This window comes from Myotis daubentonii, chromosome 2 (assembly GCF_963259705.1).
Source record: "Myotis daubentonii chromosome 2, mMyoDau2.1, whole genome shotgun sequence".
Taxonomy (NCBI): domain Eukaryota; kingdom Metazoa; phylum Chordata; class Mammalia; order Chiroptera; family Vespertilionidae; genus Myotis; species Myotis daubentonii.
In genome coordinates, this window is record NC_081841.1 from 373,622 (window position 1) to 493,085 (window position 119,464).

At 62.8% G+C, this 119,464-nt stretch overlaps 8 protein-coding genes across 22 annotated transcripts in view; 6 read left to right on the top strand and 2 right to left on the bottom strand.

The window, feature by feature from the left end:
* PPP6R2 (protein phosphatase 6 regulatory subunit 2) overlaps positions 1 to 8,004 on the bottom strand; it is a 59,169-nt gene extending 51,165 nt beyond the window's left edge. The window contains exon 1 of the mRNA XM_059681299.1: positions 7,767 to 8,004. The gene's annotated coding sequence lies outside the window, so the exon portion shown is untranslated. The remainder of the gene's footprint in view (positions 1 to 7,766) is intronic.
* A 6,602-nt stretch (positions 8,005 to 14,606) lies between these two features.
* Positions 14,607 to 25,462, top strand: DENND6B (DENN domain containing 6B). 4 transcript variants are annotated; one of them, XM_059681306.1, is made up of 19 exons: positions 14,611 to 14,889; positions 19,027 to 19,065; positions 19,139 to 19,181; positions 19,703 to 19,815; positions 20,168 to 20,248; positions 20,775 to 20,835; positions 20,949 to 21,028; positions 21,111 to 21,173; positions 21,475 to 21,530; positions 21,803 to 21,925; positions 22,020 to 22,115; positions 22,224 to 22,318; positions 22,397 to 22,462; positions 22,628 to 22,782; positions 22,938 to 22,991; positions 23,284 to 23,393; positions 23,500 to 23,602; positions 23,682 to 23,756; positions 23,828 to 25,462. In XM_059681306.1, exons 1-19 carry the CDS (start codon positions 14,728 to 14,730, stop codon positions 23,948 to 23,950), a joined length of 1,698 nt encoding a protein of 565 aa, XP_059537289.1. In that variant the 5' UTR covers positions 14,611 to 14,727; the 3' UTR covers positions 23,951 to 25,462. The 4 variants fall into 4 exon arrangements, with proteins under 4 accessions (XP_059537290.1, XP_059537287.1, XP_059537289.1 ...); XM_059681305.1 differs by having other exon boundaries at positions 14,612 to 14,889; positions 20,730 to 20,835; XM_059681304.1 differs by having other exon boundaries at positions 14,610 to 14,889; positions 20,730 to 20,835; positions 22,224 to 22,462.
* Positions 25,463 to 26,404: 942 nt separating this feature from the next.
* Positions 26,405 to 56,953, top strand: PLXNB2 (plexin B2). Of its 3 annotated transcripts, XM_059681317.1 has the most exons (38): positions 26,405 to 26,515; positions 37,954 to 38,006; positions 41,939 to 43,025; positions 43,388 to 43,570; positions 43,674 to 43,802; positions 44,819 to 44,919; positions 45,025 to 45,151; positions 45,604 to 45,754; positions 46,516 to 46,630; positions 46,737 to 46,845; positions 46,927 to 47,028; positions 47,479 to 47,571; positions 47,792 to 47,873; positions 48,070 to 48,230; positions 48,327 to 48,475; positions 48,656 to 48,764; positions 48,932 to 49,068; positions 49,254 to 49,424; positions 49,892 to 50,021; positions 50,123 to 50,350; positions 50,478 to 50,654; positions 50,759 to 50,898; positions 51,137 to 51,237; positions 51,348 to 51,577; positions 51,933 to 52,114; positions 52,378 to 52,444; positions 52,559 to 52,705; positions 53,011 to 53,167; positions 53,277 to 53,377; positions 53,460 to 53,544; positions 54,070 to 54,224; positions 54,321 to 54,481; positions 54,561 to 54,708; positions 55,406 to 55,470; positions 55,589 to 55,664; positions 55,925 to 55,999; positions 56,083 to 56,221; positions 56,407 to 56,953. In XM_059681317.1, the coding sequence occupies exons 3-37, from the start codon at positions 41,952 to 41,954 to the stop codon at positions 56,185 to 56,187; spliced, it is 5,523 nt and encodes a 1,840-aa protein (XP_059537300.1). In that variant the 5' UTR covers positions 26,405 to 26,515; positions 37,954 to 38,006; positions 41,939 to 41,951; the 3' UTR covers positions 56,188 to 56,221; positions 56,407 to 56,953. The 3 variants fall into 3 exon arrangements, with proteins under 3 accessions (XP_059537300.1, XP_059537298.1, XP_059537299.1); XM_059681315.1 differs by having other exon boundaries at positions 26,406 to 26,515; positions 56,083 to 56,953; XM_059681316.1 differs by lacking the exon at positions 37,954 to 38,006 and having other exon boundaries at positions 26,418 to 26,515; positions 56,083 to 56,953.
* A 4,969-nt stretch (positions 56,954 to 61,922) lies between these two features.
* Positions 61,923 to 68,768, top strand: MAPK11 (mitogen-activated protein kinase 11). 6 transcript variants are annotated; one of them, XM_059681310.1, is made up of 12 exons: positions 61,923 to 62,348; positions 64,855 to 64,984; positions 65,062 to 65,120; positions 65,195 to 65,306; positions 65,502 to 65,531; positions 65,602 to 65,649; positions 65,742 to 65,856; positions 66,186 to 66,257; positions 66,482 to 66,561; positions 66,903 to 66,981; positions 67,072 to 67,245; positions 67,585 to 68,768. In XM_059681310.1, exons 1-12 carry the CDS (start codon positions 62,233 to 62,235, stop codon positions 67,662 to 67,664), a joined length of 1,095 nt encoding a protein of 364 aa, XP_059537293.1. In that variant the 5' UTR covers positions 61,923 to 62,232; the 3' UTR covers positions 67,665 to 68,768. The 6 variants fall into 6 exon arrangements, with proteins under 6 accessions (XP_059537293.1, XP_059537291.1, XP_059537292.1 ...); XM_059681308.1 differs by lacking the exon at positions 66,903 to 66,981 and having other exon boundaries at positions 66,183 to 66,257; XM_059681309.1 differs by lacking the exon at positions 66,903 to 66,981.
* A 1,621-nt stretch (positions 68,769 to 70,389) lies between these two features.
* On the top strand, positions 70,390 to 79,260 carry MAPK12 (mitogen-activated protein kinase 12). Of its 2 annotated transcripts, none has more exons than XM_059681344.1 (12): positions 70,390 to 70,631; positions 70,712 to 70,841; positions 73,283 to 73,341; positions 74,112 to 74,223; positions 74,324 to 74,353; positions 74,508 to 74,645; positions 75,520 to 75,634; positions 75,867 to 75,938; positions 76,064 to 76,143; positions 76,221 to 76,299; positions 76,388 to 76,561; positions 78,873 to 79,260. In XM_059681344.1, exons 1-12 carry the CDS (start codon positions 70,507 to 70,509, stop codon positions 78,950 to 78,952), a joined length of 1,194 nt encoding a protein of 397 aa, XP_059537327.1. In that variant the 5' UTR covers positions 70,390 to 70,506; the 3' UTR covers positions 78,953 to 79,260. The 2 variants fall into 2 exon arrangements, with proteins under 2 accessions (XP_059537327.1, XP_059537328.1); XM_059681345.1 differs by having other exon boundaries at positions 70,393 to 70,631; positions 74,598 to 74,645.
* Positions 79,261 to 81,456: 2,196 nt separating this feature from the next.
* HDAC10 (histone deacetylase 10) lies at positions 81,457 to 86,785 on the top strand. 2 transcript variants are annotated; one of them, XM_059681334.1, is made up of 20 exons: positions 81,459 to 81,919; positions 81,988 to 82,122; positions 82,288 to 82,384; positions 82,615 to 82,712; positions 82,799 to 82,903; positions 83,017 to 83,085; positions 83,260 to 83,386; positions 83,573 to 83,638; positions 83,754 to 83,813; positions 83,890 to 83,979; positions 84,078 to 84,184; positions 84,256 to 84,323; positions 84,410 to 84,674; positions 84,789 to 84,873; positions 85,243 to 85,334; positions 85,457 to 85,513; positions 85,749 to 85,827; positions 85,956 to 86,138; positions 86,222 to 86,381; positions 86,510 to 86,785. In XM_059681334.1, the coding sequence occupies exons 1-20, from the start codon at positions 81,861 to 81,863 to the stop codon at positions 86,518 to 86,520; spliced, it is 2,013 nt and encodes a 670-aa protein (XP_059537317.1). In that variant the 5' UTR covers positions 81,459 to 81,860; the 3' UTR covers positions 86,521 to 86,785. The 2 variants fall into 2 exon arrangements, with proteins under 2 accessions (XP_059537318.1, XP_059537317.1); XM_059681335.1 differs by lacking the exon at positions 83,573 to 83,638 and having other exon boundaries at positions 81,457 to 81,919.
* A 216-nt stretch (positions 86,786 to 87,001) lies between these two features.
* On the top strand, positions 87,002 to 105,817 carry TUBGCP6 (tubulin gamma complex component 6). 3 transcript variants are annotated; one of them, XM_059681319.1, is made up of 25 exons: positions 87,002 to 88,058; positions 88,886 to 89,049; positions 91,737 to 91,947; positions 94,502 to 94,675; positions 95,759 to 95,880; positions 96,624 to 96,687; positions 96,795 to 96,904; positions 97,132 to 97,223; positions 97,318 to 97,457; positions 98,158 to 98,307; positions 98,746 to 98,827; positions 98,908 to 98,996; positions 99,173 to 99,288; positions 100,150 to 100,288; positions 100,560 to 100,631; positions 100,802 to 102,014; positions 102,172 to 102,230; positions 102,336 to 102,486; positions 102,566 to 102,734; positions 102,829 to 102,970; positions 103,049 to 103,243; positions 103,325 to 103,457; positions 103,535 to 103,748; positions 103,832 to 104,031; positions 104,164 to 105,817. In XM_059681319.1, exons 1-25 carry the CDS (start codon positions 87,318 to 87,320, stop codon positions 104,253 to 104,255), a joined length of 5,034 nt encoding a protein of 1,677 aa, XP_059537302.1. In that variant the 5' UTR covers positions 87,002 to 87,317; the 3' UTR covers positions 104,256 to 105,817. The 3 variants fall into 3 exon arrangements, 2 of the variants coding, with proteins under 2 accessions (XP_059537302.1, XP_059537301.1); XM_059681318.1 differs by having other exon boundaries at positions 102,829 to 103,243; XR_009451077.1 differs by lacking the exons at positions 103,832 to 104,031; positions 104,164 to 105,817 and having other exon boundaries at positions 102,829 to 103,236; positions 103,535 to 103,672.
* Positions 104,332 to 114,973, bottom strand: SELENOO (selenoprotein O). The gene is made up of 9 exons (XM_059681331.1): positions 114,355 to 114,973; positions 112,312 to 112,515; positions 111,045 to 111,225; positions 110,173 to 110,303; positions 109,550 to 109,830; positions 106,153 to 106,303; positions 105,213 to 105,398; positions 104,943 to 105,099; positions 104,332 to 104,844 (listed from the first exon to the last, which is right to left on the bottom strand). The coding sequence occupies exons 1-9, from the start codon at positions 114,921 to 114,923 to the stop codon at positions 104,671 to 104,673; spliced, it is 2,034 nt and encodes a 677-aa protein (XP_059537314.1). The 5' UTR covers positions 114,924 to 114,973; the 3' UTR covers positions 104,332 to 104,670.
* Positions 114,974 to 119,464: the final 4,491 nt, after the last annotated feature.

Here is a 119,464-nt window from a genome sequence, read left to right on the forward strand (position 1 = left end):
TCACCTCAAAAGTTGCAGAAAAAGACACTCTTTCCCTTCAACACAGCCACGGGGAAATAAATGCATATATAAACCTTACACACCATGAATCCAACCATAAATGTCTGCTGCCAACCCAGGGAAATGGAACCAGGGATTTCTTTTTTTTTTTTTTTTTTTTAATATATTTTATTGATTTTTCAGCGAGGAAGGGAGAGAGACAGAGAGAGTTAGAAACATCGATGAGAGAGAAACATCGATCAGCCGCCTCCTGCACATCCCCCACCGGGGATGTGCCCGCAACCCAGGTACATGCCCCTGACCGGAATCGAACCCAGGACCTCTCAGTCCGCAGGCCGACGCTCTATCCACTGAGCCAAACCGGTCTCGGCAACCAGGGATTTCTTGAACAACACAAACCAGAACCATCATTTTATGGGCTCTGCATTCCTCCCTGCTTCTTCCTGCCAAACACTAACCCTAAGGCCCCCTGTGGGATTCAGTGGCCAGAATGTCAGCAAGGGGCCCAGCCAGACTCCGCAGCTGAGGCAGCCCCAGCCCTGCACCTCCGTCTCCCCCTGGAAAACTAGCCAAAGCTTCAAACTTGGCTCCAGCTGGTGGGGTTGGAAGGGTGACAGGGCTGTTTTATTATTTTGTTTGTTTGTTAACCCTCACCAGCGGACATTTTTCCATTGATTTTTAGAGAGAGTAGAAGGGAGAAGAGAGAGACAGAGAGAGAAACATCGATTGATTGCCTCCTGCACACAGGCCAGGGATGGAGCCTGCAACCGAGGTACCTGCCTTGACCAGAATCGAACCCAAGATCCTTCAGTCTGCGGACCAACACTCTGACCACTGAGCAACCAGCTAGGGCTGACATGGCTGTTTTAACCTAATGTTTTAGGGGACTCCTGCTTGTATAGACTATTTTAGTGATTGAATTTTACAAGATCTGTGCTCTGGGGTTTCTTAGTGAAGAACAGTAATTTTAAGATGAACCTTAAAATGTTCTATATGTGAAGGGGAAAAAAAGTTGCAGAAAAGGCAATGGACAAAATCAACACCTTTCATGGTAAAAACATTCCACACATTAGGACTAGAAAGCAATTTTCTCAACCACTGAAGACCCATTATCTCCACTCCTATTCAACGGTCCTAGCCAGTACAACGGTGCAAGAAAAAGAAATAAAAGGCTTAACAATTGGGAAAAAAGTAAAACTGTCTTTATTTGTAGATAATGATTATATAGATAGAAAACCCAAAGGAATATACAAATGCACTATGAGAACTAAGTGGATTGAGCAAAGTTACAGGATCCATGATCAGTACACACTAACCAACTGTGTTTTTGTACATTAACAACAAATAATTGAAAAACAATATAAAAATATTTTAAGTAACATAAAAATATCAAATATCTACAAATATATTGAATGAAAAAAGTGTACCATCATACTGAAAACTACAAAGAATTGCTGAGAAAAATTAAACATTTAAATAAATGGAGAGACATACCATGGGCACATATCAGAAGACTTGACATTATTCAATTCTAAAATTAATCTATAGATTAAATGTAATCCCAACCAAACTCTCAGCAAAAATTTTTGTACAAATTGAAAAGCGTATTCTAAAACTTGCAGAAAATTCTGTGGAAAAGTGAAAGTGAAGGTCTTACACTCCTGATTTCAAGACTTACCATTAAGTTACAGTAATTCAAAGTGTGGTATTGGCACAGGATAGAGAAACAGACCAATGGAACATAACAGAAAGCCTAGAAATAGGCCTATGCACACATCTTCAAGTAATTTATAACGCCTCCAATGCAATTTAATGCAGAAAAGAGAGTCTTTTCAACAAATGATGCCAGAAAGATTATATAATCCATGTGGAGAAAAAAAGCACCCTGAGTCTACCTCACCTAAAAAATAATTCAAGCTGACCCAGCTGGTGTGGCCCAGTGGTTGAGCATCAACCCATGAATCAGGAGGTCATGGTTCAGATTCCTGGTCAGGGTACATGCCCAGGTTGCAGGCTCGATCCCCAGTAGGGGGCATGCCGGAGGCAGCTGATCAATGATTCTCTCTCATTGATGTTTCTATCTCTCCCTCTTCCCTCCTCTCTCTGAAATTAATAAAAACATATTTTTAAAAACATGCAAGATGGGTCACTCAGAAAATAGATCAGCCCTGGCCAGTGTGGCTCAGTTGATTGAAGGATTGTCCTATAAACCAAAAGGTCACAGTCAGATTCCTGGTCAGGGCACAAAGCTAGACTGTGGGTTCAGTTCCCAGATGAGGTACACAGAAGAGGCAACCAATGGATATTTCTCTCTTACATCAATCTCTCTCTCTCTCTTTCTCCCCCCCCCCACTCTCTCTCTAAAAAAAATCAATGAAAAAAATACCTTTGGGTGAGGATTAACCAAAATAAATAAATAAATGCATGCAGATCAGTATTTGCTTGGAGGTGGAATGGCAGGGAAGGGTGGGAGTTAGGGGTCGCAAAGTGGCATGGGGAAATTTGGGGGGTGATGGATATGTACACAATCTTGACTATGATGATTTTACATGCATATACCTGTACCAAAACTTTAACAAAAGCTAAAGTTTCTTTAAAAAGAAAAAGATGAATCATAAACCTAAATACAAACGCTACCACTATAAAGGAACAAAAAAAGAAAAATATTGACATATTTTTACTTCATCTGAACTAAAATTTTCTGTTCAACACACTATTAAGAAACAAATAGGCAAACCATAAAAAGGAAAAAATATTCACCCCTCACTTCCTCTCTTCTTCCCACTCCCTCACTACATATGTATGTATATACACATACCTCATAAAGGACTCATAACCAGAATATATTTTTTATATTTTTATTGATTTTTAGAGAGAGGAAGGAAAAGGGAGAGAGAGAAAAACATAGATGTGAGACTGAAACATCAATCAGCTGCCTCCTGCACCCTCCCCACAGGGGATCAAGCCCAAAACCTTGGCATGTGCCCTGACTGGGAATTGAACCAGCAACCTTTCAGTGCATGGGATGATGCCCAGCACAACTGAGCCACATTGGCCAGGGCCAAAATATACATGTTTTTGAACTTCTAAAAATAAATAATAAAAAGACAAACAATCCAATAAAAAATGGGCAAAAGACCTGACACTTCACAAGAGATACACAGATGGCCAATACGCACATGGAAGGCTGCTTGCCATTTTATTCACCAGAGAAATACAAAGTAAAACCACAGTAAGATACCACCACCACCTGAATGGCTAAAATTAAAAAGACTGACAATACCAAGTGCTGATGTGGATGTGGGGAAACTGGAACGCTCCTATATTACTGGCAGGAGTATAAAATGGTACCAGTATGGAAAACTGTTTGGCAGTTTCTAGAAAAGCTAAACACACATCTATATCATGACCCAGCAATCCCACTCCTAAATATCTGCTCACAAGAAATAACAAAAGACATGCCTAAGAATCCTCAGATTTTAGTCAGAATAGCCAAAAAATAAAAGAAATCCAAATGCCCATCAACAGAAGAGCAATAAACAAATGATGACATTTTCATACAAAGGAATATTACTCAAATAAAAAGCACAAACTACAAATACAGGCACCAAAATCACTAAACCACAAAAACATCACACTGAGCAAAACAAGACAGATACAAAAGACCATATGCTTTATGATTTCATTAATATGAAGTTCAAGAACCTGAAAAATGAATCTATAATAATAAAAATCAGAAATATGGTTGCCTTGGGATTTTAGGGCTAGTGTAAAAACTGGAAACAGACGCAAACTTTTAGGGGTGACAGAAATGCTCTATATCTTAGCATGAGTGATAGACACAATGGTGTATACATTTATTAAAATTTATCAAAGTGCCCGGCCAGTGTGGCTCAGTGTTTTGAGTATAAACCTATGAACCAGGAGGCCACGGTTCGATTACCAGTCAGGGCACATGCCCGGGTTGCGGGCTGGATCCCCACTAGGAGGCGTGCAGGAGGCAGCCAATAGATGATTCTCTCTCTCCCTCTCCCTTCCTCTCTGAAATCAATAAAAATATTTTTTAAAAGTCATCAAAGTTATAAAGATCTGTATATTACATTGGGTATAAAATATTAATACTTTTTACACAGTGGAATTTTTGAAAAAATAAGACTACAATTGCAAATTCTGTGCTAAAAAGAAGAGGGCTGTTTGCTGTACATGGACATGACATGATTCCCAAGAGGAAGCGGATGGCTGAGGGACAGGGTAGAGTGGAACTGACTTCCCAATACTGTGGATCTTTTGCATTGTATTCTGCATTCAGATCACCATGTGCCTGACCCACTCATTTATTTACTGTGACCTTGGGTATGTTACTTAATTTGTCTGTGCTTCAGTGTTCTCATATGAATATTAACAGAAGTATTAAGGGAAACTACATCAAGTTGTCTTCAGAATTAAATGATTATCAGGTTAGATGCTGAAATGTAGAATTTAGCACTGGTTTTCATTCTGGTTTATAGTAAGTTCTGCACAAGTCATATACCCACTTTATGTCAAAATGTTATATCTCACAAGGATACAAGAATAAAAGATAAAGCACTTTGTTTAAAAAAAAAAAAAAAAGAATTAGCCCTAGATAGTTTGGCTCAGTGGACAGCATGTCAGCCCACATACTGAAGGGTCACCGGTTCAATTCCAGTCAAGGGCATGTACCTCAGCTGCAGGCTCTATCCCCGGTACTGATCCCCAGCCCTGGTCAGGGTATATGCGGGAGGCAACCAATTGATGTCTCTCTCTCTCTTCCCCTCATTTTCACTCTCTCTAAAAATCAATGGTAAAATATCCTCAGGTAAGGATTAACCAAAAATATAATAATAATAATTAAATGAGATGATATAGGTAATACACATTAAAAAATACCAGGGCCTGCCCTGGCCAGTGCTGCTTAGTGATTAGAGCATCAGCCCACACACTGAAAGGCTATGGGTTCTGATCCCCGCCCCAGTGGGGGGTGTGCGGAGACAGCCAATCAATGTGTCTCTCTCACATCCTTTCTACTCTCTCTAAAAAGCAATGGAGAAAATATCCTCCTGCTAGGATTAACAATCTACACTAATAAAAGAGAAACATGCAAATTGGTCATCACTCTACACCCACCAGCAATCAGGGCGAGTATGCAAATTAACCCAACAAAGATGGCCCCGTCCATAGCGGCCAGGCAGTGCTTGGGGCTGCTGGGGGCCAGATGGGAGACACAAACACACAGAGCCCAGCACCTAGCAGCCCCAAGCCCCACCATCGAGGTGCTGGGGCTGCTAGGGGCCGGATCAGAGACACAAACCTGCAGGCCCGGCACCCAGCAGCCCCAAGGGCAGCCACTGTGGTGCTGGGGCTGCTGGGGGCATGATCGGAGACACAAACCCACAGACCTGGCACCCAGCAGCCCCAAGCCCCACCACCTCGGTGCTGGGGCTGCTGGGGGCCGGATTGGAGACACAAACCCACAGGGGCCAAGGCAGAGGTGGTTAGAGGCAATCAGGCAGGCAGGGGAAAGCAGTTAGGGGTATCAGGCCGGCAGGTGAGCAGTTAGGAGCCAGAGGTCCAGAGGGTTCCCAGATTGGAGAGGGTGCAGGCCAAGCTGAGGGGACGCCCCTTCCCATGCGCGAATTTCGTGCACCAGGCCTCTAGTCTATACTAATAAAAGGGTAATATGCTAATTAGACCAAGAGACCTTGATCAGGCGGGCGGGGGGGGGGGGGGCAGTTGGGGGTGAGCAAGCCAGCCTGGGAGGCCAGCTGGGGGCGAGCAGACTGGCGGGGGGGGGGGGGGGGGACAGTTGGCAGCGATCAGGCCTGCAGAGGGGGGCAGTTAGGGGTGAGCAGGGCAGTTGGGGGTTGAGCAGGCTGGTTGGGGGGGGCAGTTGGGGGCGATCAGGCCAACAAAGAGGGGGCAGTTGGGGGTGAGAAGGCCAGCAGCGGGGGCAATTGAGGCGATCAGGCAGGCAGGTGAGTGGTTAGGAGCCAGCGGTCCCGGATTGCAAGTCAGACACCCCCAAGGGGTCCCAGATTGGAGAGGGTATAGGCTGGGCTGAGGGACACACCCCCCTGCATGAATTTCGTGCACTGGGCCACTACTAAATAAAATAAAATAAAAAATAAAATAACCTGGTCTTGTCTTTTTTGCTTTGTTTTTTGTTAATCCTAACCAGAGGACATTTTTTCCATTGATATTTTGTTGTTGTTGTTAAGCCTCACCTTAGGATATTTTTTCCATTGATGCATCCCGACCAGGGATGGAGCCTGCAACCGAGGTATGTGCCCTTGACTGGAATGGAACGGGCAACCCTTCAGTCCATGGGCTGATGGTCTACCCACTGAGCCAAACTGGCTAGGGCTGTTTTTTTCAATAAGTGCCTGGTACTCAATCAGCTATCGTTATTATTTAAAAATTTAAAAACAGTACTTTTAAAGTTAACCATTTCCTTAACCAAAATAAGGGGGGGGGCGGGGGGGCTTTAGGCAACCTGCCCATGTGTCGTGTCCTGTCTCTTCATGCTAACAAAGGAGGTTCCCGGGGGACTAAATGAAGTCCCTCACCCCAAACACTTGACAGTCGCACACACAAACACACAAACGGTCAGCTCCTGGCGCCCTGTGTCTGTGAGCAGTGGCCATGCCCAAGGCTTCAGCCACCACCCCCGCTGGGCTTGTGCCTGCAGCCTGGCCTCCCTCCCTCCGGCCTTCCTTCCACCTCCATCTGCAACGCCCCCCAGTCCACCGCCTGCTCCATCCCCGAGTCCTCTCTTCCCCGCGGATCAGCATTCCCAACAGCTCTCCCCCCAAAGCCCCAGGGGGACCCCAGGGCCTACACCCCCACCCCACCCACTCCCCACACCTCGCTCTCGCCTGAGGCACGTCCCGTCCCACGTCTGACAATGGCGCTTACAACTCCGCTCGGCCCAGGTCCACTCAGGACTCAGGGCCCGCAGGGAGCGGCCTGGCGGCGAGGCCGGTGCTCTCACCGGGCCACGGCCGCACACGTGGGGTCTGGGTCCCGAGGGGGCACCTCGGGCCTTCGCACCTGCTGCCCCTGCGGCCCCCGGCTCCTCTCGCAGCCACTGCTTCTCGCCCCAGAGCTTGTGAGTTCGACAAGCCAAACGGGAGGAGAAAGGAAGGGAGGGGAGAGCCGCCAGCAGCTGCCGGTGCCCGAAGGGCCTGGGGAGGTGACAGTGGGCGAAGGAGTCCCGACCGGGCGGACAAGGCCAGGGACGCGGCAGGCGGGTCCGGGCGCAGCCCGAGGAGGGGCTGCCGGCGGCGGGCAGGCCGGGCCCCAGGAGCCACCGGGAGGCTCGGAGCCAGGGGTGGGCGGCCAGGCGGTCAGGGGCACAGCGGCAGGTGGGGGCCGTCAAGGGGCAGGAGGTGCCGGGGCAGGGGCAGGGGCAGGGGGTGGCCACACTCGGAGCCCGGAAGCGGGGCCACCGAGCGGGACGGCGGGCGGGGGCGAGCAGCGGGGCGGAGTGTCCCGCGCAGACAGGCCGGTCGGGCGCTGACAGGACGGTCCCTGACGGAGCCGAAGGGGCAGAGGCGCCGACGTGGGGCGCTGAGGCGGAGAGAAACGGGAGCCACCGACGGGGCGGGGTGCACACCGACGGCCTGTCATTGAAGGGAGGTCACTGGCAGGGAAGGGGCGGGCACTGACATGGGAGCACTGACACCGGTGGGCACGCCCGGGGCACGGACGGGCGCGGGCGCTGAGGAGCCTGCGGCGGCCGCACTCACCTGCCCCGCGGGCCGGGCGTCGCGGCGGCTCCTCGGAGGCCCGGGTGGAGGCCAGGGTGTTGGCGGAGGCGAAGCCCGGGCGGCCTGGGGCGGGCCGCACGCACATGGGCCCGGCCCGGCGCGGCGCCTACGGACTCGGCGCCCACGGACACTGCGCGGGCCGGCGGGCGGCTCGGGACCGGCTGAGGCCGCGGGTAGCGCTCGGGTCACTCCAAAATGGCGGCTGCGGGGCGGGCGCGCGCACGCTGGCGCGGGGGCGGAGCCTCTCGGGGCGCGCACGCTGGCGCGCGGGGGCAGGGCTTCACGGGAAGGGCGGGGCCTCTCGGGGCACGCACGCTGACGCTGGGGGTGGGGCTTCACGGGAAGGGCGGGGCCTCTCGGGGCACGCACGCTGACGCTGGGGGTGGGGCTTCACGCTGGGGCGGGGCGGGGCGCTGTGTGGGCGGGGCCCGCTGCTCACTCAGAAGCGTCCGCACCCTGAGAGGCCCTGAGCCGGGTGCGGGGCCGCGAGTGGGCTGACGGACGTTGGGCGGCGTGGGTGGGGGCAGCTTTCTCCTCTTACTGGTCCCTCTGAGGTTCTGCTGAATTTCTGTACCAGCACAGGTACCTCGTCATGGGACAATGCACTTGCGGTAATAAGTTTCCTGCCGCACCGGCAGCAACAGAACTACCCCTTCAGAGAGAGGGCGCACCCCGGGGGCGGGTGTCTCCCTGCTCTCCGGGGGCCCTCCGCGATGGCTGAGGTCCTCTCCCTATGGGGCAGCGGGGTGTCCTCTGAACTCCTTGGGCACGTTGCCTGGGTTGAGAACCGCTGACCTAAGCAGTATCTCCCAGTCCACCTTGGTCCTCCCCGCGGAAGCGGATCTGGCCTGGCCTCGGCTGAGCTTGGGCACGAAGGGGGCGCCGGAGGGTTTGCTTGGGGCCTCGCGCTGCCGGCTGCAGGCACGGGCTTGGGTTGCCTGACTTCCCAGCGTCCAGGGCCTGCGCTGGTGCTCCCGGGCACCCCCCTCCAGCGGCTTGATAGCCAGGATCCACCCCTGGATACCTTTCCTGCAGGGCAACTATCTGGCAAGTTCCGTAGGGTGACCTTCCAGGAAGCGGCGGGGCGAGCATCAGCTTTGCAACTGACCAGAGAAACGCCCCTGCAGAACGCGGGCTGAGGCCAGGAGGTCCCTTCCCCTGGCAGTGACCCTCTAGCAGCCTCTACTGACCAAGCCCAACGCCCTGCCAACTGCAGAAGAAATGCCCAGGGATGCAGCTCCGCCATCGCAGGGCGGGCACAGAAAAGTGGATTTGGAGCTGAGGCAGGAAGTGCACAACCGGTGGGGTCCAACCGACCGGGTAGTTGGGTTTGTATGGCTCCTTTCAAACATACTTGAACTTCCATACAACAGGAAACAACTGATATTTTCAGCTAACAAGATGCACCCGCCCTTACTGCAATGGAAGAAATCCTCACTGTGAACCAAAGGGCCCACGCGCTCCCCTGACAGCTCAGGGGGGGCCTGTGTGGCGGTCTTGCAAACTCAGAGACCTAAAGTCACCACAGGGATGGTCTGAAATTAAATTTTTTTTAAAATATATTTTATTGATTTTTTACAGAGCGGAAGGGAGAGAGACAGAGTTAGAAACATCGATGAGAGAGAAACATCGATCAGCTGCCTCCTGCACATCTCCTACAGGGGATGTGCCCGCAACCAGGGTACATGCCCTTGACCGGAATCGAACCCGGGACCCTTGAGTCCCCAGGCCGACACTCTATCCACTGAGCCAAACCGGTTCGGCTGAAATTAAATTTTAACTAAAGCAGCGATGGTGGGTAGTCACCTCCTAGGCCAGTCTCTTCACTGACAAGGTCAACCTTTACCTTCACTGAGCCTGTCTTTTTGCATCTAGGATAACATACCCTTGAAATGTCTGGGTAACTTGTAGCTTCCCTTTTTCTGGACCCCTTGGGGCACAGCCTAATGTGCTGGGCGCCAGGACAGAGACCACAAATTCCTTCATTGTTATCCTGTTAATTGTTCCTGCACCCACCTAAGTATATGTCCATCATTTTACTCTTCACCCAATCCCAGGGGTGCCCCCCGGGCCCCCCCCCCTGCCCCGCTTTCCTTGCTCCCGCCTCTCTGCTCTATCACCAATGGATTTCATGTAACCCACCTAGGTCCCTCCTTTGATTGCAACGTATAAATACAGATGTAACCCGTCGTTCTCAATTATCTCAATTCATTGAGGTTCTGCTTTCCAGTGTATGTCAACAGTTTGGCTCAAATAAATTCACAAAAATTCTTTACAGGTTTGAATATTTTTTTAAACAATTGTTTTAATTATATTTTTATTGATTTCAGGGAGGTAGAAGAGAGAGAGAGAAACATCAATGATGAGAATCACTGACCGGCTGCCTCCTGCACACCCCATACGGGGGGTCGAGCCCACAACTCAGGCATGTGCCCTTGACCAGAATCGAAACCAGGACCCTTCAGTCTGCAGACCGAGTCTCTATCCACTGAGCCAAACCAGCTAGGGTGGGTTTGAATATTTCAATGTTAACATCACTCTTATCCCAAAATGAGTATATACACAGTTGCAGCAGTCATTGTATCACTGGTTATGTTAATTGCTCCTTCAATCTGTCACTGTAGCACTGAATATTGTATTCTTCTGTTAAAACTAGCCGGTTTGGCTCAGGTACGTGCCCTTGACCGGGAACCAAACCCATCAGAACAGAAAAAACAAACCCTCACAAATAGGATCAGTTGATTTTTTTAGTTTTGTTTTATAAACATGCTAAGTCAGTTCAATAGGGAATCATTATGTTTTCAACAAATGATACTGGAAAAATTGGTTATCCATATGCAAAAAAAAATAAACCATACCACACACAAAAATTCATGCAAAATGAATAGACTTATGTGAGAACTAAAATACTTCTAGAAAAAACATACGAGAAATTATTTGGGTTAGGAAAATATATGTTTGTTTTTTTTCCTCACCAGAGGACATTTTTTCCATTGCGTCACAGAAAGAGTAGAAGGGAGGAAGAGAGAGAGAGAGAGAGAGAAGAGACATCGATTGATTGCCTCCCAATCAGGGAACTAACCCGACCCAGGTACGTGGATCAAGAAAATGTCAGATATCCAGACAATGGACTACTGTTCATAGAAAGGAACAAACTACTGACATAGGCAACAACATGGATACATCTCTGCAATATTATGCTAAGTGCAAGAAACCAGACAGAAAAGACACATTGTATGTATTTGGTTCCTACTGTTACTGTAACAAATCACCACAAACTTAGTAGCTTAAAACATTTACTTTCTTACACTTCTTTTTTTTATTCTTTTACACTTTTTTTTTAAAAAAAATATTTATTGCCCTGGCTGGTTTGGCTCAGTGGATAGAGCGTCGGCCTGCAGACCAAAGGGTCCCAGGTTCGATTCCGGTCAAGGGCATGTACCTTGGTTGCGGGCACATCCCCAGTAGGGAGTGTGCAGGAGGCAGCTGATCGATGTTTCTCTCTCATCGATGTTTCTAACTCTCTATCCCTCTCCCTTCCTCTCTGTAAAAAATCAATAAAATGTATTTAAAAAAAAATCTTTATTGTTGAAAGTATTACATAGGTCCACCTTTTCCCGCCATAAACCTCTTCCAGTCCCCTCCCGTGCTCCCCCCCAGTCCCCCCACCCCCCCACGCTCACCACCCTTTTCTTACACTTCTAGAAGTCAGAGACCTGCAATGACTGGTGGCTAACGTCAAGGTGTTAGGAGAGCTGTTTCTTCCTTTTTTTAAAAAAATATATTTTTATTGATTTCAAAGAGGGAGAGGGAGAGAGAAAGAGAAACATCACTGATGAGAGAGAATCATGGACCCACTGCCTCCTACATGCCCCACACTGGGGATCAAGCCCGAAACCTGGGCATATGCCCGACCCAGAACCAAACTGTGACAGCCTGGCTCATAGGTCGATGCTCAACCACTGAGCCACACCGGCCGGACCAAAATATTAATTATTGATGTGATTCTAGGCAGGAGGTTTGTGGTCACTGTACCATTCATTGATCTTCTCTGCATGTTTGAACATTTCATATAGAATCTTTGAACACATTTGAATGCTCATCACTTTGTAGTTGGTAGCAGTTTCCCTACCCTGGTGATTTATGAAATAAGGGTCCCATCACAAGTTCAATGACAGGTGGTCATTATAAAGGGTAATACTTTTGTGGTTCCCATATTCTTCATTTCTTTTTTTTTTTCATTTCTTAGGGTTCCTTGCAGTGAGGTTGGGACCACATCACTAGTGTGGGCCCACCGCCTGTAAGTAGAAGTGATGGAGACGTCACCTGTAGGCCAAGACAATTCACAGCTAGAGGCCTCACCACTCTTTCCCACTGCAGGTGACCATGGAGGCCCTGAGCTAGAGAAACAGCGACCCCCAACTCTCCTACCAGCCACCAAGACGGGCTGTCCCTGCAGCCTAGCCCAGCTGACCATGGAATGGGGCAGGGGAGGTTCCCTTAAAAAAAACAACACACCAGCCCAGCAGGCATTGTTCAGTGGTTGAGCTTTGACCTAGGAACTAAGAGGTCACAGTTCAATTCCTGGTCAGGGCACATGCCCAGGTTGTGGGCTTAGTCCCAAGTGTGGGGTATGCAGGAGGCAGCCGATCAATGATTCTCTCTTGTCACTGATGTTTCTCTCTCTTCCTCTCCCTTCCTCTCTGAAATCAATAAAAATATCCTATATAACAAAACCCTAATGTGCAAACTGACTGAACAGCAGAACAACCTGCAGAATGACTGGTCGCTATGATGCGCACTGACCACCAGGGGGCAGATGCTCAACACAGGAGCTGCCCCCGAGGGTAAGGCGACCAGCAGCAGCGGGGTTGGGGGCAGTGCTGGCCAGCGGGCGATGTCAGACCCCCAGCCAAGGTGGGTGCCAGTGGGGGCCCCCCAATCACCCCGTCCGCCGGTCGCCCCACAGATCGGCCCTGATCGCCGACCAGGCCTAGGGACTCTACACTATATATTGGGAACAGTCTCTTAGATTTAAAAACTAAAACCTGGCAAGGCTGCTCTAACATTGAAAAAACAGCATGATGTAGCGATGACATGCATGGACTCTAGCTTGCACATGTTGTGGTCAGCCCTGATCCTGACACTTATAACTGTGTGGCAAAGCCAATTACCTAACTTCTCTCTGCTTCAGTTTTTCCACCCATAAGATGGGGAAATGGTGCTACTGCCTCAGAAGGATATTATGTACTACTTTTTATAATCAGGGCAAAAAAATGTAGCTGCCCATACAGCAGCAAGATGCCTTTCACCTGTGTGAAAAGTGTGGTCACTGGTGCACGCAGCGTCCCAGATTGTGAGGATGTCTGACTGCAGTTGGACATCCCCCAAGGGCACAGGCTGGGCTGAGGGACACCCGCCCCCCCCCGTGCACAAATTTTGTGCACCGGGCCTCTAGTCTCTCTCTCTATATATATATAAAAGGCTAATATGCTAAGTGTCTGACCATCTGGGTAATGATGTAGTAACACCCTGGTTCCTCTCCCTAGTGACCAGACTCCTTGAAATTTCTTCAGCCCAGGAACATGACTTGCTCTATAGCTAGGTGGAAACATTTCACACTTTAACCAAATGTCTGTGAAGTGTTTTCATGTGCCTCATCTCATTTGATCCTCACAGAAGTCCTGGAGTAGGCAGATAGGAGACTCAGTGGAATCCTATTTTCTTTCCATTAGCCAGAAAACGGAGATTTAGAAAGCTTAGAAACTTGACCGACTGAAAAGAAGTAAGAAATGGTGGACCTTGAAAATGACTTCAGGTTTTCTCACTGTGCAGAATATAGTCAAACACGGGTACAGTTAAATATTTCACCTTTTGTTCTCCCTGTGTGATATACAATAATCATCTGCTTCGTGTTGGTATCTACTGCTGTGTTGCTGACAATTACCTGGAAGGGAAGTTGGGGTGCTTCACTGGGCTGGAAAAGTTTAGCTAAATCAGAAAGCAGGCCTAATGAAGCAAGTTTATTCTATATCTAGAAAAGGCTAAGTTGACTCGCGCATGCACCTTACATATAAAGCTCTCGCTGGCGCCAATCCCTCGGCATGTCTTTCATTTGTCATCGTGGGTCATGAATTTGGTTGACACTTCCATTAGAGAGAAAAGGCGAGTTGGGACATTAAAATATTTCTTCCAATTAATTCCCTTTCAATGTATACGAATTCATGCACCGGGCCACTAGTATTTTAATCAAATAAACACCTAAAAACTAAAATATATGACCTGTCAGTTAAGTAGTTACTGTCTCAGCTCCAAACTCTGTTCTTCGCTCGGCTGTGACACTGGTGGCCTCGCAACGCATCCTGGCTGGTTTCAGCCATTGCGCCTGGGACTGCGAGCCCAGCAGCCCGACGAGGTCCAGAAACACTCGAGGGCGCGGACCAGGAGGCCAGAGCAGGCCGTGGGCGCCGTCGCACGCCCCGAGGACTGGCCGTGGGGGGAAAAAGACAGCCCGGGCAGGCGCGAACCCGGGACGGGGCAGCTCTGCAGGGCCCCAGGGAGCAGACGCAGCACAGATCCTCATCGCCGGACTGCGCGACTGGTGGAAAGGGGGCATCCTGCCGAGGCCCCAACGCGCGTCTGACCCACTTCCCGGGTCCCACACAAACCCGCCGGAAGTCCCGCCTCAGCGTTCCGGGCCGCTCTAGCCCGCGCGGGCCCGTCTCGCTGGTGGGCTCGGCGCCTTTCCGCTGCATTGCGCTCCTCCGGCCGCCAAGGGGCGGCGAGACTTCGGAAAGGCCTCTCTGGCCCACGACCGCCGCTCGACTGCTCCGCGGAGCGCTTCCGACCGGCGCCGCGGCCACCGCCTCCAGGCAGTTACCCGGCAACGCCTCCAGGCCGTTTCCCTGGCAACGCGCTGCAGGCTGCTGCCATCTCCGCGATGGACGCGCCGTCGGGCGCCTGGCCCCGCCGGCCTCGCGACCGCCTTGGCACGCAGTCCTCGGGGGCGCGGGCTCCAGCGACGCCCTGGGCGCGCTTCTCGGCCTGGCTGGAGTGCGTGTGCGTGGTCACCTTCGACCTGGAGCTGGGACAGGCGCTGGAGGTGAGCGGGGGGCGGAGGGGGCGGAGGGGGCGGCGGTCGCGCGGCCGCGAGCCCTCTGCGCGTGGGGTGCAGTCGGTCAGACACCCCGCCGGCCTGTCCCTCTCCGAAACTCTGTGCTGTCACTTCCTGGAAGAGGCGCGCCCCATCAGAGGAAGGAGAGGCGACTTCCCCCTGGGATGGAGGAGACAGGGGCCCAGCACTGTGGGTAACCCAAGCGATGCCCTTGACTTTCCTCAAGAAAAACCAACCTCGTTTCCCCCTTCCCCATAGTGGCCGCGGCACCGTCTCCCCTCCCTTGCTCCAGCCTGAATCCCAGGGGTCACCCTGGCCTCTTCCAACCCCCACCCCCACACACACCCCATGGGCGGCGGAGGCTGACACTTCCACTGGCAACAAGGATCTCAGATCATTCCCCCCGCTGCTGTGACCCCCTCCTCTGTGGCTACTCTGCTTAAATCCGGCTGCACCTCTTCATTCACTTAGAATCAGACCCAGACCCTGTGGGTCCTATTCCAGCCTGCTGCACCCCGCTGGGGCCTGGGGTGTTCCCACTGCCTGCAGTGCTCCCCCCCCCCACCCCCACTCCCAGCAGCTTCTCTTCCTCTGGGTGTAGGTGAAAATGTAGCAGAGGCCTTCCCAAGGGCTGTCAGGATGGTCCCCGCGCCCTGAAGGCCATCTTGCAGGCCAGGAAGCTGGCCGGTGCAGGGGAGGCTGGAGTAGACCTCACCACACCCTCGGGGACTTCCTGGGAGGGGAAGGGCAGGGCACCTGGGACTGCAGCTGGCCCAGAGGAGGCTGGCTGCACACCCATCCTGGAAAGCCTATGGGGATGAGGGATGTTTTTATTTGAGGCCTTGCTGAGCCCCGCAAGGCCATGGGAAACCCAGGTCTTTGAGACAGAAAGGGCTGACTCTCAGTGTGGACTCGGGCCCTGGCATGGTGCCCAGCTCTGTGCAAACCCCATGCACCAAGCCATCCCCACCAGGCGTGCATTGTTGTGTCAGCCCAGCTCTTGGAGGGGCCCAAGCATAGAGAGGTGAGGTGATGCGCCCACATCACAGAGCCCACACTCTTACTGTTGCCCAAACTGTTCCCCATAAAATCACAAGAGAAGTCCTGGCTGAGTAGCTCAGTTGGTTAGAGTGTCGCCCAGATACACCGCTTACAGGTTCCATCATGTGGGAGGCAACCAATAAATGTTTCTTTCCTTTTTAAAAAAATATGTATACACTGAGTGTCCAGATTATTATGACCACCTCACGTCTGTAGGCAAATTAGCTATAATTTCGCGCTGAAGTTGCTAGAGGGCCAGACCATTATAAATAGGGAAGCAGGTTGTTTACCACGACAGTAGAAGTGCTTTTTTTCTGAAGATATGGGTAAACAATGCGATTTAACAGCCTTTGAACGTGGGATATATATTATGATGAGTGGCCAGATTATTATGACCACCGCATCAGTACTTCGTTGGGCCACCTTTTGCCTTCAATACTGTGGCGATTCTTCTTGGCATTGACTCCACGAGATGTTGAAAGGTGATGCGAGGAAACTGACACCATGCCTGATGAATAGCACTGTCCAGTTCTGTGAGATTTGATGGTTGTGGAACCAGCTGCCTGATGGCTCTTTTAACTTCGTCCCACAAATGCTCAATTGGATTGAGATCTGGTGATTGTGGGGGCCACCTAAGCAAGGTAAAGTCTCCCTCATGTTCTTGAAACCACTCCTGCACAATACGAGCACCGTGGCATGGCACACTGTCTTGTTGGAAGGAGCCATCTCCATTGGATACGCCATCAACATGATAGGATGAACTTGATCAGCAATGATACTTAGGTATGTTGTGCTATTCAGATGTTGTTCCACGCGAATTAAAGGGCCCAAATCATGCCAGGAAAACATGCCCCAAACCACAACACTGCCCCCACCAGCTTGAAGGGTTGTACTCATGCATGTGGGGTGCATGCTTTCATGCTGTTTTCACCAAATCCTCACTCTGCAATCTGCATGATGCAACTGGAAACGTGATTCATCGGACCACATGACTTTTTTCCAATGCTCGACTGTCCAATCCTTGTGTTCTTGTGTGAATTGGAGACGTTTTTATCTTGGTAACTGCAGACAGCAAAGGTGTTCGAACAGGCCTTCGGCTTCCATATCCCATACGACGCAGAGTACGGCTAATGTGCCTACAAATGTCAGGTGGTCATAATAATCTGGCCACTCACGTTCAAGTATATCCCACGTTCAAAGGCTGTTAAATTGCATTGTTTACCCATATCTTCAGAAAAAAGTCACTTCTACTGTCGTAAACAACCTGCTTCCCTATTTATAATGGTCTGGGCCTCTAGCAACTTCAGCGCGAAATTATAGCTAATTTGCCTACAAATGTCAGGTGGTCATAATAATCTGGACATTCAGTGTGTGTGTGTGTATGTATACACAGTACACACACACACACGTTAGAGGCTGCACCCTCTCGCAGCCTGGGACTCCTTGGGGGATGTCTGACTGCCAGCTTAGGCCCGCTCCCCTCCGATAGTTGGACATCCCCCAAGGGGTCCTTAGTGTTGCCTCAGAGGCAGGAGAGGCTCCTGCCACTGCCACTGCGCTCACTTGCCAGCCTTGAGCCGGCTTCTGGCTGAGCAATGCTCCCCCTGTGGGAGCGCACTGACCACCAGGGGGCAGCTCCTGCATTGAGTGTCTGCCCCTGATGGTTAGTGCGCATCATAGCTACTGGTCGTTTGGTCAATTTGCATATTAGGGTTTTATGATATAGGATATGTATTTTAATATATTTTTTATTGATTTCAGAGAGGAAGGGAGAGGGAGAGAGAGATTGAAACATCAATGATGAGAGAGAATCATTGATCAGCTGCCTCCTGCACACCCCACGCTAGGGATCGAGCCTGCCACCTGGGTATGTGCCCTGACCAGGAAAGGAACCCTGACCTCCTGGTTAATAGGTCGATACTCAACCACTGAGCCACGCCAGCTAGGCTCACATCAATGTTTCTTTATCTCTCTCTCCCTCTCCCTCTCCCTTTCTCTCTCTCTCTAAAATTAGTAAAAGCAGCTCCTCAGGTCAGGATTAAAATAATAATAAAATACAAGAGCAGGCCCTGGCCGGGTAGCTTATTTGGTCGTCTGGATACACCAAGGTTACAGGTTCCATCCTGGTCAGGGCACATGCAAGAATCAACCCATGAATGCATACATAAGTGGAGCAACAAATTGCTGGGGTTTTTTTCTCTCTCTCCCTTCTTACTGCTCTAAAATCAATAAAAAAAAATTAAATCACAAGAAAAGTTGAGATTATTTTGTTTCCTTACGGCATTTTCCTGTCTAATTTCTAGAATGTGACCATTTAGAAAGTGAATTCTAAGCACGTGGCCGTACAGCTCTGTGAGCTTGGGCTTCTGAGCAGCTGATGAGGCTGCTCAGCTCAGGAGTGGGTGCTGGGGGCCCAGGGCCCCTCGGAGTCGTCAGGTCTGTGTAGAGACCTTGCCAGGAGTCCCGTGGTTAGTGCTCCCTGCGGCCCCACCCCCCTCGCCCCGCCGCCTGTCTCCCAGGTCACTCAGAGCCGGTCACTTCGTGTCCGGGTTTTCACTGACCATCCACTCCCAAGGGGTGTGTGACTTGTCTAGCTGGTCACACTCACTGGACACTGCAGAGCCCAGGGCACACTCCTGGAGCTCACAGCAGGGCGGGGCACAGGTCAGAAGCTCCGGGACCCCTGACTAGTGGGAGCTAGTGGAGGGACAGCGAAGCCACTGTGTCAGGTGACGTCTGTGTAAAGAGAAGGTGCGGGGCCTGGGGCCCGATCCGAGAGCCTCCCAGGGGACTGGCACAGCTCAAGGCCTTCTGGCTGGTGGGATGGGGCCCAGGAACGGGAGGGCCCTGCAGCCACTCTAGGCAGGAGAGGAGGCCACGGCAGGGTCTGAAGCACCTGCCGCTGTGGGGACAGAGGCCGATGGTGGAGTCAGGGAGACCCAAGCAGTTTGGGCAAGTGGCTCCGAGGGCCGGGTGAGGCAGGCCGAGGTGAGGAGAGGCCTTAGGGGCCTGGTGCGGAGGGCGGAGAGGAGCACACCGCAGCCCAGCAGCCCGCCAGCCTCACCGAGCGCTCTGTGCCCGCAGCTGGTGTACCCCAGTGACTTCCGGCTCACGGACAAGGAGGTGGGTCCCGCCCGCTGGGGAGCCGACGGCGCCCAGGAGCGAGCCAGCCCTCACCGGGTTTCATGTGTTTCAGAAAAGCAGCATCTGCTACCTGTCCTTCCCTGACTCCCACTCAGGTAGGCGACTCCGACAGCCCTCCCGGCTCTGGGCTGGGGGGAGAGGAAGAGGGTGGGAGGGGAGGCCATCCGGGAGCCCCTGGAGCCCAGGCCGGGCCCAGCACAGCCCAGAGCGCTCTGAGGAGACACCCCGAGTCCACCATGCAGCAGAGGCAACAGGTTCCCCTTATTTGTGCGGGAAGAGGGACCCGCGGGGTCTGGTCTCCACGCCACCAGGGGCTGGCTCTGCTGCTCCCCCCTCCCGGTGCTGGGCTCAGCCTGCCCACCACACTGCCTCCCCGGACTGCCTGCCGCTGGTGCTCTGACGGGCTGCTGCCCATGCGTCTGGGTTTGACTTTACGCTGAAGCTCAGGCCAGGAGTGAGGACGCAGGGGCTTCCTCTGGGAGAACCAGACTCAGCAGCGGGCTCCCTCTCCGGGGCCTTCAGCGGTCACACTCCCAGGGCCTCCCCGCCCCTGCTGTCCCCGCCCACGTGTGGTGGGTCTCCAGCCTGACCTGGAGGGGGGCTGCCCCCTTCCCAGGCTGCCTCGGGGACACGCAGTTCAGCTTCCGCATTCGTCAGTGTGGAGGGCGGAGGAGCCCTCGGCCCACCGACGACAGGCACTACGACCGGGAGGCCCCCCTGTCACTGCAGGTGAGCGGCTGCCTCTCCGGCCCCCGCTGCCCACAGGCCAGGCTCGGGCCGGCCCGGGAGCCCCTCCCAGTGCCGGGGCCTGTGGGGCAGGAGGGCGCTGGCCAGCCCGGCCTCCACGGGGCTCTCCCTGTGCACATGCGAGCGGCCGGGGGTGGCTGGTGAGCAGCGGCCTGGCTGCTCCCCGAGTCTGCACAGATGGTCCCCTGGAGGTGCCGCCCCCTTCTGAGTGGAGGATGCGCGGGCCTGCCCCCAGGACCAGGGGCAGCGTGGAGCAGCCCTGGCAGAGTGGTCTGGGGCTGGGCGGGCAGGAGCCGCGTGGGGAGTGGCGCCACCCGCTGACTGCTCCTTCCAGAGGGAGTCCGCACACTACTTCGGCTACGTGTACTTCCGGCAGGTGAAGGACAGCTCCGTGAAGAGGGGCTACTTCCAGAAGGTGAGCCCGTGGCCCCCTGAGGGGCACCACTGAGACGGGCACTGAGGGCAGGGGCACCGGGGCAGCAGGCAGGGGGTGAGGGTGCCCCCCACCCCACCCTTGCTGCAGCCCCTCCCTCACCCAGCACAGCACCTGGGCCCCAGACCCCCTGCTTCTCACTCCAGGATAGGACTTGAACTTCAGCCTTGAGCTCAGACCCCCAGGGAAACCTTGGCCGCATGCATTTCCTCTGAAGGCCCGGGTCCAGCCCACCCATGTGTCGTCGGGGTTTCCCTTCCTGTCTGGGGAAGGCTGTGGTTTCCCAGCTAATAGCCCTGGGGTCCGAGTTGGGCCATCGCGGGACAGCTGTCCTGTGAGCTGGTGGAGCGCACGGCCCTGGGTGACTCGGGATGAGCCAGGCCCAGGGCCCTGCAGACGCCTGCGTGGCTGGGTGACCTCTCCCGGCCTGGCTGGGTGACCTCTTCCGGCCGTGGGCCCGCAGTCTCTGGTGCTGGTGTCCCGCCTGCCCTTCACCCGGCTGTTCCAGGCGCTGCTGAGCCTGATCGCCCCCGAGTACTTTGACAAGCTGGCGCCCTGCCTGGAAGCAGGTGAGTGGCCATTAGGACAGCCAGAGAGTCTCATCGTCCAGCTGTGGGACTCAGTGGCCTTGGCAGGCCACTTCCACAGGGCAGGCTCCTGACCCTGACCCCCTGGACTACAGTGTGCAGTGAGATTGACCAGTGGCCGGCCCCGGTGCCTGGGCAGACCCTGAACCTGCCAGTCATGGGCGTCGTCCTGCAGGTGAGGGTGGCCGGCCGGGCGGAAAGGTGCCCAGGGCATGGGGGTGCCACTCCTGGCTGGCAGCTGCTGCCTCTACCCCCAGGTACACGTCCCGTCCAGGGTAGACAAGCCTGAATCCAGTCCTCTGAAGCAGTGTGGCCAAGAGGTGGGGCCCCCCCTGGGCGAGTGGCACTGCACCTGCATCCACCCACTACCTGCCTGGACCTCCCCACCCCGCTGTGGGAGCCCTGTGGGATGGCCAGATGCCAGGCAAAGCCAGGGGCCTGTGTCTGGGTGCGGGGCTGGGTGCGCACCCCGCCCCCCCCCCCCCGTGCTGTGGGGGGTATGGGTGGGAGGTGTGTGGGCAGGGGCTACAATCCCCAGGGCTCTCCGGGGTGAGGGGTGCTCTTTGGGGCTTAATGGTGGCCGCTCGCCCTCCACCTGATGCCACCCACCCCTCCCGTCAGAACCTGCTGCCGGCCCCGCTGGTGCTCGCCAGCATCCACGAGCTGGACCTGTGCCGGTGAGCCCTTAGGCCGCTGCTCGCTGCTCACAGACCGCGAGGGAGCCCACAGCCCGGCGGGGGCAGGCGGGGCCACGGGGCCGCTGCCCCAGGAACGGACCCTCGGCCGGTCTGTGAGGGAGAGCTGTACAGAGGAGGACTCAGTGCTGGGTCTGCACCGAGGCCACATGGGCCGGGGCAGGAAAGTTCCAGAGGCCAGGCACCCGGAGGGAGGGAGGGAGGGAGGGCTCCTGGGCGCCGGTCGCTGCCTGAGGCTGCCCCCCACCCCCCAGGTGCTTGCAGCCTGTGCTGAGCCACGTGCAGACGCTGTGGGAGCTCATGCTTCTCGGGGAGCCCCTGGTGGTGCTGGCGCCCTCGCCCGCCGTGTCCTCCGAGATGGTGCTGGCCTTGACCAGGTAGCCAGGTGCGGTGGGAGGGCATTGAGTCGGGGCACGGCCTGCCCAGCGGTGCTCACGGGCCTGCTGTGCCCCCACCCCCCTCCCCCCAAAGCTGCCTGCAGCCCCTCAAGTTCTGCTGTGACTATCGCCCCTACTTCACCGTCCACGACAGCGAGTTCAAGGAGTTCACTACACGCACGCAGGCCCCGTAAGTGCTGGCCTCTCTGTCCCCCCCCCCGCCCCGCCCCGCCCCCCCTCCCCCGCCCCCTGCCCCGCCCGGCTGCCGCTGCTTCCTCCCTCCTCCCTCTCTCTCTAGACCTAATGTGGTCCTGGGGGTCACCAACCCTTTCTTCATCAAAACTCTCCAGCACTGGCCCCACATCCTCCGTGTCGGGGAGCCCAGGATGTCAGGTGAGGCGGCCTGGCTGCGCCCGGGGTCTGGGCTCTGGGCCTGGGCCCCGAGGGGCCATCAGCGTTTTCTGTTTCCAGGCGGCCTCCCGAAGCAGGTCAAGCTGAAAAAGCCCTCGAGGCTGAAGACCCTCGACACCAAACCAGGTGTGTGCCCCTCGGACGAGCCCTTCCAGGACCCAGGCGTGGGCTCTGCGTCCTGGGGGGGGGGGGGGGGTGGAGGCAGGGACAGGTGTGCAGGCATCCCTGAAGGGGGCCGCTGTGGGGTGTGGGAGGGAGCCCCCAGGACAGGACCAGCCCTGCCTCCGCCAGGCCTCTACACCGCCTACACGGCGCACCTGCGGCGGGACAAGGCCCTGCTCCGCCGGCTGCTCCGGGGCCTGCAGAAGAAGCGGCCCGCGGGGGTGCTGACCGCGCTGCTGAGGCGGCACCTCCTGGAGCTCACGCAGAGCTTCATCATCCCCCTGGTGAGGCCCGGGGCGGGGACCCCGAGACCCCAGGCTCAGGCCCGGGGTGGGCAGGCAGGGGGGGGCCCCGAGACCCCAGGCGGAGGCCCGGGGCGGGCAGGCGGGGCGGGGACCCCGAGACCCCAGGCTGAGGCCCAGGCCACTCCCCCCGACAGGAGCACTACATGGCCAGCCTCATGCCCCTGCGGAAGAGCATCACGCCCTGGAAGGTGGGGTTCAGGTTCTGGGCGAGGCTGGGAGGGGGCTCCTGTCCTGATTCTGGGGGAGGGAGGAGGTCATGGTGCTGGGGTCCCCAGGCTCTAGGCCGTCCCCACACCTACCACTGTCCCTTACAGGACGGAGCAATGGGGCCACACAGAGGGCCCCAGGCCGCCCCTCTGGGGTCTTCCCAGCAGGATGGGGGGATCAGGCTGTGTCCCGAGGGGGGTCCTGGCCAGCCAGGTGCCGGGCCTGGGAGGCTGCTCCCTCCCGGCACCAGGGCTCACCTGGCCCCTGTCTCAGACCCCTCCCCAGGTCCGCCCCTTCCACCAGGAGGACTTCCTGTGCAGCCTGGAGCAGGCGGGGCCCCAGCTCACCTGCATCCTCAAGGGTGACTGGCTGGGTCTCTACAGGTGGGTGGACGCCAGTGCGGGACCTGGGCTCCTGCTGCTGGTGGGGACAGGGTGCCCGTCCCCAGCCCGTGACGGGTCAACCCCACGGCCGCTGCCTCACTCACAGGCGGTTCTTCAAGTCCCCCCACTTTGACGGCTGGTACCGGCAGCGGCGCAAGGAGATGGCCCATCAACTGGAGGCCCTGCACCTGGAGGCCATTTGTGAGGCGGTAAGCGGGGGCCGGGGGGGCTGGGGGGCTGGGGCTGGGGAGGGCTGTGGTGATGGGTGGCCCCACCTTTTCATGGCAGAACATCGAGACCTGGATGAAGGGCAAGTCCGAGGTGGAGGTCGTGGACCTGGTCCTGAAACTGCGGGAGAAGCTGGTGAGCAGCCTGCCCGGCCCGGGCCATCGGGACACGGGGCCGCTCTCCCCTGACCAGTGCCGCCCCTGCAGGTGCGGGCACAGGGCCACCAGCTCCCTGTGGCGGTGGAGACGCTGCAGCAGGCCTGGCAGTACGTCGAGACGGCCATCGGCTCCCTGCCCAAGGACCTGCAGGCCGTCGTGTGCCCGCCCTAGGACAGGCCAGAGGGGGTGGTCTGTGCCTTCGTGCCCGGGGGCCTGGGTCTGGCTGAGCTTCCCTCTCTCCAGGGAGGGTGGCCCAGCCAAGCACGAGTGCCGACCAGGCTCCCTGCCGTTCCTGGTCCTGGCCCCCGCCCAGCACCTCTGTCCCAGCAGTAAAGTGGGCTTTGGAGCCTTAGCCTCAGCCCTGCCTGTTGACGGTCATGTGTTGGCTGGAGCCTCCCCTCCCCCTGGGTCCCACCTGCCCGCTGCAGGGCTGCCAGCTGGGGGGGGGGGGGCGGGCGGGCTGGCTGGCTGTGAGCCCTTGCTGCTTGGGGCCTGGGGCCCTGCCCCCCGCCAGGCACCCGTCTGCCGAGTCCTGGAAGGCCCAATGCGTTGCATTTGATGTGTCCTTCAGCCCCACCGGCTGCCCATCCAGGACAGGAACAGGCAGCTGACGGGCAGCCCCTCCTCACAGGGCCCACCCACCCACTTGCCTGGTACCAGGGACCCCTCACCCAGGTCCTTGGCTTGGGGAGGGATGAGGAGCTTGGCCTCCTGATTGCTGGTTTCTTGAGAGGCCACTAGGGGGCAGTGTGGGACCCAGCCATGGGCTCCCACCCTCCAGGCATTGTCCCAGGCCCTGTCCCCCCCACACACACACGTGGCTACAGGCACTGGGGTTACCCAGGTCCATCTACCCTATGTGCAGCCTGAGTGGCTTACCTGCCCCGCTCCAGCCCAAGCCTCCACAGCCACAGCCGCCTGGGGCCCAGCTCCCAGAGGGGGTGCACGCCCCAGCCAGGCCCAGGGCTGCCCCCACTCAGCACAGGGTGAGAGCAGGGTCAGCTGGGGGAAGGGCCAGAGCGGTGGGCCTGCAGTAAGGCTCCCCCGTCAGACCCCTCACCCGAGGGGCTGGGCCAGGCTGCGCGGGGCTCAGTGTCTCCTTGAGGCGGTCCTGGCAGTGAGCGGCTGCAGGCTGGTGGGGTTCCTGTCCCTCCTGAAGCCCCGCTCAGTCCTGCCCCTGGAGGATGCATGCCCTCCCAGGCAGATGGCCACGTGCTGGTCTGAGCGTCTGTGTCAGCTTCTGGCCCGGACCTAACCCTAGGACAGTCTCACTGTCTTCAGTCTGAAAACTGAGGCAGTAACTGCGTTTTAGCAGAATGAGCTGGAGGCCCCTGAGGCCCACGTGCCAGGCCTGTGCAGCTCACTGTAACCCAGTGGGGGATGCAGAGCGGGGAGGAAGGGGTAGATGGGTCAAAGGAAGCAGAACACCGCCCCCCCCCCCCCCCCCCCCCGTCCTGCAGCAGAGCCTGAGAGCAGAAAGGCCTAGATGGGCAGGAGCCCAGTGTCCCAGGAGGTGCTGCGGTGACCACTGTGCTGGGGCTGGGAGGCCTGTGCAGGGCCAGGCGGGCGGAGATGCAGTGTCTGCTCCCGGCAGGAAGGAGTGGCCCGAGCTTCCTGGCTCTATTTAAAGACTCCCTTAGTCTGGCATAGTGGCCTTCCCACACTTTTGGTATTAAAATATGCTGTGACCACACTGCTTGTGTTTTAACTTCCTTTTTTTAGTAAAAAGTTGACATCTGTCAGATGCGGGTACTTTTGGGGTTCCCTGCAGTGGGGGCGGGGTGGGCATGGTGTGGATGTGGTTGGGGCTGAAGGGGTGGGAGGGCAGCGAGATGCTGAAAGCAGTGAGCAACACCCTCCTATCCTCTGGGGGGCAGGTCCAAGGTGGGGAGCACCCAGAGGAGGTGCCCGAGGGGGGAGGTCTGCAGGAGGGGACAAGGCCAGTGCAGGGCAGGTCCCCACAGCGGGGAGAGGGCCTCCCAGTGTGAGGGTGCGGTGAGGGTTTGGGGAGCGGTGCTAACCATCCCGGGCCTGTCCTGCCCCGTCTTCTCCAGCCGGGGCGGCGCGGCGCGGCGCGGCGCTGCGCACAGAACCCGGCCAGGGGAGGCGCGCGCACCTCCGCCCTGAAGGGCCGGCCGGGGCCGGTGCGAGTCCCCAGGGCCCAGGGTGGGGTTGGGGAGGGGAGCTGGGGCCACAGATGCGTTTGCGAGGAGACTCCCAGGCGCCTTTCCCCCAGGAAGTGGGGTGCTGAGGTCCCCAGGAGCGGGTTCGGGCCCAGCAGCCTCCACCCGGGAAAGGCAGGTCTGGCGCCTGTTCCCCGACCGAGTGGGGACTCGGGGAGAACCGCGGGGGCACCTGGGGCCTCGCTCGGCTCGGCGCCCTCCCCCATCGCGAGGCCTGGGCTCCCCTGTGACCCAGGGCGCTCGCTGCTGACCCGAACCTGGACCAGAACCGGGCCGAACCTGCCCGGCGCCGTGACGCACACTGGGGGCGGGGGGCGCGGGGGACGCAGGGGCGCGGGGGCGCAGGGGCAGCCGGCCCGCCCCTCCCTCCCCTCCCCTGCCTTCCCTCTCTCCCCCCGCCTCTCCCTCCTCCCCGTCGGGGGCGGGGCCGCTGCTCCCGCGCTCCGGCCCCTCCTCGGCCACACAAAGGCCCGTCTCCATGGCAGCCGCGCGGGCCGGAGCGCAGCGCCGAACGCGGCCCGGGCGCCATCGATTCTTGTCGGCGGACGAGCAGGTACGAAATGGGGTGCAGGGCCCGCGGGGCGGCCGCGCGGGGCGGGGGGCTTCGCCGTGAGCTGCTGCGCCCCGGCCTGGAGCGCTCCGGGCGCGAGGGCCCCGGGCAGTGGCCGCCCCGCGGAGGGTGGCCGGGCCTGGGCCGCCGGCCGGTGCCCATCGGGCTGGGGCGGGCCGCCCGAACCCCGGTCTCCCGGCGGCGGTCGAGGCTGCGGCGCCCGGGGCCGGGTCTCGCTCAGCCGACGGTCCCGGCGGGGCGCAGCGCCCCCTCCTGCCGCCCGCGGCTCTGGAGCCCCTCGCTTCGGCCCGGGTCCGAGCCCCCTCCCACCGCGGCCCCGCGGAGACCCGTGCCCGGGCGGAGGTCGGCCCGCTGTGCCCGGGCTCCCGGGCCCAGTCGCCCCGCTTGGTTCAGGTGCAAGCCCGGCTTTCCCAGGGGCCGGACCTGCGCAGGCCTCGGCCCCACAGCCCCTGGGCCCCGTGAGGAGGACTCGGGCCGGGCCGGGCCGGGCCGGGTGCAGGTTCTGACTTGGGACAGGCGGCCCAGCCCGGCGTCTGGAGCCCCGGGGCCCGCGCGGACAGTTCCCCTTGTGGGTTGTTGGTGCGGCGCTGGGTGAACACCCCGGGGCCCAGGAAGCCTCAGACCCGGGCAGGGGTGGGTGGGCTCAGAGCTCGGGGCCTGCACCCACCCTCCGGCCCCGCACCTCCGACGCCGCCTCCTGTGGGAGCCCCTGGGCTAGGCCTCCCCGCCCCTCTGAGCGCGGCTGCTGGCGAATCGGGGGGGGGGGGGTCCCTGAGCTCAAGAGCCCAGAGCTCCCGGCCATGTCTGGGGGCTCCTCCTCCCAGTAACTGGGGAAAGGAATGAAGGGTCTGTCTGCGCCCACCGTGGCTGGGGGTGGGGGTCAGGACTGGGGGTGCGGCTGGGCCTCAAGCTGGTGGAATGTTCCAGGGCCAGAGGGGCTCTCTAGGGAGCTCCCCGTTCATGTCTAACTTCAGCCTCTGCGTGTCCCCCCGCCCCCCATCCCAGGGGGAGGAGAGTGGGAGAGCAAGAGCGAGGACGCCCGGAGCGGGGGTTCACAGCCCACCCCATACCCAGATGCCCCCCTAGCCTGGAGGGCAGAGCCATGGCAGGGCCTGAGGGAGGGCGGAGGGCGGAGGGGCCTCTTCTGCCCCAGGGTCCCCAGAGGGTGGTGTCAGCGCCCAGCCGCCTGGTGGGTGTGTTTGTGGTGTGACAGCTCTCAGGAATCCCCAGGGAAGATTGAGCACCAGCAGGTGGGCCCTGCGCCCCCCGCCCCCTCCCGCCGCACCTCCTGGGGCCCAGCCTGAGCCCAGGGTGGCAGGAAGCCTGAGGGCTGGCGGGGGCTCCTCACCCAGGAGGGGAGGGAAGTTGCCGAGGAAAACAGGGTTTGGAATTCCAGTCCCCCTCCCCCGCCGGCCGCCTGCCAAGACGGAATTATTTTGGATTATCCAGCCGTGTCCAGCCACCCAAGGGGGAGGCCGCAGCCTGGAAGAGGGATCCACTTCCGGGGCTGTGGGTTGAGAGCCCCGGGAGGAAGAGACCGGCTAGTCTGGGCAGCTCCCCCTCCCCCAGGCAGCTCAGCTCCGAGGCTGCTCCGACCGGTCATGGGGGGGGCGGGGTGGGAGGGGATGCGTCAGCCTCGGGTTGGAGAACGCCCAGGGGCGGCCCCAGCAGCTCGCGGAGCCCGCCTTGGGGAGGCCATGGGGCAGGAGGAGCCCCGAGCCCCAGGACCCTTCGTCCCCAGAGGCCCTGGGACCACGCACGCACGGCCTTGAGCTGGGCTCAGGCACACGCCTCGGGCGGGTTGCTCGCACACACCCTGTGCTTCCCAGAGATGCCAGGGCGCCAGTGTGGGTGTGACTGAGGCTGCTGAGGGCGGGGCTCCCGCTGAGGCCGCCCACCTGCCCCCTCACTGACCCCCGAGGAGCATCGGACACACAGCCTCCTCCCAAGCCCCCCGCGGGGCCCAGCTCTGGCCCCCCGTGGATGTCCCTGCTGGGATGTGGTGCCCGTCAGCCTGTCCCACTGGTGAAGGCCCCAAGGTGAGGGCCCGAGGTCATGGATGGGCTCCTGCCGTGTGTGCCCAGAGCCAAGCTGCCAGCAGCTCCTGCAGGGACCTCATGGAAGAGGCAGAGCCAGCAGCTGGGAGAGCACAGGGAGCCAGGGCCTGGCCCCAGCCCAGCCGAGTGGAGCAGAAGAGATGGGATTGGAAGGCGCGGGGTGGGCTGGCAGCCTGGGGAGGGCCCATATGGCACTGGCCCCGGCCCCCAGGAGGAGTCCCAGGGACCTGAGCCGTCTGGAGGCATCGGGGTGTCTGTCCCCCCCCCACCCCCACCCCCGTGGGTGGGTGTGACAGGCGGGGGGTGGCCTGGTGAGGAGAGGCCGCCCTCTGCCACCAAGACGTCTTCCCGGGAGCAGGAAGTCCCGCCTCAGTTCTTTTTTTTGTTTAATCCTCACCTGAGGATATTTTCCCCCGTGATTTCTAGAGAGAGTAGAAGGGAAGGAGGAGGGGGAGACAGAGACACCAACATGAGACACATCGATCGGTTGCCTCCTGAACGGGGGCCAGGGACCCTGCAACCGAATCAGACCCGCGACCCCTCTGTCCACAGGCTGAGGCTCTAACCACTGAGCGCCCGGCCAGGGCCTGCCTGCGTCCTTGCTGCAGCGACAGCCCCTGGTCTCCTGGGTGGGGAACGAGCTTGTCTTCCGTGTGGAGGAGCTGCCTTGCACTCTGGGGGCGGTGAGGGGAGGGGGCCGCCCCAGGCCTGGCCCACAGAAAGCGGCCCCCCAGCCTCAGCCTGGACTCCCTCCGTGAGGCCGAGGCTGAGGCAGGTTCTGGCCGGGCCGGTTGAGTCACTGTGGCAGGTAGGGGCTGGGCAGAGTCCCTCTCCCGTTTGTGTTTGGGGTGGGGCCTCCAGCTAATTGTCTTTGGTCTCTAATCCCAGGCGGGGGAGGTGGGACCTGTGGGTGATTCAGGGGGCGTGGCACCCCTGCTTCCCTTTTCTCTCCCGTTCTTCCCTTCCCTGGTTTCACATCCCCTGCACCACCTCCCCTGCCGGCTCTGCTTCTGTCTGCCCTGGGGGTTCTGTCTGCCCTGGGGGGGATGCGGCGGGAGCCCAGCCCCGTCCTAGGCTCCCCCTACAGGTGCAGCTGCCCTCGGGGCCTCCCACACCCACACCTCAGCCGCCTCTGCCGGCTCTGTGGTTCTGCCCCAGGGCCCCCCAGGGCTACCGGAACTCCCTCTGAACTATGCAGTCACTCCCTCTGCTCTTCACCTGCCAGGCGGCCCTGCCCCAGGTGCAACCCCACCTTCATGGGAGGAACCAGGCTGGGCTGAACCTGGAGCTGGGGTTTCTGTTCCCCGCCCCGTGTTGCCTTCTCAGCCACCCTTCCCACACCGAGGTGCGCCCCCACCTGCCCCACTTGTGGCCTCGGCCCACCTCAGTGCCCGGCATCCTGTTGGCAGGGCTGGGATGGGGGGGGGGGGGCTGGGATCAGGGGCGCCGGGTTGGGATCTGGTGGAGGCCCAGCTCAGTGCCCACAGCCTCTCCTGGTCCCCCGAGATTGTGTGACTTCTGAACTCTGGCAGTTCCCATCTCGGTGCCACATGGGTCCTGGTCCGGCCGGGGCAAGGGCCTGGGAGGGGGGAAGGGGAAGAGGAAGGGGAAGGGGGCCTTTTGGGTGCAGCCTGGGCTCTGACCTCAGCTCCGCCACCAGCCCTGCCCTGGGCATTGCACTTCTGGGTGTGGAGATCAGATTCCTGGGGTGCCCTCCCCCCACCCAGTTCCCGTGTGGGCGCCGGGCTGAGAGGCAGGGTGGCGAGCCCGGGTCTCTGGGCCCCAGCCGGGCCCCCTCCTCAGGAAGAGCGAGGAGGAGGAAGGGGTTTGATGTCGGCCTTGCAGGAGACACCTGAGTCAACACAGGGCCGGGCAGGGCGTCTGCTCCCCAGTCGGAAGCGGTTCCGGCCCCGGGCCCAGTGGGGCCACCGAGCCGCTCGCCACCTGTGCAGGGCCTGGCCGTGGGTGGGACTGGGGGTCGTGCGGGGGGCGCTGTTGGCTTCCCTCCAGGCACCCCGCTTGGCTGTTAAGGCTGGGGCTGTTCTAGAGGCCCCAGCGGGAGTGCTCCGGGCATGGGTGGCCGTGGGGAGAGAGTTGGCTTGGTGCCCACCGGGGCTGGTGCTGTCCTCACCTGGGTCTTGGAGTGCTGGGGAGGGGGTGCTGGACAGAGGCCAGGGAGGGTGGCTCTGTCTTGGGGTACAAGGGGGCCTGTGGCACGCGTGGTGCAGAGGGTGTGGGAACGGCAGCTTGGCAGCATGGGGTGACCTGGGCGATGGAGAGGTGGGTTTGAGGACCAGTTAGAGGTGGGGTGCTGGGCCTTTGTGGATTCCAGCCCCCGACCCCCACCCCGGGGTGTTTTCAGAATTGGGGGCCTGCTCTGCAGGAGCGCCAGGGCCCAGGTCACTGGCGAGGTGCCCCTTGCAGGGAAGGGGAAGGGGCTCAGCTGGGGGCCCCCCTCCTCTGCCCAGCGAGGGGGAGAAGCCATTTTCAGTCCAGTCGGCGGGAGTGAGGGCAGGGGTGTGTGTGGGGGGGCTCCAGCTCGGCCCCCTGCTCCCTCTCCGCCTGGCAGAGGCTCCCCAGACTGGCCAGGGGACCTGCGGGGCTTGGCTTCCCAGCCTGGTCTTGGCACGTGGCCTGATTTGGGGGTTACCCTCTGGTACCTCAGGCCCCAGGAAAGGAGTCAGGATGGGGGACAGAAGGGCCGGAGGAGAAGGAGGAGGGGAAGGCCAGGGAGGTCTGCTGTCCCCAGGCTCGGCCGTGCTTCCTGGAGGCGGCCTCTGGTCCATCCTGTGTGTGGCAGCCTCTTGCTCAACCGAGTGACCACCGACTGGGGAAGGGGGTGGGCCTGACCCCGGGGAGCTGGGCAGGCAGGCCAGGAGCCGACCTCCTCCCATGCAACCTGACCCCCTCCCCAGTGACCCCGGGGGGGGGGGGCTGTCCCACCCTGAGCTGGGCGTTTGCTCACTGGGATCCCGGGCTCTGCCTGCCCAAAGCCGAGGGTTTGTCCTGTGGTCGCTGCCCCCTGCACTACCAGCCCGGCCTCCAGACCTGTCCAGCGCCCCCAGCCCTGCGCACCTCACCAGGTCCCCGGCCTCACTGGACCGGAGACTGGCACTGTTCCCTGGGGTTTCCCAACGCCCCCGCCGTTCCAGAACACGGCCCTCCCCCCAGGCACCTTCCCTCCAGGCAGCTCCAGGCCTCTCGGCCCCTCCGGGCCTTCTGGGCTGACCCAGCGCTGGGACTGGACAGACCCCTCCCACCCACAGCCTCTGAATGCCGAGTGCCTGGGTCTGGGTGCCTCCTTGGGCTCTGTCCTGGGGACACTCTGGGGGGACAGGGCCCCCATTGCCGTCACAGACGTGTGTACCTGCACGCGTGTGGTCACGTGGGCGTGCGTGGGGGCTGGCACGGCCGTTTGGCACGGTGCCCCAGGCTAATTGTGGGGTTCGGCTCTGACGGAGGAGGCGGGGCCGGGGTGACCGCTGAGGCGCTGACAGGCTGACGGGGAGATTATAGGCCTTGCTGGCTCCTCACTTGCTTTCACCCTCCCCCGTCAGCCCCTCACGCCCACCCCATCCTGCACATGGCCCAGAAAGGGGGCTCTGGGGGGCTGGTCCTGGGCCCGCTGCAGCCCCCCAGAGTCCCAGGCGGCCCTGGCCAACGCGGTCCAGCCAGCTGTGGGGGGTGAGCCTGCAGGAAGATAAATTGAGCACTTAGAGGTGGGGGGGGGGTGGCGGGCAGGGAGGCAGGCACCGGTGGTCTGTGCTTGTCACTGAGCCGGAATATCCAAGGATGGCCCCGCCTCTCCCAGCTGGGATGGGGGATTAGCGCTCAGCTAGGCAGGCAGGAGCCCTTCTGTGGTTGGCCAGCTGTCTGGACGGCTTCTTCCCCATCCGTGGCTGGAGGCCCCTTCCAAGTCTGGCCCCTTCTAACCTCTCACCCCTCTTCCTGTCCCTCGCCCTCTGACAACGGCCAACCCCTGGTGAGTTATCTCAGGAGAATGTCCAAACCTGCCCAAGTGCACCCCTTCCTTTCCGCATACTCTCTTTTTTTAATGTATATTTTTATTGATGTCGGAGGAAGGGAAGGGAGAGAGAAACATCAATGATGAGAGAGTATCATGGACCGGCTGCCTCCTGCACGCCCCACACTGGGGACTGAGCCTGCAACCCAGGCTTGTGCCCTGACCAGGAATCGAACCAGGACCTCCTGGTTCATAGATGGACCCTCCACCACGGAGCCCTGCTGGCGGCCGGGGGGTTTTTCTAAGCCACCTTGCCGCACAGGTAGGCAGTGGTGGAGGCGGGAGGTGGCCCATTGCCTGGAGCTTGGGGTCCCAGTCTGGGTGGCCACCCACAGCTACAGAGGCTGCAGGTGTGTGTGTGTGTGTGTGTGTGTGTGTGTGTGTGTGTGTGTGTGTTGGGGGGCACGAGCCCCCTGGCTCTGCCTGAGGACAGGAGCTCCATGCAGTAATCCTGGTGACCAGACACCCTGGTGCCCTGACTGCAGGCCTGGGAGACTCTCCGGGAAGGCACATCAGCGAGGCTGGGGCGGGGGGGTAGGGGTGGGGGGGGGGTGATGGGGGAGCCGGCGCTTCCCCGCGCTCGCTCCCCTTGGCTGTGGGTCTCCGGCTGGGACCTTCCCACCGCCGCCACCTGCGGTGACTTTTCGCGCCGGATCCCGAGCCCAGACCGCGGGAGAGGACGGACCAGCCCTCCCCCCGACCCCACAATCCCGCCGGGTGGGATCCCGGGGCCCAGGGTCCCGGCTGGCGGAGGGAGGCGCCCCAGCCCTGGCGGAGGGAGGGAGGGAGGGGGTGACACCCTACACCTGGGAGGGTCCCGGGGGAGGCTCCGGTGGCGCTGACGCAAGGCCCAGCCCGTCGCCAGGGCCCCGCCCGCCGCTCCAGGTGCCGGGAGACCTTGGCCTCCGGTGAGTCAGGGCGCGCGGCCCGGCCTCGGGTCTGGGCCTGGCGGCGGCTGCGGGGCCAAAGGGCGGGTGGGCCAGGCGCGGAGGCCCGAGCCTGGTCTGACCCGGACTGGAGGCCGCGGCCGGTGAGGGCGGGGCGGCTGGTCGGTGCGACCCGGGTGGGCGCTGCGGGGTCGGGCCCTGCGCCCACGTGGCCTGGAGGCTGGCGCGTCGGGTCGCGGTGGGGGGATCGCGCGGTGCCCGAGTGCGCGGCCGGGGGAGGGGGCGGGCGCGGCGGCCCTGGGTGGCTCCCGGGGGAGTCCGGTGGCGCCGGGAGCCGGGCGCGCTCTGCCCGGGCCGCTGGGAGGGGCGCCGGCCGGGCCTCCGGGACGCGGGGGGCGGGGGCGGGCGCCGGGCGCTGAGCCCTGACCCGCCCCGCTCGCGCCCCTCCCTGGCGCGGGTTTGGGGAACAGCCCAGCCGAGGTGCGGGGCCGGGTTGTGTCCGCCGATTTGCTGCGCGCGGCCGCTAATCGCAGATTTGCATTCGCGACCCCGTCCCCAGGCCGCCAGCTGCCGGTGAGGCGGGGGCGGGGAGGGGCGGCCCCGCCTGCTCTGGGCCCGGTGGGGGGAGGGGGAGGTGCCTGCAGCCACTCGCCTGGGGTGCCCTCTCTGTCACCCCCCTGCAGGTCCTGGGTGCCCTCCGCAGGGCTGGGACCGCCCCCCCCAACACACACACGCAGGCTGGGCTGCCCTACCTGGTGAGCCTTCACCTGTCTGCCCAGCCCCTGCCCACGCCCAGCCCCATCTTGGTCTCTGGGTGTGTCTGCCGGACCCTCCTTCATGGCTGCTTTCCATTGTTTTGATTTTTGTTGTTGTTGTTACTCTTCACCCGAGGTAATGTTCCCATTGATTTCAGAGAGAGTGGAAGAGAGGGAAAGACAGAAACAGGATGTGAGAGAGGCGCATTGATTGCTTGTCTTGTGCACACGCCCTGACCAGGGCCAGGGGGAAGCCTGCAACTGAGGTACCTGCCCTTGGCCGGAATCGAACCCGGGACCCTTTGGTCCACAGGCTGGTGCTCTATCCACTGAGCCACACCGGTGCGGGCTCTGTTGTTTCGATTTTAAGAAATTGCTCCGTGTTTGCTCAAAAATAGTGGAAAGAACCCCTGACTGTCCCCACACCTCAGTGCCCGACTCCAGGTGGGGTGGGCGGAGACCTGGGGACCTGGGGATGGACAGCCCTCTGGGTCCTGGGCCCCTCCTGTTTCCCTCTGCCGGTTGGATGGGGGCAGCACCACCTATGCCAGGGCCTGGCAGCTTCGGGGTAGGGTTAGAGGCGATGGAACCGGGAGGGAGCCCAGGGGACCGATGGCAAGGGGCTCGTGCTGCTCCCACAGGGTCCGCCGTGCGGAGGAGGGGCCGTGACTCCCTGGGCATCGCTGTCCCTCTGGTGCTCTGGCTGGAGGAGGAGACACGACTGTGTGTGAGGCTTGGGGACCAGCTGCAGGGGCCACAGGTGCTTTTGGCTCCTCCACTGTCACCCCCTCCTGGGTGTGTTGGGCTCAGACCCACAAGTGTCCCCCTGGCCCTATCCTGTGTTCACCTTGCTCTCAGAGGGCCTATCGGTGAAGTCCATCCACCGTAGAGGATAAGTGAGGATCTGCAGGTCAGTCAGGATGAGTGTCCCGGGGCTCTGGGGGATGAGTAGGAGTTTTCCGGGGGCGGGGGCGGGGGGGTGTCCAGCAAAAGCAGAGACATGGTGACATCATGAGTACCGCCCCCACTGCAGGCACAGCCATGAGGATTCCCACTCATGGGTTCACTCACCCCGCAGGGCAGCTCACCGAGGTCCATGCCCTTACTACCCCCGTGTTGCACATGGGAAACGGAGGCACGGTGTGAATAGCCCAGGAACCCAGGTAGGAAATGACAGAGCCCAATCAGAGCTCATGGTTGAGCATCGGACTTCTGAACGGTTGATTCCCGGTCAGGGCACATGCCTGGGTTGGGGGCTGGATCCCCAGTAGGGGGCGTGCAGGAGGCAGCTGGTCAGTGGTTCTCTCTCATCATTGATGTTTCTATCTCTCCCTCTCCCTTCTTCTCTGAAATCAATGAAAATATATTTTTTTAAAAAGAAAGACAATGACAGCCGGGGTTTGTCGGGCTCTTCGAGGCCCCCCTGCGCAGGTCGGTGTGCGCTGGGCGGTGAGGGGCCGGCTGTGGCCTCGGGCTCTGGGCACTCAGGGAGCCGCCTTCTCCTGAGGGTAATGAGTGGCCCTTTGAGAGCTGGGTTCGCAGGCTGGCTTGTGGGCGGGGGGAGTCGCGGGGCCGGCAGGGGTGACTGGAGCAGAGGCACCTCGAGTTCAGAAAGGCCCTGGGACTTGGTGGCGGAGGAAGGAGAGGGTTCCAGTCTGTCGGGAGGAGACATCCAGGGGCTGCCTCTGGGAGCATCTGAGACAGAGGCCCAGCCTGGTCAGGTCCCCGTCGGGGTGGCTGTGGGGGTGGGGGTGGGGGCATGGGCCAGTGGAGGGCCGGGGACTTGGGAGCCGCCATGGTCCGGTGCGGGGGCTGGAGGAGGCGGAGAGCAGGTGGAGGCACACGGAGGCGCAGGTGTGTGCTGTGCCCCGGGCTGGGCCTCGCTTTCTCATGCGGCTGCCAGTCCCAACACCCGGCGGTTTGACCCCTGAGCCAGTGGCGTGACCTTCGCTCCCTTCACAAAGGCTGCCTTGAGTGGGGCACCTCTCAGCCCCTCTCCTGGGGCCCCTCCTGGGTCCCTCTGTCCAGGTTAAGCTTTTCCCGCTCGGCCAGGGGCTGAGGACACCGAAGGGAAGTGCTGCTGCCCCTGTGCCCGCCTCCTGCCCTCCTGGTTCCCCTTGGACCACACAGGTCCAGGCCTGGGTCCTGCCCAGAGTGTGGGTGGAGGGTGACCATGTTGGGGAGTGTGCTGCACAGGCTGGTGGAGCAGGAGTGGGGGCCGGGGGTAAGGGGAGTGGGGAGGTGGGGGGCTGACGCCTGTGGAGGAGTTGTGGGGGCACCATACAGGGCTCAGTGGCTGAGCCTGGATGTGGGGGGTTGGGGTAGGCCGGGAGGGATTGAGGAGGGGGAGTCCTTGAGGCTGAGGGGAGCTGAAGGGAGTGTGGGGGGTGGTCATTATTATGCACTCTCTTTAGTCAAGTAATGCATGAATATATTCTTTCTTTCTTTTTTAACTTCTCACCCAAGGAAATATTATTATTGATTGTCAGAGAGAGGAAGGGAGAGAGAAACATTGATGTGAGAGGAACATCGATTGGTTGCCTCCTGTATGGGCCCCAACCGGGAATCGAACCCGCAGCCTTTTGGTGCAAGGGACAGCACTGCAACAGACCGAGCCACCCGGCCGGGGCGGAATGAATCCATTATAAATTTTTCACAAATGCAGTTGCTTTGCTGTCCAGCCCCGCCTGCCTGCCCCCAGGCCTCACTGTTTTCAGTTTGGAGGAAGCTTCTAGACCAGCTCAGCGAGGAGACGCTTGTGTGCCCACACACACCCTGGAGACACCCAGAGTCCCAGCCACAGCCACCGGGGCTCCACGGGGTCGCACGGACCGCCCGCCTGCGTGGGTCCTGTGGCTGCTCAGGGCTCTGGGGGGAGGCTGGGCAGAGGCCAGATTCTCGCTCTAATGAACCCTCTGAGAAGGAGCCCTGGCCGGGCCCTCCCCGCGTTGCACGTGGGCACCGCCCCAGCAGCGGATACTGTAGCCAGCCGCGCCGACGGCTACAGTGTAACAACTCTCCTGGGGCTTTTTCTGAATGAACCTCAGTCCTTACAAACCCCGAGAGGAGCTCAGGGCGACGTCTCCCTTTCACAGGTCGGGAGTGAGGCCCAGAGAAGTTAAGGGATCTGCCCAGGGGCGCACAGCTAGGGAGTAGCATCGCAGGGTCATGGGTGTGCACATTTCTTCAAGGCAGTTTTTATTTTATTACTTAAACCTGTTACTTTAAACCTCTTTTATCCACCCGAGGGTATGGCCCGTTGGTTTTTGTTTGCTTGTTTGTGTTTTTTTAAGAGAGAGGAAGGGAGGGAGAAACAGTGGTTGCCTCCCAGGCACACCCCACGGGGAATCGAGCCTGCAGCCTTTCGGGGTACGGTTGATGCTCCAACCGGCCGAGCCACCCGGAGACTCGTAATGATGAAACGTGGTTCCTCCCCTTTTCTTCTTTTTCCTTTTTTTGAGCAGAGGAAAGAGTATCAGGCTGGCCTTGTGGAAGGACCAAGTGTGTGCCCCCCAATGGGGTGCTGGGCTAGGGGCATGGAGGGGGTGAAGGAGGTCTGGGGTCTCCTGCTCAGGATGGCAGAGGCCACCAATGGGGTCCCCTGGACTGCTCCCCACCCCCGACATGGAGCAGAGGAGACAGGTGGAGGAGGCCAGCCTGTGGTGAGACCACCGTCTCTCTCTCCTTTGCTTCCTAGCGAATCTTGATGCCAGCCGGGAGCAGTGACTGAGCTGGACCACTGGAGCCTGGGTGAGTGGGGCCTGGCCCCCGTGGGAAGGCAGTGGGGGAACCTCCTCGCAGCAGGGCCGGAGGGTCGCTCCAAGGCTGCGTGAGGCCCGGTCCTGCCGGGACCTGTGTGTGCACGTCTGCTAACGTGTCTTGCCCGTGGAGACCACTGCCAGGTCCTGGGTCCTGAGTCAGGTTTTGCTTGGTGTGTTGGGGGGTGGGGGGGCGCGGGCAGGCAGGGAGACTGGCGGTGTTGGGCTGGTGGGAAGGGGCGCCTGTCCAGACCCTTCCCGGGCCAGTGGCAAAGGCTGGAGTGTGTGTGACTTCTTGGAAGTGCACCTCTGGCCTCCGGCCAGGAAAGCCGCCTGGTGCCCCGAGGAAATCCCCGCGGCCAGCTTCCCGGTAGGCAGGGCCAGCGGGGGTCTGGGCCACCTTCAAAACAGGAAGCGCCCGTTCCAGGAACTCCCGAGGCAGGAAGTCCGCTGGCCGTGCCTGGCACTTCCCGCACTGGCCTGCCTTCAGCCCAGCCGGCCTCTGGTCAGGTGGGTCGGTCGGTCACCCTTTGCTCCTGGGCCTGACCAGGCCAGTCACCTGAGGTTTTGTTTGCTCAGGAAGTGCAGGGGAGCTGCTGCCTGTGGAGGGTGACCCAGTCCCTCCTGCCAGCCTGACCGGCCGGGGCTCAGCACGGGGGGGGGGGGGGGGGGGGGGGGTTGATCCTCATTCTGCCCTCCTGCCTGAAACCCAGAAGGGTCCTCGGGCAAGGAGCCCGGTTTGGCCCTGGCCGGCTCTCCCAGGGCCGGCTGGGCAGTGGCGGGGTGCCTGCGCCAGGTCCTGGACCACACAGGAGGGATCACTGAGCATTAGGTTGGCCAGCCCTGGGGCCTGGGCTAGAGGACCAGGCTGGGCTCTCCCCCTGGGGCCCAAGGGGACTCGGTCAAGTGGACATTAACCACGGAAAGCCCACAGCATTCTTTCCCTGCACCGGGACCACAGGTGGGAGCTGGCAGGGTTGAGGGAGGGTTCAGGGTCAGAACTGAGAGCTGTTTCAGAAGGGGGAGTTCCCCCAGCATTTCCCCACTCTGGGTTGGCTCTGGGTTCAAATCCCGGCCTGGGCACGGGTCCATGGGACTGGACTGCTGGAGTGCCTGGGTTCCCGCAGCTCCGGCTCCGCCCCGCCCCCGTCCCGCCCCCGCCCCACCGCCCGAGTTCCCTCCCAGCCGGGTAACATTCCATTCATTCCGGCTCAGCCAGCAGCCAAGCAGGCAGCTTAGCCGCAGCCTCTGGGGCTCTGGCTGGCTCTCAGCTCTGCTCTCGGGTGAGTGGGGCCGGGCAGGGAGGGCCAGCCCAGTCCTGAGGCTGAGGGGCCGGGTCAGGCCGGCCAGGGAGGGCCAGCCCAGTCCTGAGGCTGAGGGGCCGGGTCAGCCGCTCCGTGCACAGCGGACGCAGGGGGCCGGGGAAGGGGCCGGGGGCGGTGAGCTGCCATTCAGGCCCTTTCCTTACCCGGAGGACACACAGGAGTGACTGCTGGCTGGTGCCCGGGACTTAGGGCCTCTCCTGGGGCGCCCAGACACCCGCATCTGGGGGTCTCCCCAACTGTGCCGCCAGCCCCTCTGGACAGGCAGCCGAGCCTAGAGAGCAGTTGGTGTGGGGGGGATCCTGCCACACAGTCCGCGGGGCTTGTGGAATCTTCCTGACTCTGACCCAAGCCCCCCTCTCCTCCCCCGGCTCCTCCTCTCACGGCCTCCGCTGGGCCCCGTGACCTCTCCCTGCCCAGCCTCCTGCCCCCAGGCAGCCAGGGGCTCCTTCCCAGGGCCCTGCTGGGTCCCCTCCCTCCTGGACACCCTAGCCTGGGTACCTCTCCTCCCCTGGCTGGGCAAGAACTGGGCTCCCCAGGGCACAGTGTGTGTGTGGGGGGGTCCTGGGCAGAGGCAGGAGCTGCCGGTGGAGGGGGCTTCCTAGCGGCCCAAGCAAAGAAGGCGCTGCCTGGACGTGAGCCCCACAGGGTCCACGGGAAAAGCCAGCCCATCCCCGTAAGCACAGCTTTGCCCAGGGCCCCTGCCCCAGAGAGCCCTCTCCCCTACCCTGTCCTGCTTTTCCGGACCCGGTGGGCGTAGGCCCGCGGACTGGGCGACGAAGGGGACTAGAAAAGCCGTTGTTTCTTGAGGAATAAGAGTATCTAGGGAGGCGATTGTTGGCTGAGGTGGCTGCAAAGGGTGTGCCAGCTACTCTGGAGGTGAGGGAGCCTGGGAGACGCGGCCTGGGTCCCTCGACCGTCCCCCGGGGCCGGGCCCCACTCAGGCACTTGGCATGGGCAGGGCTGCGTAGGCGTCACATCCGGTGCAGGTGCCATCGGGGAAGGTTGTAGCCAGTCCAGGGATGGGCTCATGCCCGCACCAGGAAAGGGTTGCCTGTGGGGTGGCAGTGGGAGCTGGTGGGGGTTCTGACCAGGACGGAGGGTGGTCCGAGGGTGAGGGGGCACGGGCTACCTCCAGGTGGCCGAGGCCCGAGGCCGGACGGCCCTGCCTGACTTGGGGGGCGAGAACTGTGTGTGTTCTTCCTCAAGGACCACTGTGGGGCCTTGGACCCGTCCTCTGATTGGGGACCTTGAGCCCAGCCTCGCGCCCGTGGACGCCTGTGTGGACCTGCCAACGTGCAGGGCCGTGCGCTCAGATGGACACCTGCACGCAGACACGGCCCGCCCCGGCCCTGGAGAGGTGCCCCCACCTCGGACTCCGGGGTCTCCCAGCTCAGACTCGGGCAGCGCCCAGTGGACCATCTGCTGGTTCAAGGGAGGGGGCGGGCTGGAGGGGGCAGGGAGGCAGGGCCAGGCTGCACCGGCGGCTCTGGGGGCCCGGAAGCAGCGAGAGCCCAGCTCCCCCGGGGCAGCTTTGGCTTCCTGTGCTAACTGTCAGGTGGCACCGTGTGCCAGGCAGGTGTGTGGGCCACCTGGCGGCTCTTTCTTTTAAGTTTTTAATGGTTTTAGCCTGGCCGGGTGGCTGTCTGGCTGGAGCGTGTTCCCATGGACCAGAGGGTTGTGGGTTCGATTCCTGGTCAGAGCACATACCTGGGTTGTGGGTTTCATCCCCAGACGATGTTTCTCTCTCTCTCCCTGCCCCCCTTCCTCTTTCTCGAAAAATCAATCAATCAAAACATATCCTCGGGTGAGGATTTAAAAAAAGAAGTTGTTATTGTTTTGGTGGGTTTTTTTTGGAGAGAGAGAGAGAAAGGGAGAGAGAGAAACATCTATGAGAGAGAAACATCGTCAATCGGCTGCCTCCTGCATGCCTCCTACTGGAGACCAAACCGTAACCCAGAAATTGAACTGTGACCTCCTGGTTCATAGGTCGACGCTCAACCACTGAGCGTTGGCCGGGCTGGTCCACCTGTTTGCATGTCGGCGGCTGTTGGTCAGCCTGGCCCTCGGATAGGCCTGCCCGTGGGCGCTGGGAGGCTGGGAGGAGGTGCTCTGTGCCTCGGAGGTGGGCCTGCAGGTGCTTTGAGGCCAGGGTGCAGCCCTGGGGCGGCCACACCCGGGCCTGCCCCCTGCAGCTGAGGTGGCCAGGCCCCGGTCATAGGTTAGACTGCCGGGTGCACAGCTCGTGAAGGGCTGGGCGGGGATTTCCTTGGAGATGAGAGTGGGTGTGTCTGTCTGCCACCCGGAAGGTGGGGAAGGGCTGGGCACTCCAGGACACATGGGCAGCCATGCCCCCTCCTGCCCGCCCCCCGCCCCCCCGGCTGGGTCCTGGTATTCAGTCAGGGTCCAGCATGGAGGGGGGCTGGGTTGGCCTTTGAAGGAGGACTTCCTGCGCGTGGACAGATCCTCCCGGGAGGCCCCCTCCTGCACGCCCCCTATTGGGGCTCAAGCCCATAACCTGGGCATGTGCCCCGACTGGGAACCGAACCATGACCTCCCGGGTACCCTCTGGGGCCTCCCTGACCCTCCTCTCTTCTCACAGGGGCCCGGGGGCGATGGCTCTGCAGCTCTGGGCCCTGACCCTCCTGGGCCTGCTGGGCACGGGCTCGGGGCTGCGGCCCCGGAAGCTGGACTCCTTCCAAAGCAAGACGGAGCTGAACCACCTGGTGGTGGATGAGGCGTCGGGCGTGGTGTACGTCGGGGCGGTGAACGCGCTCTACCAGCTGAGCGCCGACCTGCAGCTGGAGCAGAAGGTGGACACGGGCCCGGCCCTGGACAACAAGAAGTGCACGCCGCCCATCGAGATCAGCCAGTGCCACGAGGCCGTGCCCACCGACAACGTCAACCAGCTGCTGCTGCTGGACCCGCCGGGCCAGCGCCTGGTGGAGTGCGGCAGCCTCTTCAAGGGCATCTGCGCCCTGCGCGCCCTCAGCAACATCTCCACGCGCCTCTTCTACGAGGACAGCAGCGGCGAGCGGTCCTTCGTGGCCAGCAACGACGAGAGCGTGGCCACCGTGGGGCTGGTGAGCGCCACCGACCCGGGCGGCGAGCAGCGCATGCTGTTCGTGGGCAAAGGCAACGGCCCGTACGACAACGGCGTCATCGTGAGCACCCGGCTGCTGGACCGCGTGGCGGGCAGGGAGGCCTTCGAGGCCTACACGGACCACGCCACCTACAAGGCCGGCTACCTGTCCACCAACACGCAGGAGTTCGTGGCGGCCTTCGAGGACAGCCTCTACGTCTTCTTCGTCTTCAACCAGCAGGACAAGCACCCGCTGCGCAGCCGCACGCTGCTGGCCCGCATGTGCAAGCAGGACCCCTACTACTACTCCTACCTGGAGATGGAGCTGCAGTGCCTGGACCCCGGGGACCCGCCCACCCCCTTCAGCACCTGCCTGGCCGCCTCCGCCGCCGCCTCGGGCGCCGGCAAGGTGCTCTACGCCGTCTTCACCAGAGAGGACCGGGCAGGCGGGGGGCCACGGGCCGGCCTCTGCCTGTTCCCGCTGGACGAGATCCACGAGAGGATAAAGGACATCCGCAACGCCTGCTACATGGGCGACCCGCAGAGCAGCCCGGACGACTTCTACAAGCCCTTCCACGGCGAGATCCAGTGCGGCGGCCAGGGCCTGGTACGGACGTGGTTCCGCAGGGTGCCCCCGGCTCGAGCCCCGGGCGTCCACGTGGGCCTGTGCGCTGCTGCCATGTGCTGGCTGGCGTGTCCAAGCCCTCCCCTGCTTGGGAGGAGCCGTGAGAGTGCACACGCGTGTGCTGTCTCTGCAGCAGGTGGCAGGTGTGCCCGCACAGGTGTGGCGGCACCTTCAGGGCCAGGCCCGTGCACCATCCAGCAGTGAGCGTGCAGTTGGGGTCCCTGCCTGCACAGTCCTTGTTCTCGGGACGTGTGTGGGGCCACCAAGTGCTGGGGGGCCCCCGTGGGGAGAGGCCTCCTCGGGTCGGGGGTGTCTGGACTCACCGTTGACGCCGTCGTCCGCAGGGTGCCGGCGAGAGCTTCCTGTGTGGCTCGGAGCACCTGCCCTACCCCCTGGGCAGCCGCAAGGGGCTCGTCGCCACGGCCGTGCTGCAGCGGGGAGGCCTGAACCTGACGGCCGTGACCGTGGCCACCGAGAACGGCCACACCATTGCCTTCCTGGGCACCTCCGACGGCCAGGTCCTCAAGGTGAAGCCTGGGGCAGGGGCAGGGCAGAGGCAGGCGGGGCAGGCGGGGCTGGAGGGCCGTCTCCGAGGGAACAGCACCCTCACGCTCCTGCCTCCTGCCGCAGGCGTACCTGGCCCCCGACGGCAGCTCCGTGGAGTATGGCTCCATCCTGGTGGAGATCAACAAGAGGATCAAGCAGGACCTGGTGCTGTCCGCCGACCAGGCCAGTTTGTACGCCATGACCCAGGACAAGGTAGGCCTGCGCAGGCCCCGGGAGGGCCTGGCGGCCGGAGCGCTGTCCCAGGCCTGGAGGGTGCAGGCGAGGACCGGAGGGGCCGCCCTCTCCTCGGGCTCCTGGCAGAGCCCTGTCCCTGTCTCCAGCACCTTCCCTGTCTGCAGCTCCGCTCCCGCATGTCCTGTCTCTGTCCTGTCACGGACCCTTCCTGGAGGGAGGGCTGGGGCTGCTCTGAGGGGCTTCCCCCGGGGTGGACGGACATGAAGGGGCCTGGGCAGCGAGGGGACAGCATAGGCCCTGCCTTATCAGGGGGCTGGGGTAGGAGCCCCTCAAGCCGGCCTCTGGAGCCCTGGGGCATCCAAGGGCCTCTCCCAGGGGGTGGGGTCAAGGGGCCTGGGCGGGTGCAGCCACAGGGCCAGGGCCTCACAGAGCCCGTGTACCTCTCCGCTGCCTGGAGCCCATGTTGGCCAGCCTTGAGTTGGCATCTGAGACTTTTTTTCTTAAATATATATTTTATTGATTTTTTACAGAGAGGAAGGGAGAGGGATAGAGAGTTAGAAATATCGATGAGAGAGAAACATCGATCAGCTGCCTCCTGCACACCCCCCACTGGGGATGTGCTCACAACCAAGGTACATGCCCTTGGCTGGAACCGAACCAGGGACCCTTCAGTCCGCAGGCCGATGCTCTATTCACTGAGCCAAACTGTCTAGGGCTAAATGTATTTTTATTGATTTCAGAGAGGAAGGGAGAGGGAGAGAGAGAGAGAGAAACATCAATGATGAGAATCACTGATCGGCCGCCTCCTGCAGCCCCCTACTGGGGATGGAGCTCGCAACCCGGGCATATGCCCTGACTGGGAATCGAACCGTGATCTCCTGGTTCATAGGTCAGTGGTGCACAGGCCAGCCAGGTGGCATCTGAGTCTTCTTAAGGCTCAGAGATACAGGTGGGATCCAGCTAGTGGCCCCAGGAAACTCGGGTCCGAGGGGGTCCTAGTGGCCGCATCCTGCTCACCGCCCCGCTGCCCCCAGGCGTTCCGGCTTCCTGTGCAGGAGTGCTCGAGCTACCTCAACTGCATACAGTGCCTCGGCTCCCGGGACCCCTACTGCGGCTGGTGCATCGTCAAGGGGCGGTGAGTCCCTGGGGCCGGGGGTCTCGGCTCAGCCTGGAGCCCGGGGGCGGCAGTCCCACCCGGGGGCTGACAAGTGCCAGGCCTGAGGCTGCCCCGTCTCTGCAGATGCAGCCGGAGGGCTGAGTGCCCACGGGCCGAGGAGAGCGGACACTGGCTGTGGAGCCGCGGGGAGTCCTGTGTGACCATCACGGGGGCCCAGCCCCAGAACATGAGCCGGCGGGCCCAGGGGGAGGTGCGTGGCCGGCGGGGGCACCAGGGCAGGAGATCTCACAGCATCTCCATCCCGCCTGGGCCTGGGGGCTGAGTGAGGCGGGCAGCCCCGGCCCCTGTGGCCTGGTGGCTCCTGTGTCCCAGGCGGTGGGGGTGGCGAGTCAGGTTCCTGTGTCTTCTGTGCGCGTGCAGGGGAGTGAATCACAGGGCAGGTGCTCTGGGTGGGGGTCTCCTCACTGAGAGTCCAGCCCTGGGCCCCCGCCCTCCAGGCTGGCCCCCCACCCCCAAGGCTGGTCCCCCACCCCCCAGGCTGGTCCCCCCACCCTCCAGGCTGGCTCCCCACCCCCAAGGCTGGTCCCCCACCCCCCAGGCTGGTCCCCCCACCCTCCAGGCTGGCCCCCCACCCCCAAGGCTGATCCCCCCGCCTCCAAGGCTGGGCAGAGGGGTCCATGTGAGCTGCGTGGCCTCCCCCAGGTGCAGCTGACCGTCAGCCCTCTCCCGGCCCTGGGCGAGGACAAGCTGCTGTGCCTCTTCGGAGACTCTCCGGCACACCCTGCCCGCGTGGAGGGGGACGCCGTGGTGTGCAACTCCCCGAGCAACATCCCCAGCACGCCGTCAGGCCAGGGTGAGGCCCCAAACCCAGGCCCTTCTCCCTCCCTCCACACAGTGGGGTCCGTCCTGTGACCGGGTCCCAGGGGTGTGGGCTGAGGTGGAGGGAGGGGCAGGTGGCCCCTGCCAGGGTGCGGCCGGGCAGAGGCTGGGGCGGTTGGGGTTCTGGGCGCCAGAGCCTTGCCGGCTGTGCTCCCTGCCGTGAGCGAGGGGAGCTCCTGGGCCCTTCCAGGCACTTCTGTCCCTTCTCCACGCCACCTGGTGCGGGCCCTGGGTGCTGGCATCTGTGCAGAACCCCTCCCCCACCCCGTGCAGCTTGACACGGTGGGGCTGTCCCCAGGGGCCGGGCTGTGAAAGTGGGCCAGGGCAGGTGCCAAGCCTTTGTGCCCTGAGCATTCAGGGCCAGTGGAGGGCAGCTGCCTGGCTCGGTGGGACCACACGGTGACGTGCAGGGGCCTGGCAGACGCTCTGCCCCAGACACCCAGGAACCCTCAGGGACAGGGGCCTGGCTGCACGGAGCCCTGGGAGCCGACACTCGAGCCAAGATCTGAGGGCGGCGCCGGGCGCGCTGAGGCTGAGCGCCCACCAGGGGACGCCCTGCCAGGCCCCCCACGCCAGGGCTCCCACACACACGGGCTGTCTGTGCTCAGTGGCCCGTTGGGAGCTGTGACGGGGCAAGAACTCGGCCGGCAAGGCCCGGTCCAGGCGATCCTGTCCCCCACCTCTGCCCCGTGCTCTGCGGCCCCGCCTGACGCCATCCCCGTCTGCCATCTGCAGACCATGTGGCCGTGGAGATCCAGCTCAGGTTCATGCACAGCGATGTCTTCCTCACCTCCCACCAGTACCCCTTCTACGACTGCAGCGAGGCCATGAAACTGGAGAAGAATCTGCCGTGAGTGTCACCCCCGCACCCCCCCCCCAGCTCCTCCAGCCCCGCCCCTGGCTCCACCCCCCTCCCCCTGCTGCGGTGCCCACACCCTCGCCAACCTCTCTCCCAGGTGCATCTCCTGTGCCAGCAACCGCTGGACCTGCCAGTGGGACATGCGCTACCATGAGTGTCGGGAGGCCTCGCCCAACCCTGAGGACGGCGTTGTGCCCGCTCACATGGTGAGGGGCCGTGGGCCCTGGGGGGGGTGTGGCTGCTCGTCCCAGGCCACACACGTGGCCCTGACTGGCCTTACTCTGCAGGAAGACAGCTGCCCCCAGTTCCTGGACCCCAGCCCGCTGGTCATCCCCATGAACTACGAGACAGATGTGACCTTCCAGGGCGAGAACCTGGACACAGTGAAGGTGGGCTTGTGAGGCACTGCCCTGGGGAGCGGGCTGACCAGGCAGAGAGGCCTGTGCCCAGCGGCCCTGGTGGCTGGCGTGTCCGTGGGGCCAGCTCAGAGCCGTCCTGCTGACGGGAAGGGGCACCTGGCCTCCTCTCCTGCAGGCCTCTGGCTCAGGGCTCCCACAGGAGGTAGCTGCTCAGCGAACAGTGCTGGGGACAGGAGGAGGCAGGCGTGTCTGTCGAGGTGCTGGGCAGGGGGCTGCCACCTAGCGAGGGAGCAGAGCGATTTGCTCAGGCTTGGGCCGGGGGGCGGGGTTCCAGGAGTGGCCGAGTGGTCGGCTGGAACGGGAGGACCTCCGCTGGCCAGAAGGTGTGGGGCTCGGACAGAGCCCCGTCCCCAGGAGCATGGGTCGGCGGGGAGGCGGGGAGGGCTGGCGGGTGCAGGGTCCTGACCGCGGGCCTTGCAGGTCTCCTCCCTGCACGTGGGCAGTGACCTCCCCAAGTTCGAGGTGACAGTGAACACGCGGGAGCCAGGAACCTTCCACTTTCGGACCCCGAAGGTACAGCCCCCAGGGCCGGCCAGGCCAGCGTCCTCGCTGCCTCTGGCGGGAGGAGGCAGGGTTGTGGGCCAGGCGGCGAGCTCACCTGTGTCTCTCAGACCCCAGCCCCTCCACTGCTGCCCCTCTGCTTGAGGGGACCCCATGGGCCTTGGTGGGCACAGTGGTCGCCCTCTAGGGCTGGGGGGGTCAGAGTGCAGTGTGTCCCTGCGTGTTCCTCCAGCTGTCCCATGACGAGAGCGAAACGCTGCCCCTGCACCTGTACGTCAAGTCCTACGGCAAATACATTGACAGCAAGCTCCAAGGTGGGCGGGGCCTGGGTCTGGTGGGCGGGGCCTGGGTCTGGTGGGCGGGGCCTGGGTCTGGTGGGCGGCTGGGCTGGGGCCCGAGGACAAGGGGTGGGGTGGGGCCGGGCAGGCCTGTGGGCTGGGTGGGGAGGTGGGCCTGGCGGGGCAGGGACGGGCGGGTGGCCCTGCTGATAGCTGGCTGCTCCCTCCGCAGTGACCCTCTATAACTGCTCCTTCGGCCGCAGCGACTGCAGCCTGTGCCTGGCCGCCGACCCCGCCTACAAGTGCGTGTGGTGCGGCGGGCAGGGCAGGTGCGTGTACGAGGCGCTCTGCAGCAATGCCACCTCCGAGTGCCCGCCGCCCGTCATCACCGAGGTGGGTCCCCGGGGCGGGGCCGCCGGCGGGAGGGGAGGGACCCCAGTGAGCCCAGCCTGCCCAAGCCGCTGAGTCAGCCGGCTCTGCTGATTTCAGATCCAGCCCGAGACCGGCCCCCTGGGCGGCGGCATTCGCGTCACCATCCTCGGGTCGAATTTGGGGGTCAGGGCGGACGACGTCAAGAGCGTCACCGTGGCGGGCAAGAACTGCGCCTTTGAGCCGGAACGGTACTCCGTGTCCACCAGGTGAGTGGACAGCCGGTGGCCTGGCTCCATGGGCCAGGTCAGTCCCCACCGGGGGGGCCAGGGCAGATGAGGAAGAGGGACCTGGGGTGTGGGTGCCCAGGACTCCCCACCTGACGTGCTAGTCAGGAGGATTCTGGGGTGAGCCTTGAGAGTGACCCCACCCTGCCTGTTGGCCCCCAGGATCGTGTGTGCCATTGAGGCCACGGAGGCGCCCTTCACGGGGGGCGTGGAGGTGGACATCAATGGGAAGCGTGGCCGCTCTCCACCCCACGTCCAGTTCACCTACCAGGTGAGTGCCTGGCTCCCCTGACCAGGTCAGGACGGACCGGGCGGGTCTGGCCACTGCTGCTGACTCCTGGACGGTTGGGGGCTGCGCCCCTTCAAGGACAGTCACGATGGAGGGGTGGGGAGGACTGCCGCTCAGCCCTGACCTGAACGCACCCGCCTCTCTCCTAGGAGCCCCAACCCCTCAGCGTGGAGCCGAGGGAGGGGCCGCAGGCAGGCGGCACCACGCTGACCATCAACGGCACCAACCTGGACACGGGCTCTAAGGAAGACGTGCGCGTGACCATTGGTGGCGTCCCTTGCAATGTGTGGGTGTCGCCTGCGGGGCCCCCGAGCTCTGGTCCGCCCTGGCCCTTGGGACCCTGCATGTGTCCTGGAGGGAGCGGTGCCGTGGGCCTGACCCCTGGGCCTGGCCCCCTAGCCCCCTGGCCCCCTTGCCCAGGGCTGGAGTTGGTCTCGGGGTGGGGTTGACACTAACAACGTTCACCTCCAGGACGCAGTTTGGGGCGCAGCTCCAGTGTGTCACGGGCCCCCAGGCAGCCCCGGGGCAGCTGTCCTTGGAGATCTACTACGGGGGCTCCCTGGCGCCCAGCTCCGGGATCACCTTCACCTACCGCGAGAACCCCGTGCTGCGGGCCTTTGAGCCCCTGCGAAGCTTTGCCAGGTGTGGCCTCTGCCCTGCCCACCGCCCACCAGGGCTCCCCATGCCACCCCCACCCCAGCTACTTCCCCAGTCCCCTACGCCCACTGCCTGGTGAGGATGCGGGAGGGTTGGTCTGGGTGGCAGGAGGAGGCTTCCGTAAAAACCCCACTGCACCCCTAGATCCACTCCCTCCTAGAAAACCTGACAGGCGGGCCCCAGGGCCCCCTAGCCCAGAGACGCTCAAGGATGGCGGGACTCACAGTCACAGTGCTCTGAGCACACCCCAACATACAGCGGGCACGGGCTCACAGGGACCCGTGTGTGCCCCCAAAACCAGTTTGGGGCCGGGGATTTCAACCCCACCTTCCCTAAGCCCACCACATGGCCAGCAGGGGGGTGGGGGTCCGGCTTCACAGGGCGCCTGCTCTGGAGCTGGCTGGGTGCCTCCCTTGCCCAGCTGTGCCCACTCAGGCACCCCCCACCCCCAGTGGCGGCCGCAGCATCAACGTGACGGGGCAGGGCTTTGGCCTGATCCAGAACTTCTCCATGGTGGTCATCGCGGAGCCTCTGCAGCCCTGGCGGCGCCGGCGGGAGGCCGGGCCCCTGCCGCCCCACACGGTCAGTCCTGCTGCCGCCGGGGGGGGCCCCCGCTGGACCCGGGCCGGCTGGGGAGGGAGGGGCCTGTGCCCGTGTCCTGACAGACAGCCCTTGGCCTGCAGATCGTGGGCACGGAGTACACGCGCTACAACGACTCCAGGGTCGTGTTCCTGTCCCCGGCCGTGCCCGAGGACCCCGAGGCCTACAACCTCACGGCGCTCATTCAGATGGATGGGCACCGTGTCCTGCTCAGGACCGAGGCTGGGGCCTTCGAGTACGTGTCCGATCCCACCTTCAAGAACTTCTCTGGGGGCGTCAAGAAGCAGGTCAACAAGCTCATCCACGCCCAGGTGAGGACGGCGCAGCCGGGGCCGACCAGGTGCGGGTCGGCCGGCGGCTCAGGGTCTGGGCTGAGCTGGTCCAAGTGCCCGAGTCCCTCCTGGTTATGGTGACCCCGCCCCCACCCCCCACCCCCAGGGCACCAACCTGAACAAGGCGATGACGCTGCATGAGGCCGAGGCCTTTGTGGGGGCGGAGCGCTGCGTCATGAAGACGCTGACCGAGACCGACCTGTACTGCGAGCCCCCGGAGGTGCAGCCGCCCCCTAAGCGGCGGCAGAAGCGAGACACGACACTCAACCTGCCCGAGTTCATTGTACGTGTGGGCAGGGCAGGCGGGTGGGGTGCCAGGCGGTGCCACGGGGTGCTGGGCACTGTCTCAGCCACGCTTGTCCGCGCTGAGCCCTCCCCTCCACGCAGGTGAAGTTCGGCTCCCGGGAGTGGGTGCTGGGCCGCGTAGAGTATGACAGTCGTGTGAGCGAGGTGCCGCTCAGCGTCATCCTGCCGCTGGTCATGGTGCCCATGGTCATCATCATCGCCCTGTCTGTCTACTGCTACTGGTGAGCCCCGCCCGCGGCCTCGGCCCCGCCCACATCCCTGGCCCCGCCCTCCCGCAACCTGGGCCCCGCCCACGGCCCTGGCCCCTCCCGCTACCTGGGCCCCGCCCACGGCCCTGGCCCCGCCCTCCCACAGCCTAGGCCCCGCCCACGGCCCTGGGCCCGCCCTCCTACAGCTCTGGCCACACCCACTGCCCGGCGAGGCGGGCCTGGCCGGGTCCCAGCAGCCTCCCTTGTGCAGGAGGAAGAGCCAGCAGGCGGAGCGCGAGTATGAGAAGATCCGCTCGCAGCTGGAGGGCCTGGAGGAGAGCGTGCGCGACCGCTGCAAGAAGGAGTTCACGGGTGCGGCGTGGCGCGGGGCGGGGCGGGGCGTGGCGGGGCGGGGCGTGGCGGGGCGGGGAGGGGGCGCCCTCGCGGGGCCAGGCGAAGGGTCACCGGCGCTGTCCCCCCAGACCTGATGATCGAGATGGAGGACCAGACGAACGACGTGCACGAGGCCGGCATCCCGGTGCTGGACTACAAGACCTACACGGACCGTGTCTTCTTCCTGCCGTCCAAGGACGGCGACAAGGACGTGATGATCACGGGCAAGCTGGACATCCCCGAGTCGCGGCGGCCCGTGGTGGAGCAGGCGCTGTACCACTTCTCCAACCTGCTCAACAGCAAGTCCTTCCTCATCAACGTGAGCGGCGGGGCGGCCGTGGGGGGCGGGCGGGGCCCGGATGGCGGGTGGGCGGCAGGGCCAGGACCCAGGGCGGGCAGCGCCAGGACCCAGGGCGGACAGGGTGGGCGGGGCCAGGATGGCTGGTGGGCGGCAGGGCCAGGACCCAGGGCGGACAGAGTGGGCAGGGCCAGGACCCCGGGCGGGCAGGGCCAGGACCCGGGGCGGACAGAGTGGGCAGGGCCAGGACCCGGGGCGGACAGGGCCAGGACCCGGGGCGGACAGGGCCAGGACCCAGGGCGGACAGGGTGGGCGGGGCCAGGACCCGGGACGGCAGGGCCAAGCTCCCGCAGGCGCTGACCCGCCGCCCCTGCAGTTCATCCACACCCTGGAGAACCAGCGCGAGTTCTCGGCGCGCGCCAAGGTGTACTTCGCGTCGCTGCTGACGGTGGCGCTGCACGGGAAGCTCGAGTACTACACGGACATCATGCGCACGCTCTTCCTGGAGCTCATGGAGCAGTACGTGGTGGCCAAGAACCCCAAGCTGATGCTGCGCAGGTGCGTGGGGCGCCGGGTGGGGGTGGGGCGGCTGTGGCACCTGGTGCGCTGGCGGGGCAGCCAGCGCGAGGAGCAGGGAGGGTCCTGGCCGCCGTCGGTGTCCGCTGGTCGCTGGGCTGCTCCCCCTCAGAATCACCCTCTAGGACGGGGTGACATGCCCCCTTGAAGGGGCCGGGCAGTGGCTCCCGCAGGCTGGACCTGGGCATGCTGGGGGGAGGCGGGCACTGCGGGGCCCCTGGGTACCAGGCCTGTCTGCGCCCCAGGTCGGAGACGGTGGTGGAGAGGATGCTGTCCAACTGGATGTCCATCTGCCTGTACCAGTACCTCAAGGTGGGCTCCGGCGGCAGGCGGGGGGTGAGGGGGGCAGGGCGCTGCTCCCCGCCTGGCCCTGGGGGCACCTCCCGGGGAGCGTGGTCGCCGGGCTGACCACCCGCGTTGCTCCAGGACAGCGCGGGCGAGCCCCTCTACAAGCTCTTCAAGGCCATCAAGCACCAGGTGGAGAAGGGCCCGGTGGACGCCGTGCAGAAGAAGGCCAAGTACACCCTCAACGACACGGGGCTGCTGGGGGACGACGTGGAGTACGCGCCCCTGGTGAGCCGGGTCCCGCCCTTCCCAGGACCAGAGCGGGTGCTGCCCCCCTCCCTGTGCTGGGGAGACCCTCCCGGTGCTGTCGGCCTGGGTGGGGCCCGGGCACCCTGAGGGTGTCTGGTGGCGAGCTGTGCGCACTCCCCGGCCCCTGTGAGCTGGGAGGGATGAGGATGAGGGAGCCCCCTGTTCCTCTGCTCCGACCTGCTGGGCCAGGGCTGCAGGGGAGGCGAGGCCGCCAGCCCGGGTGCGGTGGGGGCTCTCACCCGCCCACTGGCCCTTTATCTTGTCTCTCTCCCCCCTCCCCACAGACGGTGAGCGTGATCGTCCAGGACGAAGGGGTGGACGCCATCCCCGTCAAGGTGCTCAACTGCGACACCATCTCCCAGGTCAAGGAGAAGATCATCGACCAGGTGTACCGCACGCAGCCGTGCTCCCGCTGGCCCAAGGCGGACAGTGTGGTTCTGGGTGAGCCCTCTGCCCTGGGGGGAGGGCGGGGCGGGCGGGGGACAGCGAGGGCGCCCTGCAGGGCGGGTGGCCTGTGGCCGGTCCCGGAGCTGGCTGTGTCATCCTGCAGAGTGGCGCCCCGGGTCCACGGCCCAGATCCTGTCCGACCTGGACCTGACGTCCCAGCGGGACGGCCGGTGGAAGCGCGTCAACACACTCATGCACTACAACGTGAGTGCGGCTGCGGCTCGGGCGGCCCCTTCCCCGCGGGCGGGGGCTGGGGAGCGAGCCTCCCTCATGACCCTGTTCCCAGGTCCGGGACGGAGCCACGCTCATCCTGTCCAAAGTGGGGGTCTCGCAGCAGCCGGAGGACAGCCAGCAGGACCTGCCTGGGGAGCGTGAGTCCCTTCCTTGTGCCTGTTTTTTTTTTAATTGATTTCAGAGAAGAAGGGAGAGGAGAAAGAGAAATAGAAACATCAGTGATGAGAGAGAATTATTGATCGGCTGCCTCCTGCATGTCCCCCACTGGGGATCGAGCCCGAAACCCGTTCATGTGCCCTTGACCAGAATCGAACCTGGGACCCTTCAGTCCACAGGCCGACGCTCTATCCACTGAGCCAAACCAGCTAGGGCTTTTTTTTTTTTTTTTAATTGATTTCAGACAGGAAGGGAGGGGGAGAGAGAAATAGAAACACCAGTGATGAGAATCATTGGCCGGCTGCCTCCTGCACGTCCCCTGGTGGCGACTGAGCCCACAACCCAGGCCTGTGCCCTGACGGGGCATCGAACTGTGACCTCCTGGTTCCTAGGTCGCTGCGCAAGCGTGAGCCAGGCTGGCTGGGCCTCGTGCCTGCGTTGCTCTGGTCCCTGAAGGGACCCTCTGGGGGCTGCGAGCCCAGCATGATACCCGGCCCCTCCCACAGGCCACGCCCTCCTGGAGGATGAGAACCGCGTGTGGCACCTGGTGCGGCCCACGGACGAGGTGGAGGAGGGCAAGTGCAAGCGCGGCAGCATGAAGGAGAAGGAGCGCACCAAGGCCATCACTGAGATCTACCTGACCCGCCTGCTGTCCGTCAAGGTGGGCGCGGGGCGGGCGGCGGGCGCGCAGCTGGCAGGGGTGGCGGCGGCGGCGGCGGCGGCCGGCCAAACGAACGCTGAGTCCCCTCCACCGCAGGGCACGCTGCAGCAGTTCGTGGACAACTTCTTCCAGAGTGTGCTGGCGCCGGGCCTGGCCGTGCCGCCCGCCGTCAAGTACTTCTTCGACTTCCTGGACGAGCAGGCGGAGAAGCACGACATCAAGGACGAGGACACCATCCACATCTGGAAGACCAACAGGTGGGCCCCCGCCCCCGCCCGGGCCGCCCGTCCGCGCGCCGGCCTCAGGAGCCCCTCACCCACTCTCGCTCTGCCTCAGTTTGCCGCTCCGGTTCTGGGTGAACATCCTGAAGAACCCCCACTTCATCTTCGACGTGCACGTCCACGAGGTGGTCGACGCCTCGCTGTCCGTCATCGCGCAGACCTTCATGGACGCCTGCACGCGCACGGAGCACAAGCTGAGCCGGGTGAGGGTCCTGGCCGCTCCCCAGCGGCCGGGGCACGGGGTCCTCGCCCGGGAGGCCTGGGCAGGGCAGTGTCCACGGGGGTGGAGTCGTGGCCGTGCCAGCATGGGCCCGGTTTGTGCGGGTGAGGATTTGCGCATTTGGAGCTGGAGTTCAGGAGAGACGGGTGCCAGGTAATGGGGTGGGGGCCGGGCCAGAGCCTGGGAGGTCCCCTGAGGATGGGCTTTTTTAAATATATATATATATTATTGATTTTAGAGAAGAAGGCAGAGAGAGAGAGAGAAACATCAGTGATGAGAATCATTGATCGGCTGCCTCCTGCACGCCCCCTACTGGGGATCAAGGCCGCAACCCAGGCATGTGCTCTTGACTGGAATTGAATCCAGGACCCTGCAGTCCACAGGCCAGTGCTCTATCCACTGAGCAAACTAGCCAGGGCGTGATGGGCTTTGGGGCGGCCTGGCACCCTGTCCTCCCCCTCCTCCTGCACCCCCTTGGATTCCCTTTGCTGACACAGGCGGAGAAAGCGAGTTTGAGTCCAAATTCTAAACAGTGTCAGCAGTCAGCAGGGTCAGGTCTGGCTGGGCGGGTGCTGCCCCTCCTTTTCCGAACGGGGCCAGCCTGGCTCCATCGGGGCCCGAGGCCAGGGGCACCGGCCAGCCCACCTTGGCCTGAGCATCACTTGGCTGTGGCCCCACAGGACTCTCCCAGCAACAAGCTGCTCTACGCCAAGGAGATCTCGACCTACAAGAAGATGGTGGAAGAGTGAGTGACCCCACCTCTCGGTCCCCACCCGGCGGGGTTTCTGGGGGGAGGAGCACCCTGGTGGGCAGCGTTGGGTCCAGCCTTTGGGACCCACTGTGCCCCCCGCCCTCCCCCACAGTTACTACAAGGGGATCAGACAGATGGTGCAGGTCAGCGACCAGGACATGAACACACACCTGGCGGAGATTTCCCGGGTAAGGGGCGCAGAGGAGGTGTGTCGTGCCCTCAGGAGGGAGGCAGAGGGTGAGGCCAGGTGGGCTGGCACCTATGTGTGACCGACCAGGCGTGCGTGCGCTGGGGGTGGCGTCAGCTCTGAGCCGGCCGCGTGGGCCACGCCCCTGCATGGATGCATCTGTGTGTGGCTGCCCCGTGTCTGAGGGCTGTGAGGCTGTGGCCCTTCGTGTCTGCCTGTGCCACACGCTTGCTCCCCTGGGTCACACGCCCCCTCCCCCAGGCGCACACGGACTCCCTGAACACCCTCGTGGCCCTGCACCAGCTCTACCAGTACACGCAGAAGTACTACGACGAGGTAGGAGGTCCCGCCCGCCCCAGGCCGGGGGAGGCACCTGGGCAGCCTGCTCCCCGCCTGGGGCTGACCGGAGCCTCCCTCAGATCATCAACGCCCTGGAGGAGGACCCTGCTGCCCAGAAGATGCAGCTGGCCTACCGCCTGCAGCAGATTGCAGCGGCCCTGGAGAACAAGGTCACCGACCTCTGACCTCTGACCTCCGGCACCACGGTCCGAGGCACAGGTGTGTGATGCCCAGTGCCGGCACTGGGCGGCGCCTGGGGAAGGAGGCCGAAGCCAGCGGTGGGCCAGCCCTCCTCTCTCGCCGGCGGAGGAAGCGCCCCCCGCCCCCGGGGTGTGCGCGCGTGGGTGCGGCGGGAACCCACCTCCGTGTTGGTAGCCACATAGCGTCTTTCTCCTGAGCAATAGTGCCTGGCGCCCTCCAGCACCAGCCCCTCCCGGAACACCAGCATCGGGCGTTGTCTCCGCGTGGAGTCTCCTGAGCTATTCGCAAATGTGCCTTTCGCCCCCGGCGCCACCCCTCGTCGCTAGGGGCCGCCGGGCCTCAGCCCCCCTTCCTGAGCACCAGCAGCCGCCCGGTGAGGGTCTGGCCTCTTTGGGGGGGTCTGAGTGCCTGCAGCCCCCAGGGCCCCGAGCCCAGACTGTCTGCCCGCCCGGACGGGAGGAGAAAAGCGGTACGATGCCTTCCTGACCTCGCCTGGCCGGGCCGCGGGCACCGGCAGTCTGGGCGGACTCTGCGCTCCGGGCCTCACCTCAAAGGTCAAGCTGGATGTCAGACGTCGAGGCCCAGGCAGCCAGAGGGGACCCAGAGACGGGTCCGGCCTCGGCCTGTCAGACAGGCCGTCCTGAGGCTCCGCCCGGTCTGTGGGGGCCAGGAGGAGCCGGCTAGGACACCCCCACCCCTTTTGTAAATCTTGTTCATTGTAAATCAAATACAACTGTCTTTTTCACTCTGCTGGTTGGCTGGGTTCCTCCTGGGGCTGCAGGGCTGCTGCCCCTGCTCCTCGGCCCCGGCCCCGCCCCATCCGTCCTGCTCACGGCCTGCCCCCCAGCCCTGGGATCCCACCCTCAGGTGGACCTCTGTGGCCTCAGGCCCCACCCCCCGGTTCCTCTGGGCCAGGCCCAGGGGGCGTGTGCGAGGCTGCACTGAGTCTACCCCTGAGAAGAGGATGGTCAAGGTCTGGGAGGTGAGGCCTCTGGCATGGAGTGGGGCTGGGCAGCTCAGCCTAGGTGATCCTGGAGTGGGTTAAGGGTCCAGCGGGGTGCAAGGAGGCAGCCCCACCAGGCAGGGAAGTGTGGGGGGCATTGGGCTGGCCAGGCAGCCCTGGTGGCCATGACATTCCCCCGCTCCCATGGGCTGAGCCACCAGGAGCCATGGGAGAAGGCAGGTGTGATGGCAGCCTGCTGTCTGAACCCTGAGCTCTCCTTCCTGAGGTGGGTCTACTCCCAGGCATGGTCTACCCAGAGCCCATTTGGTGAGCCGCTGCTGTACGCAGACCCCACTGGACACGGGTGGCTCTGGGATTGAGGCCCCTCCGTCCTCCTCCTCGAGGCTGTGGGCCGTTCGGGGAGCTCCTCTGCCCCGTGAACGGCCCGGGATGACTCAGGACACAGCAGGGCTCAAGGACGCTGTACCCAAGAGCCAGGGGCTGATGCGGAGGAAGGGGTTGTCTGGGAACCTGGTGGGGGGCGGGGTTTGCTCCCAGTCTCCATGTCCCATGCAGACCTGAGACGTGCCACCTGCAGGCATCAGGCACAGGCGTGTGCTGTGTGCACAGACACAGCATCAGCGTGTCAGGCCCCTGATGCGACACGCACTGTCCTGGGCACGAGGGGCTCTGCCCCACAGATAGCACCCATGCAAGCAGGAAGGGGTTTGGGGGCTCCACAAGCTTCAGGTACGGCTGGATCCAGGCGCTCACACGACCGGGTTCCACCCGTCTGCTGGTTTACCCTCGGGTAGCAGGGCTGCTGGTGGCAGGCAGCCCCAGCCTGTGTCTCCTCCACGTGGGGCACACCGGGGGGAGGGGGATGGAGGGGGAGACGAGGATCGGTGGGTGAGGCCTTGATCATAAGCCACTTGGAACAAGGGTGGGTGTCTCCCACAGGAAGGGGTTCTAGGCTCACAGCTGACATCCCCACCCAGGGACCCCTGAAGTGACAGTCCCATGGCCCACACTGAGCCCCCTTCCCAGAGACCAGCTGGTCAGGAAACCTGGACAAGATGCTGAAAAGCGTCCCAGCTGGTGTGGCTCGGTGGATAGAGCGTCAGTCCTTGGACTGAAGGGTCGAGGGTTCGATTCTGGTCAAGAGCATGTACCTCGGTTGCAGGCTCTGTTCCTAGCCCATGTTGAGGTGCGTGCAGGAGGCAAGCAATCAATGTGTCTCTCACATCGATGCTTCTCTGTCTCTCCCTCTCCCTTCCACTCCCTCTCAAAATCAGTGGAGAAATATTCTCGGGTGAGGAATAGCAACAAAAAAAGAAGATGGGGAAGTCAGTGAGAGACCCACCCCCTTCCACTCTGAAGCGTGGAGATGGGTAGGACTACCCTCTTGGAGAGAAGAGAGGGATCCCAGGCCTGTCCTTTCCGGGGGTGGTGAAGGGTAGAAACGGTGTTGGATGCACGGGGTGGGCAGGCCTGCCTTCAGGGGTCACGATGTTTTCAGGGAGGGTCCACCGGCAACCTCCAGCTTTCCTTCCATGCGGCAGGCTACACCCCACTTGCTTATTAAGAGCATGAACCCCACCCTAACCAGTTTGGCTCAGTGGATAGAGCATCGGCCTGCGGACTGAAGGGTCCCAGGTTCGGCTCTGATCAAGGGCATGTACCTTGGTTGCAGGCTCAATCCGAGTAGGGGGTCGCCTAAGACCATCCTGCATATCAGATATTTACATGACGATTCATAACAGTGGCAACATAACAGTGATGAAGTAGCAATGAAAATAATTTTATGCTTGGGTCACAACATGAGGAACTGTATTTAAAGGGCCAGAAGGTTGAGAACCACTGTCATAGATGTTTCTAATTCTCTGTCCCTCTCCCTTCCTCTGTAAAATCATTAAAAAATGTATATTTTTTATAAAAAGGAAAAGCATGAACCCCGCCCCACAGACTGGACGAGCATTTCAGGAAGTTCATTGTGACCTCAGGGAGAAGTGCGCCCGGACTGGCCGGGGCTGGAAAGGGGTGACCTGGCCAGTGGACGGGCAGTGGACGTGGAGAGAAGGGCTGGGCTCCACGTTCAGGGGTGGCAGGGATTCACACTGAGGCGGAGGGAGGCCAGGGCTCGGGCCTGGGCAGGAGGCTCTTCCCTCCGCCCCACCCTCATACTGTGATCCTACCGCTTCTGGCTGCTGCGCCCGCCCCACACCTCTCAGCACTCGGGCATCCCACCTGGACAGGGCAGCCTTGACCTGGTGGCCTGATGACACCCACCATGTCCAGCAGAGCTCCCTGAGGACAAAACTGAAATCGGCCCGGCCCGTGTGGCTCACTGGTCGAGTGTCAACCTCTGAACCAGGAGGTCAGGGTTCCATTCCGGATCCAGGCGCATGCCCTGGTTGCAGGCTGGATCCCCAGTAGGGGGCGTGCAGGAGGCAGCCGATCAATGCTGCTCCCTCATCATTGATGTTTCTTTTTTTTTTTTTTAATGTATTTTATTGATTTTTTACAGAGAGGAAGGGAGAGGGATAGAGAGTTAGAAACATCGATGAGAGAGAAACATTGATCAGCTGCCTCCTGCACACCCTCTACTGGGGATGTGCCCGCAACTAAGGCACATGCCCTTGACCGGAATCGAACCTGGGACCCCTCAGTCCGCAGGCCGACACTCTATCCACTGAGCCAAACCGGTCAGGGCTCATCACTGATGTTTCTATCCCTCCCTTCCTCTCTGAAATAAATTTCAAAACTTGGTTTTTAAAAATATATATATTTCATTGATTGTTTACAGAGAGGAAGGGAGAGGGATAGAGAGTTAGAAACATTGATCAGCTGCCTCCTGCACACCCACCACTGGGGACGCGCCCGCAACCAAGGCACATGCCCTTAACCGGAATCAACCCGGGACCCCTCAGTCCGCAGGCCGACGCTCTATCCACTGAGCCAAACGGGTCGGGGCTAAGAACTTGTTTTTAATCTGACCAGGCCCCACCCCAGCCTGCCCAGCCCTCGGCCATGGCCACCACCTGTCCGTTCCTTGAGTCAAGCTCGGCCGTAAGAGCCAGGACGGTCCGGCGTCCCCCCTCCAGGGGCTCCTCCCCAAGCTCCGCGGTCACTCCAGCCCCGTGACAACCCCGATCCTCCCCGGAGGCAGCGCGGGCCTGTCCGCCTGGGCCCGGGTCACGGCCGGGGATGGGGTGGGGGTGTGTCCAGGGCAGGTTTGCTCAACGAGGAAGGTCTCCACGCCCGCGACCCGCTGAGCCGGACAGGAAGGCTGCTCCCCGCGGGTCAGCCCTGACCCCCACCGCCGGGGAGAGCACGGGGTCGCCCGACACCTGCGCAGGGGCGGGGCTGGTCGCCATGGGAACGCGCCCCGGCGCGCCCGGCGGCGCAGACAAAGGCGGCCTCGGCGGCGGCGCGGCCGGTTCCCACAGCCCGGGCTCCGCACCAAACCTCAGCTGCGGGCCGGGGGACCCAGCGGGCGGCCAGGCGGGGCTCCGGACTCAGCCGCTTCCCGGGTCGGATTCCCTCCGCCGATGTGGCCGTTTGCCCGGTACCGCGTTCAGATGCTTTATTTTCATTTGGTGTCAATATTTTAAAATCTGTTATTTCCATAAAAACTCAGGTTTTAACTTGTTTTGAAAAAAACAGAACTTTGGGCCGGGCCGCCGTGGCTCAGGGGGTGAGCTTCGACCTCTGAACCAGGACGTCAGGGTTCGATTCCCGGTCAGGGCACGGGCCCGGGTTGCCGGCTCGGTCCCCAGTGTGGGGCGTGCAGGAGGCAGCCCATCCGTGATTCTCTCTCATCATGGATGTTTCTCTCCTCCCTCCCTCTCCCTTCCTCTCTGACATCTCCCGCTTTCCCGGGAGGGGCAGCCCAGCCACTACCCGCGGCCCCAGGGCGGGCGTTACGAGGCCTTTATCCTCACAAGTGGGCGCTGGGTGGATGCGGGCGCCCCGCCTGCTGGCCCTGCTGGCCCAGGGAACGCCTGGTGGAGCAGCAAGTGGGAACTAAACCGCGAGGAACCGTTGGCAGCCCCTAGGAACGCCTCGCTACCTAGGCAAGTCAGGGTGGGCTTCCTGGAAGAGGTGACAGCCAAGGAGGGGTTGTTTCGGGAAGAAGGAAGGTACCAGGCACCGAAGAAGACTCATTTGGGGAAACCTTTAAAAAAAAAATTCTATTGATTTCAGAGAGGAAGGGCGAGGGAGAGAGAGAAACATCAATGATGAGAGAGAATCATTGACTGGCTGCCTCCTGCACGACCCCTACTGGGGATCAAGTCCCCAACCTGGGCACGTGCCCTTGACCAGAATCGAACCCGGGACCCTTCAGTCCGCAGGCCGAGGCTCTATCCACTGAAGGGAGAGCTTCTTATGGGTACAACACCCCAAGGCCCCCTGGCGCGGCCGCTGTCCCTGGTCCTGACAAACCCAGGGCCCGGCCGGGGGATCAGTTCCCCCAAGAGGCGCTGGGCTGCCCACAACGACTGGCGAGCGGGGAAGGTCGGCCAGCAGGCAGGCGGCCACCGCGGCCAGAGCGGCCTCGCAGGGAGGGGCCTGGCTGGCCCGGGACCCAGGGCGCCATCTGCCCACCGCAGGGGAGCCCCACGCAGCCCAGCGCCTGGATGTATTAGGTCTTTCCCATGGGATGATGGCTCGCCCAGGGCCAGGCAGCTTTGATTTTGAGAGCAGCTGGGGGAGGGGTGCGGGACGGGAGGTGGGGCGAGGGGAGGTGCCAGCGGGAGGGTGCGGGGAGCCAAGTCCTGAGAGAGGCGGCGGCGGCCTGGGCCTGGGTCTGCGGCGCCCGGCGGGGACGGGACGTGGGCGCCCATTTGGGGAGGTGCGCGGACCCCTGGAGGTAGTGGCGGGAGGGGCTGTAAGTCGGACCGGCTCCCTCTCCGCCCGGCAGAGCCCATCCTCCCCGGGGGTGACAGGAGGGCCGGGTTCTGCTCCGCCGCTCCTGGAAGGGGCAGGAAGCCGCCTCGTCCCGGGAACCCCCTCGCCGGCCCCGCCCCGCGCACGGCGCTCTGTGCGCTCGGCTGGCGCTCCGGCGCGGGGGCCGCGGGAGGCCATGTCCGGCCCTCGCGCCGGCTTCTACCGGCAGGAGCTGAACAAGACGGTGTGGGAGGTGCCGCAGCGGCTGCAGGGGCTGCGCCCGGTGGGCTCGGGCGCCTACGGCTCCGTCTGGTAGGGGCGGGGCGGGGCTGGGGCGGGACTGCGCGCGCAATCTACCTGCCCGTCCGGATTCTGGGCGCGGGGTGGGACCTCGCCCTCCACCCCCCGCCCCCGGGCACTGCGAGGATCTGTGGAAAGACTGGGGTTTGGGGGCGTGAGGGGAACTTTCCTCCCAGACCCCGCTCGGGGCGGGGAGACCGGTCATCCTTCTGCCCAGGCCACCCGACTGCCCCCACCGGGCCTGAAGCCTGCGGCGTCACAGCCGGCGAGAGGGCGGGTCTCCCGGCCCCCAAATGTCCGAGCGCGTCTGGGCTGCCCCGGGCCCTGGGTCAGGCAGCCCAGGGTCTGGCAGAGGCCCCGCCCTGGCGTGGGTACTTTTGTTTGAACAAGGAAAGCCGAGCTGGGGAGAGAGGGCACCCGTCCCCTTAGGGTGGCCCTGGGGGTCCTGTGCCCCCTCCCATTTTGCAAGGGATCTCAGACTTCGGGTGGGGCTTAGCCCTAACCTACCATGACCCCCACTCCACCCCTTTTCTGCCCCAAACAAGAGAGCTCAGACCACAGCCCTGCAGCTGGGCCCTGGGGCCCCACAGAGGACTGAATCGAAGGGGAAGGAGGGTCACACTCCTGAGGCCTGTCCCCTGGGGGTGGGGAGTCCGGAGGGCCCCAGGGCCCCAGGGTGAGGCGGCTGAGGGAAGTCCTGGTGTGGGTTGCAATGCTGATGGTGAGGCTGACTGGGTGTGGGTGTGATAGGTGCCCCCCCCCCCCCACAGCACCCAGTGGGTTCCTTACCGAGGCCAGAGCCAGGTGGCTGCTGTCCACTGCAGGGGACCTGGGGGTGGGGTGAAGCGGCCCTTAGGGGGCAGGGGGTGGGCACAAATGCCATTGCTTGAGGCTGGAAGTTAGGAATGAGCCAGGCCTGAGAGGCAGTGTTGGAGCCTGGAGCAGGGGCTTGAGGTCCCTGTGGGCCCTGAGCTCACCCTATGGCTGCAGGCAGGAACCTCAGGCCGGCCATGCTAGGCATTCCAGCCGGCCACAGGCCTCTATCGTCATCTCTAAGATGCCCGGGGCAGGAAGAGGGCCAGGGGCAGGTGTTAGTGGTGGGGGGAGGCCAGGGTCCGAGAGAACCCTTGCTGGAATCGCACCCGCCCAGGGTTGCCTTCTGGGGTTCCCAGTGGGCACCGAGCTTCCCAGGGCAGCCCAGGTCTCTCGTAGCCCCACGTGGCCCGGCCGGCGAGGGCCCCTCTCCGGGGCTCCCCCCTTCGCCTGGTGAGGCTGCCGACTCAGGGCCAACCCCCGGGCACTTGGCGGCACAGACACAATCAGGCAGAACAGTCTGCTGCCCGACCCGGCAGGGTCACCCTCTGCGTCCCAGCCGAGGAATGACTTGGACCGCCCCCCACAGCTGATGGGCTAGGGCAGTGATGGCGAACCTATGACACGCGTGTCAGAGGTGACACGCAAACTCATTTTTTTTGGTTGATTTTTCTTTGTTAAATCGCATTTAAATATATAAAATAAATATCAAAAATATGTCTTTGTTTTACTCTGGTTGCAAAGATCAAAAAATGTCTATATGTGACACGGCACCAGAGTTAAATTAGGGTTTTTCAAAATGCTGACACGCCGAGCTCAAAAGGTTCGCCGTCACTGGGCTAGGGAGAGGGCACAGATGCCCCAGGCTCCCACCTGGCTTTCCGCCACCACTACCTGGGCCCAGCAGCAGGGAGCCCTGGTCTTGCAGGAGCAGCTTGGATTCCACTGCCTCAGATCCCAGAGAGGGGAGGTGGAGTGGGAGGGAGGGAGGGAGGAGCATCCGATAGAGACGGGGGCAGGTGTGTGTGGGACTGGACCGGAGCTGAGGTTTGGGCCTAAGGATGATGCCAGTGGCTGTTGCGTCCCCTGTGAAGAGCAGGTGGAGGTGGGGGTGGGGGTGGTGGAGGGTCTTGACCTCTGTGGGTTGGGGCTGGGCAAGGGGGATGCAGACACCAGCTCGGCTGGACACTCCCTCTGCCTGGCTTCTCACTGCTGCAAATGACCCAGTTCCCACCATGGTGTGAATGTCCTCAGGCCTTGGAGGTGGCTCTGGGCCTTCCTGGACTCACGGCCAGCCGGAGGGGGTGGGGGATCCTTTGCTGTGTGAACAGCCAGGGCTGCTCACCTGATGGGTCATTTCCATCCGGGCTGTGCAGACCTTCCAGGCCTCGCCCTGGGTTGGAGGTGAGGGGGCAAAGGATGCCAGTCCTGAGTCCCTGGGCTCCCAGGCGGACCCTCCGGGCCGGAAGGCTGAGCCGCTCCTCGAGGAGGGCGCAGGGTGGGAGGCACTGGGGACCCTGGATGGCGGCCGGCCCCCCGAGGGCTTCCCTGGGACAAACGCCCGGTGGGAGCACAGCGGAGGGCCAGCAGGGGTGGCCGCGGAGGAGAGGCGGTGGGGCCTCTGTGTGCCGACCGCCCTCGGCCCAGACCATCCTGGGGCGGGCGCCCCAAGGTCCTGGCCACCGCCCCCTCCGCCGCCCTGCAGCTCGGCCTACGACGCGCGTCTCCGCCAGAAGGTGGCGGTGAAGAAGCTGTCGCGCCCCTTCCAGTCGCTGGTCCACGCGCGGAGGACCTACCGGGAGCTGCGGCTGCTCCGGCACCTGAAGCACGAGAATGTGAGCTGGGCGCCCGCGGGGGTGCGGGCCGCGCGGGCTGGGCCGGGCCGGACCCCGACTCTGACCCCTCCTGCCAGGTCATCGGGCTGCTGGACGTCTTCACTCCGGCCACGTCCATCGAGGACTTCAGCGAAGTGTAAGCGGCGCCGGGCGCGCGCGGCGGGGAGGGGGCGGCAGGGCCAGGTGCTGAGACCAGGTGACCACGCGCAGGTACCTGGTGACCACGCTGATGGGCGCCGACCTCAACAACATCGTCAAGTGCCAGGCGCTGAGCGACGAGCACGTGCAGTTCCTCGTGTACCAGCTGCTCCGCGGGCTGAAGGTGGGCGGGGCCTGGGCGGGCGGAGCTGAGGGTGGGCGGGGCCTGGGCGGGCGGAGCTGAGGGTGGGCGGGGCCTGGGCGGGCGGAGCTGAAGGTGGGCGAGGCCGGAGGTGGGCGGGGCCCGCGGGCTGCGCGGGGCGGGGCGGGGCGTGCCCGAGGGGTCGGCGGGCACCTGACCTGGTTCTCCCCCTCGCAGTACATCCACTCGGCCGGGATCATCCACCGGGTAGGTGGCTCTGCAGGGCCGCGCGCGCCGCCCTCCTGGCTCAGCCCGCTAACCCTAACCCTGCATGCAGGACCTGAAGCCCAGCAACCTGGCGGTGAACGAGGACTGTGAGCTCCGGGTGCGCGCTGGGGATGGGCGCGGGCGTAGGGGGGCGGCAGGGCATGGAGGCCGCGTTCCTGGGGGCGCTGACCACCTGGGTGCCTGCTCCAGATCCTGGACTTCGGGCTGGCACGCCAGGCGGACGAGGAGATGACGGGCTACGTGGCCACGCGCTGGTACCGCGCCCCTGAGATCATGCTCAACTGGATGCACTACAACCAGACAGGTGACGTCAGCCCCTGTGGGGTGGCCAGGCAGAGCCCATGCCAGAGCCTGGGGGGTGGGAGTGGGGGGCAAAGCCAAGGACATTGGGAGCTCCAATCTTGGGGACCCAAGGCCTGGGGCCAGCATTCAGAAACAGACCTTCAGAGGGGCGGAGCATGGTGGGTCTTGGGCTAAACCCCCCCACCCCCCACCCCCCCCCACCCCCGGTCTGGCTGGAGGAGGAGGGGACCAGGGATGGTGGGGACACTGGCTGGCACAGTCCAGGCAGTCCCCCGGTTCTCAGAGGAAGGACGTGGGTGGACAGGCTGATGGAGATGCCTCCCCCAGCAGTGGACATCTGGTCTGTGGGGTGCATCATGGCCGAGCTGCTCCAAGGAAAGGCCCTCTTCCCGGGAAGTGACTGTATCCTTGGCCCAGGTGGGGGAGGAGGGCTGAGCGCCAGGGTCTCTTCCTTTGGGGGGGGGGTGAGGGGATGGGCTCAACCCTTCGTGGCCAGTCTTGCCTCTTCTCCCCCGACACTGTGCCACCTGGGCACACTGTCCCGGGCCGTGGGAGAGCAGGTTCTGGGGTCTGGGGGCCCGAGAAGGGTTCGGGCCTGGCCCGTGGGCATTTCCTGAGCCAGGCAGACATTGACCAGCTGAAGCGCATCATGGAGGTGGTGGGCACGCCCAGCCCCGAGGTGCTGGCAAAGATATCCTCGGAACACGTGAGTCACCAGCCCCGGCTCCTCTGCTGACCGGCCCTGGTGCTGTGGGGGAAGGGCCGTGTGGGGAGCATGGGCCGCAGTGGAATCGAGCCCAAGGCAGGTGCCTGGCCCCTTCAGGGGGAAGCAGGTGGACAGGGAAGACATTCCGGGCGTGAGGCACAGTGAGGGGGAAGTGGCAGCGCCCACCGCAGGGCCCTGGTCTAGGAAGGAGGCGCAGCGCCGGGCCCAGGTCTGTCTGTGCACGCCCTGCCCTAGTGATGAGGGGGCTTAGGGCCAAGGGAGGTCGCGGGGGGTGGGAGGGTGCCGCCCGCTCAGCTCAGGCCCTTCCCATGTGCCCCCAGGCCCGGACCTACATCCAGTCCCTGCCTCCCATGCCCCAGAAGGACCTCAGGAGTATCTTCCGTGGCGCCAACCCCCTGGGTGAGGACGGGCCCTGGGTCCGGGCTGGGCGCCAGTCTGGCCCTGGATGCGGGGCTGACCCCAGCCCCTCCTCCCCTGTCCGCGCTGCAGCCGTGGACCTCCTGGGAAGGATGCTGGTGCTGGACAGCGACCAGAGGCTCAGTGCGGCCGAGGCCCTGGCCCACGCCTACTTCAGCCAGTACCACGACCCTGAGGACGAGCCCGAGGCCGAGCCCTATGACGAGAGCGTGGAGGCAAAGGAGCGCACCTTGGAGGAGTGGAAGGGTGGGCCTGTGGGGGGGGGGGAGGTGGCACCCAGGGGCTGGAGGGCTGCCTTCCCTGGAGGCTGGGCACTGCCTGTTTGCTGCAGGAGGGCTTCAACTCATCCTCGGGGTGGTCTGGGAGGGGACAACACGCCCCCCCCACTCCAGGGGGGTGGTTAGAGATGGGGTTGGTACATCCAGCAGAGCAGGGGGCAGCACAGGGCAGGCTCTGGAAGGGACAAGGGCCGAGGCTGCCCTCGGATGGTGGTGGGCCTGGGCTGGCGGCTGGCACCAGACAAGTGTGTCCTGGGGGGCACTGGGCTGGTGGCAGCACAGGCTCACCTTCCGCCTCACTCCCCAGAACTCACCTACCAGGAAGTCCTCAGCTTCAAGCCCCCAGGGCCACCGCAGCCCCCAGGCAGCCTGGACGTTGAGCAGTGAGCCGCTCTGGAACTCACGGAGGGGCCCGAGCCTGCCCACCCCGGCTCCACAGCCTGCCGGGTTCCCACCAGGATTGCCTCCCACCTCATGACCCCGGCCTGGGACCCCTGGTCTGCATGCCGCTCCCGTGGGAGTCTGCGCACACATATGAATGCATGAACGTGTGCACGTGTGCAAGCCGTGGGCGTAGGAGCCTGGACAGAGCGTCCTGGCCTTCCTTGGTCCTCTCACCGCATCCCAGCAAGCGGGGTCTCCCTTGGGCCCTTACTGTGGAGGCCTGAATGCCTGAGGGGTCCCTGGGGAGTGTGTTTGTCTCCAGATCTCAGTCCCAGTAGGCTGTCTGTTGGGGGTGGTGCACTGGGGCCAGGGCCCCCGGAGACTCAAAGGGCAGGGACTCCGTGGTCTGAGCTGCTCAGCCCAGAAGTGGGGGGCTACCCTGGGAAACGCTGAGACCCAAAGGCCTGAGAGCTGGGCAGGGTCTTCCCCGGGGGGTGGCAGGGCAGGGACAGCCACCAAGTGTCACATCAGATGGCCTGGAGCCACGTGTTTTCCTGTGTTGTGTGGCACATGCGCCCTAATGTGTGTTCCTTGTATGTACATGGGAAGGCGTGTATGAATCCATGGGCACCCGGGGCCAGTCTGTACTAGCAGGAGGCCCACGTTGGGGTGGCTGTACCTCCCTCCCCACTCCCCAGCGTCTGCTGCCATTGAGGGGGTGCTGAGGTCCTGCTGTGCACCATGCGAGGGGCTCAGGTGGGCCAAAGCCATGGCATTCTCCTTGGGTTTCTGAAGCCTGAGGGCACAGTGCCAGCTGGGGAGCTGGCAGTCAGGGGGCTGGGGGGACCTAAAGGGGCTGGCCCACATCGAGGCGCACTTGGACCCTGGCCCTGCCGCCGAGAGCTGGGGTGCTCTGACCTGTGGGTCGGCCCTGACCCTCCCTCCTTCCAGTAACCTCTGCTCCAGATGTGGTAGAGATGTGCGTCTTCTCTGTCCAGGGGTGGCGTCAGGTGCCAGACAGTGGCCTCCTGCCTCGTGGGACCCAGGGAGGGCTAAGTGTCCAGTGCCTGCACTTGGTGTCTCAATAAAGAACATTTCTTCACTCTGTCTGGTGTGGCTCAGTGGATAGAGCGTCAGCCTGTGGACTGAGGGGACCCAGGTTCAGTTCCAGTTGGGGATCTTGCCCAGGGCCGGCTGGAGTGGGGGACATAGCTTTCCTTCCTGTTAAGGGGAGAGAGGGTCGCTTCACGCTCTGGCCACAACGGAGCTACTGTAGCTCAGGTGGGGGTGGGCCTGCTCCCCCATGGGGGGTCAGGCAGGGTGTCCCCAGGACGGACATCCTGTGCCCTTGCTCTGGGCCTTGGGGCTGGGGACCACCTGGGAGTTGAACCTCCAGGGGCCTGGGCAGGGTGGCTCTGGGCTTCAGGTCCCAGGGAATCCCTGGAGACGAAGTGGTGCCAAGACCTGTGCGTGGAGTGGGGGGAGGTGGGGAGGGATGGCAGCAGGACCGGGGCGTGCCTCACCTGGGGGTCTGGTCCTAATGAGAACCCCCCTGGGCCCCTGGGCTCCACCGCAGGGAGTCAGGGCGGCTCAGGGCTTCCTGGAGGAGACAGGGCAGCCTCGGGCGCCCAGGGCATGAAGGGCACGGGGTGCAGGTGGCTGCCCCCACGGACTGTCTCCAGGCCCCGAGGGCTCAGCGTCCCCCGCAGGCAGGCGCCCCAGGTGTAAAGCCGCTCTGGCTGGCCCGGCCGCTGAGCTGCTGATTCATGGTGGCGGGGCAGGGAGGACGGGTGGGGGCCGGGGATCCTGTTACCCCCTCCCTCGCAGCCCTGGCTCACCCGGCCGGGGGCCCTGCCCTTCACAACCTGTCTGGTCCAGGACGGGGTCTGACTCCTGAAAGGATGATGCCCCCACCGAGGGGAGCGAGGGAGTGCTGAGAGCTGGAGTGGGTCAGCACACCTTCCCGAGAGAGAGGAGAGGCCCAGGCAGGGCCCTGAAGGACAAAGAGGAGGGAGGAAGCTGGACAGGGGCTGCACAGGGGGTGGCCAGGCAGAAGGACTTGCAAATGCATGGAGCAGGCTCCCCAGAGCCAAGGGAGGAGAGAGGGAGCTGGGGGTGCAAGGGGACCTACGGGACCACCTCTGGCTCCTGACTTGGGGAGGCCTGGGGCCAGTGGTCACAGGGAGGGGTGCTGGGGGTGCACCCTCAGTTTGGGAGACAGAACCAACTCACCCATTCGGAAAAGGGGATGCAGACAAGACAGGTGCTGGGGGGCCACACGCTGAGGATGGACGGACCAGCCGCAGGGGAAGGGGCGGGCTGGAGGCTGGGGAGGTGCACACAGGGCATGGACTCGGTACTCAGCTCAGGGACCTCGGGCGGGGCACCCGCGGTGGGGGCGGGTGGTGTTGGCGGAGCTGGTGGACAGTGAGCTGGCGCGGTGGGCATACAAGTCCTGCGGGCCAGGCCGGGCCCTGGGGGCCTGGTTAGGAAGGAGGAGACAGGAGCTCCTGGGGCCCCTGCTGAGATCCGGGCCAGGAGTCCAGCCTGAGTGCGGAGACGGGCCGGGGTCTCCGGCGCCGCGTCGGTTCCAGGCTGGGCCTGAGCTGCCCTTCCCCGTGTCCGCCTCTCCCCCGCCTCCCGCCTTCCCCGGCCGCCGCCCCGGGTTTCCGGAGGGGCCAGAGCGGGAGGGCGGGCGGGGCGTCACGTGTGCGCGGCCCGGGGGCCGGTTGGTCCAGCGGCCGGGGAGGGGCGCGCGCCACCCGGGCCGGCGTCGGGCTGGGCGCTCCGGAGAGCCGGAGGGAGAACCGGGCACGGAGCGCCGGCCCGGGGAGTCCCGCCGCCCATGAGCTCCCCGCCGCCCGCCCGCAGGGGCTACTACCGCCAGGAGGTGACCAAGACCGCCTGGGAGGTGCGCGTCGTGTACCAGGACCTGCAGCCCGTGGGCTCGGGCGCCTATGGCGCGGTGTGGTGAGCGCGGCGGGCCGGGCGGGGGCCGGGGCGGGGTGTCCGGCGGGGTGTCGGCCCTTCGCTGAGCCCTGCGTCCGCAGCTCGGCCGTGGACAGCCGCACGGGCGCCAAGGTGGCCATCAAGAAGCTGTACCGGCCCTTCCAGTCGGAGCTGTACGCCAAGCGCGCCTACCGCGAGCTGCGCCTCCTCAAGCACATGCGCCACGAGAACGTGAGTGCCGGCCGCCCCCGCCGCCGCCTCTGCGCCTCCGCGCCTCCTCATCCTGCCCCAGGCCCGCCCCTCCCACCGGCCACTGAGGCATCCCCCCTGTGGGGGCGGAGCTGGTGGTCAGACAGACAGACGGACAGACTGCTCCCCCCGCCCCAGCCCTCTCCTCCGGGGCTGGCCCTGGAAAGGATGGGGACCCACCCGGGCTTCTTTCTGGGCCCACCTGGCACTGCAGCTCAGGCCCCTGGAAGGAGGCTGGCCCGGGTGTCACCCCAAATCCTGTGCCGCTCTCCAACTGGGAGGGAGGGGCACCTAGCCTCCCCGCTGCCTCCCGCCGCCCCGCCCAGGGGCCTTCTCCATCCTCCCTGCCCGTCTTGAGCCCACTCTGCTCCAGTCCACCTGCTGAGCGGCCTGGGGCCCTGGGGCCCTGGGAAGGCAGAGCTGGGCTGGGAATGGGGTAATGATTGGCCCCGTCACCTCAGGGCCTTGGGGTCTCCGGTGAGGGAAGGGTTTGGGGAGCTGGTGTGGGGAGGGCACTGGTCACAGTGACCAACACACAGATGCCCATCGCGTCTCTGGCCGGGGATCATGGACAGTGGGGGAGAGGAGGATCCAGCCCCCACCAGGGAGAGGCCTCCCTTGCTTCCGGACCTGCCCACAGGATACCACCCTTGGCTGCCCCGGCCTGGCTCTGGTGGCCATTGCCGGCTGGCGGCCAGGGAGCTCCCGCAGACCCCCTTCTCCGCACAGACCCCTGCGACCAAGAACTCTGCCCCACCCGCAGCACCCCTGCCTCACCCCCATCTGCGCCCAGTCTGAGGGCTGGAGGTCTGGGCACCCCGACCCTGGCTCAGCGTGCTCCTGACACCTGGCCTGGCCCCTCCTGGGTCATGGGAGCCACCGGCCTCCCCTCAGGAAAGGGGTCCCCAGGAAACTGGCCCCCCCTTCCCAGGTGAAGTCTGTTCATGGTGGATGTCAGCTCAGCCTGGGCCTCCCTGTCTCCCCGTCACACCTGGGCACCCCCGGACCTTGTCTCCCCGACGCCCCCCACAAGGGCAGACTCTTCTACCCAAGGCTTCATCCGACTTCTCCCTCATCGCCCCCACTCCCACCCACCCATCCTACCTGGCAGGACCCCCCTCAGGCCTGCTCCCCCTGGGCCTGTGCTGCCCCCTCCCCCGTGCCAGCGGGTCCTCCATGCCCCTCACTCGGCCCCACCAGCAGGTAGGCGCTGCAGCCTCCAGGGCACACAGCACACAAGCCAGGAGCTCGGCCTGTGGCGGACCCTCCCTGGGGGGTGGGGGACTAGTTCTCAGAGGCTGAGTGCAGCGGCAGGTGGAGGAGTTGCCACCCATGCCCACCCTGCTCTGCCCCTCCACCCCCACTTCTGTCTCCTCCCCGTCCAACCCCCCACTCTGGTTCCATCCACACCTCAGAGGCACAGACGTCTCCGTTTCCTTCAGCCTAACGGCCCCCTGACCTCCAGGACTCTGTCCTTTTCTTGCTCAAACACCCTCCCGGTCTCCCTGGGCCTCACCTGCCTCCAGACCTCTCTCTGGACACCCCCTCCCCTGCCATGACTCTGGTCCTGGAGGCCGCAGTGGTCGCCTAGCTGTCCCTTCACCTCGTGTCCTCGCCTCACTCCGGTCTGTCCCTGCAGTCCGTGTCACGCCTGTCTGAACCCTTCCTTGTCGGCTCTGGGATCGAAGCCAAGCTTCACCGGGCACACGAGGGCCCGCTCAGGCTCCTCCGGCCTCTGCCTGGCTGCTCCCGGCCTGGGCCTCGGCCACCTGGCCTCCCTCCCCGTGTTCCTCAAGTGCTCGAAGGCTTCTCGTCTCCTCCGCCTCCATTCCCATGGCCTCTGCCAGGTGTGGCCTCTGCCAGGCCCGTCCACCTGCTCAGAGGTGCAGGCTTCCCTGAGCCCCTGGAGGCCGCCCTGAGTCCGGGGCCAGTTGTCCCAGTCCCTCATGCTCCCATCACCCCGGCCGCGTCTGCAGGGCCGGCTCTGCCTGCTGGTTTGGCCCCGGCGCTGCCTGCTGGGGCCTCCAGCAGAGCCCAGCCCTGGGCAGTACCTGCCGGATGCCGGATGCCGGATGCCGGATGCCGGCTCTCCCCTGGGAGGCGGTCCCCATCCTCGTCCCAGGTTTTCAATGGACAGGAAGGGCCCGGGAGCGGGAGCTCCTTGGATGGCCGGCCCCCATCCAGGCTGGGGCTGCCCCTCCCCCACAGGATCCCAGCTGTCACCGTCCCAAAATAGCCTGCATCTGTGGGCAGGTGTGCCAGGGCTGGGTGGCGCTGCCAGTGGGCAGAGCTGGCCCTGTGGACTGTGGGGGAAGATGGGGACAGCTGTAGGGGACTTTCCTGCCCGGAGCCTGGTGCCAGCCTTCGGGGGGGGTGGGGGGGGCGGGTGCCCCATCCCACCTGGCGCTCCGCTGTCTCCCCAGGTGATCGGGCTGCTGGACGTGTTCACTCCAGATGAGACCCTGGATGACTTCACAGACTTGTGAGTTCCGGTCTGGGCCGGCCGGGCAGGGTGGAGGGGTGCGGGGTCACTCCTGGGCGCCAACTTCGGATTCTGGGTTGGTGTGGGGACCCGCCGAAGGCAGGCCTCTCCCTGTCACCTGGAGAGGGTGGGGGTGCACACTGCCCACCCCGTCTTCACACCACAGTCCCCTTCCCTGGGACCCACAACCCGGGCACGGCCAGGTGGGACCTGGGCCTCCTCTCCCCACCGCCATGGGCACCAGGCTGTCTCCAGTGCGGGAGGTGCGAGCCTTGGGCCCGAGCATTCGGTAACCGGCAGGTCCTGGCCCCTGGGCCCTGGCACTGAGCGCGTGGCCATAACTGAAGCTGCTGACCTTTTCGGGAGGGGAGGGGCGGGGCGGGGCGGCATGGTGCCTGCCCTGTGGCTGCCTGGGCAGCATCCCTGGGCTCACACTGCTGTCGGCCAGGAGCCAGGGGCCTGGCCCGGGAAGGGCTGGGAGGACCGCTCCCTGCCGCCTGACCTTGCGGAGGTCAAGGACCCGCACTGGCCAGGAGTCAATGTCTCGCTCCGTCTCCCTCCACCTCCCCTGTGCGGTATCCCTCGGACCCCAGCGTGCTGCTTTCCTGCCACGCCCGCAGGCCCTCCCTCCCCGGCCTGTGGGCACTGGGTCCCCAGCCCCTCGCCTGGCGCAGTCCCTGCCCCCATGACATTCTGAGGTGGGGGAGGGGGGAGGTGCTGGGAGGTGGGGGCCTGGGGTCTTCCTGGGTCTGAGCCGCCCCGACCCGCAGTTACCTGGTCATGCCGTTCATGGGCACGGACCTGGGCAAGCTCATGAAGCACGAGACGCTGAGCGAGGACCGCATCCAGTTCCTCGTCTACCAGATGCTGAAGGGGCTGAAGGTGAGGGCCTGCGGGCGTGGCGGGCCGTCCCCTGGCCGGTCCGAGGCTGTGAGGGCCCGTGAGCCCACACGGCTGACCCTGACCCTCTCTGTCCCCACAGTATATCCACGCCGCCGGCGTCATTCACAGGGTGAGTCCTGGGGGTGGAGGGAGCTCCCTGCTCTGGGCATTCGAGGGGCTCGACCCCGAGGAGCCTGTTTCCCACCTGTGGGGGCACGAAGGGGTCCAGCGGGTGTCACACCGTCTGCACACAGCCGGGGCCTGGGCACCTCCACCCTCCCCAGGGTGTCTGCTCCCAGGCTCTGCCGCTGCCCCGGCTCCTGCCCTTGCACCCCTGCTGGTGGGCGACACAGCCACCTTTCGTCCACCCCCAGGACCTGAAGCCCGGCAACCTGGCAGTGAACGAGGACTGTGAGCTGAAGGTGTGTGTGGGGTTGGGGCTCAGGCTCCCTCCCACCTGCCCATCTGCCTGCCACGCCCTCGGTCCCCAGACCGGGAGGAAGGCTGGCCCCGCCCAGGCAGAGGGCTCAGCCGTGAGGCAGTGGCCAAGCAGCTGATGGCCAGATGGGCCTGGGGAGGCACCTGATGGGGGTGGCATTGGGCACACTCTGCTTGAGGTGGGGGGGGGCAGGTAGTGGTCCCTCCTTCCTGAGCTTGGGCAGGACCTAAGAGACCTTCCCAGCCCAGCTGGAGTGGCTCCGTGGTCAGAAGGTCGCGGTTCGATCCCGGGTCAGGGCATATCCTTGGGTTGCAGGCTCCATCCCCAGTGTCGGGGCGCGTGGTTCTCTCTCATCATTGATGTCTCTATCCCTCTCCTTTCTTCTCTCTGAAATCAATTTTTAAAAATTAAAAAAAAAAAAGACCTTCCCAAAGGTGCTGGCTAGGATCTAGGGCAGTGATGGCGAACCTTTTGAGCTCGGCGTGCCAGCATTTTGAAAAACCCTAACTTAACTCTGGTGCCGTGTCACATATAGAAATTTTTTGATATTTGCAACCAGAGTAAAACAAAGACTTATACTTTTGATATTTATTTTATATATTTAAATGCCATTTAACAAAGAAAAATCAACCAAAAAAATGAGTTCGCGTGTCATAGGTTCGCCATCACTGATGTAGGGGATGGGGCGTGAGGAGCAGGGAGGGAGGCACCAGGGCGCCTGGTCCTGAGGGTGGGCGGGGTGCACCGGCCGTGGGGAGGAGCCAGTGTCCCCAGCCGCTTGGGGCCCCCTGGCCCACAGGCTGGCCCACTCACTCCCCGGGGGCCCCTTTGCCCCCCCTTCCTGATTCTGGCTGCAGATCCTGGACTTCGGCCTGGCCAGGCAGGCCGACAGCGAGATGACTGGGTACGTGGTGACGCGCTGGTACCGGGCGCCCGAGGTCATCTTGAACTGGATGCACTACACACAGACAGGTGAGAGGCTCCAGAGACGGGGCCACTGCCTGCCTCCACCTCCCGACTGGACTCCCCCCTACACGCCCCCCACACACACACCGCCCCCCTACACCCCCCCCACTGCCCATGGCTGCTGAGCTGGGATGGAGCCAGGAGGGTGTGGCCGGCCAGACGCGGGCGCCCATGTCCCCCACTGTGCATCCCTCCCCGACCCCGGCCCACAGCCCTGATGAGGGGGCTTCTCCCTCAGTGGACATCTGGTCTGTGGGCTGCATCATGGCGGAGATGATCACAGGGAAGACGCTGTTCAAGGGCAATGACCGTATCCTACACCTGTGGGGCCAGGTGGGCGGGAGGGGGGCGGGGACGGGCTGGGCACTGTCCCGCTGTGGGCGGGGGCGGGAGCCCTGCTCTCTGGCCCACGCGGTGCTCCTGAGCTCGGCCGAGACCTGGACCAGCTGAAGGAGATCTTGAAGGTGACGGGCACGCCACCCGATGAGTTTGTCCAGAGGCTGCAGAGCACGGATGTCAGTGGGGAGGTGGGCGGGGCCGGGGCCTGGGGGGTGCCCCGGGAGCTGGCCCCTCACCCTTCCCGCCCACACAGGCGAAGAACTACATGAAGGGCCTCCCCGAGTTGGAGAAGAAGGATTTTGCCTCCATTCTGACCAATGCAAGCCCTCTGGGTAGGGCGGGGCGTGGGGGAGCGAGGGGTCAGTGACCTGGGGCGCTCGTGGGGCCCCCCCTGCCCAGCCTGACCCGCCCTCCCCCCAGCGGTGAACCTCCTGGAGAAGATGCTGGTGCTGGACGCAGAGCAGCGGGTGACGGCGGCCGAGGCCCTGACCCACCCGTACTTCGAGTCGCTGCACGACGCGGAGGAGGAGCCCCAGGCCCAGAAGTACGACGAGTCCTTTGATGACGTGGACCGCACCCTGGACGAGTGGAAGCGTGAGTGGCGGGCTCTGGGCAGGGCCTGAGGCGGCACCCCGTGAACCCCAGGCAGGTGGCTGGGGCTCAGAGTCCTGGGTTCGACAGGTAAGGAACACAGCAGGAGGTCAGAGGGCTGTGGGGCGTCCTGGCCAAGGTGACCTCTGGCTGAAGCTGAGGACTGAAGGGAGGCTGGGGACTCCTGCCCCCACGGGAGCATGGACGTCACACGCGGCTCCCAGCTCGGGGCAGAGTGAGCACGTCCCTCTCCCAGTCCCGCCTCCAGGCCACAGACCCGGGCCACCCGGAGCCCCTTCACACCCACTTGTCTCCAGGCCTCTGCACACATCTCTTATTTTTCTTTTAATAGGTGTATTGATTTCAGAGAGGAAGGGAGAGGGAGAGAGAGAGAGAGAAACATCAATGATGAAAGAGAATCATCTATCGGCTGCCTCCCGCACTCCCCGTGCTGGGCATCAAGCCCCCAACCATGACCTCCTGGTTCACAGGTTGATGCTCAACCACTGAGCCACACTGGCCGGGCTGCTCACGCCCTTTGAACTTGCCTCTCCTTGCCCCTTTCATGACCCCTTTCACCTGAATAACTGCGTGCCCTTCATTTCCTGCCAGTGGGATAAGACCACCCCAGCCAGCCCACAGTACCTCACCCCTACTTGCCTGTCCCCTACAGCCCCTCTGAGCAGTTCCGACCCCCCCAGCCCCGAGCTGCTCTGCACCTTCAGGCTTTGGGCTGGTCACCCCTTACACCAAGAGCCCTTCCCCTCATTTCTGAGGGAAGCTAGACCTGCTCGGCCTCAAGCTGGGCTCCAGGATGCCTGCCCCGTCAGTCCCAGGCCTCGCTCTGCTGTGGTCTTGATGCCCACGCCGGAACTGGCCTTGTCCGTCTGCGCGGCAGAAGGGTGGCCACAGGGGCTGGGCGTGGTGTCTTGTGGTGGTTGCAGGACCAGCCTGGGGGTGCAGGGATGTGTGAGAGCAGTGTTAGCCCTACTGCAGCCATGGTTCACGGCTGCCACTGTGTTCTACGCCCCATCCTGCCTTTGCCTCGGACCCAGGGCCTTAGTCCTGCACTAGGGGGCAGGGGTGGGGCTGGATGGGTTGCGGTTCCCAAACTATGTTCCTCAGGACCCCTGGGTTCCTTGGTGCCTCCGGTAGGGACTCCACCCTTGTCTGTGCTGTGTTTTGTGCTTATACGTTGGATTTGGTGAAAGTTTTCTGTTGCTAAAAAAAGATCTGAAAACCGCCAGCGGCTGGATCCTCTCTGTGGTCCCCCGCCCACACAAACCATGAGAGTTCTGCTTCAGACCATGGTGGACACGTGGCCTTTTTTGTGGCCGAGTCCCGGGTCAGGACACAAACCCTCAGCGCTTCCTGTTTCCCTGGGGAAAAAAGCCAATTCAGCAGCAGTGGCCTCTTCACAGACCTTCCCGGTGTGGGCAGCCCCTGCCCCAGGAGGCGAGGGGATACACCCACAGGCCACCTGCTGGGGGCAGTGTGTCCTGAGTGGGGCTTGTGGCGTGCCCGTGTCCCCCGAACTGGCACCCCACCAGCCGGGGGGAGGGAAAGGCTGGGGCAGGCTGAGCAGAACCTGTCCTCTTGCAGACTGGCCAGAGAGGAGCAGAGCAGGCCCTCCACCTGCCTTTGTCTTTTTTTTTCTTCCCACCTCGCCTTTGGACGGCTCACGGCAGGCACACAGTTCAGGGGACACGACCACCTGGTGGGGCTAGTGGAGGGACTCCCTCTCATTTAAGCCTAAGTAGGTGCACTTGCTCCGGAGACTCGGGGTGTTGGTGGGACCCCGAGCAGCTCCTCGCCTGACGGGACGTAGGTTTGCATTCCTAGGACGGCTCTGTCCGCAGAGGCAGGCTGTGGGGCCAGAGCCCGCTCGCCACCAGGGGCAGGGGTTTTGAGTTCCGGGAGTCCCGTCACGGTGGACAAACTCGGGTGGCCTGACAGTGGCTGTGGCCTGGGACGGAGTCCTGGGTATGGGACAGAGAAGCCCACCTGGCCCCTACACCCCAGCCGTGACCTGTGACCCTGATGTTTGGGGGCATTGGTGCCCTGGGCAGTGGTCTGGGCCTGGGAGGTCGCCCCACCCCACCCTGCGTGGACTCTCTTTGGACTCATTGCTGCTCTGAGTGAGCCCCGCGGGCTGGGCCCAGCACTGATCCTGGGTCGCTGGTGTCCGAAGTGGCGTGAACTGTGGGGATTGATTCCTTTTATCTATTATTTGTGCGTGTGTGTGTGCTAATTCTGACGGGTGATTGGGCTCCTCCCGTGACTCTCCATCTCTCTCGCTCTCACCCCACCCCAGGTGACACGTATAAAGAGGTGCTCAGCTTCAGGCCTCCCCGGCAGCTGGGGGCCAAGTCCTCCAAGGAGACGGCCCTGTGAAGACCCCTGGGCCCTGAGGGGGTGGTGGGACGTCTTGGGGACCCTGGCTGGCACTTCCACCTGGGAGTGGGGAGCCCTGTGACCTTGGCTGGAGCTTGCCCCCCAGGAGACTCCTCATTCCATGCACTCCATCCCCCAAGCCCGTGGCCCCGCTCCCAGGCCCCCAGCTCGGCCTGACCTTGGAGGGGCATGTGGACTGGCTGCACAGGGCACCCTCCTGACCTGGGGCTGGCCTCCGCAGTGGTCCCCTGAGCAGGGTGCAGCAGGAAGCCGCAGAGCCTTGGGGGTGGGGTGGGGTGGGGTGGGGAGGGCCCTGCTTGGGGAAGCTGAGGCCCAGCTCCCGGGAGAGGAAGGACAGGAAGGGCGCAGGCGCTGACTCAGGGACAATCTTGCACTGTCCTTGTGGTGCCCACACGGCTGGGAGGAAATAAACCCTTTTGTAGAGTTCCCACTGTGGCTTCACTTCCTGATTCTTGGCTGGACCCCCACCTCCCGGCCTCCGAGTGCAGAGGAAGGAGGCCAGCCCCGCAGCCTCAGCCCCTGCTTCCCTGGGTCACAGGGCTGGTGCCCACTTCCCCTGTTCTGTGCCAGGGCGCCCCGAGCCTAGAGCCCCCACCCTAGGGCTTGTTCTCCCTTTCGGGGTGACCTTTTTCCAATGGCTGGGACTCGGGAGCCCGACCTTGGGGCAGAGCCCCAGCTGCTGAGCTCCCCGCGCTCCCCACGGCCGGGTTCCCCGGGAGGAACTCGCCGAGGCGCCCGCCCGAGTCTCAGGAGAGCGTGGGCCCCTCCCGCCCCTCCCACGGCCGCATCCCAGCGCCAGCGCCGAGCCCGTGGCGCCCTCTGCCGGCCACACCGCTGCGAGCGCTGCCTCCGGACCAGGAGCCCCTAGCGCTCCTGGCTCCCTGGCTCCCCCACCCGTCCGCGGAGCAGGGGTCCCCAAAACTGACACGGCCGTTCTCCCCGGTCTCCGGGCCTGGAGTCGGGCTGGGCGCACGCGCAGTGGGTCCCGCCAAATACGGCCGTTTGCGTTGCCACAGTGGCCCCCGGCCCCTCATCAGGGGCCCTCCGCGCCTTTGGGACCCTCTCCCGTCAGGACCCTCCTCTCCCGAATCCAAACAGGGTCTTCCAGGCCCACCGTGCCCCGTGGCCACATGTCGCCGAGTGGCCAATCAGAGCACGCCATTCCCTGGCCGCGGTCATTGGTGGGCGCCTGACCCTAAGTGACCCAATTGGAGTCTCTCCCGAGCCCCTGCAATGACGGGCCAACTAAGGAGCAGGACTGGGGGCCGTCCAGCTCCAGGGCCCCACCGCCCAGATCCCCGCCCCGCCGCAGGGCCCCGCCCACGCCTCGCCCCCTAGAGACCCGCCCCCAGAACCCTGGCCCATGACCACGCCCCTAGACACCGCCCCGTGGCCCCGCCCACGCCTTGCCCTCTAGAGACCCGCCTCCAGGGCCCCGCCCACTCCTCACCTCCTAGATACCAGGGCCCCGCCCACGTCCCCTCTTCCTGGAGACCCGCCCCATGACCACGCCCCCAGACAACCGCCCCGTGGCCCGCCCACGCCTTGCCCCCTAGAGACCCGCCCCCAGAACCCTGGCCCATGACCACGCCCCCAGACACCCGCCTCTGGGCCACGCCCACCTCTCCTCCTGGAGACCCGCCCCAGGGCCCAGTCCGGAGCTCCTGGGTTTCAGTCCCGCGGCTCGCGGTGGCTTCCTCTCCGGTCGCCGTGCTCTGTGGCTGTGCCCGTGCCTCCGCCTTTGCTGCCGTCATCCATCGCTCAGCCCCTCATCCATCGCTCAGTCCCTCATCCGTCGCTCAGCCCCTCACCCCTCGCCCAGATCCTCCCTCTCCCTCCGCCTTTCCCGGGCCCCACCTGCCGCGTCTCGGGTCCAGCTTCCCGGCCACTGCCCTGACCTTCGACTGGTCCGCTCTTCAGCAGGGACCTTTCTGGAGCTTAAATCGGATCCTGTCACTCTCCCCCCCCCCCCTTTTTAAATGTTTTTATTGATTTTTAGAAAGAGGGAGAGAGAGAAGTCGATGCGAGAGGAACACCCATGGGCTGCCTCCTGCGCGCCCCCTGCTGGGGATGGAGCCCCAAACCCGGCCCTGTGCCCTGACGGGGAATCCAGCCTGTGACCTCGGTGCACAGGTCCGCGCTCAATCTACTGAGCCACACCGGCTGGGCATCCCTTCTTTAAAAAATGTTTAAGTGATTTTAGAGAGAGAGGGAGAGAGAGAAACCGCCATCGGCTGCCTCCCGTAGTACCGACCAGGGATCAAACCCACGACCTGGGTATGTGCCCAGGTGGGGAATCGAACCAGCAACCTGATGCCGCTCCAACCAGCGGAGACACACCGGCCAGGGCCCTGTCGCTCCTTAGACCCCGGGGGCAGCGCTGCGCACGGGGCAGCTCAGGCCGCGCCAAGCCCTCACCCCGGACGGCCTGGCTCCGGAGGCCCCGGGCGCCGCCCTCCCTCCCTCGCGCTCCTCCCAGAGCCCGGGCTGCGGGGAGGTGGGGCTGGGGCCGCCGAGACCCTGCGGGGTCCCAGGCTCCCAGGCCCTGGGCTCGCACCCGCGTCCCCTCCCGCCTCTAGCGGGGAACCAGCCGCAGGCTGAGAGGAGGAGGCGGAGCTGGGCTGCACGGGAGGGGCGGGTCGGAGGAAGCCGGAAGCCAGACTCCAGGTGCCGCCGGGTCGACCCGGCTCTGGCTCCCCTCTCCCCGCCTGCAGCCCGCGGCCTCCTCCCCGCCTGGGCGCTGCGGTTCCTCCCCGCCTGCAGCCCCAGCCCCAGCCCCAGCCCCAGCCCCGCCCGGCGTGGCGCTGCTCCCGGGGGCTGCGAGGTGGGGAGGGCAGTGCAGTCACCTTCGAGTGCGGGCGGCTGGGCCCTCCCACCCGCCGGGGCCATGCGGACCGCCCTGGTGTACCACGAGGACATGACGGCGCCCCGGCTGCTGTGGGAGGAGTGAGTGTCACCTGGGCGAGGCGGGGAGCTGCGGGGAGGAGACTGGAGTCTGAGCTCTCTGTCCACAGCCCCGAGTGTGAGATCGAGCGTCCGGAGCGCCTGACCGCCGCCATGGGGCTCCTGCAGCAGCGGGGCCTGGAGCAGCGGTGCCTGCGGTTGGCCGCCCGAGAGGCCTCGGAGGCAGAGCTGGGCCTGGTGCACAGGTGGGACCCCCGCAGCCACACCTGAGCCCACCCAGCTGGCCAGGCCCTCACAAGCAGTGCCTCGGCTTCACCATAGGGGGGCGGGCAGCCCCACGGGTGCAGCCCCTCTCTCCCCCGCACCCCATTCCTCTGGCGACTCTGCCTTGCCTCCTTGCCCTTCTGCAGCCCAGAGTACGTGGCCCTGATGCGGGGGACTCAGGCCCTGGGCACGGAGGAGCTCCGGGCACTGTCTGGACAGTACGATGCCGTCTACTTGCATCCGGTTCGTGCCCCGGGGACCCACCCACCCACCCATGCCTGTTTGCAGCTGCCGACCTGGCCGAGGTCCCTGTGTTCATGGGCGTGCCTGTGCCTTGCATACCTGCTGCGGCTGGCACCTGGGACTGTCCTGGCCCCTTCCATTGAGCACTCGGTGCCCTGCAGCCTGGCGCAGATGTGGGCAGAGTCTGTGGGGTAGCCGGTGGGGGCTCACCTGCACCTCTGCCCCCACAGAGCACCTTCCACAGCGCACGGCTGGCCGCGGGGGCCGGGCTGCAGCTGGTGGATGCCGTGCTGACGGGAGCTGTGCACAATGGGCTCGCCCTGGTGAGGTGAGAGCCGTCCCTCTCCCCTGGCTGCCCCCACGTGTGGGCAGAGAACAACCCCGACAGGCCCCACGCCCCACTCTCACCCTCAGGCCTCCTGGGCACCACAGCCAGAGGGCTGCCGCCAACGGATTCTGCGTGTTTAATAATGTGGCCATCGCGGCCAGACATGCCCAGCAGAAGCACGGGCTGCACAGGTGAGTGCTGGGCCGGCCGCAGGTGGGGCGCCCCACCCAGCCCCTTCCATCTTGGGCTCCTGGCCGGGAGCGGAGGCCCTGCCCGCGGTGAGTCCCGTGCTGTGTCCCCCCAGGATCCTCATTGTTGACTGGGACATCCACCACGGCCAGGGCACCCAGTACACCTTTGAGGACGACCCTAGGTGAGCTGGGGTGGGGGTGCAACCCTTCCCTGGGCCCCCACGCTTCGGGGCACACGGCCTGGCCTGGGGGAGTCCTAGCCAGGTGACCGCTGTGTGCTCCAGGGTCAGAGTTGTGTGAGGGGCTGTGGGGCTGAGGGCCACCTCTGAACTTTGACCCTGGCTGGTTATTCCCAGCGTCCTCTACTTCTCCTGGCACCGTTACGAGCACGGGCGCTTCTGGCCTTACCTGCAGGCGTCGGACGCAGTAGCTGTCGGGCAGGGGCGGGGCCGCGGCTTCACTGTCAATCTGCCCTGGAACCAGGTGCCACCCTGCACCCTCCGGGGGCCTAACCCCCCCGCCCCAACCCAGATCCCCAGCCCTATAGCTCTGGGCCTCCTGAGTGTAGTTCAGGGTGTCGTCCCAGGGTCACCCCCAGAGCCAGGCATGAGGGGTGAAGACCCCACAGCTCGCCCTTGCTGGGCCCAACTCTGACACCCGTGGCTGCAGGTGGGGATGGGAAATGCTGACTACCTGGCCGCCTTCCTGCACGTGCTGCTCCCCCTGGCTTTTGAGGTGACTATATGGGGGGGTCCCCCCCAACTCCATCAGAGGAGAACAGGTCCTGTGGGAGGGAGGGTCTCTCTGATGGGCCTCCCTTCACTCCCTCCCCACCCGGCCCTGCCTGCAGTTTGATCCTCAGCTGGTGCTGGTCTCGGCAGGATTTGACTCAGCGATCGGGGACCCCGAGGTGAGGGCCTGGCCTGACCTGGAGGGCTTCTGATGCCCGGTGGCCAGGCCCCCATCATCCCTGGCTCTGGTTCCAGGGGCAGATGCAGGCCACGCCAGAGTGCTTTGCCCACCTCACGCAGCTGCTGCGGGTGCTGGCCGGCGGCCGGGTCTGCGCCATGCTGGAGGTGACTGTGCGGAGCAGGGCGGGTCCAGGGGCCGGAGGCCGAGGTGCAGGCGGAGGGGCCTTCTGCCCCAGTGACCTCTGCCTCCTCTCTCCTCCCAGGGCGGCTACAACCTGGAGTCGCTCTCCGAGTCCGTGTGCACGACTGTGCAGGCCCTGCTGGGGGACCCCGCCCCGCCCCTGTCAGGGCCCATGGTGCCGCATCGCAGGTGCGAGGGGCTGCAGGCGGGGAGGCTGGGGGTGCCCGGCCAGGTCTCACCACGCCTGTCTCTCCCTGCAGCGCCCTGGAGTCCATCCAGAGTGTGCGGGCAGCCCAGGTCCCTCACTGGACGAGCCTCCAGCAGCAAGGTCAGTGTGGCCTGGGCCGGGAGGTGGGATTGGGCCTCGGGCTTTCACGTCCGAGCCTCGAGCTGTGACTCTGACTTGCCCCCTAGACTTGGCCCCCGTCTTGAACCCCAGCAACCGCTCCCCAGAGGGGAGGCCCTCGCCTCTGCTGTGTCAGGGGCCCGAATTCAAGGCTGCGGCGGCCCAGGCCACGGTGGCGCTGAGCTCCCTCCTGGACCGGCTGCACCTCCGCCCCATGCCCCCTGTCCGCACGGCTGTAGCTCTGACTTCGCTGGACACTGCTCTGGTCCTGCCCCCTGAAGTCCCCCATCAGGAGGGGTCAGGCCTGAAGGAGGAGGCACAGTCCCGGGCCAGGTGGGCAGCGTGGGCCTGGGGAGAGGGGGAGGCTGTGTCCACCATGCACCCTGGTGTGACTCACCTGTGGTCTGTGTCGCCCTGTGTCTGTGTCCCTCGGCTTTTCTACCACAGCCGACACGAGGCCCTGGCCGAGGACGAGGCTGCCAGTGCACTTGGGAAGGTCCTGAACCTTTTGGATAGGATCTTGGATGGGCAGGTCGGGGCACCTGGAGGGGCTGGGGTGGCTGTGGAGCTGGGGCAGGGCCCGGGACCAGGGGGGCGCGAGGGCTAGGGGGGTGCAGAACCATGTGTGTGTGAGTGTTGCCTTGTGCCCAGGACCCTTCCCAGAAGAGCCCCTAGGGATAGGGTGACAGGCGCTCCTCAGTCCCCTCCTCAGTGCTCTCTGGCAGAGAGGGGAAGGCGGTGATTTCAAGTGCAGTTGTAAGCACCTTATTTCCAGAAGTGGAGCAATTTGACCTCAGTGTGTATAGATGACAGCCACGGAGACCGGGACCAAGGGAAGGGCCCGATGGGTCTGTCTGCCTGGTTTGGGGGTTGCCCTTCACTGCTGTCGTTGACCCTGCAGGTGAGCAGCGGCGTCGCAGCCACCCCGGCCTCCGCTGCAGTTGCCACTCTGGATGTGGCCATTCGGTGTGGCCTTTCCCAGGGAGCTCAGAGGTGAGAGCCTCCGCTGGCTGGCCATGGGTGCGCCCCTGCTCTGGCTGCCACAGTGGGAGGGCTCTGGGATGGACTGCTAGTGGGGTGAGTACAGCCTGTCCTGGGACCACCTCCTTCTCCAGGCTTCTCTGTGTGGCCGTGGGACAGCTGGATCGGCCATCGGACCTGGCAGATGATGGGTATGCCCCTTGGGTTCCTGCATGGGGGTGGGTATGTCACTGTGGGTCCCCAGGAGAGATGGCTGGGTGGGCCCCGGGGGCCCTGGGAGCAAGGCCAGGAGGGTCTCCAGCACAGAGGGTCAGCACTTCCAGCACCCCCATCCCTGCGCCTCACCTTCTGGCGTCCTGGCTCTGGAGCGTGAGTGGTGTCTCGCTCACACACACACGTGTCCATGTGACCACTCTCCCCTGAAAGGAGGAACCTGTGGCTGAACATCAGGGGCAAGGAGGCAGGCGTCCTGTCCATGTTCCACGTCTCCATGCCACTGCCCGGGGTAAGTGGTGGTGTCCCGGGGCCAGGCCCCTGACCTTCACCTACCCTTCCCGGCATCCTGATGGCAGGAGGGGTGTCCCCTGGTCCCCTGGATGAGGGGATGGGGTCATGCCGCCCGTCCCTCCACAGACAACTGGCGGGTTCCTGAACTTCCTCCTGGCCCTGGTGCTGCCCCTGGCCTATAGCTTCCAGCCTGACCTGGTGCTACTGGCACTGGGGCCGGACCATGGCCTGCGGGACCCCCAAGCTGCGCTCCTGGCCTCCCTGTTGCGGGCCCCAGCAGGGTGCCGAGTCCTGGCCCTTGTGGATGAGGTGAGTTGAGCAGAGCAGATGTGCTGTGGGGTAGGAACTGGGGAGAGGCCAGTGACTGGCTTTCCTCTCTGCCCTTGGCCCAGGAATCCACACCCCAGCTTGCAGGCGTCCTGGCCCAGGTGCTGCACGGAGAGGCACCCCCCAGCCTGGGCCCCTTCTGCGTGGCCTCCCCAGAGGACACGCAGTCCCTGATGCACCTGCGGGGGCAGCTAGAGCCGCAGTGGAAGATGCTGCAGGTGGCGGGTGAGGCTGGGAGCAAGGCTCAGGCCGAATGCTTGGGCCCTGGGGACCGTCTGGCTCAGAGCTCCGTGGGGAGAGGGGCTCACGTCTTGGAACTGGCATAGCCCTGCTGATCGCGCGCCTCTTTGCAGCTCCCGCTTGAGCGCGGTGACCCTGTGGCTGAAATCGGCCAGGGTGGGAGTATGTACACCCGGAAGTGACACTACAAGACAGTCCCCCTAGAGCCGGTGGTTAGCCATTCAGGAGCGCACCGCGGCCTGAGGCTGCCGTCCGGGCCGCCCGCCAGGCGCTGGACGCTGGCCCAGGGGACTGTGTCCACCGCAGCGACCAGGCCCCCTCCGCACCCGCCTCCACACGGAAGGCCCCGCCCAGGCTCCTCCACTCCAGTCAGTAAACAGTTAAGCGAACGTCCGCCTCCGCCTCTGTCTTTGCGTCCTCGAGTCTGGCCTGTTTCCCCACCAGCGGGAACGCTGCTCCAAGCCGGAAGCGCTCTGGGATCCGCGGCCCCGCCCCCGCCCGCCAGGGCCCCGCCCCTCCCCAGGCCTCACTCCCGTCAGGGCCCCGCCCCCGACCGCCAGGACACGCCCTCCCCGTGACGCACTTCCGGCGCGCCGGCACCGGCGGTTTTGCGGGTCGCGCGGCGGTGACGCGCGGCGGCGGGAGTTGCGGAGGCGCGCTCCTTTCTGCGTCTGGCCCGACCCCGCGGACCCTCCCGGGCCCCGCGCCCCCTCCGCGGGCGGCGCCTCTCCCGGCCGCCCTTCTCGGGCCCCGAGGGAGCGTGCGGGGCCGGAGCGTCCACCGAGTGCCGCCCGCTCGCGTCTCCGTCGGCTTGTCACGGTTCTGCGGGAGCCACCGGTGCGTGCTGACGGGCCCCGCTCCAGCTCCAGCTCTGCGCCTCCGGCCGCGGCTGTCCGGCCCGGGGAGCCGAGCGGGGCGGGCATGGCCAGCATCACCCAGCTGTTCGACGACCTGTGCGAGGCCCTCCTGCCCGCGGCCCCGGCTCCCCTGCGCCCGCGCGGCCTGAGCCGCCGGAGGGCCAAGCAGAGCCTCAAGCGGGCGGCCTACAACGCGCTCTTCGCGCACCTCTTCCAGGAGGAGCCCCCGAGGCCGCCGCCGGGCCGCCCGCGCCTCCCGGTGAAGAACAGGGTCCTCATGCTGTCCTTCGACCTGCGGGTGGGCGGCCTGGGGCCCGAGGCCGACCGCCTGGAGGCGCTGGTGGAGAAGCTGGAAGCCGCCCCGCGCTGTCCGCTGGGGGAGGTGGGGTCGGCCCTGGACCTGCTGGTCCAGCTGGCGGGCACCGGGCCCCCGCAGGCCCTGCCCCGCCGGCGGGACCTCTTCCTGAACAACAAGCACGTGGGGAGGAACGTCCCCTACGGCGGCTACGACTGCTACGCCCTGAGCGCGTTCGAGATGGACGTGCAGGCTCTGATCCGCCGGGAGGAGTACCTGTGTCAGGACACGGTCCAGAAGGCGCTTCAGGTGATGGAGGCCGCGCCGGGCACCGGCCTGCCCACGGCCCGGCTCTGCTCCTACGGCGACCCCGGCGGGGACAGGTTCGAGAGAGACACCCGCGTCTCGCTGTTCGGAGCCCTGGTGCACAGTCGCACCTACGACATGGACGTCCGGCTGGACTTGCCCCCCGTGCCGGACAGCGCAGACCTCTCTGGACTGGCCATCAAGGTGAGTGCCGCCCTCCTGCCTGCGGCGCCCGGGGCCTTTGGAAAGGCCTCCCTGACCGCCCTTTGGTCACGCGAAGGGAGTCCAGGCCACTTGGGGGCTGAGCTGTGGGAGGCCGGGCTGCTGCCGCTGCTGCCCACCCCCCGGGCCAGGACGCCGCTGCCGGCCGCAGGCCCAAGCAGGCGCCACAGGGTGTGCTGTTCAGGCGTTACTCTGCCCTCAGAGGTGCCGCTTAAAGTGCAAGAAGACTTTCAGTGCCTCAGTCACATAAGCCACGTTTCAAGGGCTCCGTAGCCACGTGTGGCAGACAGTGTGTGCTCCTGTACCTGTAGTTTTACGCGCCTTTTCCACCTGTGCCTGGGCTTTGGCATACATCATCGGGCTGTGTGTTTTGTGGTTTTACGCGGGTCCCCGAAGGAAGAGACGCACTTCGTTGCTCACTCGTTCCCTTACTACGAGACCTGTACTAGCAGGTCATTTGCAAACACGCACGACGCTGAACACTGTGGTTCGCATACGTCTTTCCGTCTCTAGTCTGATCTTACGCTGGTTCCCCCAAACTGAACTTCCAGAGCGGATGTGTTTCACTGTGAGTTACATTGAGGCTGACATGTTGTGTGAAGTTGGAAGTTGAGAACCTTAGTAAGTTAATTTCTTAAGTTGTGTGATGGGGGCGGAAGCGCTGTGTATGCATACGTGCACACGAGGATCAGCAAACATTGTCCGGTCTTTCCTGTGCGAGTGACCGTGTGAGGCCCTGGAGTTCCCATCACGGGGGAGCTTGGACCCAGAGGCACATGGGCTGCTTTCTCCTTCGGCCTGGTCTCCAGGTGCCTCAGAGTGTGGATCCGTCCGAAGACGAAGGGTTCCAGTCAGCATCCAACTTGACTCCCGACTCCCAGTCTGAGCATGGCACGACCCCGGAGATCGACCCCTGGGACGCGGTGCTCACCTACGAGGCCAGCAAGCGGAGGTGCTGGGAGCAAGTCGGCTGGTACGTGCGCCTTGGCCTGCCCCCCTCCGGCACGCGAGTGTGCTTTACCCAGGGAGCCCGGGTGGCTACTGGCAGAAGCCGCTGTGGCAGGACTGGGGGCCTGGGAGTCTCGGTCAGCCTGGTGCACAAAATCATCTTTGTTCTGGGAGTTGAGCGACACGCTGGGGGCGGGGCAAGGACTTGCAGCTTCACGGCGGTTCCCACGGTGCTGGCCGCTCTGCAGGCCCCACTTCCCAGCTGGAGCAGAGCTGCTTGCACCCGAGCTCACGTCTTTACCACACGGGTTCCAGTCTGAGGTGTGCGGGTGCGGTCAGGGCTGGGGTGCCGACGAGGGCGCTTTCTTCGTGCCCATTGTCGTCCACGTCGAGAGCGAGGGGAGCGCTGCTCTCGGGCTGGTCACTGTGGCGGCGGCAGTGTTTCCTTGGTCACCACTCCGCCGGGCCCAGGGCCTCTGAATCTGCTTGTGCTTGTGTCTCGAATCCTCCCGGAGGGGACGGAGGCCTTTCCCGCAGCTTCGCTTGCTGAGTCATGAGAACCTGTTTCCATTTAAGCCCCAGCCCCCTGGTCGGTTCCTGCCGTGGCTGTTGAGGAAGCCGTGTCCCCACCAGAAGCAGAGCTGGCTGTCCCCGCACGGCCCCTGGGCTGTCAGCTCTGCCCCTGCCCCGGGCCGCTGGCAGACCCACCGGTCTCCCTGAGGGTTGGTCTGCAGGTGCCGCCCCTCCTGGGGAAGCCGTTCCTCCTGTCGGGCTGAGCCCTCCGTGGGGGTGAGGGGGGTTTTAGTTTCTTTCTTTTTTTTTTTTAAATATATTTTATTGATTTTTCACAGAGAGGAAGGGAGAGAGACAGAGAGAGTCAGAAACATCAATGAGAGAGAAACGTCGATCAGCTGCCTCCTGCACATCCCCCACCGGGGATGTGCCCGCAACCCAGGCACATGCCCTTGACCGGAATCGAACCCGGGACCCCTCAGTCTGCAGGCCAACGCTCTATCCACTGAGCCAAACTGGTTTCGGCTGGATTTTAGTTTCTTGCATGGGCTTTTCTCCCTCGGCTCTGAGTCCGGGGGCGAGGGGTACGGTGGTGTGGGGATGAGCCTGCAGGAGTGGGGCAGGAGCCGTGTGCTCCCCCTGCCCTCGGAGTCGCGAGTTGGAATGTCCAGCCGCTTGGAGCCCGTGGATACTATTTGAGTTGCTAGACCTAAACCCAAGGCTCTTTGGGGAAGAGGAGAAAAGAGCTGGTCAGGTGTCACAAGTGAGAAGAAAAGTTTCAGAAAGGCCTGTATTCCTGGCCTCTGCTTACTAAGAAATCACCTTTTCCAGTGGTTTTAAAAGATAGTTTTTTCGCTGAAACCGGTTTGGCTCAGTGGATAGAGCGTCGGCCTGCGGACTGAGGGGTCCCGGGTTCGATTCCGGTCAAGGGCATGTGCCTGGGTTGCGGGCACATCCCCAGTAGGAGATGTGCAGGAGGCAGCTGATCGATGATTCTCTCTCATCGATGTTTCTGACTCTCTCTCTCTCTCTCTTCCTCTCTGTAAAAAGTCAATAAAATATATTAAAAAAAAAAAAAAGATAGTTTTTTCATACTTTCCAGGAGAGGTTGTTGGTTTTCAAAGGAATATTTTTCAATGTACCGTGTCTGTGGCTGATTGTAATGATGTGACTGTGCTGGGTGAGGCAAAGCCCTTGGTAGTGCCCAGTGCCCAGTGCCCAGAGCCACACTCTCAAGACCCAGTGTGTCTGCTTTGTGCTGGCCCGGCCGGCGTGGCTCAGTGGTTGAGCGTCGGCCTATGAACCAGGAGGTCACAGTTTGATTCCCAGTCAAGGCACGTGCCCCGGTTGCGGGCTCGATCCCAGCAGGCGGCGTGCAGGAGCCAGCTGATCCATGATTCTCTCTCACCATTGATGTTTCTATCTCCCTCTCCCTCTCCCTTCCTCTCTGACATGAAAAAAAAAAAAATCATGAGGCCGCTCTGTCCATCCTTTGTGTAGTATGCACATAACTTAAACTTGCACACTTTGACCGTTTTTAAGTATACAGCTCAGTGGCATTAAATACATTCACATTATTGTGCAGTCACCACCACCGTCATCTCGAGAACTTTCCATCTTCCAAATTGAAACTCTGTCCCCATGAAACACTCACTCCCATCCCTCCCCCAACCCCTGGCACCACCATCCTACCTTCTGAGTCTGCCACCCGGGCCTCCTGTGCGGGATCTGCAGGATGTGTCCTTCCTTGTCTGGCTTATCTCACTGAGTGTAGCTTCATCGGGGCCGGTGGTCGCAGGTCCGAACGCCCTTCCTTTGCAGGCTGAATACTCTCCCGTGTGTTTTAGTCCACGCACCGGTCGGTGGACAGACACTCGGGCTGCTTCCACCTTTGGGCTGTTGCGCATGTGCTGCTGTGCACACGGGTGTGTAAGCCTGGTGCTTGTTTTTAAGATCAAGCTACGGTGTGAGTGTCGGTCGTCCTGAGGACCATCATGTGGGCCCAGTGGGTGCTGGGGTGGGACTCTGTGTGGATTGTCTGGACCCAGCGCAGCGGTGCTGAGCCCACAGAGCTGACGGAGAGGCTGGTGGCTGGTCGGACACACACCCGCTCTGTTTCTGAGACGTTGTGTTGTATTGAGTCACTTTCTCCTGCCTTTTGTTCGTGTGGTTGAGGTGCCCGTGGCTCTGTCTCCACAGCCCCCCCGGCCACAGAGAAGAGCCCTACCTCACGGAGGCGGGAAGGGACGCCTTCGACAGCTTCTGCAGGCTGTGCCGAGGGGAGCTGCAGGTGCTGGGCGGCGGCCTCCCGCAGGCCGCGCAGCCCGCGCTGGTGCAGGAGTGCGAGCTGGTGAAGGATGTGCTGAACGTCTTGATTGGGGTCATGTCTGCCACGTTTCCCCTCTGCCAGGTAAGGGGCACACGGTCACTGCGCCAGCACAGGGCTGGTGGCTGGCCCTGCCCGAGCACTCCACAGGGCAGGAGGAGGCGGGTGTGGGGAGTGGATGGCCTCAGCCCCAGCGCCAGGCCGGTCTCTGCGGCACCGGCAGGGTGCATTCTCATTTCAGTCCTAAAAACTGCTCATTTATTAACGTCCTTTTCGGACGGAACAGAGTAAGATGTTCGTTGCTCTCATTCATTCTGACTGCGCGTCACAGCGATTGATTTCCGTGTGCACTGTCCTTGCATTCCTGAGATGAACCCCTTCATCGTGGCGCATCGTCTTTTTAAAAATATTTTTACTGATTTCAGAGAGGAAGGAGGAGGGAGAGAGAGAGAAACATCAGTGATGCCCTAGCCGGTTTGGCTCAGTGGATAAAGTGTTGAGCTACGGACTGAAGAGTCCCAGGTTCGATTCCGGTCAAGGGCACATGCTGGGGTTGTGGGCTTGATTCCCAGTTGGGGGCGTGTAGGAGGCAGCTGGTTAATAATTCTCTCATCATTGATGTTTCTATCTCTCTCCCTCCCTCTTCCTTCCTCTCTGAAATCAATTAAAGAAAGAAAGAAAGAAAGAAAGAAAAAGAAAGAAAGAAACGTCAGTGATGAGAGAGAATCATTGACTGGCTGCCTCCTGCACACCCCCTACTGGGGATCGGGCCCGCAGCCAGGGCATGTGCCCTCGATCGGAATCGAACCCAGGATCCTTCAGTCTTCAGGCTGATGCTCTACCCACTGAGAAAACCAGCCAGGGAAAGCATCGTCTTTCTAATGTGCTGCAGGATCCGGTGCCTTAGTACTTGAATGAGGACTTTGCATCTGTGTTCACAGGGGTTTGGCCTGTACTTTCTTTCCTGGTGATATGTTTATCTGACTTTGATTTGGGACAGTCCTGGCCCCTTAGCATTAGGGACTCTTTCCTCCTCTTCAGTTTTTGGAAGAGTTTGAGAACAGTCACATAAGTTCTTTAATTATTTGTTAGAAGTCACCAGTGAAGCCATCTGGTCCTGGGGCTTTATTGTTTGGGGAGGTTTTTTTTTGCTTTTCTTTAAATTATAGCAAAATACACCCAACATTTATCTTAATGTGTTGGGAGGTGTGCTGGTCTGGCCTGTGGATAGTGAGGTTGCTGGGGATGCCTGCGGCGCCCACCGGCCTGTACTGCCGTGTGGCACCCCCCCCCCCCCCCCCCCCCCCGCACCTGGCCGGGCTGTGGCTGGACGGCCCTGTCGTTCCTTGGATTTCAGGACACACCTCGGCAAGAAACCGTCGGGGACCTTCGAAGAACAACGTTGACTCTTCGCAGGTCTCGGGGGGTGGGCTCACACAGCAAGGTCTTGTGGGGAGAGAGGAGGAGGAAGGGGATTGGGGGCTCTGCCTCCATTGGGGTCGAGGGTAGGGGTGCCTCAGGTTTTGTGGGTTCACTCTTTATTGGTGAATTTAAAACATAAGGGTGGGAATCAGGGTGCAGGAAGGGAGAGCTGGGGTCGCTCAGGTGGGCCGTTATCTAGGTCCCCAGGGTTCCTAAAAGGCACTTTGCCGATGGGGCTGCCTGGTCTCGTGTTTTGCCGGCAGCCTCGCTGTGCAGCTGGCACGTGCGCTCAGGGCTCAGGACGGGACTTCCTGCACAGGTGTCCCGTCAGAGGGCAAGTTAGAGTTTCCTTTTTTTCTTGAGGCAGTTTTGCAAGTTGTATATTTCCGGGAATTTGCCCATTTCATCCAGGTTATCTAATTTGTTGGCAAAGAGTTGTTGATGGTGTTTTCTTTATTTCTGTAGAATCAGTGGTATGTCCCACTATCGTTGCTGATTCTAGCACTTTGCCTCTTCTCTCCTTTAAGTCATCTTTTTCTTAGTCCTGCTAATGGTTTGTTGACTTTGTTGATCTTTTCAAAGAAACAACTTTTGTTTTCATGGTTCTTTTTACTGTTTCCAGTCCATTCTCTTTCCCGCTGCTCTCACCTTATTTCCTTCCTTCTGCTTTGGGTTCAGTCCCCTGCTTTTTCCAGTTGCTTGAGGTGTGCAGTGCAGTTATGATGAGGCGTGTTCTTGACAGGCGCTTGGGCTGTACGTGTCCTTCTGACGCGCATCGCTGCGCCCCTCGCGGTGCTGTCAGCGCCCCTCAGGCTGTCTCCCTTCTCTGGCTGCAGACAGTGAGGGGGGAGCGTGCTGGGCAGAAGCTCTGCGTTGTCCGTGACTCCTCTGACCTGACCCAGGAGTTGGGGTCGGCTCCGACGGCCTTTTCTGAAGCTTGTGCTCCGAGAAGGCTGCTCGCTTGCTCTTTCCGCGTGGTGTGAAGGGCGCCCTGTCTCCGCACCTCCCGCAGGTGGCCTGACATTTAAACGTGTGCTCTTCAGTGTGGCCAGGGAGTGTGCACCACTGGGTGGAGTATGCCTGGTGGCCACCTGCTTTTTGCCTTGGAGCTTCCTGTTTGTGTGTCTTACGCTCTCTGGGCAGAGCCGTGGCTGGGTGCATGGGGGGAGGGGTCTTGGACATCTGGCCTCAGTGACCCCTTCTTCGCCCTCTCCAGCCGACTCAGGCCTTCATGGTGAAGCGGGGCATCCACGTGTCAGGAACGTCCCCCGAGAGCATCAGCAGCCTCCTCTCGGAGGTGGCCGAGTGCGGGACCCACTACGCACGCCTGAGCCACTTCTCTCTGCAGCCCGTGCTGGACGCCTCCTGCAGCAAGGGCCTCGTGTTCCAGGTGGGCCTGGCCCCTGAGGCGTGCGGCCTCCCCGGCCCCGTGCACAGGAGCTGGGAGAGGGCCTCAGGGCTGCCCGCACCACGGAGCCCTGTCTCCTGTCGCGCCTGGAGCCTGACGGTCCCTCTTCAAGAAAGGGGTTTCACCAGCGTCACTTTACTGGGAGCCTGGGAGAGTGGGAGGCGGGCGCGGCCCACATTTGGGGGCCTGGGCAGTACCAGGTGGGGTGTTGGGCCCAGGCTGCTGTTCCCCACCGGGTCCCTGGTGCATCTTACGCGATCAACACAGTGGATTTCCCTTATTTGGCGAGTTGAGTTCCAGGAGCTGGGGCTGGACCAGGTCTCCCTGAAAGCCTTCCAGCTGCCCCTGCGCCGGGTACAGCCCCCAGGACAGCAGTGCAGCTCCATGGGAGGGACAGGCATCCAGCGGAGCGGGGCATTCTGGGAGCACTGACAGAAGTGCCAGGAGGAGGGCGGAGGAGGAGGGCACCAGGCCCAGTGGGGCTGGGCTGCGAGTTCCCTCATGGTTTGGTACTGCAGGGGGTAGTCGGGGTGGCAGGATGCGGTTCAGGTGTAGTTGGGCCCATGGAGAAGGGGTGGGGGTGGGGGGCAGAAGGAAGCTGACCCAGGCAGACTGCCCCGCCATCTGGGACATGAGGGCAGGCCCGCCGTCTCCTCGCTGGTGGGGATGGACACTGGTTCTGGTGGGTCCTGCAAAGGCGTGAGCTGAGCTGGGGCCATGCTGCGCAGCACGCACAGTGCCCACGTGTCCCTGAGGCGCTCTCGGCGTCAGCCTGTGTGCAGTGCTGCCCCTTTCCAGGACCCCCAGGCTCACTTCCCAGTTTCCTGGCGTGGCTGGTCTTGGCTGCAGGGACAGGATTTGCAGAGGGCTTGGTCCTAGCTTCCCGCTGGGCTGGGGTGCCTGGGTCAGGGAGGTGGGCGGGGATACACAGCTGCCCATTGGGAAATGGAGCCCAGGGTTAGGGGATAGCAGCCGAGCTCTTTCCTAGCACCAGTGACCCTTCCAGCCCTGAGCTCGGCTGTGTCTGTGTGCCCAGCCGCCTCCCTCAGTCCTCTTGTCCAACAGGCCTTCACCAGCGGCCTGAGGAGGTACCTGCAGTATTACCGGGCGTGTGTCCTCTCCACCCCGCCCACTCTGAGCCTCCTCACCATTGGCTTTCTCTTCAAGAAGCTGGGCCGGCAGCTCAGGTGAGCACAGCACAGCGGACAAGCGTGGGGGGCTGGGTGGGGCCTGGAGAACAGCCCTCCTGGTAGGTGTCTGGACAGTCCTTGCCCAGCCGAGTTCCTCAGGTGCTGGGCCTGGGCGTGTGATGCTGGCTTGAAAGGGCCCTGGTGCTGGGAAAAGGCGCGGCTCCCATGGTGGGAGCTCCCGCCCGAAGGGCACTCAGGAACCAGTTAGCTAGCCAGGTGAGCGTCTGTCCGGCAGGTGCCAGCTGGAGAAGAGGGGGTGCAGGGCTGGGGGCCTGGGGAGGTGAGGTCAGTGGAGAGGAGGCCTTCCAGGCCGAGGGGAGGAGGGCGGAGGCCCCGAGGCCTGGAGACGGGCCAGTCAGGGAGGTGGGCGGGGATACTGTGCTGCACAGGGACTGCCAGGGTGGAGAGGGCGGGGGGTCTGGGCAGGGGCTTAGCAGTCATCCCGGCCAGAGCAGGCAGCCACCTGGTGAGGTGGTGGGAGTACAGGAGGGGCTCAGGGCAGAGCCCAGGTGCGGGGAAAGGTCAGCACTCAGTGACGGGAGCCCTGGCTGAGCGGGAGGAGGGGAGGTGCATCGGGTGCCCGTGGAGGGGCCCCGCAGGCGCTGAGGTCTGAGATCCTTGACGGGCAGCTGATTTTAAAGCCAGAGGGTGAAGATGGGCGGGAAGGGCTGGGCACATTCTGCTCACCTGCCTTCCCCCAGCCTGGGCTCTGAGCACCCGCCCTCACCTGGCCTGTCTAGGTACCTGGCTGAGCTCTGTGGTGTGGGCACCTGCGGAGGAGAGACCCGAGCTCCTTTCCCCACTGTGAGTCATGCGGGATCCAGGAAAGAGGGCAAGGCTGGGTGTGAATGCCGGGCTGCAGGTCCCCTTGCCGTGCGCATGCGTCAAGCCCCACCCTTGGCTGTCTCCAGGGCGTGAAGCTGCTCTCCTACCTCTACCAGGAGGCCCTGGACAACTGCAGCAACGAGCACTACCCGGTGCTGCTGTCCCTGCTCAAGACCAGCTGTGAGCCCTACACTCGGTGGGCGTGGGGCCCGGGGTGGGGCGGGGCGGGGCGGGGTGGGGCGGGGCCACACTCAGTCTCCGCAAATTCTTGAGTTGAATTCCCTTGTCCCACACCTGCCGAGTGCAGGGATGTTAGATGGGGAGGGGGCGGCATAGTCAGGGCTTGGACTGGGCTCCCTGGGCGCACCCCTCCACCCCGTGACTGCCCCGCCCACCTCACTACTGGCCCGCCCACCCGGGCAGGTTCATCTACGATTGGGTGTACAGTGGGGTCTTCAGAGACGTTTACGGCGAGTTCATGATCCAGGTGAACCAGGACTACCTGGGCTTCAGAGGTAGGTGGTGGCTGGCTGCTGGGCTGGGCCTCTATGCCGCCCGGGGGTCAGGGCGGTCCTGGACGCAGGCCAGCCTGTGTCCCGTCCCCCTCAGATAAGTCCTACTGGACCCACGGCTACGTGCTCATCTCCAAGGAGGCGGGGGACTGTGTGCCCGCCTTCCTGAAGCACATCGCTCACGACGTGTACGTCTGCGGGAAGACCATCAACCTGCTGAAGCTCTGCTGCCCTCGGGTGAGTGAGGCCCCCATGCTCCCCACTCATGCTCTCCTCGCCCTGCCTCTCGTCCCTCTGGCCTCTCAGAGCTGAGGTCCAGACCTGTCCCCCGAGACTGGCCGTCTGTCCTTATCTCTGGGTCAGCACGTTGGAGCTGGGACCGTGGTGACTTCTCCCTCAGGGTCCCCTGAGTTCCATGAGGGGCTCCTGCCTCTGGGCCCGTGTTCACAGATGGGAGGGAAAGCAAAGGCCTTTCTGAGGCCGAAGGGCAGGGGACCTCGCCCTCCCCCCTCCCCCTCGTCCTCGTGGGAGACGGCCCCTCGGGTGGGGAGGGGCTGCAGCTGCAGGAGGGTGGACAGGCTGGTGCAGGGAGCTGTGTCTTGGGCAGAGGCTTGGACAGAGGCCTGTGCCAACGTACACGTGGCCAAGGCCCAGGGCGGCAGTGGGTGTGGGTGGACGAGCAGCCTGTTGGAGAAGTGCTGCCCGATGTCTGAGCAGAGGCAGGTGCTGGCCTGGTGGGCCTGGGGCTTCCAGGGGCCAGAACTGTGTGGAGGCTGACCAGGCGCCAGTGTGGGGCCAGATGTGACCTCGGAGCCGCGGGGGATGCCATCCCCTTGGTTAAGGAGTGAACTGCCCATGTGGGTGACAGAAGCAGGGAAGCAGAGCTGGGTGTGCGCATGCGTCAGCTGGGCTCCCGGTGGGGTCCCCTCTGTTGCAGCATTATCTCTGCTGGTCTGATGTCCCCGTGCCCCGGATCTCGGTGATTTTCTCCCTTGAGGAGCTGAAGGAGATTGAGAAGGACTGTGCCATCTACGTGGGGCGGATGGAGAGGGTGGCACGCCACAGCTCCATCAGCAAGGAGGAGAAGGTTCGAGGACCATCGCCCTGGGGGCTTCCCTCACACCCTCCTCCGCCCCAAGGGGTGCTGGGTGTTGGGTGTGCACGTGGTGCTGCCCTTGGCGCTCTCTGTCCTGGGGGTGTGTCTGGGCAGGGGCTCTGTCCTCTCTTCTCCCGGAGCTGGCCCTCCATCCCTGAAGGACGTCACTCCGAGCTCCTTGGTCCCTTCCAGGGCACACACTCAGGCCTGGGGTCTCAGCCTCAGATCCCGTGCAAGACCCTGCCAGCTGCCCTGACAGGAGCCAGTCTTGTCACTGTTCAGGACGGTGGGGGGCGGGGTGCACTAGCCCTCGCAGCTGGGGCTCTGTCCCTGGGGGAGTCCACCTGGGGCCTGAGCAGCCCGTTGCAGGTCCTCCAGCCCAGGGGAGGGGCGGAGAGGGGAGCTGTGGTCACCGCCGGTCTTTTCCAGGAATTACGAACGGAGATCGCTAAGCAAGAGTTAATCGTCCAGGCCCGAGAAGCGGCGTCCAGGGTCCTGAGTGCACTGAGCGGTGCGTGTGGCTCGGGTCCCCCTCTGGGGTGCTGGCGGCCGCCTGTGGGGGCCCCTCAGGATGGTGCTGTCTCCATGCAGATCGGCAGATGTCTGAGCGGATGGCCTTGGACGCTCGGAAGCGAGAGCAGTTTCAGAGGCTGAAAGAGCAGTTCCTGAAGGACCAGGAGGTGGGCTGCGGGTGCTGGGGGCGGGGGCTTGCAGGGCCAGGGTCAGCCGTTGAGGCTGCGGGTGCTGGGGCGGGAGCTTGCAGGGCCGGGGTCAGCCGTTGAGGCTGCGGGTGCTGGGGGCGGGGGCTTGCAGGGCCGGGGTCAGCCGTTGAGGCTGCATGTGGGGTGTTATGCAGCGACGCCGGGCGGCCCGGCAGGAGGAGCTGGACGATGACTTCAGCTACGCCCGGGAACTCCGCGACAGGGCACGGAGGCTGCAGGCCCTGGAGGAGCAGCTGGAGAGGAAGGCGAGGTAGGGTGGCTGTGGGGGTGGCACTCGGCTGACCCTCCTCGGTGAGGGCACGGCAGGCCCTGTGACTGGTTTGATCTTGGTGATGGTCGGTTTACTTTTTATTTGGAAAACTTCCAAGTAGTCGTCTGACTCCGAGCACCCACTTGGCCTCAGTGCTCCTGGAGGTGGACATGGGCCCGTGCGTGTGTCCTCAGCCCCAGAATGTCTGCTGGGTGGTGTGTGTGGGTTGGTGTCCAGGCAGATCGTGCTGGCTTGACCCTGCCTCTCGTCTGTTTAACTTCAAGCCTGTTAGCCTGACAGAGTTGGGCATTTGTCCAGCACAGCATCCGACAGTCGGTCTCTTACTGTGTCCCACCCGCGGGGTCTGAGTCCCCCAAAGCCCAGGGGAAGAGCTGGGAGCAGAGTGGCCTCTCAAGGGGTTCTTTGTGGGAGGGGCTGTCCCTTCCTGCTCATGGCCTTGGTGGCCCGACCTCAGATTGTTTGTAGAGCTGAGCCCTGGAGCCAGTGATGTACGCACACGTCTGTGCGTGTGTGTGCGTGCGCGCCCGTGGGTATGTGCATGTGGGGAGAAGTTACTCTCCTTCCGTCTGTGCAGCTGAGGAAGGGAAGTCGCCCCCAGAGGGCCCTTTGCCTCAGACAGCGCAGAGGCGCATTCTGGTGTTCGTTCAGCATGGGCAGAACAGCCAGCTGGTGAGGCCCCTGCAGGAGCTGTGGGGGTGCAGAGGGACCAGCTGGGGGCAGGGGAAGGTGCCAGGTGTGCAGACCACCTGCCCGGGCCTCTGTCATGGAGAACCCCCCCAAGGGGAGCAGCTGGACAGTGTGGGGTGACTGGTGACAAGTCCTCTCTGCATGTGGCTTCAGGCAGGCGCTGGTTGACCATTATAGCAAGTTGTCTGCAGAGGCAGCTCGTCGAGAGCAGAAGGCGCTGTGGAAAGTCCAGAGGCACAGGCTGGCGAGCGCGCGGGCTCGCTTTCTCTTAGAAGATCAGGAGCACATTCAGGTGTGTCATGGGCCACTCTTCCCTGGGCTTTAGGGGCTCCAGGACCCCCTGAAACTTCATGCAGACCTGCATGCCCTTCTGGGGAAGGGATGGTAACTCCCTTCACTTGCTCGGAGAGGCGGCTGGGAAGGGGCTGTGAGGGCGGCCTGTAGGCGAGCTGCACAGCCCTGTGGTCTCAGTGCTGAGGCTCCGGGCCAGGTGGCTCGGGGCTGGGGGTCAGGTCTGCTCCACCTGTGCAGCTGCCGCCTCACGCCCTGGCATTGACTTTCAGGCCATGCTGAGAGACGCCTCCGAGGGGAGGCCCCCAGAGCCGCCGGCGGTGCTCCCGAGTGCGTGCTCCCAGGTGAGGGGCAGGGCACTTCCAGGGCATGTCACGTGGGCTCTGAGCTGGGGGCCCAGGCCTGTGCTGCCCAGGGGACACAGAGGGTGCCTGTCCTGTGTCCCCACAGTCCCCAGAACGGAATTTGGGGATAGAGCTAGAACCAGGGGACCAACGATGCTCTTGTGTTTCAGGCCTCGTCTCTGGGCCCTGGGCACCCCGATGGAGGTGGCAGCTGTGATCCTGGGCGTGCAGAGCAGCATGTGGCCGCCTGGGATGGCCCAAGCCGGCCAAGGGAGCTGACGCCACAGCCCGTCGAGCCTCCAGCACTGAGGGCCTGCAGCGGCTCAGAGCTGGGAGCAGGCCTGCAGCCAGGACAGGCCGAGGGGCCAGGGCTGTTCTCTGCAGGCCTCAGTATCCAAGATTTCCTGCCCACAGGCCAGGGTGCTGAGCAGCCTGGGGACGCTGGGGTGGCCCCTGTCTTGGAGGAGGCCCTGCAGACCATCGGCTCAGATCTGCGCGCCTCTGCTTCGTCAGCCACAGTGGGCACGGGCTGCTCGGGGCCACAGGAGTACGATTTCAGAACTGTCCTGAGGCCAGCTCTGGTCACTTCGGCCCCAGGGTCCCTCCAGACGATGGGAGGCAGCTTAGGCTGCGAGGGGCTGCAGCTGTGGGGGGACACTCACGAGTTTAGGCTTGACACCTGTGTCCCGGATGGGCAGGTGGCTCTGCCAGACCCATGCCCACCCAGGAATAACCTCCCCGAGGAGGGGAGTAGCCAGGCCATGGGGCAGCCTCTTGGGCATGTGTCTGAGGGTGGTATTCTCACAGGGGGCTATGCTTCTGGAATGGCCCCCTCCCGGCCACGGTGGAATGTCCACGGACATGTGTCTGATGCCAGCATCAAGGTGGGGGAGAACGTGTGGGACATAGCATCCTCACGGCCACGGTGGAACGTCCACGGACACGTGTCTGATGCCAGCATCAAGGTGGGGGAGAACGTGTGGGACATAGCATCCTCACGGCCACGGTGGAACGTCCACGGACACGTGTCTGATGCCAGCATCAAGGTGGGGGAGAACGTGTGGGATGTGGTGCCCTCTCGGCCACGGTGGAACGTCCACGGACATGTGTCTCAGTCACAGGTGATGCTGGGGGCGCCCCCAGGGGAAACCCAGCCTGATACGCCCAGGCCCCTTCAGAGCCCCTCTGACCACGTGTCCCAGCCTGGCCTCAGCCTGGGAGCACAGAGTCCCACCTGGGAACATGACTCACAGCTGCTGGCAGAACCGGCCTCAGTCGGCGCCCGCACTCAGGTGGCTGGCTCTGGGGAAGAAGGTGGCCTCCAGGCCTTGCCGGGTGCCGAGGCCGGACCCAGTGACGTGGGAGATGGCACCCCTGAGCCAGGTCAGTGGGTCTGCAGAACTGTCCTGTCACTGGTAGTGTCTGAGTCCAAGATGGGGAGGAGGAAGGGCGAGAAGTCTGCTGTCCTGGGACTTGGGAGGTGCTGCCCCATAGCAGGCACTGGCCCCTGACCCCCTCCTGGCCCATTTGTGCCGCTCAGGCCCAGGGAGGAGTGTGGACACCGAGGACGGCTCTTCACGTCCACCTTCCAGCCCACAGGTCAGGGCAGAGGAGGGGGGGCTCAGGGTTGGGGGGCCACGCCCCGCCTGTCCTTCTCTTTGGGACAAAGGGAAGGGGCATGGTCGTGACGCTGGGTTGTCTTAGGAACGTGCAGCCTCCCTGAGCAGCCCGGGCCTGGAAGAGGAGGCGGAGGACGGGGCAGTGGCCAGGCGCCAGGGCAGGGAGCAGGCCTACCTGGCAGGCCTGGTGGAGCAGTACCGCCTGGAGCAGTACCCGGACAGCTACGAGGCCATGTGTGAGTGGGCGCGTGGTGGGAGGGCGAGGGGGCGGCCCCTGGAGGCCCTGGGGTGACATCAGCTGTGCTGTCCCTGCAGCAGAGCCCAACGTCGCGCGCCTGCTGCACCACGGGCTTCCTCGGGCCTTCTCCCTCCCCGAGGACACCCGGGGCCCGCTGGGCGCTGAGGAGACCGCGGTGCAGCTGAGCGAGCTGCTGCCGCTGCCTGTGCTCATGGAGCACTCGGTCACTGCCCCGCTGGCCGCCCAGTGAGTGCCCGCCCACCCCATGGCCCCGCCTCCTCTTCCCCCGCCCACCCCTGGCCCCGCCACCTGCCTGACCAACCCCCCCCCCCCCCCCCAGCGTGTCCCTGGTGAACAAGGCGGCCGTGGACTACTTCTTCGTGGAACTGCGGCTCGAGGCGCACTTCGAGGCGCTGCGGCACTTCCTGCTGATGGAGGACGGCGAGTTTGCGCAGTCCCTGAGCGACCTGCTCTTCGAGAAGGTGAGCCCGTGTGGTGGGGCGGCGGCGGGGGCGGGGCCGGCGGCGGGACGGCCTGGGGACCTGCCTCCTCTCCCGCAGCTGGGCGCCGGACAGACGCCCGGGGAGCTCCTCAACCCGCTGGTGCTCAACGCGGTGCTGCGCAAGGCGCTGCAGTACAGCTTGCACGGGGACTCCCCACTCGCCGCCAACCTCTCCTTCGCCCTCAAGTTCCTGCCGGAGGCCTTCGTCCCCAACGCCCCCGATGTGCTGAGCTGCCTGGAGCTCAGGTACAAGGTCAGCAGAGCTGGGGGGGGGGGGGGGGGGCTGGGCCGGGCCGGGCCGGGCCTCCGGGTGTGCTGAGTCCGCCCCCTGCAGGTTGACTGGCCCCTCAACATCGTCATCACCGAGAGCTGCCTGAGCAGGTACAGCGGCATCTTCTCCTTCCTGCTGCAGCTGAAGCTCATGACGTGGACGCTCAAGGACGTGTGTTTCCACCTCAAGCGCACAGGTGAGGCCCGCCCACGCCCACGCCCCCCCTCAGCTTCTGGTGTTGGCCATGCAGCAGCTGCTCATCCCTCTGCCCAGCTCTGGTGAGCCCTGCCGCCGGCTCGGTGCAGTTCCGCCAGCTGCAGCTGTTCAAACACGAGATGCAGCACTTCGTGAAGGTCATCCAGGGCTACATCGCCAACCAGATCCTGCACGTCACCTGGTGCGAGTTCCGGGCCCGGCTGGCCACGGTGGGCGACCTCGAGGAGATCCAGCGCGCCCACGCCGAGTACCTGCACAAGGCCGTCTTCAGGTGAGGCGGGCAGAGGGGAGGCGTGGCGCCAGGGTTACCCTGAGGCCGGGTCACCCACCGGCAGCATCGCCCTTGCCCCCCAGGGGCCTGCTGACGGAGAAGGCGGCTCCCGTCATGAACATCATCCACAGCGTCTTCAGCTTGGTCCTCAAGTTCCGCAGCCAGCTCATCTCCCAGCCCTGGGGCCCAGCCGGTGGCCCCCACGGCGCCGAGCACCCCAACTTTGCCCTCATGCAGCAATCCTACAATACCTTCAAGTACTACTCCCACTTCCTTTTCAAAGGTGAGCCATCCCCCACCCCCACCCCCCACTGGCAGGTGGGCTGCCGGCAGGCATCCGGGCAGGAGGGCAGGCAGGGCCCCACCCGCCCCCTCGCCGCTCCCCCCACCCGCCCCCTCGCTGCTCCCCCCATAGTGGTGACCAAGCTGGTGAACCGAGGCTACCAGCCCCACCTGGAGGACTTCCTGCTGCGCATCAACTTCAACAGCTACTACCAGGACGCCTGAGCTGCTGCCTGGTGCAGGCGTGTGAAGGTGCCCCCGGCGGGCCCAGGTCGGCTGGGGTAGAACGACCACACAGACGGGCCTTGGGAGCTGCTGGTTTATTAGGGGCGGCTCCCAGAAGCAGGAGCCGGCAGCGCCGGTCCTCCCAGGCTGCCGTGGGGGTTGTGGCTGCTGTGTCCTCCTGGGTCCGGTCCCTCTGCTGAGCTGTCCTTGCGTGAAGCAGCTTTTTATGGGGAGCGCGCTGCTGGTGGGACTGGGCGGGGCTGCTGAGTCGGTGTCAGACAGAGACGGGTCAGGTCCTGACTGGACGTCCCTGCCCTCATGGAGAGACGGGGTGTGGGGCTGCTCGCTGGCTGGGCACCGCCTCATGGACTCAGTGTCACTTGGGGCCTTGGGGGCCTCCTGGCCTCCAAGGCGGTTACGAGGATCAGGTGACACACAGCTCCGCTGCCCAGAGCGGGGGCTTGCTGCTGTAGGAGAGGCGCCTCTCTGCCGTGCTGCCGGCCCCCTCAGGCTCAGCGGCCTCCAGGACCTCAGCGGCCTCCCCCTCCCTGTGGTACGGGGCCTCCAGCAGCTTCAGCACCCGCCGCACCTGGAGAGGAGCAAGGGGAGGTTATTGGGGACCCCTCCCTCCCTGGCCCAGCCCCTGCTGCGGGACCCAGGGAAGAGGAGGGACTGGCGGGTCCTTGCCTCTGAGAAGTCTCCATTCTCGGCAGCCTCGATGGCATTCTGCGCGATGTAGTTCCGCAGGACGTACTTGGGGTTGTTGGCGTGCATGACACGCATGCGCTCAGCCTGCCAGGCGTCCTCGTCAGCGGCGCCCTCCCTGTCCCGCTCCAGCCTGGTCCTAGAACCACAAGCCCCTTGGCAGCAGCTGCAGCTCCCCGCCCCCCCCACCGGGTTCCCAGAGATGGTCCTCGGCTCAGCACTCTGCCGACCTGCACGGGGGGCTGGACTCACCCAAACTCCTGCAGCCAGTCCGCCCAGCGGCCCCTGTTCCTGCTCAGCAGCTCGGCCGGGCTCAGCTGCTCCAGCCGCGCCTGCTGCTCCACGCGCTCCAGCTCCTTTGTGACGTTGGCCCGGGTGCCGATGAGCGCGAAGAGCTGCGGGTTTGACTGCGCCAGCATCAGCATCATGGAGAGCTGCCTGGGGTGGGGAGCGGCTCTGGGTGTGTCCAGGAGGCTGCAGCGCCCCACCCTGGCTGTGGACCATAGCCTGGGGCTGCTGCACACCTTGACGACTGTCCCAGAGGAGGGATGGCCTCACCTGCCCTGCTGCACTCCCTACAGCCTGGCTGAGGGGAGCCCAGGCCCCACGGGTGAGGTAGATACGGGCACCTGCCAGCTGGCCACCCTTGTTCAGCAGCCCCTCCCTGTGACGGGCACAGCTGCACCAAGATGCCACAGACCGACTCAGGCGGACCCTGGGGTGGGCAGGGCACCGACTTCTGGGAGAAGTTCACTGCAGTCAGAGACGGGTCCTGCCAGCCAGTCCACCCTGGGTCCCGAGGCATTAAATTCCTCTCTGATCAGCCTGCAGGCTTGTTTATTAAAATGCACAACCACGCCTCCCGTGTCTTGCCCTGAGTGTGGGTCGCACCCCAGGGACATGTGTGCTCTTCCCAATGGGAGATGGTGCAGAAAGTAGGGCCCAGTGGGAGCCTGAGGGCCACTGAGAGCAGAGACCACCAGCCCAGGCCCTGGGCCTCCCCACCCAGTGTCAGTGTCACTGTCCTTTCCTCTGACCACCACTCGTTCCTGGGAAGGGAGCAGCTGCCCGGGCCCCAGGTGTCCAGCCAACTATGTCAGCACCCCCGATGTGCAGCCCTTCACACGCTCTGTTCTAAATGTGTCTCCTTTTCTGGAAACAAATTCCAAAGAAGCAGGACCTGAGCACCCACCGGGGGTCCATCTGGGGCCGAAAGGCAAGCCGCAGCTCCTCCAGGGAGGCGCACTGCTCCGTCAGCGCAGTCAGGAACTCGGCCAGGCCCGGAGCCTCGGGCCCCACTGGGAAGGAGCTCAGCAGGTAGAAGGTGTTTGTGAAGTCGGCACCTGGAACACGCAGCTGTTCAGGTACGGGGAGGCGGAGGCCAGGCTCTGCTGCCCTCCTGCAGTATTACCTACGACAGGCCGACCCACACTCCATCCTACGGCGGGAGCCGCACTGCACTGCGTTGTCAGGCCCAGCTGTTCCTCAGCCACTACTTGACCTGACAAGTCCTCAAGGTCCCCAGCCCCAGTTTCTTCATCTGTAAAATGGGTACAGTAGCGAAGGCACTGGGGTCGGCCCCTGACCTCAGGAGCTGCAGTGTCCCCAAGCCCCCAACACATGCCCAGCAGAGAGCTCAGCAGGACAGATGCCCTCAGTCCTCGGTCTGACCTGTCAGAACACAGTCATCGTAACTCCCAAGAAAACCTCCAGCCCTGGCCGGTTTGGCTCAGTGGATAGAGCGTTGGCTTGCAAACTGAAAGGTCCTGGGTTCGATTCTGCTCAAGGGCACATGCCTGGGTTGTGGGCTCGATCCCCAGTGGGGGACTTGCAGGAGGCAGCTGATCCATGACTCTTTCATCATGGATGTTTCTATCTCCCTCTCCCTTCCTCTCTGAAAGCAATAAAAAATAAAAATAAAAAACCTCCAAAACCACAAAGGAAACAAGGGAATGAATTCAGTGTGTTACCAAAGAATCAACAAAACACAAGCAGCAACGGAGAAAATGAGGGCAAATGGTGTCAGACGACAAATAGCCAATTGGCAGAAGTGCTGCTTTCTCAGGAATCACAAAGTGAATGAGTTAAACTCCAATCACCAAGCAGGGATTAGCAGGATGGCATAAAAAAAGATCCAACTACACCACCACCTCTGAGACTCACTTTGGAATGAAGCCGAGAGTGAAAGGTTGGGAAATGTGTCCTGCGCAGAGAACCTAGAAGCTGGTGGCCCTGACGTCAGACGCAGTCGGGTTTGGGAGGAGCTGTATGATGTGCTCGGACGTGGACGTGCCCCTCACACGGCCACACGCACACCGAGTGGGAGCTCCTGATGTGCAAGGCGAACATCCGCCCAACTGAAGGGAGAACCAACAGTCCTGTCCACGTCCAGCAATGGGTGTGGTGTCCAGACGGACGTTCAAGGACCCAGACCCCACACGCCAGTAAACACACTGGACCACAACACTGCCCGTGGGAGCCACACGCTCCCCAACAGACCACGGTGGGCCACCAGACAAGTTCTAGTACAGTGAGAAGGGCTGCTGGTATCTCCGCCAGCCACAGTGGAATGAAGCCACAAATCACAGGAGGAAAATGGAAAATTCACAAATAATGTTGAAATCAGCATAACCCAAGGGCCCATCAAAGAAATCACAAGGGCAATGACAAAATACGCAGAAAGACACAGGAGCACACCATGGACGCCAACTTTAAAAGATCTCTCATCACAAAAACAGTGTGTAACTATGTGTTCCCTAGACTCACCGTGATCATGCTGCGTATACACAAGTATCACATGGTGGTGTGCACCTGAGTGAACATGTGTCAATCACATCAATTAAAGACCTCAAATCAATCACCTGATATCATACCTAACAAACTAGAAAAAGAACAAAGCAAGATCAGTAAGCAGAAGGGAAGGAACTAAAGATTACAGCAGAGATAAATGAAACAGAAAAACTGAAAAGAGCAACAAATCGATAAGCTTAACTACACTGACAAAGAGAAGATACAAATAACTGAAATCAGAACCCGAAGACTAAGATTACAGTGAGTAATTACATGCCAGTAAATGAGATGACTCTGGTGAAACTGGGCCAGTTCCTAGAAACACACATTACAACTGACTCAAGAAGAAACAAAACCTATAGTTCTGTAACTCGTAAGGAGACATACCGAATTCCCGATCTAACACTTCCCGAAAAAGAAAAGCCCCGGACCTGACCCTTCACAGGTGAGTTCTGTCAACCACCACTCTAGCCGGTGTGGCTCAGTGGACAGAGCCAGCCTGCGGACTGAAGGGTCCGGGTTTGATTCCGGTCAGGGCACAGGCCCAGGTGCGGGCTCGGTCCCCAGTGGGGGGCGTGCAGGAGGCAGCCGGTCAATGATCCACTCTCATCATTGATGTTTCTCTCCCTCTCCCTTCCTCTCTGAAATCAATAAAAATCTATTTAAAGAATTATCACCAATCCTTCTCAAACTCTTCTGAAGAACAGGGAACTCTTCCTGATTTACTCTGTGAGGCTGGCACTGCCCTGACACCAAAGCCACCGATCCTGCAAGGAAAGAAAGCGATAGGCCAATGTGCAGGACACCAGCGAAGTCCATCTATTCGAAGGGCCAGGCACCATGACCAGCAGGGTGTGTCCCAGGAGCGCAGGGGCTGGGACCTCCATCCCAGTGTGAGGGGCAGGGGGCTGGTCTTTGGGAGGCAGTCGGGTCATGAGGGTGGGGCCTCCCAGGGGGACTCCTGTCCTTGTGAGAAGAGACACAAAGCTCCACCCTCCCTGCTCTGCCCATGAAGACCCAGCGTGGAGGCAGCACCTGTGAGTGAGCAGCGGCCTCACCAATAAGCCCCCACGCTGGCACCGCCATCTTGGCCTCCAGCCTCCAGAGCGGAGACACGTGGCAATGGGCTGAGGCCCGCTGGTGGCCATGTGTTCTAGTTCACACAGACTGAGGGTATGAATGAAGGCGCACAGCCACGCGGTCGTCTCAACTGACGCAAAATGGCAGAAGCACCCAAACGAAACAGGCATGAGGAGACGGTCCGCCTGCTCTGTGGTGGCAGACAGGACGCTTCCCCTCCCGCCAGCCGGAGCTCTGGGCCAGTCCACACGACGGGCCCCCTGCTGAGTGCAGGACCGAGTGTGGGACTGAGGGCTGTTTTCACAGCAGCGAAAGGGCCAGCCAGCCCGCGGCATGGGCGGGTGGTGCTGAGCACAGCGGGCCGTCCGCACAGCGCAGCGGCCTCCGCCTCGGTCAGCACGGGGCCTGCAGGACCCGGTGCTCGCGATGTCAGCCAGACACACAGGGCTGTGGGATTCCACTTCTGTGAGGCCCGCAGGGTCACGGTCACGGGGACAGCGAGCAGGACGGGGTGCCCACTGGTCACGTGGAGTCAGTGTTCACTGGGGAAGATGGACAGTTCTGGACACGGATGGTGGGGCTGGCTGCACCACAGTGGACTGTACCCAACGCCCCTAGGGTGCACACCGAGGGACAGTGAAAGGTTAGCTTCACTCACGTACATTTCACCGCAGAGCGCGTACTGGGCCCACAGCGGCGTGTGCACCCGCCCCACTCACCGGTCAGGTGCATGGTCTCCAGGAGCTTGGCCACCAGCGCCGCGTCCTCCTCCCGCTCAGCCCGCACCAGGCCCAGCTTCCTGCGCATCTTGCTCAGGTAGTGCCTGTGGAACTCGGCGTCATACTCCTCGGCCAGGATGGCCTCGCCCTGCTCGAGGGGCAGCTCGGGCGCCAGGGCCTCGGCCAGCTTCTGCAGGTTCCACTTGCACACCTCAGGCTGCTTGCTGAACGCGTAGCGGCCGCCAGTGTCCGAGGCGTTGCAGACGTGGTCGGGGTCGTACCTGCCACGGGGAGAAGGTGCTGCCCACGTGGCTGCTGCTCCCCCGCCATCCCCCAGGAGTCCTGGCCCTCCGGGCTTAGCTCAAGGGCCCTGCAGAGTCCTCGACTTTCTCCTGCCACCCGCCCTGACGGGTCCACCTCCAGGGCAGGGAAGCAGAGTCCTGCCCGCCTCCTGGCCGTGCCCTTCAGTCCGTTTCAGGGCACGCCGGGGGGGGGAGCACCCTTTGAAAGTGCTTTTTCTCAGCTCGAAACCCTCCAGGGGACTCCATTGCTGGGAACACCGACCAGCTTGGCCCGCAGGCCCCTCCCCTGCCCAGCGACTGGGCGCTGTGGGGTGTGCCCACCTGTCCAGGAAGCCAAAGGGCCCGTAGTCGATGGTGAGCCCCACAATGCTCATGTTGTCCGTGTTGAGCACGCCGTGGCAGAAGCCGACACACTGCCACTCAGCCACCATCCGGGCCGTGCGACGTGTCACCTGGGGCAGGACGGGCCTGGTTGCTCCCTCCAGCCCCCTTCCCGCCCGTCTTCCCCTCCCGGGGGCGAGCTGTGCTCCTCCAAGGGGCCCTGGCACAGATCCTGTCATCTCGACCAGCACTCGGCCGTGGGGAGAACCTGAGGAGACTGCAGGAGGGCTCTGGCCCCCCCACACACCAGCTACTTCTATCTACTCACTGGTTTGGACTTTTACCAGAAAAATCATGAAGCCTGACATCCCTACGGCTCAGGCCCAACGGGAAGACCACGTGGAAACAAGGAAGTTACCACATCGTCAGGCAAAACCCTCCCTGGTCCAGGCACCTGTGCTGGGCCCGCCGTGCCCACGGGCTGCCCAGGAGGGAGGCTCAAATGGTCTGTGCGGCCACCAGCCCTGCTGCTCATGCCCCAGGTCCACTGCTCAGCACCCCACGCCGTCTCGAGGACATGCTGGCCACGGGGAGAGCAGGGGCCCCACAAGATATCCCAACGCCCTGTGTCCAGACCCTGGCCGGCAGGTGCCACCCTCCCGAGGCTGACTCCAAGCACTGACTGGGCAGCACAACGGATGCTCAGAGATGGCCCACGGCAGGTGTGAGCTGAGGGAGGGAGACGGTGCCACAGCAGTAGGCTCGCGTGGACAGCGCAGGACGGGCCCCCAAACACCTGCTTGGCCGGTGCCCACTTCTGGGGGAAAAAGGACTGACCCAGGGCAGGCAGGCCTGGCACCTCTGGGACCCACCTCACGGAAGAAGGCAGCGTTCCTCTGCACGGAGTCGCTGGCGTGCGTGGCCTGGATTTCAGGGTAGAAAGTGCTGACCACATAGTCCAGCATCTGTACACGGATGTCGTTCCTCCCCACGCTGGGGCCCGCACGGCCCGTGTGCTCATCCTCAGCCTTAAAGATCTCAAAGGACCCGAACCTGCAGGGAGGCCCGGGTTTCCACAGGTTAACCATGACCCGTCCCCTGGGGAAAAGCAGAGAGAGGCCGGGCCCCGGACGGCAGCTGACAGCGGACACCTGGGTCCGAACCACCAACCAGTGGTACGAGCACAACAGGCTCACTCTGGCCACACACTCAGCTCACACAGCCGGCCCAACCAGGACAAGGCCCCTGCACGTCCACCCACACCCAGGACGTGCGGTCACTGACACCTGCCGTGGGTGCTCAGGCCTGTGTCCCCTGGGCCGTGAAGGATGCCCGGAGACGTGTGGTTGTCCTGACAGGTGACTGCCAGCAGCAGGCCGGCCCTACAGCCGAGTGATGGGTCACAATGCCCGTGGTGCCACCGAGGGGTCTCCCAGGGTGAGGCCAACCGTCCCGGCTCCTGCTATCCCCGGAGGACAAGAGGGCCCTCTGGGGACTGGCCTGGTGACTGCCGAGCCATCGTGGGTGCCCGGACACACACATACAGGGCTGGCTCGGCCCCCAGCCACCTCCTGACACACGGGGTTTGATGCCAGGCAGCACAGTGACATCTGGACAGACAAACAGGCTCCTAGCAGAGATGGAGCCAGAGAGGAGTCCGCTGAGTGAGCGCGTGAGGGGCGCGGGCCTGGCAGGCCGGGAACAGCCCTTATTCGTCACGACGCTGCACGTGGCCACTTTCTCGGAGGGTTTCAGGCAGCTCCTGTCAGACTCTGAGGGAGCAGCCGGCTCTGTCGTGGCCTTTCCCAGACACCTGCTTGGACAGTCCCTCCGCCTGGCCCTGCACCCTCTCGGATGCTGGGGTGCCTGTGGACTCGCCGCCACGGCCTCTGCCACCCCATCCCTTCTGGCGGCAACAAGTGTCGGACAAGGAATCTGGGAGGGCATGACTGTCCACACCCAGGACGGGGCTCCTGACCCAGAAAACGCCCGGTACCTTCTGCCTGTGGGTCAAAGGTCTCCTCCACGGACAGCCAGCTCCCGCTGTCCTAGGGCACAGACTCTCAATGTATCCGAGGGGCACAAGCATGTATCCTAGGCCCGTAACCGAGCGCACGCACCGCCCACGGGAGCCGGTACCTGAGGAAGGTGGAGGCTATTCGCAACACGACCGCGCAGGGCTCGTGCTTGGGGTTGCCGTCGTAGAACGCGTCGCGCACGACCGTGGACTCTGACGTGACACAGGCGCCTGCCCGCGTGGTGGGCACCCCCAGGTGGAACATGGCCTCGCTGCACAGGAACTCCCGGACGCTGGACCGCAGGACCTTGCGGCCGTCAGCCTGTCTGGAATCAAACAGAGGTCACTGCGGCGCTGGCGGGGGCTCCGTGCAGACGCAGGGGCCGGGAACAGGGCCTGCTAACAGCCACTTGAAGACAACCCACAGCCGCTCTGACATCATCTCAAAATGTCGTGACGAGCCCCCGTGTTGTCCCAGGTCTGGAGCCAGAGTGAGCGCTTGGCCTGGAGCTGGAGGTGAAGGGCAGCGAAGGCCCAAGGACGCCCCACACGGGACCCAGCCTGCTGTCACGTCTCTCACACACACTCACACACTCACATGGAACTGCAATTCTAGGTTATTCGTTTTACAAAAACAACACACACAACAGTGCTCTTTGTAGCGGGGCACGACCTCGACTCCTTGTGTGCTTGGGCCTTTCTTTACACGAAGCCTCTTATTGCTAATAGACTTTTCCAGAACAGGTTGAGGTTCACGGCAAAACGGAGTGGAAGGTGCAGAGATTCTCATGCAGCCCCTGCAGCCCCACAGGCACCGCCTCCCCAGCAACACCCCCCCAGATGGGGCATTTGTGCCGACGGGTGAACCTGTACCGACACAGGGGCCGCATCCCCTGGCCCAGGCTTTACATCAGCGGCCTCTGTTCTCTGGGTTTGGACAAATGTATGATGACATGGACCCACCATGGGTGTCTCAAATCCTATGCCCCACCTATCATCCCTCCCCCATCCCGATTGTTCTATTGCAGCGGTTCTCCACCTTCTGGCCCTTTAAATACAGTTCCTCACGTTGTGACCCAGCCATAACATTATTTTCGTTGCTACTTCATCACTGTCATGTTGGCACTGTGATGAATCGTCCTGTAAATATCTGATCTGCAGGATGGTCTTAGGCGACCCCTGTGAAAGGGCCGTTCGACCGCCAAAGGGGTCACGACCCACAGGTTGAGAACCGCTGCTCTATGGTCTCCAGTTTTGCCTTTTCCAGAGCATGAGAGTTGGAACCTGACAGAGGAGCCCTTTCAGACTGGCTGCTTGCCCTTGGTCACGTGCACTGGTTTCTCCGTGTCTTTCGTGGCCTCATAGCTCATTTCTTTTTCGTGCTGGATAATTCGCCACTGTCTATGGACCACAGTTTCTCTCTCCGTCACCTGCCGAAGGACCCCTTGGTTCCTTCCAAGTTTTGGCAATTCTCAACCAAGCTGCCATAGCGTCCACATGTAGGCTTCTTTGTTTTTTATTTCAAGTCCCAGCTGTTCACTGCTGGTACATAGTAACTGACTTTTGTGTAGCAACTTTGTATCTTGCAACCTCGCTATATTGCTTAGGAGCTCGTTTTGTGGTCAGTTCTTGGAGACGCTGTGGGAAGGCGCCCTGCTGGGTCAGGCTGCCAGATGGGACACGCCCCCGCCCGCCCGGAGAGGGCTGGCCTGCGGGGCTGGAGGCCTGTGCGGGGACTGTGCCCCGGAAGGCAGATCCGAGGCCTCTGTCCCTCTGGCGGGCACAGCGGCAGCTGGCGGGCAGGCGGGGCTCAGCGCGGTGCGGGGCGCAGGCCCCGCTGGCATTTGGCGAAGCCTGTGCTGTGCGCGCGCCTGTCAGGTCACCAGGCTCCCTGCGCGCAGAGTCCTCGGACGGTTTGCGAGACCAGAACACGGGCAGCTGCCAGGGCTGCAGGCTCAAAGGCCAGAGGGGACGGGCCCTGGGCGAGCAGCCGGACAGGAGGCCGGGCCCAGCGCCTCCGTCCCGGCCTCAGGACCTCCCCACGGGCTGTTCCTTCAAGACGCTGCTACCCACGGGTCCGCCGTCCCGGGTGACATCTCACCCCAACCCGGGGAAAGCCCGTGGGCCTGGGCCCGCCCCCCGAGACCACCTGCGGGGGCGCCCACCTGGAGAAGGGCGTGGGGCCGGCGCCCTTGAGCTGCAGCTCCCAGCGCTCGCCGGCCGCCGAGCACACCTCGCCCAGGTACATGGCGGCGCCGTCGCCCAGCTGCCCGGCGAAGTGGCCGAACTGGTGGCCGCAGTAGCAGTGCGCGGCGGGCTCGGCGCCCGGCAGCAGCGCGTTGCCGCTGAAGAAGAGGGCGGCCTCGGCCTCCCGGGCCTCGCGGGCGGCGGCGTCGGCGGGCGGCGCGCCCAGGCCCAGCAGCGCCAGCGCGGGCTCCGACAGCGCCACGAGGCGCGGCCGCCGCAGGGGCGCGGGCCGCACGCGGCTGAAGCAGGCCCCGGGCACCAGCCGCGGTGCGGGCGCGGCGCCCTCGGGGTCCGGCGGCAGCGTCTCCACGGGCAGCGCGCGCAGGGCTCTGTTGTCGAAGTGCAGTCCCGCCAGCCAGTGGGGCGCCGGCTCCATGGCGGCGGCCGAGGTGGAGCAGGGCGCGGGCAGCGGGCGGCCACCGAAGAGCGGCCACAGGGCGCGGGCGGCCGGGAGCGAGGTCCCGAGCACGGCTTTGAGCGAGGCCATAAGTGGCGCCGCTGCGGCGGAAACCCCTCCGCCCCGACAGGAAGCCCCGCCCCGGACGCCTCGCCGCCCAATCTCCGGAGAGGCGGTGTCCGCCGCTGCGCCTGCGCGAGCCGCGCCCGCTAGAGCTTGATCCTGATTAGTCACCTCGTCCGTCGCTGCGCCTCTGCGGTTCGGTCACGGAGATGCGCGGGTACCCTGGCTGCGGCGGGGCTGGTGCGGGCAGAGGGGGCCGGGCGGTCCAGAGTGACTGCCCGGGTGGGGGCCCTGCGGGTCTTTGGCGCCCCAGGTGCCCCTGCTTCCTCGCACAGCACTTCTCTGTGGAACGAGCGTTCCCGCTTTCTTGCTGCTGGCGATTCGGGGGACACAGGGCCAGGCCCGAGAACAGCTCACGGGTTCCAGGGGGGCGGGCAGGGCGGGGGAGCCAGGCCGGGCCTGCAAAGGTCAGGGTCAGGGTCAGGGTTAGAGTTTAGAGTCAGGGTTATAGGTTAGCATCACGATTAGGGTTAGAGCTTAGGGTTCGAGGTTAAGGTTTGAAGTTAGGGTTAGAGTTAGAACTTAGGGTTAGAGATTAGGGCTAGGGTTAGAGCATATGGTTAAGGTTTATGGTTAGGTTTAGAACTTAGGGTTAGAAGTTTGTGCTAGGATTATATTTAGGGTTAGGGTTATAGATTAGGGTTAGAGGTTAGCATTAGAGTTAGGGTTAGAGTTTAGAGTCGGTTAGAAGTTATTATGGTTAGGGCTATAGCTTAGGGTTAGAACAGGGTTATGGTTAGGGTTAGAGCAGCGGTTCTCAACCTGTGGGTCGCGACCATCGGAAAACACATGTAGCATATCAGATACTTACATTACGATTCATAACAGTAGCAAAATTACAGTGATGAAGTAGCAACGAAAATAATTTTATGGTGGGGGGTTAAAGGGTCGCGGCATTAGGAAGGTTGAGAACCACTGGGTTAGAGGTTAGGTTAAGGTTAGGGTTGAGGTTAGAACTTAGGGTTAGAGGTTAGGTTGGGTTTAGGGTTAGAACTTCGAGCCTGGGTTAGAGGTTAGCATTATGGTTAGTGCTATAGGTTAAGGTTAGAGTTAGGGTTAGAGTTTAGGGTTTGGGTTGGGGTTATAGCTTAGGGTTAGGGTTAGAGTTCAGGATTAGAGGTTAGGGCTAGGGTTCATGTTATAGCTTAGGGTTAGAGGTTAGGGTTAGGTGTTAGGTCTAGAGTTAGGCTTATAGCTTAGAGTTAGTGTTAGGGCTAGGGTTAGAGTTTAGGGTTAGAGCTTATGGTTAGGGTGGGTCTAGACCAGGGGTGGGCAAACTTTTTGACTCGAGGGCCACAATGGGTTCTTAAACTGGACCGGAGGGCCGGAACAAAAGCATGGATGGAGTGTTTGTGTGAACTAATATAAATTCAAAGTAAACATCATTACATAAAAGGGTACTGTCTTTTTTTTTTTTTTTTTTTAGTTTTATTTTTATTCAAACGGGCCGGATCTGGCCCGCGGGCCGTAGTTTGCCCCCGGCTGGTCTAGAGCTTAGGGGTAAGGGTAGGGTTAGAGCTTAGAGTCAGGGTTATATGTTATCATCACCGTTAGGGTTCTAGTTTAGGATTAGGGTTAGTTTAGGGTTAGAGGTTAAGGCTAGGGTTAGGATTAGGGTTATCACTTAGGGCTAGGGTTAGAGCTTAGAGTCAGGGTTATAGGTTAGTATCATGGTTAGGGTCATAGCTTAGGGTTTAAGGTTAGGGCTAGAATTTAGGGATTTAGGGTTAGAGTTTAGAGTCAGGATTATAGGTTAGGGTTAGGGTTAAATCTTGGGGTTAGAGTTTAGGGTTAGTCTTAGAAATTAGGGTTAGGATTAAAGGTTAGGGTTAGAGGTTAGGGCTAGGGATAGAGGTTAGGGGTAGGGTTAGGGTTAGGGTTAGACCTAGGGTTAGGGTTAGGGTTAGACCTAGGATTAGGGTTAGGGTTAGACCTAGGATTAGGCTTAGAGCTAGAGGTAGGATTAGGGTTAGGATTAGAGCTAGGGTTATGGTTTGGGTTAGAACCAGGGCTAGGGTTAGGGTTAAGAGTTAGGGTTAGGGTTAGGGTTAAGAGTTAGGGTTAGGGTTAGGGTTAAGGTTTAGTTTAGAGCTAGGTTTAAGGTTAGGGTTAGGGTTAGATCTAGGCTTAGGGTTAGACCTAGTGGTTAGGGTTAGGTTTAGGGGTTAGGATTAGTGTTAGAGTTAAGGTTTGAGTTAGGGTTAGGGTTAGAGCCAGGGTTAGGTTTAGGGGTAGGGTTAGGGTAGGGTCAGAGGTTAGGGTTAGAGCTAGGATTAGGGTTATAGCTTAGGGTTAGAGGTTAGGGTAGAGCTGTGTTTAGGGTTAGGGTTAGAGTTTATGGTTAGTTTTAGAACTTAGGGTTAGGGTTAGAAGTTAGGGTTAGGGTTAGAATTTAGGTTTAGAGGTTAGGGTTAGAGGTTAGGGTTAGGTTTGGAGCTTAGGGTTAGAGGTTAGCATGAGAATTAGGGTTAGAATTTAGAGTCAGGGTTTGAAGTTATCATTATGGTTAGGGCCATAACTTAGGGTTAGGGTTAGAGCTTAGGGTTAAATGTTAGGGTTTAGGTTAGACCTTAGCGCTAGAAGTTAGGGTTAGGGTTAGAGCTATGGTTAATATTAGGGTTAGGGTTAGAGCAAGGGTTAGGGTTATAACTTAGTATTAGTCGTTAGGGTTAGAGTTAGGGTTAGGTTTAGCGCTAGGGTTATGGTGTGAGTTAGGGTTAAGGTTAGGGCTAGGGTTAGAGCAGTGGTTCTCAACCTGTGGGTCTCGACCCCTTTGGGGGTCAAACGACCCTTTCACAGGGGTCGCCTAAGACCATCGGAAAACACATATATAATAACATATTGTTTTTGTGATTAATCACTATGCTTTAATTATGTTTAATTTGTAACAAAGAAAATACATCCTGCATATCAGATATTTACATTATGATTCATAACAGTAGCAACATTACAGTGATGAAGTAGCAATGAAAATAATTTTATGGTTGGGTCACAACAAGAGGAACTGTATTAAAGGGTCACGGCATTAGGAAGGTTGAGAACCACTGGGTTAGAGCTATGGTTAGGGTTATGGGTAAGGTTTGGGTTAGATCTTAGGGTTAGATTTTAGGGTTTGGGTTAGAGTTTAGGTTTATGGTTAGAGTTAGAGCTTATAGTGTTAGAGGTTAATTTATGATTAGGTTTTGAGCTTTGATTTAGAGGTTAGATTTAGGGTTTAGGGTTAGGATTAGGGTTAGAGTTTAGGGCTATGGTTAGAGCTTAGGGTTAGGGTTAGAGCTTAGGGTTAGTGTTAGAGGTTAGGGTTAGGGTTAGAGTTAGAACTTAAGTTTAGAGGTTAGTGTTAGGATTAGAGCTTAGGTTTAGGATTAGAGTTTAGGTTTAGGGTTAGGGTTTGATTTTAGGGTTAGATCTTAGGGTTAAGGTTAGAGGTTAGCATTAAATTCTGGGTTAGAGGTTAGCTTTATGGTTAGAGTAAGAGCTTAGGGTTAGTGTTAGAGGTTAGTTTATGGTTAGGTTTAGAGCTTTGTGTTAGAGGTTAGCATTAGGGCCTAGGATTAGGGTTAGAGCTTAGGGTTAGGGTTTAGGTTAGGGTTAGAGCAGGGGTGGGCAAACTTTTTGACTCGAGGGCCACAATGGGTTCTTAAACTGGATCGGAGGGCCGGAACAAAAGCATGGATGGAGTGTTTGTGTGAACTAATATAAATTCAAAGTAAACATCCTATCTAATAAAAGAGAAACATGGTAATTGGTGTACGACCGCTACCCTTCCCATTGGCTAATCAGGGCAATATGCAAATTAACTGCCAGCCAAGATGGCGGCCAGCAGCCAGGCAGCTTGAAACTAACATGAGGCTTGCTTGCTTCAGTGACGGAGGACTCCGACGTTCCCCGCCTGCCGCTGCAGGCCTCTGAGCTGCAACTCTAAGCAACTATGTAACAAATATAGAAGCTAAACAAAACCCCAGAAACCAGCTTTAGTCCACTGGGCTTCAGCCAGCAGGATCGCAACATTGTAAGCAAAGGCCAGAAACCTACTTTCAGCAGCGGAGGCCTAAGAGCTGGAGCCAAGCCTCAAAGCTAAAGCTAGCCCAGAATAAAAAAAAAAAAAGAAAAGATAAAAAGGAGCGGTTGGGAGCTTCAGTCACCCCCAGCCTGAAAACAGCCCTCAGCCCCTCACCCAGACTGGCCAGGCACCCCAGTGGGGACCCCCACCCTGATCCAGGACACCCTTCAGGGCAAACCAGCCGGCACCCACCCGTGCACCAGGCCTCTACCCTATATAGTAAAAGGGTAATATGCCTCCCAGCACTGGGATCAGCGTGACAGGGGGCAGCGCCCAAACCCCCTGATCGCCCTGTGGCTCTGTGTGTGACAGGGGGCAGGGCCACAACCTCCCTATCCACCCTGCTCTGTTCATGACAGGGGAAGGCGCCCCAACCCCCTGATCGCCCTGCAGCTCTGTGTGTGACGGTGCGGCGCCCCAACCCCCCCTCCCCCCGCCACGGGCC

What these genes read in the sequence shown, in the direction of transcription:
- DENND6B (XM_059681304.1), top strand. Translation starts at nt 14,728, where the DNA reads ATGGACGCGCCGTCGGGCGCCTGGCCCCGCCGGCCTCGCGACCGCCTT. An exon ending in GGCGCCCTGCCTGGAAGCAG is followed by an intron (nt 20,836 to 20,948) that starts GTGAGTGGCCAT and finishes CCTGGACTACAG; the next exon opens with TGTGCAGTGAGATTGACCAG. An exon ending in ACTACACGCACGCAGGCCCC is followed by an intron (nt 22,116 to 22,223) that starts GTAAGTGCTGGC and finishes CTCTCTCTCTAG; the next exon opens with ACCTAATGTGGTCCTGGGGG.
- PLXNB2 (XM_059681317.1), top strand. Translation starts at nt 41,952, where the DNA reads ATGGCTCTGCAGCTCTGGGCCCTGACCCTCCTGGGCCTGCTGGGCACG. An exon ending in ACGCCATGACCCAGGACAAG is followed by an intron (nt 43,803 to 44,818) that starts GTAGGCCTGCGC and finishes CGCTGCCCCCAG; the next exon opens with GCGTTCCGGCTTCCTGTGCA. An exon ending in CGGTACTCCGTGTCCACCAG is followed by an intron (nt 48,476 to 48,655) that starts GTGAGTGGACAG and finishes GTTGGCCCCCAG; the next exon opens with GATCGTGTGTGCCATTGAGG.
- MAPK11 (XM_059681308.1), top strand. Translation starts at nt 62,233, where the DNA reads ATGTCCGGCCCTCGCGCCGGCTTCTACCGGCAGGAGCTGAACAAGACG. An exon ending in CGGCCGGGATCATCCACCGG is followed by an intron (nt 65,532 to 65,601) that starts GTAGGTGGCTCT and finishes CCCTGCATGCAG; the next exon opens with GACCTGAAGCCCAGCAACCT. An exon ending in CCTCTTCCCGGGAAGTGACT is followed by an intron (nt 66,258 to 66,481) that starts GTATCCTTGGCC and finishes TGAGCCAGGCAG; the next exon opens with ACATTGACCAGCTGAAGCGC.
- MAPK12 (XM_059681344.1), top strand. Translation starts at nt 70,507, where the DNA reads ATGAGCTCCCCGCCGCCCGCCCGCAGGGGCTACTACCGCCAGGAGGTG. An exon ending in AGATGCTGAAGGGGCTGAAG is followed by an intron (nt 74,224 to 74,323) that starts GTGAGGGCCTGC and finishes CTGTCCCCACAG; the next exon opens with TATATCCACGCCGCCGGCGT. An exon ending in GACCAATGCAAGCCCTCTGG is followed by an intron (nt 76,300 to 76,387) that starts GTAGGGCGGGGC and finishes CCCTCCCCCCAG; the next exon opens with CGGTGAACCTCCTGGAGAAG.
- HDAC10 (XM_059681334.1), top strand. Translation starts at nt 81,861, where the DNA reads ATGCGGACCGCCCTGGTGTACCACGAGGACATGACGGCGCCCCGGCTG. An exon ending in GAGCTGGGCCTGGTGCACAG is followed by an intron (nt 82,123 to 82,287) that starts GTGGGACCCCCG and finishes GCCCTTCTGCAG; the next exon opens with CCCAGAGTACGTGGCCCTGA. An exon ending in TGCTCCCCCTGGCTTTTGAG is followed by an intron (nt 83,639 to 83,753) that starts GTGACTATATGG and finishes CCCTGCCTGCAG; the next exon opens with TTTGATCCTCAGCTGGTGCT.
- TUBGCP6 (XM_059681318.1), top strand. Translation starts at nt 87,318, where the DNA reads ATGGCCAGCATCACCCAGCTGTTCGACGACCTGTGCGAGGCCCTCCTG. An exon ending in CCATCAGCAAGGAGGAGAAG is followed by an intron (nt 98,308 to 98,745) that starts GTTCGAGGACCA and finishes GGTCTTTTCCAG; the next exon opens with GAATTACGAACGGAGATCGC. An exon ending in GTCCACCTTCCAGCCCACAG is followed by an intron (nt 102,231 to 102,335) that starts GTCAGGGCAGAG and finishes GGGTTGTCTTAG; the next exon opens with GAACGTGCAGCCTCCCTGAG.